General features: G+C 42.0%; 2 protein-coding genes across 2 annotated transcripts in view; both read left to right on the top strand.

Annotated features, from left to right (window-relative positions):
- The first annotated feature begins 11,778 nt into the window (after positions 1 to 11,778).
- CDH1 (cadherin 1, type 1, E-cadherin (epithelial)) lies at positions 11,779 to 99,988 on the top strand. The gene is made up of 16 exons (XM_006860218.1): positions 11,779 to 11,826; positions 12,478 to 12,592; positions 71,343 to 71,563; positions 74,861 to 75,007; positions 75,129 to 75,284; positions 76,232 to 76,376; positions 77,849 to 78,024; positions 78,346 to 78,474; positions 81,171 to 81,353; positions 83,552 to 83,796; positions 85,708 to 85,853; positions 93,283 to 93,507; positions 93,766 to 93,996; positions 96,567 to 96,697; positions 98,640 to 98,783; positions 99,779 to 99,988. The coding sequence occupies exons 1-16, from the start codon at positions 11,779 to 11,781 to the stop codon at positions 99,986 to 99,988; spliced, it is 2,652 nt and encodes an 883-aa protein (XP_006860280.1).
- Positions 99,989 to 109,124: 9,136 nt separating this feature from the next.
- TANGO6 (transport and golgi organization 6 homolog (Drosophila)) overlaps positions 109,125 to 122,930 on the top strand; it is a 242,816-nt gene continuing 229,010 nt past the window's right edge. Inside the window, exons 1-4 of the mRNA XM_006860217.1 lie at positions 109,125 to 109,225; positions 114,734 to 115,374; positions 117,475 to 117,591; positions 119,670 to 119,811. Coding sequence (XP_006860279.1) covers positions 109,129 to 109,225; positions 114,734 to 115,374; positions 117,475 to 117,591; positions 119,670 to 119,811 — 997 coding nt within the window. The 5' untranslated portion in view covers positions 109,125 to 109,128. The remainder of the gene's footprint in view (positions 109,226 to 114,733; positions 115,375 to 117,474; positions 117,592 to 119,669; positions 119,812 to 122,930) is intronic.

Below are 122,930 nucleotides of genomic sequence, written 5' to 3'. Positions count from 1 at the left end.
TTCCAACTCATTTGCCTCAGTCACTTTATCTTGTTTCTGGACATGTGCTAATATGGTCATCTGCTTCTGTTTTTTTGGGTATATCAGGAGTTATCTGTGTATTTTGTATTTTTTATGCTTTCTAATTGCCTCCAGGTAGATATGATCAGGAGATGGGCTTCCCTATTCACTCTTTTTCCTTAGAAATTTCAAGATGCCACTGTTGGTCGTAGTGATGTAACTCAAGATTTAATTTTCAGCCTATTTTCTTTTTAATCTGCCTGTCCTGCTCCACAATCCTCATTCAGGCCCTTTTTTTCTAGTTATAAACAGTTCAGGACCGGCTGTGGCCATTTGGTTTATAGTGGAAACTGTTTCTTTAAATTTTGAGGAGATCTGTGTGCATGTGTAGTAGAATCCTGGGGGGTGGGGTTGTCCACTCGCTGAGGCACCCCCTCTAGTCACCAGAATGGAGATGCACAGACAGCGAGAGACCAATGAACAGCTACCAATAAATAAATAAATAAAAGGATGTCCACACATTTATCTCTGCGGTCCTGTCAGGTGTCCGTGGCTGCTCTGATCCTTCTCCCGCTTGGTCTCACCCAAGATGGCAGCTCAGCTGGTCGGCTCCGGGAGCAGCTGAGCGTCTTGAATTAGAAAGCAATGGATTTCTTGCTTCTGCTACAAATTCCCCTAGCTGTAAGCCTTCTAACCTTCTAAATATTCCTTTATATGTGGTTCAGAGTTCTGGCGCCATCCCCTGAGTCTGCTTGGTCTGGTATTCTGTGTTGTTGCTGTTGGAGTTCTTCACTGCACTTCCACACTCTCTGCCATTTTGTTTGTTCTCCTTCTAGCTTTTTACAATACTGGTCTTATACAATATTTGTCGTTTTTTATGATTGAGTAATTTCACTCAACAATATGTCCTCCAGGTTTATCCACATTCAAGGTGTTTGCAGTTTCATCATAATTCTTCAATGTTACATAGTATTCCATTGTATATGTACCAAACTATGTTTCATCATTCTTCTGTTGATGACATTTCAGCTGTCTCCATCCCTTTGCTATTGAGACTTGAATAGTGCTCAGTGAATGTGAGTGTGTATATATCTGTTCATGCATGGCTCTTCATTATATTTTTTTCTTTTTAAACATTTTATTGTGAATTAAGTGAAGGTTTATAGGCAAGATCATCAACTTTACAACAAATCACACATTTTGTTTCATCTCAATGATTTCAATGCCCTCCATGCAACAACAATTATTCTGCTTCCTTCCTAGTTCCTATTTCCATTTTACCCACCTTCCCATCCCTTCTCCTTCTTCTTTTTTTACTTAAGTTTTTATTGTGAATTGAGTGAAAGTTTACAGGGCAGATCATCAGTTTTACATTCTTCCCATCCCTTCTTAACTTTGTCCTTAGGAAAATGTTGCCCTTATGATTTTGAATGATTGACCATTTCATGGTGAGCATACCTTACTAGTTTTATTGTCCCCCCATTTACCCCATCTGCTACTTGGCTGAAAATTGGTCCATGAGAGTGAGTTCCTTTCCAGACCTAAAGGGTGGTCAAGGACCATACATAGTCTCAGGTTCCTCCAGTCTCTTTCTGAGCAGTAAACCTGGTCTTTTTTATGATTTTGAGTTTTGTTCCACATTTTCTCCTACTCTATTTGAAACCTTCTAATGTGATCGCTAAGGAGCTCTGGTAGCATAGTGGTTACGAATCGGACTGTGAACCTTAAGGTCAGCGGTTTGAAACTATCAGCTGCTCCGCCGGAGAAAGATGAGGCTTTCTACTCCCGTAAAGATTTACACCCTCAGAAACCCTGTACAGGGTCGCTATGGGTCGGAACCGACTCGAGGCACTTAACAACAACAAATATGATCCCTTTCTGCACAGTTGGTAGTGGTCTCTAAGTCATGGAGACTGATGTTTCCTTGCTCCATTAGTTAGTTGAACTAAGTGATTCCAAGTATATTCAATTCTTATCACATGGAGAGACCAATAGTTGTACCTCAGATGGCTGCTGATGAACTTTTAAGATCCCAGATGCTACTCACCAAAGTAGGATACAGAACATTGTCTTTGTGGATTATGTTATAAGACTCTCATTTCTTGAGGACAGCTATCAAGTTAACTCCTGTATTCATCAGGAAAACAAAAAGATAAAATGTTTTATATATATACACACACATACACACATTTTACCATAACAAAAGAGAAGTGAAGCTGAATAAAATCATGCCTCTAGATCTGAGTACCAGTTTATATGACATATTGGATAGTTGTTGTTGTTAAGTGCTGTTGAGTCGGTTCTGACTCATAGTGACCCTGTATAGGGTTTCCAAGGAACAGCTGCTGAATTTGAACCACTGACCTTGTGGTCCAGTGCTTTATCCCACAGCGTCACACCAGGAGTCCATATTGGATAGAGGAACAGAGTAAATGATACCATGGACTCCACCATGGAGAGCCATTCAACTCACTACAAGTGCAGGACATCCTACAGGACACATGACCCAGTTTCTTTCTTTTTCTTTTATTAAAATGCCACTTATAAAAAGGTTTGTAAATCTGGAATTATGTCCAAAATGTTTAAAAAGGAACCTTCATTATCTTGATTGTGCTTGTGGTTTCATGGTGTAAGCAACTTTTTATACTCATCAGTGGTACACTTTAAGACTGCAGTCAATTATACCTCAATAAACTGAACAAAAGGCAAGGGGGAACTCTTACAGATATTAAGAGACATTAATAGTCGCTTGTAAGGTGTGGCTCTTCTTTGGGTTGTGATTCAAACAGACATATTGTAAAACGGTATTTTTAAAGTATGACTTATCCAATATAACCTAATATATCCATTAGATTATATTGAGAAATCACTGCTAATTGTATTAAGTGTTGTTACCTAGTAGGAAACCTGGTAGTGTAATGGACTAAGCATTGGGCTCCTAATCACAAGGTCAGTGGTTCGAACCCACCAGTCACTCCAAGGGAGAAAGCTGAGGAGTCAGTCTGCTCTTGTAAAGATTTACAACATTGGAAACCCTATGTGGCAGTTCTACTCTGTCCTATAGGCACACTGTGATATTGACAAAATGTTAATTTTATTAGATGGTATTACATAATGAAACTAAATGAAACATACTTCATAAAATAGAGGGTCAATGAAGAAGAAAACCCCCAAAGAGATGGATTGGCACAATGGCAGCAGCAATAGGCTCAAGTGTAGCAGCGATTGTGAGGTTGACAAAGGACCACGCAGTGTTGATTTCTGTTGTGTATAAGGGCTCTGAGTCGTTACTGACCCCTGACGTGATGGCACCTAGCAACAAGGAAAAACTGAGGTCAAAAAAGGAAGTCTTTGGGGAAATGACATGTAATCTGGGATTTACTTTAAAATCTTCTGCAAAAATTAAAAAGCAAGGCTGGATTTGATATAACATTTATAAATTACAAATATATAAGAGTTATAAAAAATGGCTGTTGAAACTGGATGATGGGACTTCACTATATTATGTACAATATACATTATACTATTTACTTTTGTAAGGTTTAAAATAAAAATTTTTTGTAAGTGGTTGGGCTGAAAAGGGAAGCACCCTTCTCAGTTGTCATTATTCTAACAAGAGGCTGAAGCCAGGGTGTCTAGTTCCCTCCCTGAATGCTGGCAAGCAGCCCAACTAGCCCAGGAGAGGTGTCAGGAACCCTCCGGAGCAGCTAGGATGGAGCTGCCTCCTCTACCAACACCACTGCAAGCTTAGTCTGGCTGTAATGCCTGGTGTTAAGCTGTTTTTAAGCTTAGTCAGTTCTCACTCATATTGACCCTGTGTAGGGTTTTAAATGATGCATTTGAGCTATGGGTTGGAGGATAATATTAAAAAATACCATGAACAGCTAAAAGAGCAAACAAATCTATGTTGGAAGAATACAGCCAGAATGTTCCTTAGAAGCTAGGATGGTAAGACTTCATCTCTCATACTTGGGATATATTATCAGGAGAGACCTATCCCTGGAGAAAGACATCATGCTTGGTAAAGTGAAAGGGTCAGCTAAGAAGGGAAACCCTCCCCTCCAGGAAATGTGATTGGCACTGTGGCAGCAGCAATAGGCTCAAGACACTGGACTGCGAAGTCGGTGGTTCAAGCTCACCAGCTGCTCCTCAGAAATCCTATACGGGGTTGCTATGGGTCGGAACTGACTTGAAGGCACTTAATAACAACAACTACAAAATAGCAAAGATTGTGAGGTTGGTGCAAACCGGGCAGTGTTTCATTCTGTTGTGCAACTCACAGCACCTAACAACAACAACAGGGTTTCCCAGAAGTGGCTGGTGGGTTTGAACACCAACCTTGTGGTTAGCAGTCTAATGCTTATCCTACAGCACCATACCAGGAGTCCCTATTGTGTGTGGTTGTGTCCTTGAGTCAGTTTTGACTCATAGGGACCCTGTATGGGGCTGCTGAGTTTGAACCACTGATCTTGAGATTCAAACCGACCTTGTGGTAGAATGTTTATCCAATAGCACCACACCAGGACTCCCCAGCAGTTGGAATTTCCCCAAGGTTTCATTCCTGGTGGGGGATGGGCTCCTCTCCTAGTCTGAGCATTATGATTATCACCTGGCAGGCCAGGTCACCCGGAGATGAAAGGGACAGAATTACATGGGGAGTGAATCAGTAGTTTCTCTGCCTGGAGTGAGTAGGCACCCAGGAAATGAATGTCCGCCAGAGAGACACACCTCCATGAGGACAGCTGGGGTTTGTCACCTGCCTAGAGAAAGCAAGGCTCAAGTCAAGGCCTCTGGTTAACATTCCTTTCCTCTGTTGATGCCTCTAATTCCATCATTAGCACTCAGAGAGCTTCCAACCTTTTTAGATTTGGACTTGTACTCTTCCAGTTGAGAAATTAATGAATGCAATGGGTTCTGCTACCTGTACCAACAGGTTTGCACACAATCTTCAGGACCCCCCAGAAACCCATCCCAGGCATCAGGTTAGCAGTTTACTGGAGACAAAGCTTACATTCCTTTGAAAGAAGCAAGGTCACTCTCCAGAGCCCTTTTTAAAATGCAAATGATCCTGGGAAGGTCCAAAAGACTAGCCACCCAGCAGGAAAGCTGTAGATGCAAAAGATAGCTCCCAAGGATTTACTGGCAGGGGTGAGAAAGTGAGTCTGTGGGTAGATGGGGATAGAGGAGAATGGGTTGAAGAGACTCCCAACGGGCTTGCTATTTCCCCTAGAACTGGGAAGGAAATACAATGGCAGAATGCTAATTTGTTGTTAAGTTCCTTGACTCATGTAGTTCTTGGTAAGTGTCTTCTGTTGTTATGTGCCGTGGAGTCGGTTCCACCCTGTATATGGTTTCTGAGGAGTAGAGGTAGGTTTGAACTGCCTACCTTGTAGTTAGCAGTCTTGTGCTTATCCTGTAGTGCCACACAACCTTTCATGGAGCACTTACAATAACTTTGAGAATTATGTTCTATCAACATTCCCCATTTTAGGGCTGAGTAAAACCAAGACTTCAAAAGATAAAGTTATTACTTGACCCAGCTAATGACAAAGCTGGCATATTTAAATCTTCCTCTTACACATAGGGTTGCTATGAGTTAGAATTGATTGGATGAAACATAAAAACAACACTCAACCCTTGTTGTTGTTGTTAAGTGCCATGAGTCGGTTCCGATCCATAGCGGACCTGTATAGGGTTTCTGAAGAGCAGCTGGTGAGCTTGAACTGCCGACCTGACCTTGCAGTTCAAAGGGCTTTGCAGTCTGGCGCATTAACCCACAACACCACACCCAACCCTGCTAGTGGCAAAAGCAGAATTTGAATCTTCAGTACAAAAGGTTAGCAGTTGGAACTCACCCAACAGCATGGCGAAAGGTTACAGCCAAGAAAACTCCATGGAGCTCAGTTCTACTCTGTAACACATGGGGTCGCCGCCATGAGTCCCAATCAGCAATTGATACAAGAGGGAGAGCAGGTAATTCACTGTGTGCCCAAAGTCGCACATCGCCCTTGTGTTCCTTCCTCACCCTGGACAGCGGAGGGGGTCTGTCCTTCAGCACTTCACGAGTTCCCTGGCATTTGGAGGACTTGGACTTGCTGGACTTGCGAGAAGTCTAAAGAGAACATCAGGCCCCACCTGTCCTTACTGCCCTTAATTGTTTTCTAAAATCTTTTGTATTGAATTATCAGAGTATAGTAGAAGAGTCGATGAGGGTCACCGTGGAGTTAGAAGGCCAAGGCTTGCTGGGTGGAAGAAAGCAAGCCTCAAAGGTTCCCTGGGTCGAGTGATGGCATAAAATATGCATTTTTACGTAACAGGGAGGGGAAAAAAAAATAAACTGGCAAGGCTGCCCCATGGGGGAAACGCCTCTTTCTGTATTTCCATTATCTTGTTTAATGCACAGTCCAACAGGAGCCTCAGTGGGAAAGGAAATACCGAAGCCTTTTCTTCTGAGCCTCCTGGTGGGTTAAGAGGCAGAAAAGCCAAGATTCAGAAATCCAGATTGCCTGGGCGTGTGCTCTGAAACCCATTAAAACCAAGAGGACCCAGGGTGGCCTGGGCAGACTGGAAATGGTGCCACTCATCTGGAGTTCCTGGAGAAAGTATCCTCAGTGGGCTCAGACTTACCTTTTGCTGTGGGTGAAATATTTCAAGTGTGGCCTTTCCAAGGGAAAGAGGGGTGTGATTCTTTCAGAAGAACAATCTCAACATCAAACACTTACTGCTCAGCTACTACTACACGTGCCAAGTATTCTGCTTAGAGATTTTCTTGCATTAGCTCATTTCAACCCACTTATATAGATGGAGTCCTGGTGTATCACTGTAGGTTAAGCACTAGACTGCCAACCACAAGGTCTGCAGTTCAAACCCACCAGTCGCTCCCTTGGAAACCCTATACAGGATCACAATGAGTAGGACCCAACTCAATGGCACTTAACAACAACAGCCATACAGATAAGGAGGCAACCCTGATACTCAGTGGTTAAGGACTTGATTTCCAACCAAAAGGTGCAATTGAAACCAGCAGCTCTGAGGGAGAAAGATTTGGCTGTCCGTGTCCCTAAGGATAACAGCCTATGGGACTATTCTCCTTTACCTCTAGGGTCTCTATGAATCAGCTTAGCAGCAATGGGTTTGGTTTTACAAATACTCTGCCTAGGCCAAGTTCATATAGCTAGTGAGTAGCTGACTCCACATATGAGCACTGCTTTGTAGTTCTGACCATGTTTGGAGGATGAAGGAGAAGGCGGTGTCCTTGCAGGGATGGGAATGCTGAGTGAGGTAAGCCAAACCACACAGACATGGTTGGTTACAGGAAAGGGAAGCTGTCTGAACTAATGTTCGCATGTCTATTTTTTCCTTGAGCCTAAAATTATTTGACTGCGAACAATTCTCCAGAGAAGGCTGTGGTGGTGGCTGTGGTGTGACATAAGAACCCTAGTCTGGGATTCAACAGATCTTGAGTTCTAGTCTCAGCTTTGATATTGACCTGCTGTATGATGTTGAGCAAGTGACTTGTAACGAATAGCTTTGGATAAAGAGCTCTGGTAGCATAGTGGGGCTGCTAACTTCACAATCAGAAGTTTGAAACTACCAGCAGTTCCATGGGAGAAAGATGAGGCTTTCTGCTCCTGTAAAGATTTACAGCCATGGAAACCCTGTGGTCACTATGAGTTGGAATCAACTCCATGGCACACCATCATGACCGTGAGTTGCAACTGATTCAATAGCACTTAACAACAACAACAATAAGCAATAGGTTTGGATGATCTCTCAAGGGTCTCTTCCATGTCAAGATTAAAGCACAGAGTGTAAACTGCAGTTCCAGTTGGCCAATGGGGACCATATGAAGTGAAGCACAATAGTTGAAAGCAAGGGGCCTGGAATCAAATCAGAGGGAAGTGGGTTCCAATCCTATGCTACTGCCTACTGGCCTCAAGCTCTTTGTGTTTCCTTTGTCCCATCCATCAAATGGGTATGATCATACTGCTCTTGGTTTGTTTTCTGTTTCCTTTGTCCCATCCATCAAATGGGAATGATCATACAGCTCTTGGTTTGTTTTCTGTGATTTGACTTTTCAATTTGTATCTGATAACTTTAGATGTTTATAAGTTTTCCATTTTAATATAGTGAGATTTATAAGCCTTCTCCTCGTGCCTTGTATTTTTAGTGACTGTAGAAATCCTTCCTTATACTTTGCAGAGGGGTTTTAAAGATTTGCTTTTCACATTTAGTTATTAAATCCACATGGAGCATATCTTTGCTAAGGAGTGAGAAATATAATTTTGTTTTTCTCCACACGAGCACCTAGTTATCCAATACCATTCACTTATTATTTCATACTTTACCCAGTGACTTTCTCTGTCGTATACCATGTTTCATTATATCCAAGGCTCTATCTTTGGACTGTATTTTGTTCTTTGTTTCTGTAACAATAGCATACTAATCTTAACCATAGCTTTATAATAACTCTTAGTGTTTTATAAGGTGATTACTACCACTTTGATATTCCTCAAAAATCTTGGTCAATTTTTTATCTTTGATATTCTATATACATTTTAGAATCAGACCATCATATTTTCCAAGGATCCCTGTTTGATTTTAGTTTGTTTTTGAGATAAGATTGAGATGATCAATTAAAATGCTTCGCCCTGAACCTGAGACAGTAAAGTTTAATGGTCAGCACCTAGTGTTTCTATTATTACCCTTCACAACTGTACAGAGCCTTTATTTTCTTATTGTTTGGGAACCACCCAATAATACAGCCAGGTGTTCTTGACTATTATTCTCATCTGGAAGATTTAGAAATTGAAGATTCAGGTGAAAGGTGGTCCTGGCCCTCTGAGTCAATTTGATCACTCACTAACCAATGGAGATCTGCAATTAAAAAGATATAACTAGACTATCTGAAGGGTAGTATTTGATCTTCATCAGTAAGTACTTCAGATCTTCACATCCAACAAGCAAGGTTGTGTTATCTGCAAATCACAGGTTGTTAATGAGTGAGTCTTCCTCTAATCCTGATACCATGTCTTCATATAATCCAGTTCATCTGGATTGAATATGTATGGTTAAAGGATACAATCCTGACACATACCTTTCCTGATTTTGAGCCACTCAGTATCCCCTTGTTCTCATGAACACAATTGTTTTGGAACTCCCATTCTTCACAATGTTATCCATAGTTTGTTATGTTTCACATAGTTGGATGCCTTTGAGAATCCACATTACTATGGATTGCACCTCAATGTAAAGAAAAGAAAAATCCTCACAACTGGACCAATAAATAACATCATGATAAAAAGAAAAAAGATTGAAGTTGTCAAAGATTTCATTTTACTTGGATCCACAATCAATGCTCATGGAAGCAGCAGTCAAGAAATCAAATGATGTATTACATTAAGCAAATATGCTGTGAAAAACTCTTAAAGTGTTAAAGAGCAAAGATGTCACTTTTCTTTTGCAAAGATGCCACTTTGAGGACTAAGGTGCACCTGACCTAAGCCAAGGTAGTTTTATATGCATGCAAAAGCTTGACAATGAATAAGGAAGACTGGAAAAAAAAATCAATGCATTTGATTTATGGAGTTGGTGAAGAATATTGAAATTACCATGGCCTAACAGAAGGACGAAAAAACCTGTAAGACCAAGGAAGTCTGGCTAGACTTTGGCTCAGTCCAGTCCTGATTGCTTCTTAGAATCCATGACAGTGAAACTTGTCTCTCATACTTTAGACAGATCGGGAAAGACCAAACCCTAGAGGGAGTCATACTTGGTAAGGGAAAGGGTCAGTGAAAAAGAAGACTCTCAACTAGATGAATGACACAGTGGCAGTCACAATGGGCTCAAAGACAGCAATTGTGAGGATGGCACAGGACCAGCAGTGTTCCCTTCTGTTGTACATTAGGATTGGTATGAGTCAGAAATGACTAGAGGGCACCTAATAACAGATTGATTATTTGGGAACAGAATTCTCCAGAGAAGGCAGTGGTGATGATTGTGGTGTGCTATAAGAATCCAAGGGTACTTTCCTGATCCGAGGTATTAGTAAGCTTCTGGTAAAGTGCTAGGATTTGAATCCGATGGGAATCGGGGAATCGGAAGGCGACCTGGTGATGCAGTAATTAAACTCTGGGCTGCTAACCAAAAGGTGGGCTGTTCAAACCGACCAGCAGCAGGGGGAGAAAGACATAACAATCTGATTTTGTAAGGATTACAGGTCTTAGAAGGAGCTCTGGTAGTGTAGTGGTTACAAATTGGGCTGTAAACTGCAAGGTCAACAGTTCGAAAATACCAGCTGTTATGCGGGAGAAAAATGAGGCTTTCTGCTCCTATAAAGATTTACAGCCTAGGAAACCCTGTACAGGGTCGCTATGAGTGGTAACCGACTCCACAGCACATAACCACCACCACCACAGGTCTTAGAGTCCTGGTTTGGCGCTGTGGGTTAATGCGCTGGACACAAAGTTGAATTGAACTGCAAGGTCAGCGGTTCAAGCTCACCAGTCCCTCCTCAGAAACCCTATACAGGGTCGCTGCTATGGGTTGGAACTGATTCGAGGACATTTAACAACAACAGGCCTTGGAAAAGTTATAGGGGCAGCTTTATTCTGTCCTACAGTAATGCGTAAAGTGTTGAAGAGCAGAGATGTCAGCTTGAGGACTAAGGTGCGCCTGACCCAAGCCATGGTATTTTCCATAACCTCATATGCATGCGAAAGCTGGACAGTGAATAAGGAAGACCATAGAAGAATTGATGCTTTTGAGTTATGGTGTTGGAGGAGAATATTGAAAGTGCCATGGACTGCCAAAAGAACCAACAGATCTGTGTTGGAAGAAGTACAGCCAGAGTACTCCTTGGAGGCCAGGATGGCCAAACTTCATCTCTCATACTTCAGACATATTGTCAGGAGGGACCAGTCGATGGAAAAGGAGAAGGATATCATGTTTGGTAAGGTGGAGGGTCAGAGAAAAAGAGGAAGACCCCCAACGAGATGTATTGGCTAAGTGGCAGCATCGATGGACTCAAGCATGGCAACAGTAGTGAGGCTGGCCCAGGATCGGGCAGTGTTTCGTTCTGCTGTACATAAATAAGGTCGCTATGAATTGGTACGACTTGATGGCACCTAACAACAACAACAAAAAGAGCTCTGGTAGCGTAGTGGTTACGAACTGGGCTGTGAACCGCAAGGTCAGCAGTTCGAAACTACCAGCTGTTCTGCGGGTTCTACCATCAGGCTTTCTGCTCCTGTAAAGATTTACAGCCTTGGAAACCCTGTACAGGGTCGCTATGAGTCGGAACCGACTCCACGGCACATAACTAACCAACCACCACCACCACCAACACAGTAATGCGTCAGAACCGACTTCACTGCAATGGGTTGGTTTTGCGGGGGGAAATCGGATTCATGCAGCCCCATACCTCAACCTGGCTCTAGAAACCTCTTGGCTGCAGCTGGGGGCCGAAGGGAGGGACTGTGGGCGGGGCCTGGGCGGGATGTAGGGGAGCTGCCTGCTGCCTCCTGTTCCGCGGAGGAAGCCGCCAGCCGCGCTACTCCGCTTATTGGCTACGGCCGGCAGGTGCGTCCTCAGCCAATCAATGGCCTGGGGGCGTCGCCCTCCTGGCTCACCTGGCGGCTGCTGCGCGACTCAGCTCAGTGGCGTCGGGAACCCCAAAGCACCTGTGAGTCCTAGGAAGTCTGGCTAGAGTCTAGCCCAGCGCTGCCCAGCCCTGCCCCACCCAACCCCCGCCTTTTCTCGGCACCCGTCCGGCCCGCCATGGGCCCCCAGCACCACAGTCTCCTCGCACTCTTGCTGTTGCTGGAGGTATGTTCGCTCACCTGACCTCAGAGGACGCCTTCCTTCAGAGAAAGTTTGGGTCTGAAGGGCATGAATGGCCTTGGGAGAGGTACCTTCCAGGAAGGGGGAAGCGAAGCGCACTCTCCCGTCCCCTCCCGCAGACACCTTGGCGGGGGGGTGGGGGGCGATCGCTGGGGCTCCGGGGACGGACTCGGTGTTGGTTGGGATACGGGCTTGGACCGGACATTGGGGTCGTGGATCCATTTGGGAGTTGTACTAGGAGTGGGGACGAAGTAAGGCAAAGGGCATTCATAGAAATCAGGATACCGCCCATGAAAAGAAAGGAATGGGGCTTCCCTGGGATAAGGAAAGTATTGTCCAAAGGGGTTGAGAATTAGATTCAGGAGTGGGGGCGTTCCGAGATTAGGAAAATGAGGAAAAATCGTGAAGAGTTTTCATCTCCAGACAGGAAGCAAAGTAGCGCACAGCCACTTTTTTCTCGAGAGGGAGTTCCTGGCGGGCTTGGCGACCTGTTTCAGAGTGGGAGAGGGTGAAAATGTCCACTGCCGGGGTGTGGGGCTTCTCCCTCTGTCCGAACGCCGCGAGCAAAGAAAGGTCTCATTGAGGGCCGGTGGCGCCCCCCAAATCACTCCAGTTTCACACCTTTCCCCACCGCAGGTTTCATCGTGCCTCGGTGAGGAGCGGGAGCTCTGTAGTCCCGGCTTTGGCGCCGAGAGCTACACGTTCAAGGCTCCCCGGCGGCTCCTGGAGAGAGGTCGCGTTCTGGGCAAAGGTGAGCGCGCGCCGCCGGTGGGTGCACTCCCAAGTCTCTGCTCTTCTGGATGAACCCCTTCCTTGGCTCAAAACCCCACTACCATCTAATGGAACTCACAGTGATCTTAGAGGGCAGAGTAGTACTGCTTCATAGGGTGTCAATCTTTATGGAGCTGCTTGTTGGTAAAGGTTTGAACTGCCCACATTTCGGTTGGTAGCCGAGCCCTTATTCAGAGCTCCTTGGCACAAAAGATACCTCTTTTACCCAGATTTAGGGATTTAAACTTTTACCATATGGTTGAAAGAGGAAGCTTTGTTATAAAGGCAGCGGCAGCGGTAGTGAGACTTACAAAGCCTTCAGTGTGTCCTCGTGTTCTGGGTACTTTAGATAACCTGTTGAGTCAGAAGGTGGGGGTGGTTCCGTTTTACAGATGAGTAAACAGAGAGGTGAAACTGGAATATGGTTTCTAGGCACTGTTCTCCAACCATCTCTTGGGGTGGCTAAGGAGAAACACTTTGGTTACCAGGTCTGTGGTTTTTACTCAATAGGGATGGGAACTTTTTTTTTTTTTTATGTTTTATTGTGAATTATATGATAGTTTACATGAGAGAACCTCAGTTCCATATTCATTCCATCGTATATCATTACATTGCCATGGTTCCAATCCCCTCCATGCATCGTCTTCGGACCAAAGGGCATATCCAATAAGCCCGTGCTTTACACTCCCCCCTCCCCCCTCAGTCTTCCGGCCCACAGTTCCTCTCCCTCTCTGGATCCAAAGACCCCAGCCGCTTCATCCCTCCATGTCATCATCTCTGTCTGGGATGGGAACATTTTGAAACAGATACTATTTCCCCAAGGAATAATGGTGTTTTTTTAAGGAAAAAAAAAAAAAAAAATGGTTGGTAGCTCTGACTCAGGGGATGATAATGCACACAAACGCCCAATGTACTTTTAGAGCTTATCACTGTGATAATCTGGATTCTAGAGTTTGCTTTGTTCTACTGCACTGTTGCCCAGGTGCTGGATAGAGGGAAGGGGTTGGTTTCACTGATTCTCAGGTGCTTGTTTCTCATCACATAATTTACTCCTCCCTCATGATCCTCTTTGATGGGGCAGGTATCATAACAATAAAGGTAGCGCTTTTTGAAAAGAGAAATCACTCACAATTCACCTGAGGCATTGTTGTGTTTATTCTTCCAGTCCTTGGCCAAGTCAAAAATCTGCAGCAATCACACTACTGTCTTAAAATGTTATTTTTGAACTTTGGAAGTTATTCCAAAAGTGGGCAGCATTTTCCTCCAGAGAAACTGTTGATTGATTAAACATTTATACTCTAATGAGACCTGACTCTGTTGTTTGGAGCTCTCTATTGGGTCAGAAAAGAAGTGTTGTCTGCCTGATGTTGCAGAGGGTTAGCCATTTCTCAGCCAATCTATTTCATGTTTTGTCCAGCTCTGAGCTGGACAACAGAGACCAAATTATGAAGATACAGGGACTCGCCAGCCCTGCCCTCAGTACTTCAGTCTATTTAGCAGATTGTTGGGATTGTCTCAGGATGGCAGCCCTTTTATCAGAGGGCACTGTGGAGCATGGGTATCAAAGAGTGTGGTTAGCCTGGGATATCTTGGTGGAGTCTGTGGGCAATGAGGACTGGCTTTTGGAAGATGGAAAGCCTGACCTGGCCTTGAAGAGTCGGGTAGGGATTAGAAACCGCGATGTCGATGTCTGTGTGTATATAGGAGGTGTTCTGACACAGGTGCTGGCCAGTTTGCTTACCTGCACTAACACATTTGGTTAGCCCCAAGGGAGGTTTCTATGTTCTCATTTTAAGCTCGAAGTTTCTGATCAATAAAATTATAAAAAATAATGATACAGTTACTATTAATAGCAGTCTCTTTTTAATTATTACTTTTGAACCAGATTCTTGGGCAAGTGCTTCACATATTTCATCTCATTTAAATTTACAACAAACTGTGAGGGTGGGCACTGATTCTTATTTTGCAATACCTGAAGCACAGAGAAATTCAGTAATTGCTCAAGGATCCAAGCTGGTCTTATTTCTTCTTTTCAATAATCCAAAAACACAACTAGAAATAGGAGGTACTTGGGGCTTATTTGTAGCCTTTGTACAGTACATTGTGTCTTCCTGTGTGTCCCTGGAGAGCAGAGGGGTTGTAGGGTAGGACCCCTCTGAGAAGGTTCTAGTGACACAGTGATGGAGACAGTGGGAGATGGAGGGTCAGGCTTCCACCATTTTGGTGGGAAAAGTCACTTCCACCCTACAACCCACAGGCTTATTGAGTGGCTGGTTCCAGTTCCCTTTTTGTTCTCAGACCCCCACCTCCGCTCAAAAGATTTCCTCATGTTAACTTCTTTTTGTGGCCTTTTTTGGGGGAGAGTCTCCTTGTAATTCCGAAGGAGTCTCCTTAGAATAGTCCCAGAATGAAAATGCCCCTTGGTAAAAACAACATATTTGACCTCTAGAACTAACTTTGTGATTTAAAATGGCAGTCAGGATTTAGGAAGGTGATCTCTAGGGAAACAGATAGGACATTAGTACCTTGGCTTTCTGAAGAATTTGCTTCATGGAAATTTGAAAACAAGAAGACTATCACTTTGTCCAAACAATAAATAATCAGTTGCTTTGAAGAACAAGTTATAGTTTGGTTTTTAAATTTTCTCCATCCTGGAACCTGGTAGTGTAGTGGTTAAGAATCGGGCTGCCAATCTCACGATCAGCAGTTCAAAACTACCAGCTATTCTGTGGGAGAAAGATGAGGCTTTCTGCTCCCGTAAAGATTTACAGCCTCGGAAACCCTGTAAAGGGTTACTATGAGTCAGAACTGACTCCACGGCACATAACAACAACAATTCACTTTATCTACACAAGGCTGTGTTGTTAAGTGCTTTTGAGTTGATTCCTACCCATAGGACCCTGTATAGGATTTCCAAGGAGTGGCTGGTGGTTTTGAACTGCTGACCTTGCAGCTCAAATTGAACTTGTGGTCCACCACATTATCCTACAGTCACACTAGTAAAATGTCACAAATAGGGTTTTGAGTGAACTCGGGGAACTTTCAGATTGTGTGTGGGGTCATTCCCATGCCCCATGAGATGGTGACGCCACAATCTCAGCCGCCTTTGTTCCCTTCGGTTTCTCGCCAGGTTCCAGGATGGAGAAAGTTAAAAAACCAAACTATAAATTGTTCTTCAGAGCAACTGATTATGATTTTTTTCTTAGCACAAACTAGTTAGAGAAATCCATGTTATTAGACAGTTTGCGATCTTAGAAGTATTAGCTTAGTGCACACAGTTTTAAGTTGATTGAGGGGTAGGAAAAAGTAAAGCCAGTAGGCTTTTAAACCAATGGTCTCTGTTTACTTTCTCTGCAATATGGTCTTGGGTCATCAGGGGTCTGTATTTGGGGCTTGAGCTTTGGCCACTTAATGAATTGACACAGCTCACAGGCTGCTTCCTACCTATGTGATTTCAAGAATACCTCTTTTCCTCCTTTCTGCAAGGTGATGATAACAGAAGGCAGATCCTGGCTCCCCCTCCCCTCCACCACCGAATTAAACTGGGCTTTGGAAAAAAGCAAATAGGGAAATCTGTTTTGGGATCACCTAGCATCATCAGATACCCACTCTCCCGCCCCTCAAATGTCATGTCCCCAAACCTTCACATCTGTGACAAGGGGTGATGCCGAGCTTACTGGAGAAAGAAAACAGACAAGTCTAGAAAGAGACAAGTTGGCTGCCCTCCTACCTCTGCCTTTGTGTGTCAAGAGGAGCGGAGGCGGAAATTGGTAAACCCAGACCCTGCAAAACCATTTAAGGAAGACTGGCTGCTGCTCCTTCCTCATGGGGCTACTGGACCTGCCTCTCCCTCTGCCAGGTGATTATGGAAATCCTTGTTTGCTATTTGGGAGGGACTTTTTATTAGGTGAGCCTATTCTTCCAAAATACTCACCTGGGTGTCTATTACACATTCCCTTCCAAATGTAGCCCAGATAAGCCAGCCCCTGAGACAGTCACCTCCACCAACCTCCTCTCAGAGTTTCCCAGAGGCTGCCAAAACCCTAAAATCTCAAGAGGCAGTTGTCACTTCCCCAACTGAGCTATTCTACAATGTCTCAACCCCTCCATCTCCTCTCAGGGTATGTGTGTGTGTGTGTGTGTGAAATCATCAGTAGAGCTGGTTTGTGTAGTTCAGTGAGTAAGCAGGTGAAAGGTCTAGGTTTGAATTTCATTTACTCCTTATATGACCATGAGTAAGCCACTTCTACTTCTGAGCCTCAGCTTCATCATCCCTAAAGTGGGGGCAGTAATAATACTCAGACTTATTGTGATAATTAAATATGCACATTCATTAATTTTTCCCTAAAATTATGAGTGCTGGTACTAGGTTAGAACTGTAATACAGTAATGAATAAAGTAGCCATGGACTGGACAAAAATGCAAATGAGAGCATGTGTAAAGATGGGAAAAAGTCATTTAATGGTAGCTAGTGGACTTCTGTCCTGGTGTGGCACTGTGGGTTAATGTGCCAGACTGCAAAGCCGTTTGAACTGAAAGGTGGGCGGTTCAAGCTCACCATCTGCTCCTTGGAAACCCTATACAGGATCACTATGGGTCAGATTTGACTGGACGGCACTTAACAACAACAAGTGGACTTCTGGTATGGCACTGTGGGTTAATGCACTGGACTGTAAAGTTGGTTTGAACTATAAGGTCAGCAGTTCAAGCTCACCAGTCACCTTTCAGAAAGTGGTTGCTATGTGTCAGAACTGACTCGATGGCACTTAATAACAACAGTGGATTTCTGGTATGGCAGTGTATAATCAGCACTAGACTGTAAACCACAAGGCTGGCAATTGAAACCCACCAGTTGCTCCTCGGAAACCCTGTACCAGGTCCGTCAGAATCAACAACAAGAAGCCAATAACAACAACAACCATAGTATTTTATAGGATTCCTGGTGTGGTGCTTTAGGATAAGCACTGGACCGCAAGGTCCATTTGAACCATAAGGTTAACGATTCAAGCTCACCAGCAGCTCCTTGGAAACCCTATACAGGGTTGCTATGAGGCAGAATTGACTCGATGGAATTTAACAACAGTAGTATTCAGAACTAGATGATGCCCAACTACCACTACCAACTGCTCTGAAAGGGATCTTAGGTAGAGTGGGAGAAAATGAGGAGCAAAACTCGAAACTGTAAAAAAAACAACACAGAAAAACAACAAAAAAAATGAAACTAGGCTTAACTGGTGAGAAAGAGACTGGAGGAATCTGAGACTACCCTTCATGTTTGGAAAAGAACTCACCCTCCTTATGGCCCTGTTTTCAGGCAAGCAGTAGATAGGTATATAAGTGGGACAAGCAACAGTTGTTGTTAAGTGCCTTTGAGCTAGTTCCAACCTATAGCAACCCTGTATAGGGTTTTCAGGGAGTGGCTGGTGAGCTTGAACCACCGACCTGACCTTGCAATTCAAACACCTTTGCAGTCTGGAGCAATAAGCCACACCAGAACTCCAACGACAACACTAGTAAATTGTTATTAAATATGGAATGGTCAGTCATTCAAAATCAAAAGGGCAACATTTGCCTAAGGACCAAGTTGAGAAGGAATGGGAAGGTGAATGGAATGGAAACAGGAACCTCTGGGAGGAAGCTGGATAACTTGTTGTTTGGAGGGGATTGCAATCAGTGAGATAAAGTGTATGATTTGTTGAGTGTAAAAATGAAGCTCTTGTCCATAAACCTTCACTCAATTCACAAGAAAGAGTTGGGGAAAAAAGGCTGCTATTAATAACAATTACAACAAATGTATAACAATATTGGTCCAATCCTATGTGCTTAGAAGGGGAAAATAAAAACCAAACTAACCCATCATTGAGACTAAATGTATCTCTATGGTTGTTCAACTGTTTAGTACTGGGCTGCTAACTGAAAGACTGGTGGTGGTTCCAGTCCACCCGGCAATTTAATTCCTAGGGAGAAAGACCTGGTAATTTGTTCCCTGTTCCCTGAAAGATTACAGTTCTGCTCTGTCAGGTGGAGTCTCTGAGTCAAACCGAAACCAAATCAATGGCACCTAAAAGCAACCTCTCTTACCTTGGCTTTTGTTTATTTCATCTCTAACTCTATGGCCCCAGGGCAGGCCTGGAGGCTGCTTGTTAGAACTTTCTAACAGGCTGGTGAGGCTGGAAGTCCAGCTCACTGAGCTGAGTCTTGGCAATAGTGAGTTCTTCCTTCTGGAAGTGCAGAGGGCAGAGAAGGGGGACCTCAAACCCAAATAAGGAAATGGAAAGGGTTGGGAGTAATTTTGTGATGCCTTGATTTTTTATCTCTCATCCTTCCTTTCTCCTGCTTTCCCATTTTCCCCTTCCACCTTCTTTCAATTAATTTGTTTTCCTTTTTATGGTTGTTGTTGGTGGTCTGCTGTCCAGTGGGTTTCTGACTCATAACCACCCTGCATAGCGTTTCCGAGGGTGTAAGTTTTTACGGGAGCAGAAAGCCTTATCTTTCTCTTGTGGAGCCACTGGTAAGCACTATATTACCAGGGCTTCCTTTTTATACACCCCTGCTTTTGATTTTGTTACTGTTGTGTTCACCTCTCTTTCTGCACTTATCTCTTCCCTCCTCTTAACCTACCTCAGTTCGCTAGTTCCCTTCAAGGCCCTGGTGGTATCTTCCCAAAATTTGGAAGGTTCTTGAGCCAGGCTGCCTAGATTTAAATCCAGGTAAATCCCCTTGCTAGCCTAGGGAGGAGTGCTGGCCAAGAACTTCACTCTCCAGGTCTTTGTTTCCTCATCTGTATAATGGGCATAATAGTACCCACCTTATAGGATGGTATATCAGGTGCTACTCAATTAAGATTAAATATTAACTGCTCCTGTTAGAGCTCGGGAAGTTGGTGCTTTTTGTTTGAGACTCTCCCACATTTTACCTTTGCCTCAAATGTTGCCTGGTGTTCCCTCCCATCCAGCAAACCAGCCAAACCAGTTTCCTCACTCTTACTGCTTCTGTGTAAAGCAAATACTGCTTCAAAAACTAGACTAGAATGCCCTTTGTTAGAATAGGAAACGCTTGCCCCCATTCAGTCGACTTAGGGTGGGCTGAAGTGGTTTTGCTTGTGGGTTCAAAAAGGAGACCTGCTTATGAACTGTGCTTATAACTGGGGTGGGAGCCAGAGGTACAGGAGGAGCTGATGGTGGGAGACTCAGAATGACCTTCAACTTGTTTGCTTCAGCTGGGTTTTAATTCAGATCCCTAAAGATACCTATCTGTTCTTCCAATGCTAAGAAAGCTCTGCCCCAGCCCCTGAGACCATGATTCACCCACATGGAGAAGCATCCACTCAGCCACTTCTACTGAGCTAGAACCTCAGAGGGTGGGGTTCTAGGCTCAGCATTTCAAAAAGCTCCCCAGGTGTCTGCTGCCACCTGATTCATTGCCTGGACAAGCCTATAGGCTAGGTCACAGATGTTTGGTGACTAAATAGCTGGTGCCAGCCAGGGTGTGTGGTATCTAGCTTTTCAATCTTGAGGTCAGGGATTGAAGGATTGAATGGCCAGGGAGGGGTCAGGCTGGTCCTCTCTCTGCCTTGCTAGTGCAGGAGAGCTCTGCAGGTGTGAAGTAGAGTAGATGAGACCTAGAGGAGTGGCCGTACGGTACACCTCTCCCCATTGGGGTACTGACCTGATTAAGTCCCTGCCACCAAGGAGATTCCAGAAAATCTCTGTGAGACTTCTAAGTGGGTAATTCTTAGAGACTGCTGCTGAGGTGGGAAGAGGTTCAGAGGATACCAGGAGCAGCCACCATTGCCTGGGCCTTGGTGGATGAGTGGGCATTAGTCAGGCAGAGAAAAGGGAAAGGGCACTCAGGGAAGAGGAAATGAGCTGTCCCAAGGCGTGATGTCAGCGGCCTGGTGCTGTATCTTCCTGGACAAAGAAAGGGCACTTACAGGAGAGGTTCTGAGGATGAAGCTGCAGAGGCAGACCAGGGCTGGGCTACCACACAACCTTGGACCCTGGACCACAGCTAATGAAGGGTTTTCCTTAGTTTTGTTTATATTTCATTAGTAGCCATATCTTCATTTGGTTAAAAAATTACATATATACACATGTATGTATATGGCAGATTGTTCTCCCCGAAGGTATAGATAACTAGTTAGTTCCTCACAGGAGCTAATTTTACTAGCCTCTTGTGTATCCTTACAGAGTTTCCTTGTAGAAATGCAAAAATAGTCGTAGTTCTGTATACCAATGTAGACTAATATATTGTCCTTTTACACAAAGACTAATGTATCTTAATGCTGCTTTTTGCTTACTTGAACGAGCGTTCTCTCTGTTCTAGTACATAAAGAACTTCATATACTTTGATTTTTGCATAGCTGCGAGGTATGCATTGACTAGTTTATTGAACTGACCTCTTTTCCCTATACATGGACACTGGGTTGTGTCCTGTCCGTTGTTATAGGAAACAAAGCTGCAGGGAATAGTCTAGCACATTTGCTCTTGGCATGTGTTCTGGAAGCTTCTAGAAGGTGAATGCCCACAGGTGGGGATGTTGGGTCAGGGTATCTGCATCTGTTGTTTTGACATACATTTCCAAATTGCCCTCCACAAGGACTGTGTCACCAACACCTAGGGAAAGCTTGCTTTCCACTGTCCCAGTGTAGATTTTAAGCAAGAGGTTGGAACAGGTGTTTTGTGCCTGCTTCTCTGAAGACAAAAGAGTTTTGATTTGTGTGTGTGTGTGTTGGGGTGGGGTGGGGGGGGGAGTGACATCAAGATTTCCAGCACCTAAGTTTCCAGCATTTCAGCAAAAGTGAGTTCCCAACCCACCCACTGCCATGGAGTTGAGTCAGACCCATAGTGACCCGGGAGGATGGAGTAGGATTGCCCAGTTGGGTTTCCAAGGTTGTAAATCTTTACCGAAGTCCACTACCTCCTATTTCCGTAAGCAGCCCAATGTGTAACCAACTGTGCCTCCAAGGCTCCTTCTCCAGAAGTTTCTAGATACCCACACTGGGAATTGTTAAGTGCCATCGAGCCAGTTCCAACTCATAGCAACCCTGTATTGGATTTCCAAGGTGTGACTGATGAGTTTGAACCACCGACCTTGCAGTTAGCAGTCCAGTGTTTATCCTACAGTGCCACACCATAATTCCAGCACTGGGAACTGAGGAGGAGAAAGCAAGTTGAGAGAGGAAAGCTTATATTTGGTTAGGGATGTGTCATGTCTGAGTAGTCATGAATATTAGGGGGTTTCAGGTCTAGTGCTTGGCAATTTACATATGAATGTTTTATCTGACAGTAGTTTTTCCCCCTCCATTTCGTTAGTATGTACATAGATTTTTTCAGGGATCCCACAAACTGGAGGATAACTAGCATTTTTTGGGATGGTTCAACAATTAAGAGCTCAGCTGAAAGGTTGATGATTTGAACCCACCCAACAGCTCCACAAATGAGCTCTGGTGGCATAGTGGTTATGAATCGGGCTGCGAACCACAAAGTCAGCAGTTCAAAACTACCAGCTGTTCTGCAGGAGAAAGATGAGGCTTTCTGCTCCCATAAAGATTTACAGCCTCGGAAACCCTGTATAGGGTCGCTATGAGTCGGAACCAACTCCAAGGCACATAACAACAACAACAGCAGTTCCACAGGAGTCCTGGTGTGGTGCTGTAAGATAAGCACTGGACCCACAAGGTCAGTGGTTCCAACGCATCAGCCGTTTCTGGGAAACCCTACACATGGTCACTATGAGTTGGAACCAACTCAATAGCACTTAACAACAGCTCCACTAGGAGAAAGACCTAATGATCTGTTCCTGTAAAGATGATAGCCAAGCATCATTGTGGTAAGTAGTCCAATGCTTTATCCCACAGCACCACACCAGGACTCCCTTACACAAATTCAGGTTCCGACTGGGACTTAGTCAAGATGCTTGAGCCCTTCAGAGGTCTGGGTATGGATCTCTCTCCTGAAAGATGAGAACATGCCCCTATCCCTCTGAGCTCAGATGCTACTTAGGACCTAATGGGACCCTCCCCGAAGGGTTGAACCTGTTTCCCACAAGCAAAAATCATAAACAGTAGCCAGCACAGGACCCCGTGGGATAATTGGTTGAGGCCTGGATAATAATTAGCTGACTTTGTAATTATGAGAGCTTGTAAAAAGCCGAAAGCCATTCAGATTTATCTTACCTGGGCAAGTTCAAGGCTAAGAACACCTGTTGCTGTGGTTTGGCATCCAAATGTGCTGATCCACCGTCTCTGTTCCCAGAAGCGTTTTTCCAAAAGAAAAGTTTTACAGTACCTTCACACAGATTGTTGTAACAGCCTCCTTTCTGGTTGCCCTGCTTTCCCCAGCCTCCTCCTAACACCCAGAAGAGTGATAAATTAGAAGTTATCTGTCTTGTTCAAAATTCCAGTGGTTCACTCAGAATGTAAGGGTGTATTTCACACAGAATAAAACCTGAATATTTTCTATGATTTACAAGGTCTCCATGAAGTGCACTCCTTACATCCTCATCTACCACTCTTGCTCCTCTCTCCAGCATGCTACCTCCTGGCTGTACCTAATACATAGCAGGCACATGTCTACCTCAGGACCTTTGCACTAGATGCTCCAATATCCTGCATGACTCACTTGTTAATTGTTTTCGCCTTTGCTCAAATGTCACTCCTCAGTCTGGCCTGACCCCCTATTTGTACTTCCCTCCCCACTTCTATGCATTTCCTGTTGGACTTCTCACCACTTAACACACAAATATGCTGTAAAAGACCTCTTTAAAGTGTTAAAGGGCAAAGATACCTGTTTGAAGACTAAGGTGCTCCTTACCGAAGTAAGAAGTAATGGTATTTTTAAGCGTCTCATGTGCATATGAAAGTTGGACCAGGAATAAGGAAGAATAGATGCATTTGAATAATGTTGCAGGAGAAGAATATTGAAAAGTATCATGGACTGCCTTTTACAAATCTGTTTTAGAAGTGCAGCCAAGAGTGCTCCTTAGAAGCTAGGATGGTAACACTTCCTTTCTCATACTTAACTGGAGAAGGAGCCCATGCTTGGTAAAGTATGAGTCAGTGAAAAGGAGGAAGACCCCCAACGAGATGGAGATGGATTGACACAGTGGCAGCAAAAATTGGCTCAAACATAACAACAATTGTGAGGATGGTACAGGACTGGGCAGTGCTTTGTTCTGTTGTGATAGGGTTGACTCAATAGCACCTAACAACAAACACGTATTTTACTGATTTCACCTGCTCACTGTTTTGTCTTGATTTGTTCATGTGCATCTGAAATAGTGCTTGACACTCAATAAGTAAATGTTGAGTAAATGAGTGGATAAAAGAGGTTTCAGAGAGTCCATGTTGGTATTAGCACCACTGAGTCCTTTCCGATTCGCATTGACCCTGTATAGGGTTTCCGAGGGACAACTGATGGGTTTGAACTACCAACCTTGTGGTCAGCAGTCCAGTGCTTATCCTACAGAGCTACACCAGAACTCTCAGAGTCTAGATAGATACATATTTATACATATCTTTTGCTTTTGGAGGCTGATGCAGTGTAAGGATTATTATTATTATTATTTTAACTTTTTATTGTGAATTGAGTGAAGGTTTACATAGCAGGTAATCAGTTTTACATTCAATAAATCATGTACTTTTATTACATGGTTGCAATCCCTCCTATGTACCAACAGTTAACAGCATTTACCTTCATTCACATTAACTGTTGCATTTTTCCCTATGTCTCTGCTACCTTCATCTTTTCTACCCTCTTGTTACTGCCTATGTTAACATGTGCCTATGAACAACTCCCACCCCCAACCATCATAGATTGCTTCTTCTCTTACCAAGAAAACCTTTTAAAAACTTTTATAACATTGACTCATGCAGTATTTGCCCTTTTGTGATTGACTAAAGTAGCATTGTTGTTGTTGTATGTGGTGGAGTCGGTTCCGACTCATAGCGACCCTGTACAGGGTTTCTGAGGCTGTAAATCTTTACGGGAGCAGAAAGCCTCATCTTTCTCCCGCGGAACAGCTGGTAGTTTCGAACTGCTGACCTTGCGATTCACAGCCCGATTCGAAACCACTATGCTACCAGAGCTCCTGCTGTTAATGTTTACTAAATCTTTGAATTTCTTTTTTTTAATTTTAATTGTGATGTGCAGGTATATTATTTTTCTTTGAGGTTCCCTGTAATTTATTACTTTTTTTTTCATCCTTAAAACAGTTTTATCTTGAGATCTACTTGACTTCCTGGCCAGTTGGAGATGGTTTATCTATGCTATTCCCTCCTTTTGCTTTGTAGCTGACTTCACTAAACATTGATATCTCTGGTTCCCTATTTTTAACCTTGTAGGTTTATTTTACTTTATGTCTGGATTGAGTTCTGGGTGGCATTATCGGGTGTGGTAATCTCAGGTTATTGTCTGCTGTTGTTGATTTTCAGTCCAAAGAACACCCTTTAGTATTTTTTGTAAATTTGGTCTGGTCATTACAAATTTCTTTAATTTCTGTTTGGAAATTAAAATCAGGAAATGTCCTAATTTTGCTGTCAGTTACAACTTTGCTGGATATATAATTCTTGGGTGGCAATCTTTCTTTCAGAGTTTTGCATATGTTATCCCATTGCCTTCTTTCCTGCATGATTTCTGCTGAGAAATCAGAATTTAATCTCATTGGTTCTTCTTTGTAAACTAACTTTATGCTTTTCCTGAGATGCTATCAGGATTCTTTCCTTGTCTTTGATTTTGGAAAGTTGATCTATCCTGTTTGGAGTTAGTTCAGCTTTTGGCATGTTTATCTTCTGGTCATTCATGATGTTAAGGAAGTTCCTGGACAGTTTTCTCTGTGTTTGCCTCTTCCTATTGTAGAATTCCATTCACCTGTAAGTTGTTCCTGTTCATGGTGTCCCACATAACTCTTAGGCTTTCTTTGGATTTAGTTGTTTTTTTTTTTTTTATTGTTCTTGATTTACCATGAAACTCACTAATTCGGGCTTCCATTTGTTCAAATTTACTTGTTTGCCCTTTCAATGTTTGTCTGTTTCTGAGATTTTAGTATAAATTTTTTTGATTTCTAATTGCAGATTTTGTTTCATTACAAAGTTTTAATTTATTTTGACTGTTTGTTCTTGTAGTGTTTTCTTGAATTCTCTAAAGTTCTTAATATTCTCCTTGCTTTCCTAGATCCTTTGAGGGCACCTAATAATCATTCTTTTGAATTCCTTTTCAGTTAGTTCTATAGCCTTTTCTTCCTTGGAATCATTTTTTGGCTCTGCTCTTGACGGTCATTTGTTTGAGTCATTCTCTCTTGTTTCTTTGTGTGATCTATTATTGTCTGTTGTCTCCAGGACACTGTAGGGTTGTTATATTTTCAAAAGCAATCAATGCAGTTGTTGGAACTGGAGGGGAGAAGTCTCTGGGAGACTCGTACAATTCAAGGAGCTTACGAGGTGGTTTGTGGAAGGGATGTGATAGGAAAGTTCCTGGCCCTAGATGGTGTTCCTATTGGCCTTGGTGTTATCTATGGTCAGGGTACTCAATCTAGAAGCATTTCATGGGGGCCCTTGATAGAGCTGGTTTCAGTGTCTGTGAGGACCACAGAGAAGCTGGGGTAGGGCGACTGGTTAAATGCTGGTCTGATGGCTCTGGGTTTTGTAGATCTGGATCCAAGCCCAACTGAATCCAGGCACCAAAGGGGCATACCAAAGCAGCGCTGCCAACCCCCATCTCACACTGGCATGGCTCCCTACCATACAGCTTTGGACTCCTGGACAGCAGGGTCTGCACTGGGGGATGGATAAGAGTGAGAGCTGGCCACATTTCTGGTCATCAGAGGAGCATGTGGGGGGGGGGGCACGGTGGAATTACAGCTTTTCAGTCTCCTGCACAAATCTGCTGTCAGGCCTCCTTCTGCCAACGCTGCTCACAATATGGTGGAGTGGAGTCTGGCCAGCTTGTTCACCAGTCAGTTTCCCTCTCATGTTCCTTCTCAGTGTCTGCTCCCAAGAAGCACTCTATCCACCTTTCTCTAACCTTTCTTGTGAAGTTCAGGGTCCCAGGATTTTCATTTGTGTCTGTTTTATTTGGTCTCAGTTATCTTTGTAGGAGTCCTGTAGGATAAGCATTGGTTGGTTTTTGAACCATAAAGTCTGTGGTACAAATGCATCAGTTGCTCCTTGGGAACCCTATACTGGGTCAAAACCGACTTGATGGTGCTTAACAACAATAACATATTTATTAATTGTAGAGAGTCCGTGTAGTGCAGCTACCTAGTCTGCCATCTTGTCAGAAGTCCCCTATTAATTTATTTTATTTTTCTGAGAGAAAAGTTGGGGCTTTCTCTGTATGCTCCATAGAAACAACACAAGGAGATTTTGCCAGGGTCTTACTTCTTTCTGCTTGTTGTTCCCCAATTTTTCTGAGCCCTGTTCACCCATGGTGTAACCTTACCTAATTGTCTTGTCACAGAACAGCTTGCAAGCCAGAGTCTAAAGGTCAGATGAGCCACTTCTGCCCCACACTTCTTAGTGTAAGGAAGCACCAGATCAAAATCTAAACAGATACCTGAGCCTGCCAGGGACATCTGTTTGGTTTCCCATTGTTTGGGTAACACCTTCCTTGAGCAAGTTTCCCAGATAAACCCAACACCTTCTACCTGGGTATCTGTAGCTTCCTTTAGACCCATTAATTGTTCAGTACCTGGTGTCCATTCTTCCAGTTATTGGCAATACACAGGAACCTGGAAGGAGTTTATTGATAGATGTATACCACTCAAAGACAAAAATGTGTAAGACTTATTTATAAACTCTTGGCCTGGGAACCTCCTAGCTCCAAAATCCATCTGATCAATACACACATTTATTGAGAGAGCACTATGGTCTTATAAATCTTTATGTAAGAAACATCACCCTATGATTAATATTGTTATATGAATTTCACTTCAATAAAAATGAAAAAACAACCAAACATCACCCTGCCTTAAAGAAAGTAACTTCCTAATGAGTAGCATTGCCAGATTTAGCAAATAAAAATACAGGATGCCCAGTTACATTTGATTGCAGATAAAATAAGGACTGAGTTTTTAGTATAAATTTGTTCCATGCAGTATTTGAGACATTTGATTGTTGTTAAGTGCCTTCAAGTCAGTTCCTACTCAAGGCTGCCATGTATAAGATTTCAGAGGAGCAGCTGGTGAGTTTGAACCACTGATCTTATGGTTAGCAGTCCATTGCTTATCCTGCAGCACCACACCAATGAGATACTTAGTAAAAAATATGTATTTGTAGGCTTTTCCTGTATTTTCATTATTGACAATGTATTTTTTAAACTTTGTATTGAAAATTGGATGATGGTTTATAAAGCAAATCTGTTTTTCATGTAACAATTCATACACATTGTTAGCAATTCCCACTTCCTCTCATTTCTAATCCTCCTTTCCTAACTCTTCTGAACTTTTTTCTGGTACAGTTGCTGCCCTTTTGGTTTCAAATGGTTCATTATTCAAGAGAATGGGTACCTCACTAGGTTATTAGTCCCCTTTTAGACTAACTTGTCGATTGTTTAGCTGATAATTGAACCACAAGGGTGAGTTAATTTCCAGGCCTGAAGCTTACCTAAGGGCCAAAATCTCAGGACTTCTACCAGCCTGTCTGACCAGAAAGACTGTTTTTTTGTTTGGTTTGGTTTTTTATGATTTTTGAGTTTTGTTCCACATTTTTTCCCCACTCTATCCAGGGCCTTCTAATGTGATCCCTTTCAGAGCAGCTGGTGGTAGCTGGGTACCAACTAATTCTTCTTGTCTCAGGATTGCTGATGTTCATTCACATGGTCCATGAATTAGTTGATTGGACTGATCATTTCCATGTGTCTTTGATTTTCTTCACTCTTCTTTCCTCCTGACAGAGAGAGACTATAAACAGTGTATTGATTAGTATTTATTATTGAATTCTTCCCATATTCTGTCTCCTTTCAACCTCACAACAACTCTATGAAAAGTAGCAGTTGGAGACATGAGAAACTAATAAAGCTAGCCCAGGTCATTCCATCCAGGAAGTGGTAGAGCCTGGCTTCATGTTCCAATGTCTGTTTGACTCCAAAAGCTATGCTTATTGCAGCAGGAAAGGTGACTGACAAGATGCTCCATTACCATAGGTGAAGACGATGGATAATTCCTGCTTTGGAAACTCTTTAGTGGGGAAAGAATTTCCTCTGGATGACAAGCATTTGTTCATTTGATGGACAAATTTAGATCTTGGCACTAGTTACATACGTACTAGGCACCATTAAGCATTGGGGATCTACCATCAGTTGCTGTTGCGTTCATTCTGATTCATGGCCATCCCATGTGTCATAGAACTGTGTTTCACAGGGTTTTCAAGGACTGATTTTTGCTAAGTAGATTGCCTGACCTTTCTTCCAAGGTGCTTCTGAGTGGACTTGAATCTTCAACCTTTTGGTTAGCAGTCAAGCATGTTAACCCTTTCCACCACCTGGGGATTCCATTGGTGTTCTAAAATCTAAAATAATCATTGCAGTTGAGTCGGTTCTGACCTAAAATGACCCTGTATGATGTTTCCAAGGAGCTGCTGGTGAGTTTGAAGGATTGATCTTGTAGTTACCAGTCCATTGGTTATAATACAGAGTCACACCAAGATACAATTCCAACGATTGTTAAGTGCCTCCCAGTTGGTTCTTAGCATCCCTGTATCAGGTTTCCTAGGAGCGGCTGATGAGTTTGAACCACAAGCCCTGCAGTTCAAATCAACCTTGCAGTAGAGTGCTTATTATTCTGCAGCACCACACCAAGACTCCTTAATTCCAGTGATTGTTGCTTTTGTTAAGTGCATTCAAGGCGGTTCAAGGACTCATAGTGACCTTATATAGGGTTTCTGAGGAATGGCTGGTGAATTCGAACCTCATACCTTCAGGTTCAAACTGACCTTGAGGTCTAGTGGTTAAGTGTTTATGACCTAGTGGTCAAGTTCTCATCCTATGGCACCACACCAAAACTCCAGTTGGAGCAGGGAACAAAACACAAAAATCCCTCTTATGCAGCTTCCATTTTAATTGGATGAGACAGAGATGGTGATCTGTGGAGAAAAAATCTAGCAGAAAACAAAACAAAAGTAAACAAATCAAAACCAAAAAACAACCATGTGTGTTGTGGTGGGGAGATTTTGGGAAAATCACTAAGAAAAATGACATTTGAGAAGCGGCCTGAGGACGTAGATTTGGACTATGTCTCGAGGAGAAGGAGCTCCTCACATTCTTCAAGTCCATCATGGTCCCATTAAAAAAGACTATTTGCTAGGCAGATATTTTTTTAGAGGAGTAATTCTGAGGGCTGATTGTGGCTACATCTCCTTGAAAAGGTGTCAGATTCAAACCAGGATCTAATGCTCTTTCCAAGCCAATCCCACCCCTTGGCATGTTGCCCAAGAGAAATATGGTGCCATCTAAGTGTTTTCTTAACCTCCTCATGGCAGAGGGATGAGATTGTTCTAAACAGACATCATTACCTCTGGGACAGATATTTTTGGGGGTGGAGGAAGGTGGGATGGGATGGAGGGTGTAAGTATATCAGTGTCCCAAGGCCAGCTAGTTAGAATGAAACCTGTACTCAGAATGAGGGTTTTTCAGGCTGCAAACTTCCTCCCCCACAAATTCTTCATTACAATTGTGTGGGAGTGCTTGAAAAGAGAAGCAGGCGACCAACTAGTTTGTGGGAAAAGTTGTGGCTTTCCTAGTTAGAAAAGTTTATCCTTTGAGTCCGTTGGGTCAATACCTGAGCACTTACTGACAGGTGTGGCAGGGCTGAGTCAGAGATAGCATCAACTCTGATGTCACCCTCTCAGAGTAACAGGTAATTTAGGTGTTCCATCATACTCATAAACCCCCCAGAGACACTGGCTTTCCATGTTGTCACTCTTTAAGAAGAAAGAAGCCTGGTGCTTTGGTGAAATGACTGGGTTCCAGTGGTTGTCTGGGGAATAGCCTGTGGCTCACTTCATTATCATCCCAATTGCAGGGCTTGTCATCATGACTAAACTTTCTGGAGAAACTGGTATTTGTGTGTGTACTTCCTGTAGCTTTTGCCTTCTCATCTCAATTCTACATTTAAAAAGAAATCTTCTGAGCCCTGCAGATGAGTGGTTCAGAGTTTGTCATTTGAGTCTTTGATTTTGAAGCTTCCATGTGAAATAGGCTGATTTTTCTTTAGACTTTGGAATCAATTTCTTTCTTTTTTTTTCTTCTGCTAATCCTCTCACCTGGACCGTGGGAGTATTTAAGACTGGGAATTAAATATCTGGGAGACTGTTCAACCTAGAGAACCACATGCTACTTAACCAGGTGTGAGCTGTTACTCCAGGTTTCAGCAGAGATTTGAAGTCAAGCTTCTGACTTGAATGTTCAGCTTTTATCTTTCTTCTATCCTGTAATACGAAGTGAGTCTCCCTGTGCCTCCTTCAGATGTTGAAGGTGGTGAGAAGCAGTATTGCTCCAGTTATAAGCCTGATTCCATACTTAACTTGCCCAGGACACCTTAATCTTTCTGTGCCCCAGGTCCCTTACCTGTAAAAGGGACGTTAATCATAGTTTCTAGCTCAAGACTGTGATGAGGATTCACTGAGTTTATATATGTAAAGCACTTTCAGTGCCTGGAACGGAGCAAACCTATTAAATATTTAGTTATTAGAGGTTTCCGCTTTAGAATAGCATCAAGGGAGTGAAAAAAAATTCATGCTAAAGACTGAAGGAGGGAGAAGGATTAAGGGATGGAGGGAGTTTTTATTTTGTCTGTTTTTCCAGTTGTTCCTGAATTTGGAATAAAGATTCTTATATTACCCTCCCTATCTTTTTATTACAAAAAAGTAGCAAATTATATACACTGTTATGCACTTTCTTTACTCAATATGTCTTGGAGATTAATTTCATCTTTTAAAACAGCTGTATGTTGTTGTTAGGTGCCATTGAGTCGGTACCGACTCATAGTGACCTTATGCACAGCAGAACGAAACACTGCCCGATCCTGGGCCAACCTCACTACTCTTGCCATGGTTGAGTCCATGGATGCTGCCACTTGGCCAATCCACTTCGTTGGGGGTCTTCCTCTTTTTCTCTGACCCTCCACCTTATCCTTCTCCAGGAACTGGTCCCTCCTGACAATATGTCTGAAGCATGAGAGACGAAGTTAGGCCATCCTGGCCTCTAAGGAGCACTCTGGCTGCACTTCTTCTAACACAGATCTGTTGTTTTTTTTTGGCAGCCCATGGCACTTTCAATATTCTCCTCCAACACCATAACTCAAATGCATCAATTTGTCTACAGTCTTCCTTATTCACTGTCCAGCTTTTGCAAAAGAGCTGTATAATATGTTTTTATGGTAGGTTACCAGATGGATACTTGTTAGTGTTTTCTGGTCTTTTATTGTTACAAGCAATGTCAAGGGCATTTTAGATGCCTTGAGTAGGAGATCTCTCTGGCCTTGGAGATGGTTATCTACTGCAGGGGACAGACGCTTTACTTAGCCATAGCCAGGGGTTGCCAATGGTGCATGAAAGAGGGTCAGGATTAGCAAGCATCCAGTCCATGCAGCTCCTTTCACAAAAACTGGTGGATTTATTTCTGTAGGACTTTCTGGCCTGACAACCCCCCCCCCCCCCCCCCCCCCCACAGCCACTCAGTGATTCTGTTCTTGCCCCACTTCCCAGGATCCTTTAAGCCTGCCTATGGCTGCTTTACTGTTGGAAATTGAGAGCAAATAATCTGGTTCTGAATATTTGTGAAAGGGTACCATGTGGCTCCATGGAGAATGGAATAAAAGGAAACTGCAGAAATTGCCTGGCAGTCACTGGAAGTCTTCACTCATTCTCTTTAAATGGAGGAGTATGTTCTTAGTTTCACAGCCCATCACAAACACCTCAAAGCAGGCTGACTTCTCAGTACAGTGCTTCAGTGCCTACTGTGTGCTCTATCAGACATGAGCTTCTCCCCCTTCCTCTGAGATGTTTGGAGTTTGATCTAGGGATAGTGGAAAACGCTGAGGTGCCAAACAGTCAGACAATGGGCTCATTCAGAATCCAGGTGGGGTAAGGCCTGTGTGGGCTGGAGCACTTGGCAAAGCTCCACAGGGGGGAGCTGGGCCTGCAGTGTTGGGTGGCATCTCAGCAGGAAGCAGGAGGAGTATTTGTTATGGGGGGGCACCTCCCATGTAGATTCTTGAGGCCAGGAATATGACAAAGGAATGTTTGCAGAGTGACTCAGGTGGCTGAGGTGAAACTGAGCTTCCTGCTTGAAGTCACCCTATCCTGGCCACCACCATGGACAGAGAGGAGAATCTGTCACTTGGATTCTCCAGGTGCTCCCAGCTTTCTTGCATTCCTGTCTGGCAGGGCTACACCCAGCCACATCACTGTCCTCTGTCAGCATCAAAGGAAGTTTCTTCACAGTCTCTGCCTTCCACGCCTACTCTGGATATTGAATTTCCGGTTGTTCCCTGTTGATGCAGTGCTACAATGTTTTAAATTATCTTCAGCAAAATTTTACTTGCATGTACTATTGGAAATTCTGGCTTGGTGCTGTAGGTTAATGCGCTGGACTGCAAAGTCAGTTTGAATCGCAAGGTGTTGGTGGTTCAAGCTCACCAGCTGCTCCTTGGAAACCCACCCTATACAAAGTCACTATGGGTCGGAACCGACTCTGACAGTACTTAACAACAACAACAATATTAGTATATTAGTAATATTTTTTGATAATTTTTGCATTCTGTTGAGTCACCTTCCTTTGAAATGGGCACAAATTTGAATCCCTTCCAGTGGCTTGTCCAGGAAACTGTCATCCAGATTTCTTTGCATAGACTAGTGAGCACCTCCAGTGCTGTATCAATTTGGTGAAACATTTCAGGTAATATTCCCTCAATTCCTGAAGTCTTGTTTTTCATTAGCTTGACAAATGCCTAGAGTGTTCTACCCTTTGATTTTCTAACTCCAAGTCTTTGCATTTTATTATTAATATTTTACTTTGTCTTTTCCAAAAACCTCTGAAATCTTCTCTTCAGGTTTTTACTTCATTTTTTTTTAACTATTTTTTTTTACTTTTGTGTGTGTGCTTTTTAGAAAGAAAGAAAAAGATTATCCTTAGAGGCTTTTATTTTCCTAAATCTGATATAAAACTAAGAGTAAATAATATTCAAATACATAAACACTGGGGGGGGGGGGCGGAAATCAAGATTTTAAAAGAGTATTAGATACTAGGAATGTAATAGTGAAAAGTAGACGTAAATCTTTGACTTCATACAGCATTCTTTTATTTCATTTCTTGGATTCACTTTAGCTGCTCTATGTTCAGGAATATGTTCAGAGTCTCTTCTGAAATTCATTTTGGTCTTTCTCTTTTCTTAGTTTTGTTTTTAAATTGCTTTATTGTGAATTGAGTGAAGCTTTCCAGAGCAGATCATCAGCAAATGAAGGTCCCAAAAGCTTTGTTCTATCCACATCATTAAGATCAATTCTACTTTGAAGAGACAGCTCTTCGCCAGTCAAAGTATTTTTTGTTGTTGTTGGTTTTCCATAACTGTTTTAACCACAAACTGGGGACTGTGTCTGGCTCTTAGAGGGTGGTGGCTGACTCCAGGCCACACTCCTGGAAAGTCCCAGTGAGAGGTGTGAGGACGGGGCCTTTACTGAGGAAACCCCTGCTGATCCTCTGCCAAGGAGTCCGCCCAGGCAACACTTCTGCCTCTTTCTCTAGGATGCTCTGGATTATACACCAATGGAACTGGACAAACGGAGGCAAGCTAAACTGGCTCCATGTGTTTAAGCATTCTTCTGTCTTGGGATCATTGGGGTATCCCGAACTATAATCGACACCCAAGTCCTGCCGTGTCTCCATGAACTGGCAGTTCTTCATTGCCTTGTCTTGAGCTACCTTGGCAGAGATGCTGACAGCACTGATCACAGGGTACAAGGCATCATCTTTGGCTTGACTGTCACCTTAGTCCCAGGAAAGCACCGCTGTAGCCGCTCCTGATACTTCTCTGGTAGGCCTACGGTGTCCTCAAATACCTGGGTGATGTTCATGCCCTGGTCCAGTGGCTACTGTACCAGCCTAGCAGCTGTATCATGGGACAGGGAGTTCAGATTGTATTTGATCTGCCCATGCAGCTTGTAAAGTGGAGATGTGGAGAGAGTACGTCCTCCTGTCATCCTTCATTTTCTCAAAGAGCCCGTCCTGCTTGCTCTCTGACAGGTCTTTGAGTCGGCCATTTTCAGGACCTTCAGATCTGCCAAGCGGGACAGAGGGCAATAACATGGTGTAGACCATGGGGCCCAGTATGGGTCCCTGGCCTACCTCATCCACACTCAGATTGCAGGGCTCCTTTTAGCACACTGCAGCAGGCACAGGTGAGCTCAGGCGACAGCTACTTCAATAGCCACTGACAGCCTCAGTGGCAAGCACGGCCTTTCTCTAGCATCTTGCACAGACTCCCTAGTGATAATATTTTGAGCCCCTTCAAATCAGAAGAACACATCTTCCAGTCCTATCTTGTTGTTGTTGTTTAGTGCTGTCAAGTCAGTTCCGACCCATAGCGACCCTGCAAAGGGTTTCCAAGGAGCAGCTGGTGAGCTTGCACTGTCAACTTTGCAGTTCAAACAGCTTTGCAGTGTGGCGCATTAACCCACAGCGCCACCCCAGGACTCCTATGTCAGACAGCATTTAGCTGCTCTTCATTGGTCATTTTTTTTAGACGTGAATCTCTAGGTCCTTCTTCCTAGTCCTAGCTCACTATGGATGATCCTGCTGGTATTTTTACTACTCAGTGACATAGCTTCCATTACCACAGCCATAGCCAAACCAGCTCAGTACAACAGATTGACAGCTAAGTAGTGGAATGTTGTTGTTAAGTGCTGGTGCCATCGAGTCGGTTCCGACCCCTAGCAACCCTGGATAGGGTTTCCTAGGAGTGGCTGGTGAGCTTGAACTACCAGCCTTGTAGTTCAGACTGACTTTGCAATCCAACACATTAACCCACAGTGCCATACCAGGACTCCTAAGAAGTAAGCTATTTAGACTAGGAGATGTTGGCAAATGATTACAAAAAATAAGCCTGAATGAGAAATGACCGGGGAGTAGCCTGGAGTTCTAAGAAAGGCGTATATCTGAGCAGCCACATGGCTCTGTGGAGAAGATGTGGTCCAGACTGAGGGAACCACAGCAACAGAAACCCTGAGGGCAGAGCATGGCTCAGGTGTCTGTGGAAGAGCAAAGAGACCAGTGTACGTGTATTCAAGTGATCAGAGCGGGACAATGCACTGCAGAGAGCCACAAGCGGTCTGTGGCCTATCAGCCTGGGTCCACCACTACCTCCTTCTCTTGGCCATCTCCACCAGACCCAGTCTGTCTACACAGTTTTAGACCTGAGAGGAGACCTGGGTTTCTGATGCACTTGGTCCCAGGTTGTGCCCAGGGGTCTGTATGTTTAGTGGTGCTGCCAGTCTTTGTCTCACACGAAGTATCCACCAGCCAGCGGAACTCCCCATTCCACTTCCTGACATATGGTGCCCCTGACAGGAGCTGCAGTTTTCTGTGCTTCCTCCCTGGCTAACTTGGCATAGTTTACATTGGTGCTTTCTCCAGGAAGCCCTCTCTGATCTAACACCCTCAAGGCCTGGGTACCTGCCCTGACCATTGCCTTCCAAGTTATCTGAATGCCTTGAGACCCCCTGGGTCTTCCTGTCTTCTCAACAGCTCCCCAACCCCCAACCCCTGGCCGGGCACTCTTCCAAGTATCCCCAGTATAGGCTGGGCTCCATGATAAGGAAGGTTAAGCTGCTGGATCTCAAGAAACTGGCTGCTTCATCTCCATTTTTATGCACATCTTTGGGTAAGTGCATTATAATGGAAAAAGGGTTTAAAATTCCTAAAATTCCCTAAGTTTTTCAGTCAGATATTTATTTAACCCTCTGGCTGTCTTTTAAAACCATAATGGGAGGTTTAAAAAGCAGCTGTCTTCCCTCCCTCCCTCCCCCAAGGGTATTTACTGCATAAAAAGAAACCAATGGTAAAAAGCAGCTTAAGTGTTTATTGTGATGGTTTACATGGGAGCACATCAGTTTTACACTCATTGATTCATTGCAATGATTACAATCTCCTGTGCATCATCATTCAACAGTATTTGCTTCTATTCCCTCTTTTTTTTGGGCGGGGCAAGGGGAACACAAAACACTCAGGAATATATAATTATTTAAATAACGAAAGGGCACCTTCTGCAAGCCGGCCTCCTGGCCACAAACTCACAGCCTTTCTCTTTCCATGAGTCTAGAATCCACAGCTGCTCTTTTTTTTCCATGTCCTCATCTCTACCTCCATCTCTGGGGTCACTGCTTCTCTGGATAGAGTCCCACATTCCACTGACACTCTTCTTTCTCCCTTGATTGTCCTAGGTATGGATGTTGTTGTTGTTGTTATGTGCCGTGCAGTCAATTCCGACTCATAGCGACCCTGTACAAGGTTTCCGAGGCTGTAAATCTTTATGGGAGCAGAACGCCTCATCTTTCTCCCGTGGAGCAGCTGGTAGTTTCGAACTGCTGACCTTAAGGTTCACAGCCCGATTCATAACCACTATGCTACTAAAAATACCAACTGACGGGGGAAAGGAGTCTTCACATCAAGTATCAATCCTATCCCCTCTGTATGCAGACATTGGCCACCTAAAATGGGGGTGCTGGTGTGGTGCTGTGGGTTAATGCGCCAGACTGCAAAGCCATCTGAACTGCAAGTTTGGCAGTTCAAGCTTACCAGCTGTTCCTCAGAAACCTATACAGGATTGCTATGGGTCAGAATTGATTCGATGGCACTTAACAACAACATATCCATAAGTATAGGTCAAGTTCATCAATTTGCAGCAATTTACACTGGTTTCCTTTATCAAAAACTTAAAAAAAAAAATTCTTCCTCTAGTTGAATACTGTAGCGTAGTGGTTACGAATCGGGCTGCGAGCCGCAAGGTCAGCAGTTTGAAACTACCAGCTGTTCCGCAGGAGAAAGATGAGGCGTTCTGCTCCTGTAAAGATTTACAGCCTCGGAAACCCTGTACAGGGTCGCTATGAGTCGGAACCGACTCCAGGGCACACAACAACAAGTTGAATTCTGATCATCAAGCCATCAAAGCTAGGTTGAATGAGTATAATCTACAAGTTTGGGCATTCTTATGCAATTCACCTCACTTCATATCAGCTGGATGCTTCGCTCTCAGCTCTAGCCCTTGTCCTTGACCATGGGCTCAGGAGCCCCCAGGTTTTCACCACACCAAGGAGCCCTTCCTCTTATCTCTGTCATCTCGAGGTCTACGGGAGTCAATGTGGAATGTGGTTGAATTCAGCCCATCTCTTCATTGCTGCCTTTCCTCCTCTTCCACTCCCCAGATGACCAGTGTGGTCTCCAGCAATCCCATGTATTCCGTTTGAGTTTCAGTCTTGGAGGGGGGTTTTTGTAGTAGCCAATCAGACTGCTATTTTTCTTTTGGATGTTTCCTGCTGGTCTTTCTTTCAAGAAGTATCTTCTGTTCCTCTATCTGTTCCTGGCTGGTCTGCTTATCCTTTCAAGTGGGAGTGTCCCACCCCAGAGGTTCTACATGGAACTCAGTATTCTATTCCACCTAGGGTCTGTCCTATACATTACAAAGGCTCCAGAAGAAGACTATTTCATTGGGCAAATTCTAGAACCCCTTTTAGGCATTACAATCACTTCTAGGCTGAAGACAAGCATTCTGTAATCCTGTTGCCCAACATTTCTTTCTCTCTCACTCAAGTGTCTGTTTTACAATAATAGGCAAGGGAAACCAATATTCATAATACAGGCAAGCATCTTAACATTATTTCCCTTAAAAGCAGCTTAATTTAAAGCGTTCAATTCCTCTACTTTTTCCATTAAAGGGAAATTACTTTGAGTGCTGATCATCAGCCAGGCACTGAGCCCAACACTTCCATTCTCTTCAACCCATTGAGCCTTGGGCCAGGCATTCCAAAGGGCTGGGGCTTTAGCCAAGAAGAAAACAGGTAAAAATCTCCATCCTGTGTAGCATTTACATTCTAAGGGGGACTACAAATAAAAAAGCCAGAAGATCTTAGGGGGTGGGGTTGCATTTCTAATTCATCTCTAGCCACTGTTCTTTGACTGTTATTTCCATTTTACTGATGAAGACAATAAGATTTGGGGGTTGGGGGTAGAGAGCCAGTTGACAGACCAGGGAGAGAAGGGGAGGAAAATACAGAGGGAAAGAGAGCCAGGGAACTGGAATTGGGTGGTGGGACCTGGGAGGGAGTAAGAGAGAAGACCTATAGGAAGTACAAATTCTCCTGGATTTCTTTGCACCTTCCTCCCCTTTAAGATGCTCAGCTCTGGTAGTGTAGTGGTTACTAGTCAGTTATTAACCTCAAGGTCAGCGGTATAAAACTCCCAGACATTCCATGGTTGAAAGAGGAAGCTTTATGTTCCCTGAAAGATTTACAGCCTCAGAAACCCTATGCAGGGTCCTAAGAACCCACTCCCAAGAAACACCACCACCGCCCTTTGCCCTTTGGAAAATTTCAATCTCCTTTCCCTCTTTTGAAATGTTAATTAGCCAATTAGCAGTTTATTGGTGTTTTTGCTGCCTAACAGTTTAACCCTGTCATTCTGGGTAGAAGTTCAATGTTTAAAGAGTATCAAAATTACCTTCATAACTAATTATAAGTGCAGACTCTTGGGCCTGATTCGTAAGTCTGAGGTGGGGTTCAAGAAAATCTATTTTAAAACAAGCTCATTTTATACTTGAACTGGGGTCTCTGGATCCTACTCCAGTGATGAGCTGAACCTGAGCAGCAGTTTCCAAACCTGGCTCTCAAGGAAAACTTCCAAAGTGCAGCTTTTAAAGAGCTTCTCTACCCAGAGAATCAGAGACAAAGAGGTCTGAGGTGAGCTAATTCCCCTGGTGAAATTCTTGGTTGGACTCAGGGGACTCTGAACTCACTGAGGTTGTAGACAACCTGTGTGGTTTTGGGGTTAGAGGGTCCACAGCTTTCTTCAGAGGCTCTGAGAAGTCCAAGTCCCCCACAATTATTCTCTTCTCAGCTCTGAACTAGAGAACTTGTTCTGATGGTATCCAATTCCAAAGCCAGTTATCAAGGCCAAGGTAGGTAAATTTGTTCTTAGCAAAGTGAGCAAAAATATATATGCAAGGCAAATGCCAAATGCCAAGGACTGCAATGGTTGAAGGAGTCCCAGGAGGGCTTGGGGAACCAGGGGACCTACTCCATCCATCCACCCACCCATCTATTATTTCTTCTTTCATTTAGGTAGTCATTAGACACCTGTGGTACCAAAGGCCCCCAGAGCTCTCTATGTGTGTGTGCATGGACGGTGGTGGGGGCACAGTCCAGATATTTCAGATGGTGGTGATATGACAAGTGAGCTTACTTGGTTTTGGAACAAGGTACCATTTAGGAAGCTGCAAACATAACTCCTTCATTTAAAATGTGCACAGACAACATTAAAATACACCACTAAGCCTTTCTCCTGGCCAAGAGAAGTCAGCATGAAACTGAAGCAGAACAGCAAACAGATCCACCATGGAGATAAGGCAGCTGCAGTTTCAGTTTTAGGTAGAGCCAAGTTAGAAGTTTAGGGAATTTCCTTGCTCTGGATGGAGGAATAAACTTGCTTTTTTGAGAGTGGGGTTGGGGGAGAAGGGGAGTGTTGTGTGGGGAATTGAGGAGTGTGGTTCTTGTTTAATCTGATTGGAATTTAACAGATCATTTCCCAAAATCATTTGCAACTCACACTGTCAATTTCAGTTGTTGTTAAGTGTTATATATAGGGTTTCCACTGAGTGGCTGGTGAGTTTGAACTGCAGACTTTGTGATTCAAACTGACCTTGTAGTCCAGTGCTTATCCTACAGCCCCACACTGCATTAGGGAAGGCAGTTAATCTTGACCCTGAGGACCCCTCAGGTTTTCTTTGCTGTTATCAAACAGATTTGCCTTAAAGACAGGTGATTTATCTCCTATCTTAAAAAAAAAGCAAAATGATTTTTAGATATAAAATACCTTCTGGTCAAACAACTAAAGATCATTATCAAGGGAGCCTCAGTTGTTGACTTATAAACACTTGATTTATATGCAGGCATTTTTGCAGTTATTCCTGTTTCACAGACAAGACTGAGTCTCAAGGATGTTTCTTTGGCTACTTTGTGGCAGGGCAAGGCTTCTCAATTTTCACTTTTTTTCGTGACGTACTGATTCAGACAGAGGCTGGTATTTAAACTCAGGTTATGAGACCTCTGGACCTCGAAGAGTAACCACTTAATACTGTGTCCCTGAATTAAGGGCTCAAGGTTTAAGTCTTAGAATTGACCTTATACAGCCTGGTAATATCCTTGCCTTATTCTCGTCATGTTGGGCAAACTGTTTTCAGGCAGAGACATCGTCTTTCAAGTCTTGGGGGCCTTGGATGGTACAAAAAGTTAACATTAAGGTTGACAATTCAAACTAACCCAGAGGCACCTTGGAAGAAAACCCTAGCAATCTGCTTCTGAAAGGTCACAGCCTTGAAAGCCCCATGGAACAGTCTACTGTGGACACAGGTCACCATTAGGTGCTTCTGGAACTGCCTCCAGCAGTGCTTGGAAGGAGGGGGGTCCATTATTGGTTGGGTTGAAATGAGGTGAAGAGCTTTGCATCCTCACCTTTAGGTTAAGGTTTTGGCAAGTGTGTGCCCACCACCGCACAACACTTTGAGGAGAGAAGGATAAGTCTTGTTAATGAGCCCACAAAGATTAATAAGCCATAGACCTTTGAAAATACTTTATAAATGTCCATTGAGTATCTTTTATTAGCCAGACTATCTGCAGTATTTATTTATAGTGTGCCTGGCCCTGGGCTAATCTCTACTTGTATAATAAATCTTGTCGATGCCTCACCACAAAGCTAGAGTCAGTTCTGTTATCATGTGGCTTACAAATCACCACATAGTGCAAAAATAGTCCAGTAGAAACCATGGGGCTTATGGGAAAATAAGGCTAGAGGCATAAAACACAGAAACTTCATCAGTGACATATTAAAGAATATAGAGATCTAATATTCATGTGCATGTGAAAGTTGGACAGTGAATAAAGAAAGGTATAGAAGAAGCGATACATTTGAGCTATGGTGTTGGAGGAGAATATTAAACGTACCATGGACTGCCAGGAGAACACACCAATCTGTATAGGAAGTACAACCCGAATGCTCCTTAGAAGCCAAGATGGCTAGACTTCGTCTCTCATACTTTAGACATATTATCAGGAGGGACCAGTTGGAGAAGGACATCATGCTTGGTAAAGTGGAGGGTCAGGGAAAAAATGGGAGGCCCCCAACAGATGGATTGGAATAGTGGCAGCCACAATGGGGTCAAGCATAACAGCAGTTAAGAGGACTGCACAGTGTTTCGTTCTGTGTACATAGGGTTGCTGTGAGCCACAACTGACTCTATGGCACTTAACAACAGAGACCTAATAAAAATGTGCTGTGGTGCTGTAGGATAAGCACTGGACTAGTAACTGCCAGGTTGCCAGTTCAAACCCACCAGCTACTCATGGAAACCCTATACATGGTTATGATGAGTCAGAATACAACAATAAAAATGATAGAATAGTTTTGCACATATTAAATAATTGAGAAATATGTAAATTCCACAGCAAGTATGACCTAAGGTCAGTTTGAACCACAAGGTTGGCAGTTCAAACTCATCAGCTCCTCGGAAATCTTATATAGGGTCTCTATTAGTCACTTAAAGGAGCTCTGGTAACGTAGTGGTTATGAGTTGGGCTGCTAACCTCAAGATCAGTAGTTCCACGGGAGAAAGACTTTCTGCACATGTAAAGATCTACAGCATCAGAAACCCTATGCAGGGTCACTATGAGTCGGAACCGACTCCACGCCATACCATCACCACCACCACCAGTTACTTAACAACAACAAACCATGAAAAAGACCCAAAGTCATCTTGTGGTGATTGTGAGAAGGGCTGCAGCTTGTGAATTGTAGTGAAGAGGTGAAAGGAGGGTTCTCTGAAGTCAAATTGGAGGTTGTAACCCCAGGTATGTTTGGATGGGGTGCATAACATACCCCATGAACTGAGGTAGGCAGTAGATGGATGTTTGAGGTGTGGGCTTTGTGCAGTTCTCTGTTTCACCTGGGTGTCGTTTTCTGTGTTTACTTTGTGTTCCTTGCACGTAAAATCACATGTGGGAAACTTAAATTTGAGTTACTGCTCAAATTGATCCTTAATAGATGATTTCTGTTGGAAAAACAATGCAATTTTGAAACAAACATTTCTGTTTAGGGTGATTAACATTTGGAAATGGAGAATGGTGGTTACCACACGGGGGATGTAGTCATCACACTAAAAAAATGATTAGAATGGCCAATGTTTTGTTATTATTAATGTGGGCCAGCAGGTCCTGGGTCCTGAGCAATAGCTGGAGGGTGGGCATCTAGGAGGCTCAGAATAGAGGCAGGGGGCAGTTCATCCACTGACCAGGGACTGCTTTAGTGTTTTAACAGTTGGTGTGTACTAGCTGAATACCAGTCCTAATTATATGCTCAATAAATGCATGTTCTTGTTTGGTTAGTTTGGTTAGCGGATTTGCCCTCGCATTAAAAAGTTTCAATTGTGAAAAACTTAAAATATACATCAAAATAAGAGAAATAGTATCATGAACACTTGAGTATCCTCGTTCTACAACCAACATTGCTGCATTCACCTAGCCAGTTGGTAGTAATATATGCTGGAGACATTCCACCACTAAATACTTTAGCCTGCATTTCTTTCTAAGCCATAGTACCAATGTCACAGCTAAGAAATGTCACAGTTTCCCAATACCCAACATCCAGTTAATATTCAGATATCCCCAATTAGCCCCCAAATGTCTTATTTTTATAGGACCTTACAGGCAAGCCATTTTAAATAGCCCCTCCTGGTGTGGCTCTATGGGATAAGCACCTCAAGGTCAGTTGGTTTGAATCACAAGGTAGGCATTCAAACTCACCAGCCACTCCTCAGAAACTCTATACAGGGTCGCTGTGAGTCAGAACCAACTCTAGGGCACTTAACAAAAACAACCAGTGATCTAGCCCGTCTTGTACATACAGGAGGAAATGTGAGAAGAAAAGGCAGCACCTTTGCCTTGCAAACAGCCAGCTTGTCTCCTTTTGTTTCTCCCATTTTGGTGCCCCCTGCCCCCCACGCTGAATCAGTCATCTGTGGGATTGTAGGAGGGGTTAGATGGTTCTGTTTATAAGCACATGGGTTTTGTGTAAGCTCTATCATGCACATACTGACTCCATAGGAAACTCAAGTTCGTAATTAAACAAAACTTGGCTGTAGCCTTATTATATTTTCCTTCCCTGTAATAAAGCATTTCTAGATCTGAAGTTTCTAAGGCAAACAAAGCTGGTGGTGTCAGCATGTTGCTTTCAAAAGGAACAAAAGGCTGGAATTTAATAGACCTTGAAAACAAACATGAAGGTCAAGGCAGTGGTGAGCTCAGGTGTAAGCATTTGCCAGAACACTCCCTCATCATACTTTCCTTTCACTTTCTCCCTTGGCGCTTTTTATTTGCCCCCCATAAAGGGGAAATTTAGAAATGAAAGTTATAAAAAAAACGCCCAACTCCAGCTGTTTTAGATTTATTTTAATATAGTAGTTTGTGTATTTTGACCATTTTTCATAATGTTGTCGTTGTTAAGTGCCATCAAGTCAATTCTGACTCACAGTGACCCTGGGTATAGGGTTTCCAAGGAGTGACTGATGGGTTTAAACCACCAACCTTGTGGTTAGTTGTCCGGTGCTGATCCTATGGCATCATACCAGGGCTCCATTATTATTATTATTTTTAAAGAAATAATAATGATCAACATTTCTTGAACAAGAGCAGTAGGTAAATACTTGAAAAGTGGCTTAGCCCAGTGCCAAATACACAGCAGGAGTTAGGAGTATGAAATAGTTCACTGTCTGCTTTGGAAAACAACTTGACAGTTCCTCAAAAAAGTATTCTGTGAAAAACCTTGCTTTACAGTCTTCCCATAAACAAGAAGCCACTGCTATCTACCGGCCGAGAAAAATGGACACCCAAGATGAAGTTTGAATGTATTATGTAATCACAAGGCAGTCAAGCTTTCCGGAAGAGCCTAAGCTAATGACTTGAAAGGGTGTTTAAAGAGAAAGCTGTAGCCTCACCAGCCTGAACGGGCTTGCTCAGTAAGCAGAAAAGACAAATTGTCAAGAGTCGAGTGTCCAGAGTTTAGCTGGTGCACAACTTTCCTGTGTAATTGATTAAGGTGAACAGAGGTTTTTTTTTTCTTCCTGGCTCCCCTTGGGTGCCTTCCTTGTGAACAAAAGCCATAAGTTTTGTGGAAATTAACACCCAAAGGTTGTAATCTTTATTTAAGCAAGTAAAGGTCTTTGGGGACCGCCAGGTGGCCACTCAGGCTTTGCCTGACCCAACGAGCCCAATTACCAGCCCAGGTGTTGAGCCGACTTTATTTACAGCTCTTAGAGGCAGTTCCTGTGTTATTGAAATTCCCTGGAGGCCTGTCTAAATGGACCTTGTCAGATGTCAACATGCTGCTGTCAGCACTGTAGGCTTCCATCTGTGGTGTGGGCTTTAATGAGAGGCCCCAGCGGTGTCTCAGGGAGAACCATTCCCATGTGGAACTCACCACAAACATCTTGCAACTTTGTGCAGGGAAGGAGAAGGCAGACAGAAGCAAGGATGAGCACATCCGTTATATATGTAGAACAGGTCAGAGAGGCAGAGTGAGGTGGTGGTTAAGGTCACGGGTTTGGAGTTAGGCACACCTGAGTTCAAAACCCAGCTCTTAAAAAAAAAAACAAACAAACCCCCCCCAGCTCTTCCCATCTGCTAGCGCGTGACCTTGGGCAAGTCACTCTGAGCCTTGGTTTGTTCACCTATAAGGAGATAAATACAATACCTACCTCCCAGGACTATCTAAGGTTCTCTGCATAGTGTTAATATGGTTAATAAATAGGTTTTCATAGGGTTAATAGGTGTTCAGTATTTAGTATGAATTTGTTAGAGTTACAAGTAATCATGAAATTATGGTGGACACTATTGGCTCATGAACATTCTTAGTCCTCTTCATTTGGGGCCTGAGTCCAGAACCCTTATTAGGCATAGTAGAAAATCATGTTCACATCTGTTGGCCTTATCTCCATGGGTTTGATTGAAGTGTCTGCACCTTAGATTGACTTGGGGGCTATCTGGGCCTTAAATTGTGATTTGACAGGATATTTGGAGGAGACAAAGGTATCATTTATTCATTCATCAAATATTTATTGAGGACTTAGTAAGTGCTGTTGTAGGGCACATCAGAGAGCACAACATTTTGCCCAAATTCCTGTTCTACTGGGACAATAGATAATAGATAAGATAATGATCGTAAGTATATAATAAAGTGGTAGTGCTATAGAGAAAAAAATCAAGCAGAGAAGAGGGACAAGGAGGGAATGTTGGCGATAGATGGGTCAGGACTGGCCTCAGAGGTAACATTGAGCAGAAACCATTGGGATTGGAGTGAGAGGGAGCTATGTAGATATTTGGGAAGAGCATGCCAGGTAGAGGGAAGAGTAAATGGAAAGGACTTGGAAAGTGAGTCCGTCGTGTATTGGCTGTAATGGAGTGACTATGGGAAGGGTTGTTGTTATTAAGTGCCATCGAGTTAATTCCAACCTATAGCGACCCTGTATAGGGTTTCCAAGGAGAAGCTGGTGAGCTTGAACCACCAGCCTTGCAGTTCAAACGACTTTGCAGTCTGACGCATTAGCCCACAGCTCCACACCAGGACTTTCTAAGGGAAGGGTGGTTGTTGGTAATTAGTGACCCTATATAGGGTTTCTGAAGAGTGGCCAGTGGGTTTGAACCACCGATCTTTTGGTTAGCAGTCCAGTACTTATCGTGCAGCATCACACCAGGACTCCAAAGGGAGAGTGTTGTTGTTAAGTGCCATATAGGGTTTACAAGGAAGAGTTGCTGAGCTTGAACTGCTAACCTTACGGTTCACACCGACGTTGTATTAAGCCACAGCGCCACATCAGGTAGATGGTGACAAAGTCAGAGGAGTAGCTGGAGACCTGATCTCAATGACTTGGTGATTTGCTTTGAGCGAAATGGGGAGTGTCTGGAGGCTTCTGAATAGAGTAGAGGAGTGTTGTGATCTGATTGTTTTTGTTTTTTCATATCATAATCATTTTTTTCTGACTGCAATTTTAACAGGTTCACTCAAGTTGCTTTGTAGAAAACAGGCTCTCAGGACCAGGTGCAGAAATGAGGAGGAGCTTTGGTAGGCTACTGCAGTAATCCAGGCTCCAAAGCTGACTTGGCTTTGTTGGCAAAGAAGTGTCAGATGCTTTGCAGGCTTGCAGGGTATACCCTTTGGTTGGTTGATGATGCATGGAGGGAATTGTAACCATGGCAATGAAACCATATATGATAGGATGAATGTAAAGCTAATGTTCTCCCATGTAAACTATCACATAATTCACAATTAAAAAACAAAACAAAACATGCCAGCTAGAAGATTTGGAACTGTTTAACTTCTGGTGTTTAAAAGATTGTAGGGGGAGCGTGTGGGAAGGAAACAGCTGGTCATCATGGTCTCAGGTGGATCCCCTTCACTGACTTGCCACCTTCCCAACACCACTTAACCACCTTCCCAACACCCACAATCCCCTAATTATGTCTCTGTCCCAGAGACCTTCACTTGGGATCTCAGATCCCTTTGAGAAGCTGTCAAATGAACATGGAGCCTCCCATGTTGTCATTGTTAAGTACCTTTGAGTTGATTCTGACCTATAGCGACCTCGTATAGGGTTTCCACGGAGCAGTTGGTGAGCTTGAACCACCAACCTTGTAATTCAAATGACTTTGCAGTCTGACACATTAGCCCACAGCGCCACACCAGGGCTCCTGGAACCTCCCATAGTTGCCCACATTTTTACATATAATTCTAGGGACTCTTATGCCTTCCTGAAACCTATTCACAAACCCAGAAATTTGGTTCACGAAAGAGGCACTTACTACTAAGCCCTCAAAGGAGGGACAGGATGTTGTGTTTGTGCAGTGTGTCATTCCCAGAGATGTCCAGGTGGCCTGACAAGAGAGGGCTTAGTTTGAGTCCTGTGGTACTGAAACTTGGATCAGGAGAGGGATATGGGGCTATTGACTTTCCCAAGTTTGGCAATTCCTTCTGGCTTCACAGACACCCTGACAGGCAAGGGCTACCACACTAACAAGCAGGAGTGGCAAACCCCAAGTGGTGTGGACCAAACCTGGTGAGACAGTCCTGTTGCTGCTGTCCTTGCCTGACAGCTGGACACACCCAGTGAGGGTACTGCCCCCTCTCCTGTAGCGTGGCTTCAGAGGCAGCTGAAGAAGTTTCCAGCTTCTTAAACGTTAAAAAAAAAGAAGAAGTATTCTAAGATAGATTATATATAACACAACATTTTTGGGCTTAAACACCATTTATAAATAAATAATAATAACAGATGCAACACTTGGAGAACTAACCACATACCTACCAGACTTTGGCTTAATAAGAACTCTTATCACATCTTCCAAACAACCCTATGATGTGTGGAGATCAGACTTTATGTTTTAGAAAGAGGAAACTTTTATCCAATTGTGGTCACCCCACTAGTTGGAGGCACCGTTGAGATCTCTCTTGGTGCTCTCTAGATCTTTCTGTACCAGTATTTGCAGAGAGACATTCAGGAAGTTGGCCACCCAGTCCTCTTTGGGGTCAGCCCTTAGAATAGAGATTTCCTTCTCTTTGAGACTGTTTCTCTCCCGTAGCCCTTGCCTTGCCCTCTGGTGCCATCATAACTGTCTCCTTTCCCCGGCACCTTCTTCCCGGTCTTTCTGGGCTACGTACAATCCTGGCTCCTTTGCCCTTTGCTCTGGACCCATTCCATGGGTCAATGTCCCTCTGAAGGCTTGATTCTTGGGAAGGAATACAACAGTTATCGTTTAGATTATTAGCTGCAACCCTGACAAGGTATTTATCAAACCACTAATAGAAGCAGGCAGAACAGGGCCATACAGTTTCCCATGGACGGCCTGAGTGCCTGATTTCTGATACTGCAACCAAAGTCTGCATTAGGGGACTTTGGTAGCCGCTTTGCGTTGGTTGAAGTCACATTCAAATAAACACCGGTCCCTCCTTCAGTTTAGCCTTTTCATTGAAGAAAAGAAATTTTTCCTTTATATGAAGACAACATTTAAAGAGTATCCAGTAAAAACCAAGAACCCTAGTAGGGTAGTAGATTATGAGCTGGGCTGTTAACCATAAGGTCAGTAGTTCAAATCTACTGGTCTCTCCGTGGGAGAAAGACGAGGCCATTTTGCTCCCACAAAGATTTACAGCCTCAGAAACCCTATACAAGGGTGGCACACAATGACCACCACCATCCTATCTAAATACCACAAAGTGAGTAGCTTTAGAAACAGAAATTTATGGAGTCCTTGTGTGGCGCTGTAGGATAAGCATTTGACCACGATGTTCGTTTGAACCGCAAGATTGACAGTTCAAATTCACCAGCCACTCCTCAGAAACCCTACACAGGGATGCTATGAGTCAGAACTGAGGGACTTAACAACAACAAAAAAACCCCAAACCCATTGCTGGAGGAGGTAGAACCCACTCATGTACTGCAGTTGATTCCAAGTCATAGCGAACCTTTAGCTCAGAGTAGAACTGCCTCATAAGGTTTCCAAGGCTGTAATCATTGTGGGAGTCCTGGTGTGGTGCTGGACCACAAGGTCAGTTTGAACTGCAAGGTGGATGGTTCAAGCCCACCACCCACTCCTCGGAAACCCTTTACAGGGTCACTATGAGTTGGAACCTTAACAACAATCATTACGGGAGCAGGCTGCCTCATTTTTTCCCATGGAGTGAATGGTGGGTTTGAACTGTTGACCTTTAAGTTAACTGAGTGCTTAACCACCAAGACTCCTTTTAAATGGTACAAACAGTTTATATCTTTTAAAAAGTTCTCTCTCTTCTACTTCTAAGCTCTGCCATCAACATTCCATCACCTCCAAGAAAACCAGCATTACTAACTTCTTGTATATCTTTTTAAGGGTATTCTAAGCATATTCTCCATCCTATTTTGTGAATTAAAAAAAAATTTTTAAGTGGTATAGCTTGCAGTTATTCCCATATTATTATTACAATATAGATTTACTTGAGTCCTTTTAACAGCTGCCTCACTTTTTACAATTTCTGCCTTGATTCTATTGAGTAGGTGCCCTGTCTTCTGTCTCCATAAACAAATCTGCAGCAACTTTCCTTTCTTATTTTCCTCTGCAAGAGTCGGAGTCTGTATGGGATTAAGTCCTAGAGGTGGGTTCTGCGGGCTTGGATGAAAGGGTTTCAGCATGTCAAATCATTGAAGATGATCAGAATGATTTCCAAAACAGTAGTACTGACCAGGATGTCTGAGGCCTGTGATCATTACATCTTTGCTGATATGGTTCAGACCCTGAGTATTACAGATAAGAAAACTTAACCAGGAAGAATGAAAGGGACTTGCCTGAGGACATGTCCAAAGGCTGGGTCACTTGACTTAGCATCTAGCAGAGGACCAGAGGTCCCACCTCAATCACACTTTCCTTCTTTGGTCATGGTTGGTCATCCCTCTTCTTTCCCATCACCCATATGGGCCCCTCCCTCCTACATCCTGTGTTTATGAACTTCTCAAAACTTTTGAGGTCCTCTGGGGACCCCAAAGCTCCTTCTGATTGGGCCATAGCTTATCCCCAAAGCCCTGTGAGCAGTTTAAAAAATAAAAACTATTCATGTGTGAATAGCCAGCAACTTTAATACGATTTAAAAAAAAAAAAGGCTATGAATAGGTAATTATTCAAAAATGGCCCTGGGCGGTACAAATGTTTAATGTACTCAACTGCTAACTGAAAGCTTAAGGTTCAAGTCCACGCAAAAGTTGCTTGAAAAAAAGCCTAGTGTTCTACTTGTGAGAAAGCAGCTGTTGAAAACAAATACTGTGTAGCAAGCACAGTTTTGCTCTCTCACACATGGGGTCGCCATGAGTCAGGATGACTGGATGGCAATTGGTTTTAATGATTAATCTCATTAACAATTCAGACAATATAAAAAGTATACAATGAATAAACTTACTCCCATCTGCTCCTTTTGGTCCAATACTTACTGTTGTATTAAGTGCCATCAAGTCGGTTCTGACTTGTAGCGATCCTGTATAGGGTTTCTGAGACTTTAAATCTTTGAGGGAGCAGAAAGCCACACATCCTTCTCCTGAGGAGTGGCTGGTGGGCTCAAACAGAGGATCTTGTTTGTGGTTCACAGTCCAGTGCTTATTGTATGGAGCCTTCACACTTGTTGTTGTTGTTGTTAAGTGCAGTTAAGTCAATTCTGACCCATAGCGACCCTATATAGGGTTTCCAAGGAGCAGCTGGTGAGTTCGAACCACCGACCTTGCAATTCAAATGACATTGCAGTCTGACGCATCATCCCACTGAGCCATACCAAGACTCCTTTGCACTTATTAGTACAAAACTTCTATATAAGAATATTCTTACCCTTTTAGTCACATCACTTTGTAACCTTGCTTTTATCACCTCACAATATGTCTTGAATGATATTCTACAGCACTGCACAAAGAGCTTTCTCATTTGTTTTATAGTCACATAGTATTCCATTGTAAGGAAATTCCATGATTTGCTTAACTAATCCTCAATTGATAGATGTTTGAGTTGTTTCCCAGGTTTTGCTATTTTAATAACGCCTCACTGAATAACCCTGTATGTACGTCATTTTACTTATGGGCAAATGTGCAATTCTTAATCACACTGGAAAATGAGAAAAAGCCCAGTAAATGGACCTGCGAACATTTTGCAAGAGCCACAACCAAGAAAAGTCTGAGGACTGCTGTTTGGGACAGACGTCACAGCTCTATATGGAAACAACTGGCCTGCACGCAGTATTTTATGAGAGTTTACCTGTAGCTACGCCCCAGCACATACCAAAGTCCACATCTGGAGCCCGTGTGTGGGTTTTCTACATGTCCTTTTATCTTATTCTTTTTATTTTCTTGCATGCTTGGAATTCTTGGAATGAGCATTCCAGTTTGAGATATTTCTGTTTTCCTCAATACTGAATATGCAGGGAAGTGAGATTGCTTGTGAGATATATTTCTGAGGGTCCTGAGGAAAAGGTACGTGTGGCTAGTTGAATGATTAGCTTCTGAACCAATCAGAGATGATTTAGCAAATATTCTTGGAAGCAACTGCCTTTCACTTCAATGCTTATTTGTTCTGGATAATCAAAAATGATGTTAGCATTCATTTAAAAAAAAAGTTCCTTCTAAGCTCTGTTGGACAAGTGAGTACTTGTTGTATGTAGAGTCATCTGCAAATGCATGTGACCTGGAGGCTCTGTGGGAAATGCCTAACTTCTGTTGCTTTCGCTTCCAGCTGTCCTTTTCAGCTATTCTAGCAGTTTTATTCCAAATGTCAGAGGCAAAGGGTCCAAACTTTTAGCACAACTGAATTTGGAAATGGTTAGTTCACTGTGAAAGAGGTTTTCAGTTATTGAATGGCTCCAGATTCTAAATTCCATGAACTGTGTTTCCCCAGCCAGTATTCAGCACATTTCTGCATGGGAGATATGGCCCTCCAGTGTGGCACATTTCTGTCTGGGTTGTGCTCTTTGCAGAGACTAAATCTGTGGTTGTATCAATCTTTGTGTCATGCATGTCCTGCCTCTGGGGAGAGTAGTTGCAAGTGGTTATAAACAGAAGCTTTGGCTCTGGTTATTTCGGGTGTGCATCGTACTTTGAAGACTGATTAGTTCCGTGACCTTCAGCAAATGACTTAAGCCTTTCTGGGCCTCAGTTGCTCATCAGCAACAAAGGGATTTAAAGACCCTACTTGATTCTCAGCACAGGAGACCGTGCTTGTGAAGCATTGACCCATTGCCTGCAAGTTATAACTGTCATTGTGTTAACTATGTTATTGTTAATTAAGAATTCTTTATGGCTTGTCTTTTCCCTCCCCACTTTTTCGTTACTCTGACCCTGGCATCACTGGGTGTGTGGACTGGAACTTTGGAATCATGGAACTTTAATTCATGGGGTCCTCCTCAAGGGAGACCCCTAATAACGATCTTTTTACAGGTTTCTGGAGGTATAATTTACACACCATGTAATTTACCTACTGTAAGTATGCAGTTAGATTATTGTTATAAATGTACACAGTTGTGCAGTAACCACCACAAGCCAGGGTTAGAATACCTTTGTTAAATGCTGTTGAGTTGGTTCCGACTCACAGTGACCCTGTATAGGGTTTCCCTGAAACTGCTGGTGAGTTTGAACAGCTGACCTTGCGGTTCAAACCAACCTTGGGGTCCAGTGCTTATCGTGTCTCACCACACTAGGACTCACTCCTGCCTGTCTTTAGGTACCACTCTTCTATTTTCTATCTCTAGTTTTCTAAGATTTTCATATAAATAGAATATGTAGTCTTTTAAGAATGGGTTGTTTCCTTAGCATAATCTTTTTAAGGTTCATCTATTTTTAGGAGTATTTTGTTCATTTAAATTTTTTTCTGTCTTTACTTTCCTTTTTTAAGTTATTGATTTTTTTTTTTTTGGCAATGAAAGTTCACATAGTGAATTTTTAAAAATTTTACACATTTAATACATTTTGGTACAAATTGTTCTGTGACATCAGTTACCATATGTCAGCATTCTCATTAATTTCCATTTTGCTTGTTCCGTTTTCCCCTTGTTCCCTTTTTATTGCTGTATTATACCTGTCCTAATGGTTATGAATTGAGCTGCTAACCTCAAGGTCAGCTGTTCAAAACTACCAGCTGTTCCGTGGGAGAAAGATGAGGCTTTCTGCTCCTGTAAAGATTTACAGCCTTGGAAACCCGGTGCTGGGTCACTATGAGTCAGAACCGATGCCACAGTACTTAACAACAACAACTGTGGTGCTGGGGGTTAATGCGTTGGGCTGCAAAGTTGGTTTGAAAAGTAAGGTTGGCAGTTCAAGCTTATCAGCCGCTCCTCGGAAACCATATACAGGGTTGCTATGGGTTGAAACTGACTTAATGACACTTAACAACAACAACAAATCAGCACTGGACTGTTAACCTACTCCTTGGAAACCCTATACTATGAGAGTCAGATTTCACCCTGGCCTACCTCCTTTTAAGTGAGTAAATAGAAAGAAAGGAAAAAGTTGGGAAGAGAGCTCCTTGAAAAAAATCATGGTATCCAGACTCTAATTTTTAGAAGAACAGGAGACACATAGGGATGAAGGCTGGGGAAAGAAAGTGAAATTTCCAAAGGGGTGTAGATCAGGATCTGAATAGGTGATCGCAGCAGTTTCCAAGTGTGGATGAGACCATGGTGATGTGTTTTGGGGCTCATCTATGCTCTCTTTTTTTGTAACAGCTGCAATGAGACAGATTCACATGACATAAATTAAACCCATTTAAAATATAATTTGATGACTTTCTGTATATTCAGAGTGTAGCCATCACTACAGTCAATATTAGGACACCTTCATCACCCCAAAAAGAAAGCCTGCAGTTCATAGCCACACACCCCCAATCTGTCCCCTTTCTAGTCTAAACACCAAAAACCCAAGGCCATTAAGTCAATTCTGACTCATAGTGACACTCAGGTATCTTTACAGGTGAGCAGAATGGCTGGTGGGTTTGAACTGCTTACCTTGTGATTATCAGTCTGACACCTAACCCGTGGCACCACCAGGCTTCTTTTCTCTATCTAGCCCTGTTGTTGTTAAGTGCCATCGAGTTAGTTCCTTGTATAAGCACTTTGTACACATTGATATCCAAGGAGCAGCTGATAGATTTGAACTCCCAACCTTGCAGTAAGCAGTCCAGTGCTTATCCTCCAGCACCACACCAGGTCTCCTTCTCCAGCCCTGTTGTAGTTAAATGCTGTCAATTCGGTTCCAACCTATAGCGATCCTGTATAGGGCTTCCGAGGAGCAACTAGTGGATTTGAACCACCGGCCTTGGGGCTCAAACTGAATTTTCAGTACAGCACAGTAACCCACAGTGCCACACCAAGACTTTACTCTAGCCGCAGGGAACTCCTAATTTACTTTCTATCTATATAGTCGCCAATTTTGAATGTTTCATGCGAGTGTAAACATTTGACATGTGGTCATTTATAATTCTTCTTTTAAATAAAATAAAAATTTCAAGGTTCATCCATATTGTAGCACATATTTCTTCATTCCTTTTCATGGTTTGCTACTAAATAATATTATATAGCTCTACCACATTTTATTCATTTATTCATTAGCTAACGGACATTTTTGGTTGCTATGAATAATGCTGTTTAGACATCTATATTCAGTAACTTATTTTATCATGTTCAAGATCCTGCTTTTAAAACTAAAAAAAAAAAAAAAAAGTCTGGTTTGAAGGAAAACTAGACACAGTCACTATGACTCAGAACCGACTCCATGGCACATAACAACAAACAACAAGACATGGGTAGCAAAGCACTTGTGAGGACTGGACAGCAGAGGGTAAGTGGAAAGGAAGTTGTGGGTATGCATGTGTTCTGACTGTCTAAGCCAGAGGAGGCCCCAAACCTTAAAGACTGCAGGAGTTAAGAACATAAGCTTTGGGGACCTGGGTTTGAATTACAGCTCTGCTACTCAAGAGTCACTTAACATCTCTGAACTTTTACTTTTAAACCAGGGAGTTAAAATTAAGTCCTTCATTAGTTGTTGTGACAATGTGTACAAAGTGCTTATGTCTCAAGGCATAATTTGTAAGCAATTATTGGTTCTTACTGTATTCTGGAAGCCCCTTCCCTTGAGAGGTTGAGCTGCTTTGGAATTTGGAATATGGGGCACACCTTGACTTCGGGGTACACCACAGAAAGGAAGAGTTAGGTAGATACCGTGGTGCAGGAGGGAGTCTTTTCTTTCTAATTAGTAGGCCAACAGTTCCTAGAGTTGCCCAATCTGACCACAGGAATGTTTCCGGCATTGCAGCCCAGGGAAATGATCAGTTATCACCTCTGTATTTAGGCAGGTGGGGTGGGATGTCTGCGAATTTAGCATGCAGCCAGAGCTGGGACAATGAAACTCCTTCAGTTTGTGGAAGTCAGAGGGTTGCCCCATTCTCCTTGTTTTGGGGGAACCCTTCCTTCCTGTGCGAGAAGGTGTGAGTGGACTGAAAGAAGTGGCCCCTCTACCTTTGCAGGACTCCCAGTGTAGCTGCCAGCACCCTGCTAGAATTTCCTCACCCCTTTTCTTTTGAACTTTTTATTTTTAATTGAATGAAGGTTTACAGAGCACATCATCAATTTTACAGTCAACAAATCAGACACTTCGTTTCATCTCAATGATTTCAGTCCCCTCAATACAACATCACTTAATCCTACCTCTTCCCTGTATTCCTTATTTCCATTTCTTCTTTTCCCAGCTTTCTGAACTTGGCCCTTGGGTGAATACTGCCATTTTGATCTCAAATGGCTGCTCATTCTGTAGTGTGTGTACCTCACTAGTGTTGTTGTTCCTCTATATAACTGTCTAGTGCTTGTCTGAAAATTGAGCCGGTTGTGAGTGCATTTCCAAAATCAGGGTTCCACCAATCTCTTATGACACTAAGAGAATTGGGTTTGTTTGTTTTTTAGGATTTGAGTTTTTTCCCCATAGTTTCTTCCACTCTATCCAGGACCTTGTAATGTGATCCCTATCAGAGTGGTTTATATTAGTAGCCAGACGCCAAGTCATTCTTTTGGTCTCAGGGTTGCAGAAGACTGATGTTTCCAAGTGTTCAATTGTCATCATTTTTCTTTTCCTCCTACCAAGGAAAAACCAATAGTTGCACCTTAGATGGCTCTGATTTTTTTTTTTTTGAAGACCCACAGTTGCTTCTTACTCACCAACATAGAATGTAGAACATTGTCTTTATTGACTATTTTATGTCAATTGATCATGGTGTCCCCTGAAACTATCGTCCTGAGCTCCCAGGCCCAACAACTCAATCCCTCAAAGTGTTTAGTAAGGTCTAAGAAGTTTTTTTGCACCTTAATGTAAAGAAAACAAAACCCTCACAACTGGACCAATAAATAACATCATAATAAATGGAGAAAATATTGAAGTTGTCAAAGACTTAATTTTGCTTGGATCCACAGTCAACAGTCATGCAAGTAGCGGCCAAGAAATCAAATGACTTATTGCATTAGGCAAATCTGCTGCACAAAGACCTCTTTAAAGTGTTCAAGTGCAAAGATAATCAGTTTGAGGACCAAAGTGTGCGTGATCCAAGCCTTGGTATTTTCAAAAACCTCATGCATGTGGAAGTTGGACAATGAATAAGGAAGAAGAATTAATGCATTTGAGTAGTGATGTTGGAGAAGAATATTGAAGGTACCATGGACTGCCAGAGAGCAATGAAGTATGTTTTAGAAAAAGAACAACCAGAGTGCTTCTTAGAAACCAAGATGGTGAGATTTCATCTCTCATACTTCGGACATGTTTCAGGAGGGACCAGTGTCTGGAGATGGACATCATGCTTGGTAAAGTGGAGGGTCCATGAAAAAGAGGAAACTCCCAATGAGGTGAGGTGGATTGGTACAGTTGCAGAAGCTATGGGCTTAAGTGTAACAGTGATTGTGAGGTTGGCGCAGGACCAGGCAGTGTTTCATTCTGTTGTGCACAGAGGCAGGACTAACAACAGTAGCAACAAGAACTTTTCATAACTTCTTCCTGTATTCTCCACCACATTTCATAGATGTATTTGCAGCAAAGGTAAATACCCATGTACAAATATACTCTTTCCCTACCCCTCTTTCAAAACTAAATTGGGATGAGGTTCCTTGCCAGTTAGTGCGCCCACCCTAGAAACTCCAAGCCAAGCCCTCAGTCTCCAGGCCATTGGAGCCTCCCCCCTCCCCTTCCCCCCATCCAGGCAGGAATGTTGAGATTAAACTGGGTGAGGTCTTATCAGTGAACTTTGGCAGTTTCTGTTTTGGTCAGGAGAGGCTTGGATAAGAAATTATTTTAAACTGAGTTGTTTTCTTTTTGTGCCTTGTTCCTGAAAAGATCAAGTAGTAGGTAAGACCCTCTGGTCTTCCTAGACTGAAGGAATTGAGGCTAACGCTGACTCTAGGCCTGCGTGGTACCCTGGCACTAATGGTACTTTTCCACTAGATGTTGACCCCAAGAGAGTAAGGATTTCTATCTGCTGTGGTCTTGGCTGGATCGTCAGTACTAGAACATGGCGCCGGGCACATGGTAGTCATTCAGCACTTGGGTAGGCTTGGAACCCCTTCCCCAACGTTACCATGTGGCCCACTCCCTTACTAAATATACAACTGGCCCTTTTTCAGGCTTTCCCTAAATGCTCTCTATTAAACTGTTCTTGCCTCAAAAACCCTGTGCCGGGTCACTGTGAATGGGCTTCAAGGCACACCCCACCCCACCCCCACCCCGCCACTCCACCCTGACTCAGTTCTTCCCACAGTCCTTCCTTTTTCTCCATTCCACCTCATGTCTGACATATGTTAATTTCTTTCTTTGTTTCTTAGTGGTTTATTCTATTTGCCACTAGAATGTAAACTCCAGAACTCAGGGATTTTGTTTGGTTCACAGCTGTATTCCCCACCCTTATAATTATGCCTGGCACAATGGGAGGGGTCAATAAATATCTGTTGAATAAATTACAGAATTCATGAAACAAAACCCAAAGGAGGTAAGATGTCTCCATTTTTCAGAATAGGAAAACTGAAGCTCAAGGGAAGTTAAAATAACTTTTCTACCTCAAGAAAAAAGATAACCAGTTTTAAAAAATTTAAAGGCTTGAATAAACATTCTCTTAAAGAAAATATACAAATGGCCTTAGAACTATGGAGAAATTAAACATACGGGGAAATTTGAGCCCTTCTGCATTGTTGGTGGAAATTAAAATGTTGCAGTGCTGTGGCTATTCCTCAGAAAGCTAAATATAGAATTATTATGTAAATCAAAGCTCTGGTAGTGTAGTGATTACGAATCGGGTTGCGAACTGCAAGGTCAGCAATTTGAAACTACCAGCTGTTCTGCGGGAGAAAGATGAGGATTTCTGCTCCCGTAAAGATTAACAGCCTCGGAAACCCTGTACAAGGTCTCTATGAGTTGGAACTGACTCCACAGCATATAACAATGACATATTAATCAAAACTAAACCCATTGCCATTGATTCCAACTCAGAGCAACCCTATATAGAGAGTTTCTGAGGCTGTAAATATTTACAGATGCAGCCTGCGTCATGTTTCAGTCACAGAGTATCTAGTGGGATAGAACCAATAATCTTTTGGTTAGCAGCCCAATGCTTAACCCAGAGTGCCACTCCAACTCCATAGAATTAGTATAGGACTCAGCAATTCCACTCTTAGGTCTATTGTTGTTAAGTGCTGATGAGTGGATTCGACTCCTAGTGACCCTTAAAGGTCACCAAGGAGCAGCTGGTGGGTTTGAACTGCTGCCCTTGTGGTTCACAGCCAGTGCCAATCCTACAGCATCACACCAGGAGTCCTCAATGGACTATGAAAAGGAATGAAGCTCTAATACATGCTAACGCATGGCTGAACCTTGAAAACATGCTAAGCAAAATAAGCCAGACAACAAAAGGACAAATATTATATGATCCCACTTATATATGAAATATGGAGTCCTGGCATGGCACTGCAGGATAAACACTTGACTGCAAAATTGGTTTGAACCTCAAAGTCAGCAGTTCAAACTCACCAGCCACTCCTCAGAAACCCTGTACAGGGTCGCTATGGGTCAGAACTGACTCCACAACACTTAACAGCAATAACATATGAAATATATCTTATAGGCAAATTCATAGAGACAGCAAGTAGATTGAGCTGGAGAGTATTGATTAGTGAATACAGTGTTCGGGGTGCTAAGTTTTGGAAATAGATGGCAGTGATGGTGAATGGAACATGGTGAATGTAATTAATTCTACTGAATTGTACACTTAATGATAGTTAACATGATAAATTTTATTTTGATTCAATAAGATTAGAAAGATAAAATTTGAACCTTATTCACTTTGACACAAATAAAAAACTACAGGTGTATTTGCATTGTCTTTTTTTTTGCATTGTCTTTTAATCAACCCCAGAAGTGCCATTTCTGACAGTTCTCTGGGCTGGTGCTCATCACCACCATGTTGTTTGCTGCCAGAAAACGAAAATAGAATTAACCCGAGTAGAAACATGATTAGGAAGCAAAATACACTCTCAGAATGACCCAGGCTCACATGAGTGACCTTAAAACAAAGGGAGAAAAAAAAATCAAAGATGATGGATTATCTATCCCCTTTATCCTTGTTTACTCTCCTGTGTAAGTGTAAATGGGCCTGGGCTAATTTTTCCTCAATCTTTCACCTCCCTCTGTACACTGAGGTCCTGCTTACCACCAGAGTCTATGTTGATGGAAACAAAAGGAAGGAGTCAGTGTTTTTATTGACATCTGTTTTCAGGGTATAAATTAATGAAGGTCATAGATAGTTTGTTCTAGATATGGACTTTTGGGGAGAGGTTGAGAGAAAGAATACCATAAGCTTCGTGCAAATAAACTTCCCATCCTTGGGATCCCGTGGGATCCACCTGTCAACAAAGGAGATTTTAATGGTTTCAGGCGCCCCCGCCAGTGCCCCTCGAGCACATCACACAAGCTTGTAGACAAACACTGGGAGTTGTGCTTGTGCAACTTGATACTCCAAACTGTTTATCATCCCCAGAAAATGTTTAGGGTTAAAGCTGGCTGATAGAGGAACTCTGACGACTAAACTTTTAAGCTTATACATACGGGTGATCTAAAGTGGAACATTCTTGGATCTAAACTCTAAAACGTCGTCCTTTGCATGGCTGACTAAATGTCCTTAGGTTTTTTCTGAGACTTGGAACTGGGTATTCAAGGCCAGCCTTCATTCTCGGAGAAGGAAGTGTGTGTGCAGGGAAGCTGCAGAAAGGGGAGCATTTGCTGTTATTCCTATTCTAGTCTAACTGCTCTGTTTTGTGTGAATTAACTTTCTAGCATCCATTCAACCAGCAAAATCTTGTAAATGGCTCATCAGGCTTAAAGTTTTCCCTTCAAGCTAGGTGAGAAGCAGCCTGCAAGTTAGTTTAGATATCAGACCATGGGTCTGTCACTTAATAACTGTGGGATTTGCCTAAATCCTTTCACCTCTCTGAGCTTCAGTTTCCTCATTTATAAAACTGGGGCTATTAAATCCCTATACCACAGAGCTCTGTATCTAATAAGGTTATTAACTAACTCAATCATGAGTATTGCACTAGACTATGCAGCATTTCATTCTTTTGTGTATGGGGTTGCCATGAGGAGTAACTAGTTGTCATCTAGTAGATTCTAAATGTTAAACTTCCTTCAACATCCCCCCTACAAAAAAAAAAAAAAAAAAAGATCAAATTGAAGACCCAATGTACCTTGTTCTCCCCTTTATTAAACATATGGTTGAGTAGCTCAAAATTTACGTTGTCTACCCAATGTGTGAGAAAGATGAGGCTTTCTGCTCCCATAAAGATTAACAGCCTCGGGAACCCTGTACAGGGTCACCATGAGTTGGAACTGACTCCATGGCACACAACAACAACAACCCAATGTGTGACACTCAATTAACCTGGAATGTTTAAGGATTTCATGGTCATCCATCAATAACAGAATCATCAGTGCCATCTAAGAAAATGGTCAACCTAGAAAGAAATTTTAAAGACTGTGGGATGTTTGTAAAGTTAACAGTTTTGTGGTTGTAATTAGAAACAGTGCTTTTAACCAGCAAAAAGAAAAATTCCTACATAGCTAAATGGGGTTGTTTGGAATTTCTTTTATCCTTCAAGTTAAACTTCTTGTCTTTTATCTTCAGTATTTGTCAGAAACTGTAGCCTTTGGTTTGGATGTATACAATGGCAGTGTGAGCTCCAAGAATCTTAGAAAGCTCTGTGATGTTGTCTTGAAGATTATGTGTGTAATTTTCTGTTCCTGCGGCTGAGCACTCAAGTTCAGATGTTCTTGAAATGAAGCAGAATGCCGAGGTCCTTGGTGCCAGCTGTGGGAAGTGCATTTTGATGAGTGGGAAACAGTCCATAATGCACCCTTTGTACATGTTGGGGAAAACACTGTTTTAAGTACTCGCAGCTTCTAAGAAAGAGTCTGAGTTATCTCATCCCACTAGTTAACAAATAACTCAGCAATGGTTAGCTGGCTTTGATACCAAGATTTGTCCTTAAATTTCAACACCTTCTAGAAATATATAGAAGCTTTGAGAATGCCTTATTCCAACCCACTCACATTCCAGTTATGGGCCTGGGTTGGGGGTGGGAGAAGAAACGGAATCCTTAAATCCAGACTGTTGCACAGCATGATGGAAATTCCAAACAAAGAATGCTGCTGAGTGCTTGAAGCCTGTCCTTGGACCAAAAGCTTTTCATGAACTTGTGTCTAATATTTATCTGAATTTGAGTCATCTCTTGTCATTAGAGGTCATTCTTAATGTAACTCACAATACAATACAAAGATGTATAAAGAAAATGTATTTAGAAAAAGGAAAAGAAAAACAAACAACTGCCTCTCAACCCTATCCCATTTCTTTCATTCTTCTTCTTACCCAATTACTCTTAATTTCTTTTAACATCCATACTATGAAGAATTCCAAACTGACTGTTAATGCAAATTCTTTTTGGTTGTTGTTTTCCTCAGTGATACTCCATGTTATTGGTAGAAAGCATATACCCATTTTACATATGAATAACAGTATAGTGGTGATAAGGACTCACTGTGGGATCAGACAGACCCAAATCGCAGCCCTGCCCCTCCACTCCTTGTCATTTAGGGAAAGGAAAAGAGGGATAATGATGCCTCACCTCACAGGGTAGTTGGGAGGATAACATGAGAAAAATGAACAGAAAGAGCTCAGTTCAAGAATCTGGATTGCAGGGGAAAACAAAGGCATAGGGATGAATTTTCAGTTCAGACTGCTTGGGTTCAAATCCCGAATCTGCCACTTATTAGCTGCCTCAATTTTCCTATCTGTGAAAAGGGAACTTGAGTAGCACCAGCCTCATTGAAAAGTAAACCAAAGCTGTTGTCATCAAGTTGATTCCAATTTATAGCAACCTCTCTACATAGGTCAGAGCAGAACTGTCCCATCAGGTTCCCGAGACTGTAATCTCTATGGAAGCAGACTGCCACATCTTTTTCCTGTGGTTGGTGGGTTTGAAGGAGTCCTGGTGTGGTACTGTAGGGCAAGCACTGGACTGCAAGGATGGTTTGAAACACAAGGTCAGTGGTTCAAATTCAACAGCCACTCTTCGGAAACCCTATATAGGCTCGCTATGAGTCGGGGTCAACTCGACAGCACTTAACAACAAGTGGGTTTGAACAGCCCACCTTATGGTTAGTAGTCAAGTGCTTAAACACAGAGGACTTGAAGCACCAGGGCTTCTACCAGCTTCATGGGGTGTGAGAGTAAATAACTTAATTATTTGTAAAGGGCTTTGAATATCCCTGTTGCATAGTATTCTATACATACTTAAAGTACTAGTTAAAAGTATTAGTTGAGGCTGTGGTATTTGATGGAGGTGATGATGCTGATGATACTGTGGTGAAAAGATTTGCTCATTCAGAAATAGTCAACAGATTCTTGCCATACTATGGTGGCCTGCTTGTTGCTTTGGAGTTGCATGCTGGAGGCTATGCCATTGGTGGTTAAAAAACCAGGAGGGTTCCTCATGTTGTACAAGTTTCATCAGAGCTTCCAGACTAAGAACAGACTGTTGTTGTTATTAAGTGCCATCAAGTCAGTTCTGACTCATAGTGACCCTTACAGGGTTCCCATGGAGCAACTGATAAGTTTAAACCACCAACCTTGTAGTTTGCAGTCCAGTGCTTATCCAACAATGCCACATCAGAAATCCAAGAATAGACAAGGAAGAAGGAATAGGCAGTCCATTTCTAAAGGATTGTTGTTGTTGTTGTTGTTAAGTGCTGTTGAATCAATTCCAACCCGTAGCGACCCTGTATAGGGTTGCCAAGGAGCAGCTGGTGAACTTGAACCACCGACCTTTCAGTTCAAATGACTTTGCAGTCTGACACATTAGCCAGCCCACAGTGCCACACCAGGTAGCCCCTAAAATATTTAGGAATAGCAGCACAACATAGCACCAGAAGATGAGCCCCTTAGGTTGGAAGGCATTCAAAATATGACTGAGGAAGAGCTACCTCCTTAAAGTGTAGAATCAATGTTAGTGTCAGGGATGGAGCAAAGCTTTCATTTGCTGATAGTATACAACTCAAAAGAAGGAGAAACAGCTATAAGCATCCATTACTAATCAGGACATGGAATGTGTGATAGATAAATCTGGGAAGACTGCAAGTTGTCAAAAGTGAAGATTGGTGACCATGCTCAACACCAATAAGGGGAAGTGAGGGAAAAACAGCAATAAAGTGAGAGAACCTTAGTCTTACATTCATTCCATCATATAGCATCTCATTGCCATGGTTCCAGTCCCCTCCATGCATCATCAACCAACCAAAGGGTATATCCTAGAAACCCGCCCCCTGTACTCCCTGTACTCTTCTCCCTCCCCCCCCCCAGTTTTCAGCCCACAGTCCCCTTTCCCTCTCTGGATCCAAAGTCCCCAGCCGCTTCATTACTCCACGTCGTCGTCTCTGTCTCCATCTCAGGCATCTTTGTTTCTCTGGGTAGGGTCCCGCTCTTGGCTCTTCTCCGTTAGTGGTCCCAGATACCTCTGCTCCTAGCCTGTAGAATTAATCACTCCCTTCCCTTTTCCAAAACGTCTACCTTTGCATTTCCAACCCTCATAATCCATCTTGATAAGCATTATTCACTACAGTATCACGAGTTACCCATCTGTATTTCCTTTCATCTGCTCCACCCAGACAGATTGAATAGTACCCACTGGAGATTCTGCCTTCCGCCATGCTCCCTAGCACTAGGTTCCCCCTTGAAAGCTTGTAAGCCAGTCACTTCTTGCCTTTGTAGTCCCCCTCTCCCCATTTGAGTATCCAATGTCCAAGTTGCCCATCTCCATCCACTCTGTGTGTGGAGGGGGTGGGAATGATTCTTGCTGTAAGGATTTGTTCCTTCTTTTGAGTTGCTGCTCTGTAGGTATAGGTCAAGTTTATCAGATTGTATCAGCTCACTCTTTTTTTTCCCCCCTATTCTTTCTTCTCCTGGTTGAGCTCCGATCATCCAGTCATCTCATCCAGTCCAGGTCACGTGGGTATCATCTGCAAGTGTGGGCGCTCCTGTGCATGTGCCCTCTCTTCCCATCAGCCGGTAGCTCCACTCTCCTCTCAACTCCTCTGTGGCCACGCCACTGACTCTGGGCCCAAGAGTCCCCAGCCAGGTCACCTCACACTGCTTGCCATCCAGGTCCCCGACTGGGTCCACAAAATTCCACTGAACATTGTAGGGCTTAGATTGCTGCTTCATTGCTGCTTTTACCCCACTTCCCCCATTGGTGATATGTGTGGTCACCAATCAGAGCGTGCATTTCCGTTGAGTCTTAGTCTTGGAAGGGGGTTTGCGTTGAGAGGACCTGGCCACTTGCCTTGATGTTTCCTAGGGAAGCGATTTGTTTGTTCTTGTAGTAACAGTAACAGTTAAAAAAAAAAAAAAAAAAAAGTTGATATTCAGCCATTTCAGGAAGAGCATATTGTCCAGAACCAATGGTATTGAAGGAAGAAGTCCAAGCAGTTCTGAAGGAATTAGCAAAAAACAAGACTGGAAGGAATACCAATTGAATTGTTTCAGCAAACTGATACAAAGCAAGAAGCACTCGCTATTATATGCCAAGAAATTTAAAAGACAGCTACCTGGACAACTGATTAGAAGAGATCCATATTTGTGCCTTGTCCAAAAGAAAGGTGACCCTACAAAATGCAGAAATCATCTAGCAATATCACTGATATCACATGCAAGTAAAAGTTTGCTGAAGATAATACAAAAACAGCTGTCCCAGCATATTGGCAGGGAGTTGCCACAAATTCAATCTGGATTCAGAAGAGGATATGGAATGAGGGATGGATAGCATTGCTGACATCAGATGGATATTAGCTGAAAGCTGAGAATGCCAGAAAGATATTTACTTGCAATGGTGCAATGGTGTTCAACTACATGGATCATAACAAGCTATGGATAATATTGTGAAGAATGAGTATTCCAAAGCTTATCATTATACTCATGAGGAGCCTGTACATAGATTAAAAGCTATCATTAGAATAGAACAAGGGAATACTGAATGGTTTAAAATCAGGAAAGGTGTGTGTCAGGGTTCTATCCTTTCACCGTACTTATTCAATCTGTATGCAGCACAAATAATCATGTATAGAATGTGGCATCAGAATAAGAGGAGGCTCACTAACAACCTGCAATATGCAGATGACACAACCTTACTTGTTGAAAGTAAAGAGAATTTGAAGCACTTGTTGATGGAGATAAAAAATTTACAGCCTTCAGTATGATTATAACTCAATGTAAAGAAAACAAATCTGTACAACTGGACCAATAAACAGCATGATGAATTGAGAAAAGATTCAGATTGTCAAAGATTTCATTTTACTTGGCTCCACAATCAGTGCTGTGAAAGCAGTTGTCAAGAAATTAAGTCATATATTGCGTTGGGAAAATCTGTTGCAAAAAACCTCTTTAACGTTTTAAAAAAGCAAAGATGTCACTTTTGAGGACTAAAGCACACTTGACTGTATCCATGCTATTTTTAATCTCTTTGTGTGCATGTGAAAACTGGACACTGAATAAGAAAGGCCAAAGAATTAATGCATTTGAATCATGGTGTTGGCAAAGAATATTGAAAGTACCACAAACTATTAGAAGAACAAACTAATCTGTTTTAGAAGAAGTACAACTAGAATGTTTCATAGAAGTAATGATGGTAAGACATTTGACTCACATACTTTGAACATGTTATCAGGACCAGTCTCTGGAAAAGGATATCATGTTAGATAAAGTAAAGGGTCATAAAAAGAGGAAGACCCCAATGAGATGTATTTGATACAGTGGCTACCACAATGGGCTCAAATATAACAATTGTGAGAATGGAGCAGGAATGGACATTGTTTCATTCTGCTGTGCACAGGATCGCTATGAGCCAACTCAACGGCACCTAACAATAATGAGTTTTGGCATTGAGGTTTGGTGTCTATACTAGATTAAATAACAAGGCTAGGAAAAGAGGATATACTAGATTGTTGTTGTTAAGTGCGGTTGAGTCAGTTCCGACCCATAGCAACCCTGTATAGCTTGAACCACTGACTTTGCAGTTCAGACAGTTTTGCAATCTGGCGCATTAACCCACAGTGCCATACCAGGACTCCATATAGTAGATTAGAGAATAGTTAATCCCCTGCTGGCTTTAGTTTTAAGCCTTTGTTATGGAATACCCATGTAGAGGCATACCTCATTGTGCTTCACAGATACTGAATTTTCAGAAATTGAAATTTTTTATGGCAACCCTGTGTTGAACAAGTTATCAGCACCATTTTTACAACAGGACTTGTTTAGTTCATGTGCAGAGACATTTTTGTAATTCTCAGTCTTTCAAACTTTTTCATATTGCTGTTGCACACTCAGTAGACCATGTTGTTATAGTAGTTGTGTGCCTTCAAGTCAGTTCCAACTCATAGCAACCCTGTGTAGGGTTTCTAAGAGCTGCTGGTGGGTTTGAACTGCCAAGCGTGTAGTTAGCAATCCAACGCCACACACAGGCTCTGTTGTTGTTAAGTGCTATCAAGTCAACCACTACTCATAGAGACCCTGTATAGGGTTTCCAAGGAGCAGCTGATGGATTTGAACTGCCAACCTTGTGATTCGCTGTCCATTGCTGATCCTATAGCAGAAAGTGAATGGTTTATGACAAGGTGTCCCATAGACTAGTATAGTATAAACATAACTTTTATATGCATTTGGAAACAAAATTTGTGTGAGTGGCTTTATTGTGATATTTGCATTGCTATAAGGAGCTCTGGTAGCGTAGTGGTTACGAATCGGGCTGCGAACCTTAAGGTCAGCGGTTCGAAACTACCAGCCACTCCGCGGGAGAAAGATGAGGCTTTCTACTCCCGTAAAGATTTACACCCTCGGAAACCCTGTACAGGGTCGCTATGGGTCGGAACCGACTCAACGGCACTTAACAACAACAACAACAATTGTGGTCTGGAGTTAAACCCACAGTATTTCCTATTTGTACCAGTCTTTTAGGTTTATTGTTTTTCCATTCTTGTTTCCTGCCACTTGCTGGCTTTAGGGCTCATGGTGGCTCAGAGACATTGGCCATCCCTTGCCAGGGTTGAAGTGAACTTCTCAGAGTCTTACCAGAGCTGGAGATCCCCTCTGTCTTTCGTGTAATTACTGATTTATCAGCCCGCCTGGAGGAATCTGGTTGCACAGAAAGATAATGGATCTTAATGAACACCTGGAAATTCAGGTTGGGGCTGTCTGTTCCTCATATGTCTTCTGTCACTTCTCATAGGGCAGGGCTTTGCTGTCATTAAGACGAGATGCCCCACAGCAAGTGAAGTGCCTTACTTCAAGTTACTTTTCAAGCCACCACCCTTGGCAAGCCTATTCATGCTTGTCCAACTTTCACTGCAGAAAGGAATTTGTTTGCTAAATGAGTGCAGCTCTTGTTCCCTGCTTATAGGAGAAAGGCCCACAGTCCATTTGCATCATTATTTCTGCTGGGGGCAGGGAGTGGTTACTTGGAAAACATCTTGTTTTTCTAGCAGAGCTTCAACAGAAACAAGCACAGTGTATGCATTTGTGCTTGGGATTTTTGACCCTACTGAGCCTTGGTGTGGCACTGTAGGATAAGCACTGGACTGCCAACCTCAACGTCAGCAGTTCAAACTTACCAGCCACTCTCAGAAACCCTATTCAGGGTTGCTATGAGTCAGCAGTAATAGGGACCAGGCAGTAGTGCCTCCCTCAAAGATGGTGACTGACCCATGCTGCTTTGAATGTGTGCTGCACTCCACATTCCCGTCAGTGATCCAGTCTGCCACATCAGAGTACTGTTGGGTCAGAGATTTAGTTGCAATGCAATGTATACGCTGTCCATGTTTATGTCTGCATTATGAACCGGTTTAAAGTCACTTTCTAGCTTGAAAAGAAAATTCCTATTTGATTTTCCCAGTCTTTGAGTGCTTACATTTCTTCTTGCTTCTGTTGTCATTTTAGGATTCATCTGTTCCTTTAGAAAATGCTGGTTTTCTAGCTTGTGTACTCAAATAAATAGAAATAAGAATAAGTTATTGTTCACAGGCATTGTTTGTTAGCTCTCAAAATATGATTACATCCACCATTTTATCTTGGTTAATCGTCACGAAACCCTGGAGAGTTTAGGCTTGACCAGGGGTGGTTGGTGTCTGTATCCTTCATGTTCCAGCAGAGAAAACTGGGCCATAGTGGGGTGAGAGGTTAAGCAATTTGCTTAAGGTCAGTGAGAAAGAACGTAGTAGAATCTGTGTCTGCAATCCAGGTGTCTAAAACCAGCCATCATTTATTACAGCTACCTCTTGCCGCCACCACTGCCCCCTCCCTACTAGTCTGGGAAGAGAGTTGCAGACCAGAGTTGAGCTATATGGACGGGGTAGGGCATGGTTTTAACTTTGGACCATCTGGGAGGGCAAGTGGAGTGGGAGTGATTACTCAAAGCACCTGTTCCTTACCTGTGCCTTCTTTGGCAGCTCAATTCACTTACCAGTTAGCAAATCCCAGTCTCTGCATAGCATGACCTTACCCTATCCTTGGGATCTTAAGCAGAATCCGTCCTGTAAAAATATCCAAGGCCCTAATAGGGTTTTCCATAGAGAGAAGAATTATCCATGAGCTTTAAAAAAAAAAAAAACCTGTTAAGGGCCAATCTCACCTCTGCCATTTACTAGTTATGGGATATTGGGAAAGTTTCTTAATCTCCCTGAGCCTCAGGTTGGTTCTTCATCTTCAAAATGAGGAAAATTGTAATAGTGACTATCTCACCTTCAGAAACTGCCTTTAGAAACCATTTGCAAGGGTGGCCCCTAGTGGAAGAAATGAAAACTGCAATTCAGGCTATCCTGGATGACAGAGAAAGTTGATCTGGAATGTAGAGAATCTAGCCTTGTGAATAGACCTAAGGACAAGAGTTTTTTAAAAATGTTATTTTCAATTAAAGAGCAATTGGTAAAACAAATGAAAGAAATTCCACTGAAGATATGAGGGGCAATTATTTGAAAGGAAGGAAAATAGACCTAGTTTCCCAGAATGGTTTTGTAGACCACTGCCTCTATGTATTGGACCCTTGAGTCAGGTTTCTGCAAGGCCGACGCCTTCAGGTTCCATTACTCTGGTGGCACCTTCTTTATTCCTTTAAGTCTATTACTTGCTACCCCCTGAAATGAGTGAGTTATGTATTTTGCTCAGCCCTCCCATAATGTAGGCTTAGTAAGAGCAGGTGCCTACTCTGTCTGATTCATGATTTTGTCCTGATAGCCTAACAGCGTCTGGTAGATAGCTCAGTGGATACCTACTGAATGAATCCTTTGGGAAACTTTTCACCACAGCTTCTTCAACTTTGGGTATTACCACAAAGACTGAATAAAAGATTAATTACAGTCACATTGTATTTAACAACCTTCAGTATAGTGAGTATCTTGTGCCCGGTTTTGTTCTCTGTGCCTTTAAACAACCCTAGGAGAGAGGTTCTGTTGTCTTCCCAGTCTATAGGTGAGTAAACTGGATGCAGCAACGTTAAATAACTTGCCCAACGTCACAGAACTCGTAATTGGCAAAATTGAGATTTGAACTCAGGTAGTCTCTTCCAAAGTCCATATATACTCCTACCTCTTTATCATGCTGGCTTTCTAGTTCTGGGGTGGTGCGGAGTTCTAGCATGGCACTATAGGGTACACTGGTCTGCAAGGTTGGTTTCAATCACAAGGTCAGCAATTCAAAGTCACCAGCCACTCCTAAGAAACCCTATAGAGGGTCAATATGAATCTGAACCGACTTGAAGGCACAAGAACAGCTCTGATATTATGTGCTACTTGTTAACTGTGTAAACGATTTGAATGTAGATTATCATTTGTTGTTGGTGATGGGTTGGTTATGACCCATAGTGACCCTGTATAGGGTTTCTGAGGAGTGGCTGGTGAGCTTGAACCTTGTGATTCAAAGCAACTTTCTCAGTCCAACGCATTATTCCCCAGTGCCACACAAGGACTCCGTAGACTATTATAACATCGCACTATTCTCTAATTTTTTTACTCAAATATTCTGCCTGTTATTTTAGTATTTTCATACTAAAAGAAATCCTTCTAGTCATGTGAAGGAGAGATGCCTTTTTCTTACATGGGGAAAAAAAAAGTTGCTTTATAGACAGGCTACTATTTTCCCTCTACAAGTTAGCGAGAAAATGAATTATGAAAGACGTAATGATGGCATCAGGTTTTGGATTGTCTTTCCTGTGCTTGTTTTGTGTGAGTCAGGGTTTTGGTGGGTAAGACAAGTTCCCTTTTTGGAGGAAGAATGTAGTCATCTTTAATCTGCCCAATTTCCTAATCACTCTATTTATGTTCTGCAGTGAGTTTTGAAGGATGCACTGGCCGACCAAGGACAGTTTATTATTCAGATGACACCCGATTCAAAGTGGCCACAGATGGTGTTGTCACAGTCAAACGACCCCTACAACTTCATAATCCAGAAATCAGCTTTCTGGTCCATGCCTGGGATTCCACCCGCAGGAAGTTCTCCACTAAAGTGACACTGAAGATCCCTGCGCACCACCACCACCAACGGCAGCATGTATGTTTGAATGTTTCCTGGAAGTTCACTATATTTGTGTTCTGTCTAGTTAAGGTTCCTTAACTCTAGTACTTTCGATATTTTGGGTCAGGTAATTCTTTGTTTTGTGTGTTTATTTTAGGATATGTGTGTGTACAGTAGGGCCATGATGGGTGGCATCCTATGCACTATAGGATATTTAACAGTGTCCGTTGCCTCTATTAGAGGCAACTCTAGTAGCAACTCCCCTTGTGACAACCAGAATATGTCTTCACACACTTTGCAACTATCCCTTAGAGAACCAAATTGCCCTTAACTGCCATCTAACTGAACTAATTCTTGCTGTTATTTTTGGTGGTGGTGATGGCTGTGAACCATAAGTTCAATAGTTAAAGCCCACCAACTGCTCCTCAGAAACCCTATACAAGGTCACTATGAGTCAGAAGTTGACTCTACGGCACTTATTAACAACAGAAGAATGTTGTTGTTGTTGTTGTTATGTGCCATGGAGTCGGTTCCGACTCATAGTGACCCTGTACAGGGTTTCCTAGGCTGTGAATCTTTATGGGAGCAGAAAGCCTCATCTTTCTCCCGTGGAACAGCTGGTAGTTTCGAACTGCTGACCTTGCGGTTCACAGCCCGATTCGTAACCACTACACTACCAGAGAAGAATAGTGGATGATTATGTGATTCACAGCCCTGTCATATACCTTCAGAGGCAAGTTGCTGATGCTGTCTGTGTTTCAGTTTCCTCATCAGTGGAGATGTAAAGAGGACTCTGAATTGTATCCAAAATACTTAGAACTGTACTAGAGCCAAATGTATGTTGTGTTCAGTAACTATTAACTGTTCTGCTAAAGGAATAGAATGTTTCTCATGGGAAAGGTCTTAGCAAAGAAGAGGGAAACCTACAGGAAGATTTTGCACTTTTGGGCTCTGGCTTCCGTGAGAGTTAGAGCCCAAAAGTTTGCAGTGCCAGGGCCTACATCTTACATATAGCAAGATTCTAGTAAATGTTGACCAACACAAATGGATTGATTGGATTGGATTGACCATGAATGGGAGGGTGCCCAGCTGCCTTAGGTTCTTGGCAAGAACATTCTTGGGGGTTGTTAACCAAAGCCAAATGCCTTTGGTTGTTTCTCAACTACTCCCAGGGATAAAAGGCATCTTCCTTCCCTGTCATTTCATATCAAAATGTCTCTCTGGTGGCCGTTCTAGTTGTATCCTGTTTATTGGATTGAAAGTATGGGATGTGTTTCAAGTACCAAAGGCCATTCAGCCTGTCTTCTATTTGTTTCCCCAAAGACGCTCGAAATCCTAAGACTCTAATACACCTCCTGATAGATCCAGTGTTTCCTGGGGTAAATGGCTATACCAGAAAAGTAAAGGAACTTAGTAGAACTATGTTATCAGAACTCCCTGAGTCAAATCTCCAATTGACCCCATCATTCATGTAAGAAGTTCAGCATAGTAGGTTCTTGTAGGGCAGCTCTTAATGGTCGAGAGAAAGCTTTAACCCTGATTCTTCAACTTTCTCTCCTGACTTCTTCCAACTTTGCCTCCATGTCTGATGTATCAGGAATAGTTTCAAGTAGATATTATAGAAAACCCCAAATAATAGTGACTTAAGCAAAGTAAAGTGCTCTTATTTTCAGCTAGGATGTCCAAGAGTAATAAGGTGCTATATATACAATATGGAAAGGAGCCCATGTGGCATAGTGGATTACATGTTGGGCTGGTAACCATAAGATCAGCAGTTCAAATCTACTAGTCTCTCCCCAGGAGAATGATGAACCTTTCTGCTTCTGTAAAGATATACAGCCAAGGGCACTTAACAGCACCTGATAACAGGCCAGTGTGGAGACTGATGCCACAATTATCAAGAACCCAGACGCCTTTCCTTTCTGTTCTGACATGTTTAGCACACAGCTTCCATCTTCAAAGAGATCATCCAAAATGGCTGCTGGAGTATTTGTTGTTAAGTTCTGATTCATAGCGACCCTGTATAGGGTTTCCAAGGAGCTGTTGGTGGGCTTAAACCCTTAGTTAGTTGTTATTGTTGATAAATACCATTGAGTTGACTCTGACTCATAGCCACCCAAGGAGCAGCAGTTCATACAGCACCCTATTAGGAGTCCATTCATCCTTATTATCACTCTGAAAATATTTTATAACTTGTTCCTGTTCCAAGATCAAATCCCAAATTTGACTTCATTAAAAGCATATCACCATTGTAGACATTTAGGGAATCTAAGAAACCTGTCCAGAATGTGGAGGTGTCACAGTCAGCATACAAAGCCAGGCAGCCTGGTTCCAGAGCATGCCCTTGACCCAAATAGGACTACCTCTCTAGGAGACTGGCACAAGGGCACATAGAACAGTGAGTGAGTCTTATGCAGAATTGGTGGAGGGCTCTGTGAGAACTATATCTAGTCACATCTTATCTCTTGTGTATTTGGAGTCAAATTAAAAAACAAAACAAAGCAAAAACCAGGACATTGGGCTTTCATTGAACTTGGTAAACAGTGATCAATGACTATGAGTGAGGTAATATTTGGAAGATGGGAGATGGAATTATATCCTTTGGCACCTTTACCTACCGTGTTACTGCTAATCACTTTAAAACACTTAAACAATTTGGAAGATGTTTTTCTTCCATCTTCAACTATCTTATTTCCCTGTGTATGCATAACGTTATCTTTATTGCACATGAAAACTGTTCAATACAAGTCTCAAAGGGTACTTTTGGTTTCTATCCCAACAGCTTCTGTTAAAACAAATGGAAGGTATATAGATAGAATGATACAGTGAGATGAAGGAGTTTGTATTGATCACATATTTTTTACTTTCCCAAACTTACTCATTTTGATGGAGAGTGCCACTCTCAGGACTTGTGACCCTAGGAAACTGTTAAAAATGGAAAAATAAATCCAAGCATATGAATTTCCAGCTGTTCCATAATCTCTGATATTAAATCATCAGTGCATAATGTTGCTATTTAAAATAAGAGTGATGTGTAGACTTGAAATAACTTTAAAATACAATGAATTATTACACCTATGTGATTAATGATTCCTTGAACCCTGTGTCTATGAAGAGTTAAAAGAATCTGATTTTTATTATATGGCAAAGGGGTTTATTGAGTTTTGGTTTTGCTGTTCATTTTGGAGAGTATATGTAATTTTTCCTTAACAAGAGATTATGGTTCAACCATACACTGTGCTCAGAAAGCTGAAGACACTGACTAAAGGTTGGACTATTGGCCTGAAAAATTCTCTTGAAAAATGATTTGTTTTCCTTCTCTTTTCCTTTTAGGACTCTATCTCTGGACCCCAAACAGAAGTGCGCATGTTTCCCAACTTCCACCATGGGGGCCTCCGAAGACAGAAGAGAGACTGGGTTATCCCTCCTATCAGCTGCCCAGAAAATGAAAAGGGCCCATTTCCTAAACAGCTGGTTCGGGTAGGTAAAGACATTTTCTGTATGTCTGAGGGGTGGAATTTGGAAGAACGGAGAAAGTAGCTAAGACCCAATGCCAGGATCCCTCCTTATTAATTCTGTTTCTTTCTGTTGTTTTCTTCAGATCAAATCTAGCAGAGACAAAGAAGTTGAGGTTTTCTATAGCATCACTGGTGAAGGAGCTGACAAACCTCCTGTTGGCGTGTTTATTATTGAAAGAAAAACAGGATGGCTTATGGTGACCCAGCCTCTGGATAGAGAGCACATTGCCAATTACACTGTGAGTATGTGCTGGTGGTGATTGTGTGCCATGGAGTCGGTTCCCACTCATAGCGACCCTGTATAGGACTTCCAAGGCTGTAAATCTTTACGGGAGCAGAAAGCCTCATCTCTCTCCCATGGAGCAGCTAGTAGATCTGCGGTTAGTAGCCCAACTCCTAATCTGCTATGCTACCAGGAATCCTTGTGCATGTATCTCAGGGGCTTGTTAATAATGGGTACCATCCTCCAAAATAAGGTTTGTGTTTGAATTCTTCCAAGAATTTTTGGTTCCTCCATTTTGAATCCATAGATAGTGTATCTGGGACCTGTTGGAAGCTTCATTTGGCATCTCTTGACCTGTTAAAGAAAAATTACAGGAGAACCTTGGACACTTTGGAGTTCTTAATCTTTTCCTTATCAGGAGAAAAGAGCAAAGTCCTCATGCATCATGTATACAAATGAATGCTGTTTTGACACCAAATACCAGTTTATTTATGGAACTGGAAGTCTCCGACCCAAATGATGAGCTCAGTGATGGAACTGGGAAGCAAAAACTATTTCTGGAACTTGGTAGCAGCATGAGCTTAGAGAAGCTGTTGGCTATAGAAAAGTCCAGGGAACACTAGACTAGAGTGGCTCGATAGAGCAAATTTTACCCTCTTGAAGGAAATCAGAGTTTCTTAGACATTCACCATTAAGTCCTTGACTTCCCAGCTTTCACATGAGAGATGGGAGGTCTGACCTGGAGGTTCTGCAGCCCACCTCAGTCGGTGTCACAACCTCATCAAAGAAGCAGCACACGCATGAGAAATGTTCCATGCTGGGGTGTCCACACTTAGACCTCAGAGAGTGAGCAGAAGTGGAGAATCAGGTGTTCTGGGTGTCCACTGTGCTCTGGCCAGACCCCATCTCTTTGCCTCTTCTTTTATTGTCAGGACCCAAGTAACTCTTCCTTGGTTCTTGCAGCTCTTTTCTCATGCTGTGTCTTCGAATGGAGCGTCAGTTGAAGACCCAATGGAGATTGTGATTAAGGTGACAGATCAGAACGACAATAAGCCCATATTCACCCAGCAGGTCTTTGAAGGGTCTGTTGTGGAAGGCGCTGTCCCAGGTATTCCCACTAATGAGCTGAAAGCCTTGGGGTAAAAAAACAGGGTTAGCCTTGTAGATTGGCCTCAGGTCACTGAAGTTGCTGCTTAAAGACCTACTTTGGAAGTCCCAGAGTAAAGTGTGTGAATGTGTATGTATGTGTGTGTATATGTGTGATGTCCTTTCTATGGAAGCATGTATAGAGAAGAAATAAGTTTAAGAACAGCGTTTCCTGATGACAAAGCAAATCCGGGCCCAGTACCTTAAGCCTCTTACAGCCTTCACTGATCACGTTCTTCCCTTTCTCCCAAAGAGGTAATCATTGTTCTAACTTCTGTGGTATTAATTTCCTCTCTTTTCTTTTTTTAAAAATACATACTATGTATGTATTTATCACTAGATAATATCCTACTACTTTAGTCTTTTTTTCAGACTTGAAATACATGGAATTATACTATTGTATATGTCTATAAATTCATTCAACTTTTTATACGTACATCATTCACTTTTATTGGTGTGTAGTATAAAGCATATTTTTATACCTGTAGAAACCCATTTAAAATGTTTATATGAAATCAGTGTATCCATCCCACCGATGATGAAAATAGTTTCTTACTATTATGAACAGTGCTTTAAGAGTATTCTTTTGAAATATGTCTCCTGGTGCAAATGTTTCTCCAGCATATATATCTAGAAGCAGATTCCTCAGTTACAGGTTATGTGTGTGTTCAACTTTACTAATGGTGGTGGTGATGGAACTAAACTACTTTCTAAGCTGGCTAAACCAATTTACACTCCCACCAGCAATATAGTAGCCTTCTCCTTGATCAACATCCTGGAATTATTAGACTTGTTTTTTTAATCATTCTAGTAAATATAATAACATCTCAATGAAATACCAAATTTGCCTTTCCCTGATTATTCATGATACATTTAGTGTGACCATTTGGGTTTCTTCTTTTAGGGCATGTATGTATATAAATATATAATGTATATGTATATATATAATATATACATATTTTTAAATTTCTGCTGGGCTGTTTTTACCCATTGGTTCTGAAGAACTATTTCGAGGTTCTTGGTATTTGTCCTTTGTTAAGCATATGTGTTATAAATATTTTCTTCCATCTTAAAACCAAGGATTTCAAATAGTGTTTTTTTTTTCTAATGAAGCTGTGACTAAGATGATGCCCACTCTTGGAAAATCCCAGGATTTTTCTTATTTCACATGCTCTTCACTCAGTATAAGGGATTTGAATCCCATAGGTCTCCTAACCTCTATTCCACACAAAGTTTGTTAGACAAATTTCATTCTAGTAACACTGCTTATTGATGAAATACTTAGTATCTTGGTAAAAATTTTTAGAAATTATACAAAAGACCTATGACAAGGTACCATCCCAGCCTCTCCTTTATCACTCAGGACAGAATTAGAGCAGTATTGATCAGATCCCAAAGTGCATCATGACTCAGTCTCTCCACTGACTTTTCCAGGAACCTCCGTGATGCAGGTCACAGCTACAGATGCAGATGATGACGTGAATACTTTCAACGCTGCCATCCAGTATAGCATTGAAAACCAAGAGCCTACACTGCCTTATGACAGCATGTTCAGCATCAACCCGGACACAGGAGTCATTGGCGTGATCGCTACTGGACTGGACCGAGAGGTTGGATCAGAAAGATCAAGAAAGAATGCTGAGGGAAAATATAGATTAACCAATCCCATGGACTGTGCAAAGCTCTGCTGAGGCCAGTTCATGGAGTGATGGTCTGCAATGATCAAATTAAAGAGTAGTTGTCCTGAGTTTTGCATCGAAACATCTATTCAGAGGTTGTGTGTCTGGAAAGCAGGTGGATGACACTTAAGCAGATGATAAAATATGGTTCTATAAGATGAGCTGGGCTGGGTCGGGCTGGGCTGGGCCAGGCTGGGCTGGGCCAGGCCTTAAGGGGCAGTTGGTCCTAACTTGGATATGTTTAATTTGCAGAGTGTTCCCAAGTATACACTGGTGGTTAAAGCTACTGACCTTCAAGGTACTGGCTTAAGCACATCAGCAACAGCTGTGATCACAGTCACTGACTCCAACGACAATGCTCCCATCTTCAATCCAACCATGGTAATTCTACAATTTCTCATATGGTTTCCAAAAATAGGTCTCTTGTCCATGAAATAAATTTCACAAATGCTTATGGGTGACCTATTGAATGTTAACTTTAGATTTACAAGCAACCATAACAGGGTGGTGGATGATACCTTGTAACATCTTTGCTCTTTCCTTGTCCTGAGGTTCATTGGCACAGGTAAGTATGAGAGACGAAGTCTGGACATCCTGGCTTCCAGGGAGCCACTCTGGCTGTAGTTCTTCCAACACAGATCTGTTTGTTCTTGGCAGTCCCTGGTACTTTAAATATTCTCCTCCAACACCATGACTCAAGTACATCAATTTTTCTACAGTTTTCTTTATTCACTGTCCAACTTTCGCATGCATATGAGGTTATTGAAAATCCCATGGCTTGCATCAGGTGCACCTTAGTCCTCAAACTGTCATCTTTGCTCTTCAACACTTTAAAAGAGGTCTTGTGCATTAGATTGTTTTGGCTAGAGATTGGCCTAATGGTTAATAACAGATCTAACTATGTGGTCTAACGGTTGTCATTGTTAGGTGCCATCAAGTCTGTTCCAACTCACAGAGACCCTATGCACAACAAAATACTTCCTGGTACTGCAGTATCCCCACAATTGTTATTTTGTGTGAGCCCATTTTTGTAGCTACTGTTAGGGCCTTCCTCTTTTTTGCTGATTATCCTCTACCTTACCAAGTATGTTATCCTTCTCCAGGGACTGTCCTTCCTGATATCACGTCCAAATGATGTGTGACAGAGTGTCACCATCCATGCTTCTCTGCAGTATTTCTGGCTGTACTGCTTCCCAGGCAAATTTGTTTGTTTTACTGGCAGTTCATTGTACTTTGACTATGTATAAGGCATCAGTTCTTTGGTCTTATTCATTGTCCAGCTTTCACATGCATGTGAGTCTTGGGTCAGGTGCTTCTTAGTACTAACACTAATCTTTGCCTTTTGTAGCAGATTGCCCAATGCAGTAAATACATTGTTTGATTTCTTGATTATTACTTCCATGAGCATTGATAATGGATCCAAGTAAAATGAAATCCTTGACAACGTCAATCTTTTTTCCATTTATTGTGATGATGTTTATTGGCTTAATAGTTAGTCACAGCGATTTGCTTATTGTGGTCTAAATAAATAGGGTGCTTTTTTTTTTTAATGTAACGAAAAGTCCAGAAGTAGGCATTCATCCCACATCAACTGAGACTAAGACTCCTTTGTCTTGCTCTTACACCATCTGTAGTCCATGACTTCCATCCTCGAGGTGACCTTGTAGTCTAGGATAGTTGCTGGAGCTCAGGTCATTAAGTCTGTGGTTCATGTAGGAAGGCTACAAGGGGTAAAAGGCAAAACTGCTAAGTTAGATCTTCTTAATAAAGACATTTCTTTGAAGACCCATCCTAGAAGTTTTACCTATAACCTATTTACAACTGCTTTCTATAAGGAAGACTTGGATCTGTTGTATTTTAGCTGAGCATATTGTTGTCAAGGAAGGGAAGAATGGCTCTTCAGTGACTACCTTCCTAAAACAGTCACTCTGCTTCTCAAAGTGCTTCCCAAAACAGTGAGTGACCTTTACACTCGGGCAAAGGTGGGAAAGGAAAAAGTAAAAAAAGATTGTAGCCAGAGGGATCAGTATGTGCAAAATTCCCTAAATCAAGAGAAAGTTAGTTGAACAAGAAGAGCTGGAAAACATTCAGTGTGATTAGAGTGTAGTGAACTGAGTGGCTGGGGTAACAATTTTAGAATTAATCCTGAATGCAAGAAGAAACCATCAGCAGAACGAGATGGACCTGTCTTTCATTTTATGAAAGTCACTCCTGCTGCTGATAGAAGAGGTTGCTGGGGAAGATGAGGATACACTAGTATATTATGCCTGGCAGTTAGAAATTACATTAAAATGTGATGAGGGCATGAAGGAAGGTAGAATCTCCACTGAGTAGTATCCAATCTGGCTAGGTGGGGCTGATAAAATGAAATGTGGATGTGTCTCTTGTGATACAATAGTGAATAATTGTTATCAGGACTGATTATGAGGGTTGGAAATGTAAAGGTAGATGTTTTGTAGCAAAGATGGGAGTGATTAACTTTGCAGTCTAGGAGCAGAGATCCCTGGGACCATCAAGGGAGAAGAGCGGGATGCGGGACCCTACCCAGAGAAGCAGTGATGCCTGAGATGGAGGAAGAGACGATGACATGGAGAGATGGAGCAGTTGGGGACTTTAGACCCAGAGAGGGAGAGGGGCTGTGTGCTGATGACTGGGGGGCAGGCTTGCAGGGTGTACCCTGTGGTAGGGTGATGATGCATGGAGGGGATTGTAACCATGGCAATGAAACGATATAGGGTAGGATGAATGTAAAACTAATGTTCTCCCATGTAAACGATCACATAATTCACAATAAAACATTAATAAATGAATAAATAAGTGTGATGAGGGGTTCAAGGGAGCCAGCTACTCCTGGAGGATGACACCACTGTCATCATCAGTTCTTCACCAATAGAAAAGGAGGATCAGTTTGTAGCGGGAGCACTTCCTTCAAGACTTGGTTCCCATTGCTTGAAGTTTCCCTGTCATCTCCCTAAGGCTTGGGATCAGGAAGGAGTCCTTTAATCCCCTAAGACCTGACCCCACTGTCAAATCTCAGTATATCATAAATGACTCCCATTTTCTCCTTTGTTTTGCAGTACGTAGGTAAGGTTCCTGAGAACGAGGCTGATAAGACAATTACCACCCTCACGGTGACTGATGCTGACGTCCCCAACACCCCAGCATGGGAAGCCAAGTATTATGTAGTAAATGATCAGGAGAAGCAATTCGTTGTCATCACAGATCCAGTAACTAACGAAGGCATTTTGAAAACAGCTAAGGTTTGTATAGTTCCTAGAAAGAGGCAGAAGCAGATAATGTAGTTAGATGTCCATTCCTGTGTCTCCCTGGAAGTACTAGGGGAGGGGGAAATGGCTTTCCTAGATTCTGGTGGACTCTGTGGGGTATACAGTGACTCTTAGTGCACATGTAAGAAATAAGGAAGTTGTGCCGCAACATACTAAGATTGAGGAGGAAGCACCATCTTTTTAATAGTTTTTTTCCCCCTAAGCATTGCCTAACCCCCACATCTACTTGCAAATGAAAAGAAGATTGCTTCTTTTGTCTCTGGTATTTTGCACTGGTAGAATAGTGTTTATTAGACAGGCTGCTAACTTCAAGGTCATCAGTTTGAAGCTAGCAGTTGTTCCACAGAAGAAAGGTGAGGCTTTCTGTTCCTGTAAAGATTTACAGCCTTGGAAACCCTATTCAGGATTGCTATGAGTCGGAACCGGCTCCATGGCATGTTAATACAACCACCACCACCATATTCAAAATGGGGTAAATCTCACTGCTTTTGAAATATTCCTTGGAAAGTTGAAAACTGAGAGTTTGGGTGAGTTGTTTTTTTGACATCTACTTGTCAAATACTTAAAGAGATGAGATTCTTGGGTTCTTCCCAGCGGTTTGACTTCTTTTTGAGCAAGTGATGAGAATTTTATTTCTGAACTAATGAGAATACATCAACATTTTCTCTTTTCATTGTGATTATCAACAGAAGAAAGAAGCTAATAATTTGAATTTCTACCATAGGCAAGGTGCTTCACTAAAGTTCCTGTTTAATTGAGTAGCAATCTGATAAATCCCCCCCCCCATTTATTTTGGTGCAGAAATAGGTTCACAAGTAAAGTTGCGTAGATTGTTCTTGCTGCCAAACCTAGTCAGTGTGATAAGTCGGCTCTTCTGTTCATCTGTTGGTGGTAAAGTTGTCATATGAACACTCCGATCAGTATTGGATAATGAGCTTATGTTTGTTAACCAAAGTTTGCCATTCAATATTTCACATGCAGTTCTTCTTTACATTTATTCTTACTGTCTCTCAACTGCTGATGAGTCAACCCCATATATAAGATTGAACCTTGTTATCTAAAATTTTCATTAGCTGGGTTTTTGTTTGTTTTGTTTTTCGGAAACAAGCTACCCGGCTTTCCTAGTTTCAGCGGGTCTGGAAACGGCAATGAAAAATGTTCAGAATCTTAGCAAAATGCAAGTTTCCGCTAGCAATGCTTAAGGTGCATTGGCTGGAAATTTAACCCAGGTTTCCCACAGGTAAGGTGAGAATTCTGTTGAATAACAACAACAGAGTTAGGGCCTAGGTGTTGATATTCTTCAAAAGTTCCCAGTTATTCTTGTTAATGCAGCCACATTTGAGATCTGCTGATATATCCTGAACTATTTTAGGGTTCTTTAGAGAAACTGAACCTACAAACACACACACTCATACACCCATTTATTTTAAAGCGTTATCTCACATGCATATTTATTTTCAGGAATTGGCTCACGTGATTGTGGATGTTTGCAAGTTCCAAATCTATAGGCAAGGCAGGCTGGAAACTCTAGCAAGATATCTATGTTATAGTCTTGAAACAGAAACTTTTTTCTTTTCTGGAAACCCCAGGGTTTACTATTAAGGCCTTCAACCAACTGGATGAGGCCCATCCACATTATGAAGCACCTTGCATATGGTAGAAACTCAAACTATTAGCTTCTTTCTTCTGGTGATAAACAGAATAAAAAGAGAAAACATTGACATCAAATGTTGAAGTATTCCCTTTAGTTAGTTCAGAAATAAAGTCTCGTCTCTTGCTCAAAAGGAAGCCAAAGTTCTGGAAAGAACCCAGACTGTAAATGTCAATTGATTATAAATGTTGTTAAGTGCTGTCAAGTCAGTTTCCAACTCATATCGACCGTGTATAGGATTTCTAAGGAACAGCTTGGTGGATTTGAATTGTTAACCTTGTGGTTCACAGTCTCATCCTGCAGTGCCATGTTGTTATTGTTGTTAAGTGGCGTCGTGTCGGTTCTGACCTTGTATAGGGTTTCCCAGGTTTGACTGGTAAGCTTGAAACACCGGCCTTGCTGTTCAAACCGGCATTGCAGCCCAGCGCAATAACCCACAGCGCTACATGTAGTAGTTAGGAATTTAATTTAAAAAATATAATAAAGCGTATCCTCTTTTCCCCATTTTTCTGTACTCTAGGGCTTAGATTTTGAGGCCAAGCAGCAGTACATTCTATACGTGGCAGTGGAGAATGTGTCCCCCTTTGTGGTCACTCTTCCCACCTCCACAGCCACGGTGACTGTAGACGTGCTAGATGTGAATGAAGCGCCTATTTTCATGCCTGCTGTCAAGAGAGTGGAAGTGCCTGAAGATTTTGGTGTGGGCCGGGAAATTGCATCTTACACTGCCCGGGAACCAGACACGTTTATGAATCAGAAGATAACGTAAGTGTTTTCTGTACAAGTTACGACTGTTTCCTTTTTTTCTCCTTTGCATTAAGAACAGACACAGTAAAACGTACACCAGCTCAACAGCTTGTACACATACAATTGAGTAGCGATATCAATTACATTCTTGGAGTTGTACAACCATTCTTACCCTCTTTTCCTGGGTTCCTCCCCCTTTACACATTCATAAACTCACTGCCCACTGAAGTTCCTATCTGTTTGAGTTGGTGCTCTCAATTTGGTCCCATATAAATAGCTCTTAAAAGAGACTAATGCTTTACGGTAGGCAGTTTCTACTAGTTAAATGGAAACTATTTTCAGTTTTGAGAATTCATTGGCTGGACCAAGAGGCACTCAGATCCTTGGCCTGCCTATGGCATGACTGAAAAGAGTCTACCTTGATCGTACCTTGATTGAAGAGTGTTCCTGAACCTAAATTGTAACCTGATATTTTAAAAATAATTTAGTATACCCCATAACTGCATGATATTGAGGAGAGAGAGGATGACTTCAGGGGATATCTTTGGTTTAAGGTTTAAATATTGTCTCAGAGCAGTAGTTTTAGGCTTATCCACTCTCCATGGCTCCAGAAAGTCTATAGAGTTCGTGAGAGTTTGAAATTCTGTTCTGTATTTCCCTCCTTATGATCTGGATTCTTCTGTGGAATCTTTGATCAAAATGCTCTTTAATGGTAGTTAGGCACCATCCAGTTTTTTTTTGGTCTCATGGCAAGGACACAGTTGTTCAGGGAACCAATTAGCCACATATTCGATATCCTCCTCATATTCCTGACTCTTTCTTTCTTTGTTGCTCCAGGTGAGTAGAGACAAATTGTTGTGCCTTAGCTGGCTGCTTATAAGATTTTTTGGTTTTCTGTTGTTTTTTGGGGGGGTTGGGGGGTTGGGGGGAGGGTCATCTCTCTCTCTCTTTTTTTTTCTTTAATGTTTTTATTGTGAATTGAGTGATAGTTTACACAGGAGAACATCGGTTTTACACTCATTGTTTTATTTCAATGATTATAATTTCCTCTGTACAATATTTGCTTGTATTCCCTCTGTTGTTTTTTTATGGGGGGAGGTATACACAAAAACACTCAGGAATATATAATAATTTAAACAACCAAAGGGCACATTCTGTAAGCCTGCCTCCTGACCACCAGTACACAGCCTTTCTCTTTCTCTCTATGTTCTCATCTCTGCCTCCATCTCTGGTGTTGCTGCTTCTCTGGATAGGGTCCCACATTCCACTCGTGCTCTTCTCCCTAGATTGTCCTAGGGTTCTCTGTTCTGCTTGTAAGTTTTTAAGGCTTCAGGCACTACACTGTGAAGTAGGATGTAGAACAGAAATATTAAACATACTGGTAGGCCAGTCAAATGGGATTTCGCCTAAATACATGACTCTAACCTAAAAATCAAGGAACCAAATCTAATGGGGTGCTTGGTTGTACATAAACAGCCTCAGCAGCTACTCTTTTTTGTTTTTTCCTGGTTGTAAATATATTTGTTATAAAAATATTGAAGAAATTGGTAGAATTCTTCTTTCATCCTCACTGGCTTTAGTGGTTGGTGCGTAAATTCGAAAAATAGTGGTATTAACTGGGCTTCTCTGTAGGCACATGGATATTATCCTATCACAGACAGCGTTGTACCTCATGACTGACCTGGATATGTTCTTTTTGACAACGAATGCAACACCCTCTGTATAGAGGAAGCAAACTTGTCAAAATGTTGAGAATGAATGAATCTGGATGAAACATTTGTGCTCTTCTGACAAGTTTTCTTATAAGTTTAATAATTTTCAGAATAAAAAGTTAAAACATAGATAGAAAAATGAGAAGTGACTGTAGTGTTTCTCTGCTCTATCATGTTTGCAATTCCTATTCTTAAGCCAGAATTTGTGTCTTTTCAGGTATCGGATTTGGAGAGACGCTGCTGACTGGCTGGCGATTGATTCGGAGACCGGGGCCATTACCACTCGGGCTGAGTTAGACAGAGAGGACGTGGACCATGTGAAGAACAGCACATACACAGCCCTCATCATAGCTTTTGATGATGGTAAGGAAACCTCACTTGGTTCTTTGCTGCGTCATCCTACAGACTGACATGCCTCCATGCTCTCCACCCTTGTTTTATATTTATGACTTCATTCCTTTTCCTTTGTTCTTATTTAAGCAAAAGACACACCAATACATTCTCATTGTCTAAAATTCAAACAATTTGTTCCTATTAACCACTCTACATTGGAACCAGGCTACCTGAATTCATATTCCAAGTCCAAGTTGAACACTTCTGTAGCATTGGACTTACTAAATTTTTATGTCTTTCAGTTCTTTTTTACCTGATAAATTGGGGTGACACTGAGACACCTTCTAGGTTAATTTATCTGAAAATGCCTGGAATAGTATCTGCCAAACAGAGCATGCTGTATTAAGTACTACCACTTATCTGTCAGTTTGTCATACTGTGGTGGCTTGTATGTTCCTGTGATTCTGGAAGCTCTACCATGGTTTTAAATACCAGCAGAATCACCCATGGTGGATAGGTTTCAAGTAAGCTTCCAGATGAAGTCAGAATACGAAGGAGAGATGGACACTATCAAATATTTAGTCACTGAAAGTCTTGAGAATAGCAGTGGAATTCTTATTTAATGTTGAAATATGATTTAAAACACCAAAATATTGTCAAATATAGTGCCAGAAGATGAACCCCTCAGATTGGAAGACACTTAAAAACGTTGCCTCTTCAATGTAGAGTTGACTATGATTACATAAATGGAGTAAAGCCCTTGGGACCTTCATTTGCTGATGGGGCAGAACTCAAAATGAAAAGAAACAGTTGTTTCCATTAATAATTGGAACATGGAATATATGAATTAAGAATCTATGAAAATTGTAAGTTGTCAAAAATGAAATGGAACACATTAGTGAGCTGAAATGGACTAGTATTGGCCATTTTGAATCTGACAATCACATGATTTACTATGCTGGGAATGACAAATTGAAAAGGAATGGTGTTTCATTCAACATCAAAAAGAACACATCAAAATATGTATTTAAGTACAGTGCTGTCTGTGATAGCATAATATCCATATGTCTACAATAAAGACCAATTAATACCACTATTATTCAAATTTATGTCTCAACCACTAAAGCCAGTGATGATGATATTAAAGAATTCTACTAACTTATTTGGTCTGAAATTGATCAAATATGCAATCATGGTGTATTGATAATTACAGGCGATTGGATTGCAAAAATTGGAAACAAAGAGAAAGGATCAATAGTTGGAAAATAATGGCCTAGGTGATAAAAATTATGATGGAGATCACATGATAGAATTTCCCCCCGCCCCCAAGTTTTTATTGCGAATTGAGTGATAGTTTACATGGGAGAATATTAGTCTTACACTCATCATTTCATTGTAATGATTACAATCTTTGTGTGTTATTATTCAATATTATTTGCTTCCATTCCCTCTTTTTTTTGGTGATGGTGTTTTTTAAATTTTGTTTTGTTTGTTTTTTGGGAGGAGGGGTGCACACAAAAACACTCAGGAATATGTAATCATTTAAACAACTAAAGGACACATTATGTAACCTTGCCTCCTGGCTGCCAGCACTCAGTCTTTCTCTTTCTATAAGTCTAGAGTCCTCAGCTGCTCTCTCTCTCTCTCTCCATGTCCTCATCTCTGGTGTCACTGCCTCTCTGGATAGGGTCCACATTCCGCTTGTGATCTTCTCCTTTGATGGTCCTAGGGTCCTCTGCTCCTGGATCATAAGATTAACTACTTCCCCCTTTTGTTACAAAACTTCTACCTTTACAGTTGTGACAGTCACAATTAGTCATGATAACAGTTACTCACTATTGAATCATAAGAATCTTATCCCCTTCTCTTTTCACCAGACCCATCTAAGTAAGATGAAAACTATTCAGTTTTCATCTTACACTAAACCCCACATACTCTTACACTAAACTCCCTCTTGAAAACTTATAAACCAGTCATTTAGTGCCTTTATCATCACCTCATTTTAAGTAGCCAATGTCTAAGTTGCCCATCCCTATCAACCCTGTATACAGAGGGGATAGGAGTGATATTTGATGCGAAGACTCCTTCCTTCTCAGTTGGTATTTTTAGCTATTGTATTCATAAATATAGGTCAAATTCATCAAATTGTAGCAACTTACACTTGTTTCTTTTATCAAAAATTGTTGTGTTTAATATTCCTCTAGTTAAGGTCTGATCATCAAGGCTTGGTCAAATGGGTACTATCTGCAAGTTTGGTCATTCTTGGGCATCTCCCCTCACTACATATCAGCTGAATGCTTCACTCTCAGCTCTAGCCTTCTGTGGCTATGTCTTTGTTCATGGGCTCAGGAGTCCCAAGGTCCACATGATAGAATTTTATCAGATTAATAAATTCTGCATTGTGAATCTCTTTTTTCTTAAACAACATAAAAAAACAACTATATACATGAACCTCACTAGATGGAATATACAGAAATCAAACTGACTACATGTGTGCAAAGAGACAGTGAGAAAATTCCATAACATTAACCAATATAAGGCCAGGGGCAGACTGTGAAACAGACCATCAATTGCTCATGTGCAAATACAGGCTGAAGCTGAAAAAAATGAAAACAAGTCCACAAGAGCCAAAATATGACCTTGCATATATCCCACCTAAATTTAGAGATCATCTGAAGAGCAGCCTGACGACAAGAAGAGTTGTGAGATGACATCAAGAATTTCATACAGGAAAAAAGCAAAAAATCATTAAGAACACAAGAAAGAAGGAAAAGACCAAAATGGGTTTCAGAAGAGACTCTGAACCTTGTTTTCCAGCATAGAGATGCTAAAGCAAATGAAAGAAGTGAGGAGGTACAAGAGCTAAACAGAAAATTTCAAAGGTCAACTCGAGAAGACGGTATCAAATATTATAAGGAAATTTGCAAAGACCTGGAGTTAGAAAACTGAATGTCAACTTACAGTACTGAAGGATTCTATGGGTAAAATACTGAATAATGCAGAAAACATCAAAAGAAGATGTACCAAAAATAAAAACAGTCAATGTTCAACCATTTTAAGAAGTAGCATGAAATTAAGAGCCAATGATCCTGAAGAAAGAAGTCCATGGTGCATTGAAGGCATTGGCAAAGAACAAGGCGCTGGGAATTCGTGAAATACAAATAGAAATTTTTTGACAAACTGCGCCACTGGAGACACTTACTCATGTATGTCAAAAAATTTGGGAGACAACTACCTGGCCACCTGACTGGAAGAGATCTGCATTTGTACCCATCTCAAAGCAAGGTGACTCAATGGAATGCAGAAATCATTAGACAACATCATTGATAACCCCATGTGAGTATAGTTTTACTAAAGGTAATCCAAAAATGGTTGCAACCATACATTGACAGGGAACTTCCAGAGGTTCACGCCGGATACAGAAGAGGACATGGAATGAGGGATCTCATTGCTGACGTCAGATGGATCTTGGCTGAAAGTAGAAAATACCAGGAAGATGTTTACCTGCAAAGGCTTTCAATTTTGTGGATCATGACAAGCAATAGACAACAGTGCAAAGTATGAATATTTCAAAACATTAATTGTGCTCATGAAGAACCTGTGCATAGACTAAGAGGGAGTTGTTCAAGCAGAGCAAGTGAGCACTGAATGGTTTAATATTAGGAAAGGTGTGTGCCAGGGTTGTATTCTTTCACCATATTTATTCAATCTGTATGCTGAACAAATAATATGAGAAGTTGGATTAGAAGGGAAAATGTGGCATTAGGATTTAAGGAAGCCTCATTAACAACCTGCTATATGCAGTTTATACAACCTTGCTTGCTAAAAGAGAAAAGGACTTAAAATACTTACTGATGAAGATCAAGACCACAGTCTCCAGTATGGGTTGCACCTCAGTGTAAAGAAAATAAAAATACTCACCAATGGACCAATAAACAGCATCTACATAAATGGAAAAAAGATTGAAGTTGTCAAGACTTCATTTTCCTTAGATCAACCATCAACACACATGGAAGCAGTAGTCAAAAAACCAAACACTGTATTACATTACGCAAATTTGCTGCACAAGAGTGAAGGTGTCAGTATAAGGATTAAGGTGTGCCTGACCCGAGCCATGGTATTTTCAATAACCTCTTATGCATGCAACAGTTTGACAGTGAATAAGGAAGACTGAAGAAGAATTGCTGCATTTGAGTTATGGTGTTGGATGACAATGTTGAAAGTACCATGGACTGCCAGAAGAACAAGGAGATCTTTGATGGAGGAAGTACAGCCAGAGTGCTGTTTGGAACCGAGGATGGCCAAACGTCCCTCATACTTCGCTATACTATCAAGACTGACCAGTCACTGGAGAAGCATATCATGTTAGGTAAAGTAAAGTGTTGGGAAAGACCCTCAACGAGATGGATTGGCACAGCGGTGGCAGTGATGGGTTCAGGCAATTGTGAGGTTGGCCCAGGACAAGACAGTGTTTTGTCATGTTGTATATAGGGTCACTATGAACCAGTACCAACCTGACGGCACCTGACGACAACAACAACAACAACAACATATTAAGGGCTGTCTTTTCAATTATCATTATCATTATTAGTGAGATGTTGATTCTTCTAGTCTGTTTCTTATTTATTTATTTGAATACTTTATTGTGTTTTTTTTGTTTGTTTGTTTGTTTGTTTGTTTGTTTGTTTTTTAGTGTCTATTTTATAATGGTATGCCAGGGAAACCAAGATTCAAAAGACAGCCAACCATCTTAACATTTCCCCCCTTTTGCCCATTCCAACCCTGTCTCAATCCCTGTATCCCAGAGCCCTGTTGTTCCAAGGTTGTGCATACATCATTATTTACCTCTGTCCCACTTAGCCCATGCAAACCTGCCTAATTGTTCTCCCATCCTCCTTGTTCTTCCATTCCCCTCCCCCTTTTTGTGTATTGCCCCCCTCCCTAGCACCCAAACTATCCTGTGTCTATTCCCTACCCTGTGCTCCACCTTCCCCTCCCTCCCCTCCCTTCACCCCCCACATCCTGGTAACCAGCAAAGACTCCCCCTCCCCCCACTTTAGTATGGGTTCTTTTTCTTAGTCTTTTACAGTAGTGGTCCTATACAGTATTTCTCCTTTTGTGACTGACTAATTTCACTCATCATAATGTCCTCAAGGTTCATCCATGTTATGTGATAGCTTACAGCTTTATTGTGTTTTAAGTGAAAGTTTACACAGCAAAATATTTTCTTATATAGGTTTTTCTATGACATTGCTTGCTGTACCAGCAACGTGTTAGCATTCTCCACATTTCTACCCTGAATGCGCTGTTGCCATCTCTGCAGTTTACCAAACATGATATCCTTCTCCAGCGACTGGTCCCTACTGACAATATGTCCAAAGTATGAGAGATGAATGAAGTTTGGCTATCCAGCCTCCAAGGAGCACTCAGGTTGCACTTCTTCCAACACACAGATCTTTTGATTTTTTTTGGCAGCTCATGACACTTTCAATATTCTCCTCCAACACCATCGCTCAAAAGCATCAATTCTTCTATGGTCTTCTTTATTCACTGTCCAGCTTTCACATACATATTAAGTGATTGAAAATATCATGGCTTGAGTCAGGCGTACCTTAGTCCTCAAGCTGACATCTATACTCTTCAACACTTTAAAAAGTTCCTCTGCAGCAGATTTGCCTAATGCAATACGTTGTTTGATTTCTTGACTGCTGCTTTCATGAGTGTTGACAGTGGATTCAAGAAGAATGAAGTCCTTAACCACTTTAATCTTTTCTCCATTGATAAGAATGTTGTTTATTGGTCCAGTGGTGAGGATGTTTGTTTTCTTGACATTGAGATGCATGCATAGAGCAACACACATTTTTTGGTTGTTGAGATTGATTCTTCTGTTTCTTTTTTTCTCTAGTGATAGCTCCTTGGTATGGCTCCGTGGATCAGCACTGGACTGGGTTTCACAAGGTTAGCAGCACCCACCAGCTGCTCCTCGGAAACTCTATACAAAGTTGCTAATGAGTCAGAACCAACTCTGTGGCACTAACAACAACATGTTAATATTAGTGATGGTATTTCCTTGAGTATTTTTTTGCTATTACCATGTGATAGGTGCTACATTGAGATTTAAAAGAAATACAAACAGAAGTGTGTATGAACTTCCATATCTGTTTTTGACAAACAACTTGCATCCAGATAAATACCTCACATGTCATAGAAATGTGGAAAAAGGAGAACCAAAAAACACCGACACCATTGAATTGATTCCAACTCATTAGACAGTAGATCTACTCCTTAAGGTTTCCAAGTCTCATCTTTCGGCCACGTTGTGCTTGGTGGGAGCACACAAGCTCATCTTTCTCCCACATTGTGGTTGGTGTGTTTGAACCACCCATCTTGTGGTTAGCAGCCCAATGAGTAACCCACTGCACTACCAGGACTTCAGAGTAGCTTAAGTTTAATGGATGATTAAAAGTCAGCAGGAGGAGGAAGAAGGTGTCCTTGGTGTGACATCTTGGGAATAACATGAGTAAGGGGGTCATCAGTGTGGGAATGATTAAGCATGTTTACCTAAGACCCGATCCAATCTATGGCATTTTCAATTGCCTTATATGCATATGAATGCTGTACTATGAATAAGGAAGACCAGAAATGTAATTATACCTTTGAATTATGGTTTTGGTGAAGAATATTAAATAATTAAATTATATTAAATAATTCTGTCAGAAGAATGAGCAAATATGTCTTCGAAGAAATACAGCAAGAATACTCCTTAGAAGGGAGGATGAGGGAAATTCATCTAACATACTTGGAACATATTATTATCAGGGACCAGTGTCTGGAGCACACCTAATAAAGTCGAGAGTCATCAAAAAGGAGGAAGATCGTCAGCAAGAAGGATTGATAACAGTGGATACATAGCAATGGTTGTGAGGATGGTATAGGACCTGGCAGTGTTCTGTTCTGTTGTACATAGGGGTCACTATGAGTTCGAATTAGCTAGATGGTACCACCTGCCATCTAGATTCAACAATAACCCTGAAACTGTCAGAGACCTGCTCAGCTAAGGTCAGGAGGCTCCATCGGTGGGTTGGCTGAAAAGCCAGGATATGATTGGGCTCAAACTGATAGAAGATGATTGTTGTTAAATGCTGTTGAGTCAGTTCTGCCTCATAGTGATCCTGTATAGGGTTTCTGAGGAGCTACTGGTACATTTGAACTAGCAACCTTATGGTTAGTAGTCCAGTGCTTATCCTACAGCTCCATACCAGGATTCTGTAAATTAGGCAGTCATTATTCATGCTATGAGATTCTCCATGAAATTTCTTTTGTGGACAATCACTCCTACATGACTTACTTGTGTTTGATTCACACATTCAATGTCTCTACAACCTCTTCATTGATACAAGGTGGTGGAGATTAATTCATGTTCCTTAACTGTGACAATTCTTCTGTATTTTTCTCTTAGGTTCTCCAGTTGCTACTGGCACAGGAACTCTTCTCTTAACCCTCTCTGACGTGAATGACAATGGCCCCATACCAGACTCTCGAAATATGGACTTCTGTCAAAGGGACCCACAGCCTCATACCATAAAGATAATTGATCCAGATCTTCCTCCCAATACTTCTCCCTTCACAGCAGAATTAACGCATGGAGCAAGTGTGAATTGGTCCATTGAGTACAAAGATGCAGGTAGGTACTTCATTGTTAATTTTGGAAACTTTGTTTTGAATCCCATGCTTCCCCTTTCCTCTGTCAATTCTGAATTTTACCTCTCAACTGCCAAATGGTACTTGTTTCCTTTAATGCATTCCACCAAAGGTCCCTGTCCTTTGCTGTTGTTTGACTTTGTAATATACTACTCAGTAATCTAAAACCCATGGAACTTGCATTTTTTTATTCACTTTTGGCAAGAGTTCCATAATAGTCTTATTTCTGCTTTTTCTCCAGCGCGAGAATCTCTCCTTTTAAAGCCAAAAGTTCCTTTAGAGTTGGGTGACTACAAAATAAATCTCAAGCTCATGGATAACCAGAACAAAGACCAAGTGACCACCTTAGATATCCTTGTGTGTGACTGCAAAGGTGCTGTCAACAACTGTAAGAGGACTTCACCACTTGCCGAAGCAGGATTGCAAGTTCCTGCTATTCTGGGAATTCTTGGAGGAATCCTTGCTTTTTTAAGTAAGTACAGCTAGTAAATGTTTCAACCATTGACTTCTAAAATAGGCAAGATTATTTCCTATAAATGATTTTTTTCCCCTTTGTATTAGTTAGGATATAAGTTAAATAAAATAGAAGTTTTTGCTCCCTTTGAAGAGTTCAGAGGTAAGTGGTCTGAGACTGGGAAGGCAGCCTTTTTCCAGGAAGTTAAGAGAGAGCCTAGGTTCCTTCTCTTGCTCTTTCATCCCTCAGCAGAGTTTGAATATGCATACAAATTGCTTTTGCCACTCTAATCTAGTAGGTCTGGAGTAGGTCCTCAGATTTCAGCATTTCTAACCAGATCCCAGGTAATGCTCACATTGCTGATTCTTAGACCACAGTTGGAGCCGCAAGACCTTAGGGCTTTATCCTTCTCAGTAGAGTCAAAGTTTCTCACCACCACTTTCCCATTCCATCTTGGAGGGAGAGGAATGGTGGACAAAATGGAGGGCACATATCTGAAAGTTGCAAGTGTTACCTCCCACCATATCCCATGGGTCCCAGCCCAGACACATCTAGTTGCAAGGGAGTTTGGCAAAAGTAGTCTTCTAGTGGTCCATATGTCTGTCTGCCTCCATGACTTTATTTCTACTTCTGTCTTTCCTCAGTCACACCAACCACGCTCTTGTCTCAAGGCCTATGCCCTTACAGTTTCCCCTGACTGGAACACTTCCTGCAGATTTTGGGAAATTTAATGTGATTGGTTTATGATCCTGTCACAGGCCACATTTAAAATTACATAATAACTTGTATGTTGATCTTAGTGAGTCCAAGTAGTGTAGTGGTTAAAGCACTCATCTGCTAATCTAATAGCCGTTCAAACTCACCAAATGATCTGAGAGAGAAAGATACACAGTATCATGTGGACTGATTTCTAAAAGTGTTACAAAAAAGACAGCCAGTCTGTCTTTTGAACCTTGGTTTCCTGGTATACCGTTAAAAAATAAACAATTGAGGAGGAGAGAAGGAAATAGCCAGAAACATCACCATAGAAAGCTTGTAAGTCCATCTTTTGCCTATAACTGATTGGAATACCTAAAATGGAGCTACAATGTGCCCAGTGAAGGAGGATTCCTGCCGAGCCTCTGCATTACATAAGACCATAGGTAGAATCGTGAACCACATCCAGAATGTTCAGAGGTGGGAAATTTCCACTTGTAAGGACAAGCAGACCAGATTGGAGTAGCTAGAAGAACAGAAGACACTTCTTGAAAGAAAGACCAACAGGAAAAATACAAAACAATATAGGCAGTCCTACTGATTACTACAAGAACAAGCAAGTTTCTCGCCCTGGAGACATTAAGGCAAGTGGTCAGTTCCCCTCAGGGCAAACCCCCTTCCAAGACTAAGACTCAGTGGGAATACACACTCAGATTGGTGATCACATTCATCACAGATATGGGGAAATGAGGGAAAAACAGCAATGAAGCTGTGAGCTAAGCCCTACAACGTTCAATAGACTCCTGTGAACCCAGGTGGAGACCTGGTTGGCCAGCAGTGTTGGCAAGATCTGGATATTCTTGGGCCCAGAGTCAGTGACATAGCCACAGAGGACTAGAGTGGAGAGTGACACATCCAGCTGATAAGAAGAGAGGGTATATGCATAAGAACACCCACACTTACAGATAATACCCACTTGACCTGACTTCAATGACTGGATGATCAGAGCTCAACTAGAAGAAGAAAGGAGAGGGGAAAAAGAGAGTAATCGGATACAGTGGATTGAACTTGACCTATACCTATGGATGCAGTAGCTTAAAAGAGGGAACAAATCTTTACAGAAAGGATCATTCCCACCCCCTCCATACACACAGTAGACAGGGATGGGCAACTTGGACATTAAGTACCCAAAATGGGGGGGCTACAAAGGCAAGAAGTGACTGGGTTACAAGCTTTCAAGAGGGAGCCTAGATCCAGAGGGCGTGGAGGAAGGTAGACTCTCCACTGAGTAGTAGCCAATCTGTCTGGGCGGGGCTGATGAAAGGAGATGCGGATAAGTCTCTTGTGATACAATAGTGAATATTTGTTATCAGGACTGATTGTGAGGGTTGGAAATGTAAAGGAAGATGTTTTGTAGCAAAAGGAGGGAAGTGATTTACTTTGCAGTCTAGGAGCGGAGGTCCCTGGGACCATCAAGGGAGAAGAGTGGAGAATGGGACCCTACCCAGAGAAGCAGTGACATCAGAGATGGAGGCAGAGACTATGATGTGGAGAGATGGAGTGGCTGGGGACTTAAGACCAAGAGAGGGAAAGGGGCTGTGTGCTGATGACCCGGAGGCAGGCTTGCAGGGTATACATACCCTTTTGTTGGTTGATGATGCATGGAGGGAATTGTAACCATGGCAATGAAACAATATATGATAGGGTGAATGTAAAGCTAATGTTCTCCCATGTAAACTATCACATAATTCACAATAAAACATTAAAAAAAAAAAAAAAAAAAAGACAGCCAGTGGCCTTCTAGGAGACAGTGATGCACTATTGTCAGCTTCTTCTTGTGAACTTCTTTCCTATGGCTCTTCTCACTTTTTGCATTCTCTCTCCCACTCCAGTCCTGCTTCTGCTGCTCCTTCTGTTTGTTCAGAGAAAAAGAGTTGTCAAGGAGCCCTTACTGCCCCCTGAGGATGATACTCGGGACAATGTGTATTACTATGATGAAGAAGGAGGTGGAGAAGAGGACCAGGTGAGTTTTGAAAGCATAGTGAAAAACTTAATAGAAATCTTTATAAGTGGAAGAAGTGATGATGAAAATTCAGACATTTGGAATAGGTCTATGTCACTTATGTATTATATTTTTAAGGTCTAACCCAAGAAGATAGACATTGTCATTGACCATCAAACTCAGCATGATTACAGCTAATGTTTAACGATCACTTTTATTGAGCTGCACTCAGATGAGTAAACTGAGGCGCAGAGCAGTTAAATAAATTGTACAGGACTACACATTCTAGGAAGCTAGAATAGGTGGTCTGGCTTCAAAGCCTGCATAACTCATTTCTATTTTTTTTACCCCTCAGAAATGAACTTTAGTAAAATTATCTCTGATAAAATTTGTTTTCCCTGAGTGTCTTAGCTACACCAAACAGTTTTTTTGTGTTTGCTCTACTATTAATTTCCCCCTAATTTTAGCAATGATTATTACTTTGGAGTTTTCCAGGGAACTTTTGAGGATCTTAGAGATTTTCTTAATTAGAAAAGGAACCATGGGTCTTAGCATGGTCATACATTTGATTCAGGCCGCACATTGAGATACAATTTCTGAACTCTGATCTTGAAGAACCATTGATAAGAATTTCAGTGCTTGCTATATAGAGAATATGGTGGGTACAGAGAAATGTTAAGATGTGATTGAGATTTCAAGGAGCTTCTACGTCTAGTTGGATAACAGTTACTGGATCAGTAAACTGCTTCCACAATAATGCACAAGACTCTTCCACAAGAATCTCAGTGACACGCAAGATTTTTTTTTGTAGGTTAGCTGGAGCAACTTCTGATCTCATAACCCTTTGTAGGTTTTCTGATCTCAGCTGATCTAGACTGGGCAGTTCTGACTGGGTAATTCTAAATTACAAGTTGGGTCTAGGACTCTTCTATGCAATTATCCTCCTGTTTTTAATAGCAGGAAAGTGTATTTCAACCCTTTGCCTGTGTTGTAATCAGCTAGTATCCTATTGGCCAAAGCAAGTTAAGTGGCTGATCCTAAAGTAAGGGAATACACATGTACACTTAGTCCACTATAAGACCAAAGCAAGTCATGTGATAATATGTGACTTTGATAGTCTTCCCACAAAGGCAAGGGTAAGGGAGAGAGTTTTGAGTGCCATTGAGTTGGTTCTGACTCACTGGGACCCTGTATAGGATTTTCAAGGACTGACTGGTGGGTTTGAACTGTACACCTTGTGGTTAGTGGTTCGGTGTTTATCCTGCAGTACCACACCAGGACTCTGATCTTCCACATACACCCTATGCTAAGTTAGTAAGGCACCTCATACTATGTTTCTTTACTGTGGTATTTGTTGTTGTTGTTGTTAAGTGCTGCTGAGTTGGGTCCAACCCATAGGGACCCTAATGTATAGGGTTTCCGAGGCTGTGAATCTCTATGGGAGCAGAAGGCCTCATCTTTGTCCTGCGGAACCACTGGTAGTTTCAAACTAATGACTTTGAGGTTAGTAGCCCGACTCGTAACCACGACACTACCAGATAACCCTACCTGTGGTATTTGTTGGTATTTGTTGTTGTTAAGTTCCGTCGAATTCATTCCGACCCATAGCAACCCTGTATAAGGTTTCCGAGGAGCAGCTAGTGAGCTTGAACCGCCAGTCTTACAGTTCAAACGGCTTTGCAGTCTGACGCATTAACCCACAGCACCACACCAGGACTCCTGTGGTATTTAAGGTAGATTGAATACTTAGGTTGGGTAGACTAAATACTTCAACTTAGGTTGAAGCTGTCATTTTTTATGAAATAAGCTCATAATTATAAATATCATAGTTGCAAGGCTTCCTAGCCAATGCATTATCCAATACAAAATCTATAAACCAAATACTGTGTATTAAGCCTATATGTGATTGTTTATTGGCACTCCTTTTTTTACTGTTTGGTTTTCTTTTACCTTTTCTCCAAAGGACTTTGACTTGAGCCAGTTGCACAGGGGCTTGGATGCTCGACCTGAAGTGACTCGCAATGATGTGGCACCAACCCTCATGAGCATGCCCCAGTATCGTCCCCGCCCTGCCAATCCTGATGAAATTGGAAATTTTATTGTTGAGGTAAGTAAACAAAGTTAATATACAGCTCATCTTTATCCTCAGAAAGAAACAGCTTTTTATTGTCAAAACAATAAAAGAAGCTTCGTCAGGTTTTTTTCCTTTACCATTTCTTTTACTGCACTTCATGTCTGACCACCTTTTTTTCTCCTGATTCTTTTTTGGGTCCCATCCTAATTTCAGAACTAATAGCTCCTTGGATCGATCTTAGTTTATTTGTAATGTCTATTTGTTGAAATCAAGAATTGTTAGAAAGGATTTAGTAGAAATTAAAATGAATACTAGAGAGATTCTAAGTAGATCCAGTTTGGGCTCACCAATGGGTCTTTGCTCTCTGTGGTCTTCTTCTGATTGGGGTTTGATGATAAATGTGCATCACAGTTCTACCTGAAAGTCAGAAAAATGGCACCCATATTGTAGATGTGAGAAACTTACTCAACTGTTAATACCATTTAAATACATCGGAGTGTACTCACCTAATGTAAATAGATGACTATGTAGTCAGTCCAGGCCAGTGCATCAGGCACCTCCATTCCAGACACTGTTTTTTAATTATAAAAATAATGCCTTTGCTATTTTAAAAGCATAAATTATGAAAATGTGTATATTTTGAAAAGGCAAAGCAAAAATGAAGGAAAGCATTGTTTTTAGCCTCTGTCCATCCTTCTGTGTGTCATTGGCATCTGGCCTTGATTTGTGGACACTCTGTCCTGTTTGGCTGTTGCTTATTTCTCCCTTGCCTACAGTTAATTTGCCATTTGGGTTTCTAGGGGGAAAATTCTGTGTACTTTCCTATAACCTTTTCTTTTTATCAATAATATATTGTGTATGTTGTATATATTTGGTATTACCTGTAATATCGTGTTGGTATTAATTGCACCAGGCTGTTAACATCTCTTATGGAGGTTGAGGACACCAAGAAAAGGCAGTCTTGCCAAAGATAGCAGTTGTGTGGTTTCTTTCATTGAAAGATCCTGTTGCCCTTTCTTCCTGCTTAGAACTTGAAGGCGGCGGATAGTGACCCTACTGCTCCCCCTTACGACTCTCTGCTGGTGTTTGACTATGAAGGAAGTGGTTCTGAAGCTGCCAGTCTGAGCTCCCTGAACTCCTCGGAATCAGACCAAGACCAGGACTATGACTACTTGAACGAGTGGGGCAATCGCTTCAAGAAGTTGGCAGATATGTATGGAGGTGGTGAGGATGACTAGGGGACTCAAGAAAGAAGCAAGCGATCTATCCCTACACCCATGTGATGGGACTCACAGAAATAATGTCTCTGTTGGTTTTCAGTTCCCTTCTCTTGTGGTGAGTTTTTGAGGAAGAGAGACTGTGATCAGTTATGCCGTTAGGATAGTTAGATTTTCCAATTTATTGATTTAATCTCTGTGTTAGAAAGGTTTTGGCTTGTTTCCTGAGCCTTTTTTTTTTTTTTTAAACCCTTTTTATTTTTCTTTACATGATGATATTTAAAAGATCCTCAAATATCACAACTTCATTAACTATTTCAGCCTCAGGATCTTACCAACACCTAGTGTATTTCCTTAGGGGCTCTGTCTTAATTTAAAAGGAAGGGCCATTTGACCTATTCCTATTGTTTCGAATATAAGAATTTTCTCTTTGTTTTTATGAATTTGTATGCTCTTCCATCACTGCACTGGTGCCCCATGTTCTGATATCCACTCTTACTCCTATAAATTCTGTTGTACTGCCCCAGATGGGAATTCCCTATACAGAGATACTGGGCCCTGTCTGGGTAAGAGAGTTGTGTCTTTCTCTGGCTGTATCTCAACTGGGTATTGTGTACACTAAAGATTTTTGATGGTTTTTCTTTTTTATCTCCTGAGTACATAACTTGAAATGGGCACCTGTCCATTTACTTTGTTTAGCACAGGAGTGTTTATGATATGGATGCCATGTAGGGCACTTTGCTACTTAACAGAGAGCTTGGATCAGAAAATGTGGACAGTTTTCAGGTGCCACTTAATTTTTAATGTAAATTCACCACTGAAACATAATCATACATTTGATTGAGATATACAATAGTGAGTGCCTAATGTGCTGCAGCCAAAACCAGAAGATGTCTAGGTATAGTAGAAGGGATGTATGGAACCAGGGCTTGGAGTTGGGTCACAAGGTCTGCACTGAGCCTTGGCAGTTTACTAGACTGATGCTGAGGATGTTTGAGGGGTAAATAAAGACAGGCTAGGAAAATTTCGGAAGAATGGAGGAATCTCAACATGTGTTTCTTGCTAAGATCTTGGAGCACAGATTTCCCAAGTGCCTGCTAATGCTGGCTGATCTGGATACATTTGCCCCCAAATTGAAGTGTGCATTGGAAATGGAGAAAATTAGAGAACCCAAATTCTTTCTTAGGAGCAGAATGGGAAAAAAACAAAAACAACAATCCTAAAGGTTGTTAAGTAAGGGGATAAAGGGAGGTGGGGTGGGGACCTTCATCCTTGATTTGGATTATCTTATAGTCGAAAGATGAATTTTAAGAAATTTTGGCAACCACAAAAAAAGTTAACTAAATTGCTTTACTGTCTGTTTTCTGTTTTTCGAACAAGTATCCCTATAATCACATCTTAGAGTTGTCTTGATTTCACCTCCCTGCAGTTTCTTTAATGTAGTTTTGTATAGAGAATGTCACTATACTGTTGTTTGAGTGTATGTTTGCGGGTGTTGATTTTGTATTCTCTTTGGGAGTGGAGAAAGAACACAATTTAACTGAAAGAATTATTCTTGGAGATGCATTTTTATAAATTTTATTAAAGAAATTTGTTAAATTGTTGTCAAACTGTTTTATTTTGTTATGCCACAGTGAGCTCAGTCAGAACATGCAGAAAGAAGCTTCATATGGAAATGACTCCCCAGAACTCCATGTCATTCTACTGGAGCCAGGATGGGAGAAATGAAATTCACAAGCATATCCATTCATGTAGCATGGGGTGAAACCAATATCTCCATTTCAATGGGATACTACTAAGGACTGAGCTGAGGGACAGAAGCAAAGCTCCAAACAACATCCATCAATTAGCAAAATTAGTATAGATATGACTCCAGATGTAACTATCAGTATATTTCAGTCAGTGGATCTCCACCAGGCAAGATTGTATTCCCATTCTCCCTCCCTCATCAGGCTACATTTGGTAATTTCTGGAGGTAGTTTTGATTGTCTCAATTGGAAATAACTGCCATCTGCCTGAGACCAGGGATGTGGTAAACATCTACAATGCACAAGACAGCTCTTGAGAAACGTATATCTAGCCCAAAATGTCAGTACCACCACTGTTGAAAAACTGATACAGGTGTACAACTTTTTTCTGCTTAAAGATTTGAGGATGCTATAATGTAAAATTTTATTTGGTTTATAGCTCCATGGACGGAAAACACCATTACTGTAACTAGGAAAATGTTTCCCCAAATAAAGACAGGCAAGGGGTTTATACTGATAAAAGAAATAGTGGGGAAAACAAAGTACTGTTTTCTCCCACTCCCCCCATATGCTTGTAGTTGGCCATTTTATCAAATCAGGTAAAAGTCAGGGTATATGGAGCAATTAAAACTTAGAAGAAGCAGAGAGTCTGCTGAATGTCAACTTAGAATACCTGTGTAATATACCAGCAAAAATGTTCTGTGTCAGCAGAGACACACGTTTTTGGGAAGCTTCTGGAATGAATTTGCCCAAGTGCCAGGGACAAGTTAAGACACTTGGGCCATAGGCCTCTCTTACCCTGGCTTCTTACCCTTTTGCCTTAAGTCCTCTCCTACTAGACAAGGATCAAGAAAAGGAGAACACCCTGGAGACAGAGATAAAGATACTAGGACCTGAAACCCCAATAGAAAAAAGCTACTGGTCACAAAGACAGACAGCCCATAAAAATAGCACCTAGAGCTGACATTTGTCAGCAAAAAGCACTCCATTTCCAAGAAGCCTACACCCCTTTACTAAAAATCAAATGGATTTTCAAGATATCATTTCTCCACTCTTGGAGAAGGAGACCCTTATAAATTAGTGCACCCCAGTTCTGCAGGGTCTTCTCCATTCACAGAGCTGGACCCACTTCTTTCTTTGAAGTATACTTTTGCTTTGCAATGAAGAGCTTCTGAGTGAATGCTTATTGTTTGTGTGTGATTGAGAAGCAGCAACTCGGTGGGACTAATTCTTGCCGAGAATGAGAGGGACCAGGGAAAAATGTGACACAAGTTCCAGTCAATACATTTTTCTTTTGGTTTATGAATGTTTTCAAACCTAGAACTATAAAGATCATCAGTGAAAGACATTACAAAAAAAACAATATATTACAAAAAATCAGTAGAAGATAGAATAGATGACTGGTTCTTCCTATAAATTAGATAATAATATGCATCAAAAGATTTCACAAAAAAGTGAAAATGGAGCCCACAGACTGGGAAAAATTATTTTGCAGTGACATATCAGACAAGGAGACTAAAATTTATAGAAAACTATAAACAACACAATTAAAAAATGGACACAGGACATGAACAGACACTTCAGACAGCCAACAAACATGACGGAATGTTCATGATCATTAGCCATTAGATGCAAATCAAAACAGCAATGAGTAGTCATCGCACACCGTCCTTAATGTTGTTTAGTGCCATTGAGTTGGTTCTGACTTACAGGGACCCTGTATAGGGTTTCTGAGGAGTGGCTGGTGGATTTGAATCATCAGTCTTGCAGATGAGTGCTTATGCTGTAGCACCACACAGTATTAATGGCAATGTTAAGATGCAAAACAAAGTATGCTGGGGAGGGTGTGGAGAGAGTGGGACCCTCTTCCTGCACTGCTGGTGGGACTGTAAAATGGTTCAACCACTCTGGAAAACTCAGACTTAAGTGCCCTCGAGTTGGTTCTGACTCATAGCAACCCTGAATAGGGTTTCCAAGGAGCAGCTGGTGAGCTTGAACCACCAGGACACAAGTAGACAGACACACACCGGTGTTCATCACAGCACTCTTCTCAGAAGCAAAAAGATGGAGACAGCCTAAGTGTCCATCAGTGGAAGAACGGATAAACAAACTTTGGCACATACACACAATGGAATACTAATGCAACATTGAAGAATAACAATGAATCTGTGAAACCCCTCATAACATGGATAAACCTGGAAGACATGCTGAGTGAAATTAGTGAATCACCAAAGGATTGTAAAATCACCAAAGAATCACCATTATTGTAAAAACTTAAAGGTTTGCAGACTAAAAATAAACATTCTTTGATTATCAGGATGGGAGGGAAGGGAGAGTCATTCACTGGCTAGAGGGTACAAACATGTTCCCAGCCTGTGGTTAGCAGTCCATTGCTGATCCTACAGCACCCCATTTTACAGATGATGGCCTTGGATACCCTAGGGAGCAGTTCTACTCTACCTTATAGGGTTTCTGAGGATTTGAATAGACTCAATAGCAGGGAATTGAATTGGATTGGGTTTTGCCCAGAGCAAATTGAGGAAAGGGCTATGAGAATTTGCTTCCTATAAACTAAAATTCAAAAGCTTAAATACTAAACACTAGAGAAATAGGGTACTTAAAAGTCCATTTGAATAATTTCAGGCCTGGAGAAAATTGAGAACATTTTCCTCTTTTCAGATACAGGGCCTTAAGTGTTGTGGGCACTCTGCCAACATCCTAGCTCACATATTAAAATGCACCCAGTGATGCATCTAGGATATACAAATTATTCTATTATCTTTATGATACTGCTTTTGGAATTATGGACGCTAGTTTGTAGAGTCTGAACCTAGAGAGCCTAAAAGCGATACAGTGCTGTTCAGGTGCCATATTATTTTGGGATAGGATTGTCAGAAATGTCTCTTTCATCTTGTAAAAGGGACCCCAATGTGGCCCCCTCCAGCCCTGTGCTCCATAAGCAAGGAATCTGCCAGACCTAAGGGATGTGGCCATTCAGAATCCTGTTCTTCCAGGTCACACTGTAGGTACCTGAAAACACTCCATTATCACTGAGTTGATTATTGTTCCTAGTAATCCTTTAGGGTAAAGGACAATTGTTACATAGGGTTTCCAAGACTGTCAAGTGTTTTTTAAAGTTTTTATTGTGAATTGAGTGATAGTTTACATGGGAGAACATCAGTGTTACACTCATCCTATCATGTTTGTTTCATTGCAATGATTATAATCCCCTGCATGCTTTTCATCATTCAAACCTGTAGAGGGTTTCCGAGGGTGTAAAATCTTTACAGGAGTAGAAAGCCTGATCTTTCTCCCACGGAGCAGCTGGTAGTTTCGAACCACTGACCTTAAGGTTCGCAGCCCGATTCGTAACCACTACACTACCAGAGCTCCTTGCATGCTTTTTATCATTCAACAGTACTTGCTTCTATTCCCTCGGTTTTTTTTTATTGGATGTGCACCAAAACACCCAGGAATACACAATCATTCAAACAGACAAAGGGCACACTTGCAAGACTGTCCCCCAGCTGCCAAGGGCTGTAAATTTTTATGAAAGCAAATTATCTTTAAATTAACAGCTGGAACAAAGAACCGCTGCACCACCAGGCTCCTCCAGGTACCAGGGGGAAAACAAAAACAAAAAAACAACCCAAACCAATGGTTGTTGAGTCAAATTCTGACTCAGCTACCCTACATGGACAGAGTAGGACTGCCCACAGAGATTCCAAGACTAACTCTTTACAGAAACACTCTGCTACATCCTTCTCCCAAAGGGTGGCTGGTGGGCTCAATCTATTGACCTTTTGGTTAGCAGGTGAGTGCTTGAGCCGTGTGCTGCTAGGGCTCCTTCTCCAAGTACTCAAGTGACAGAAATGAAACCTACTGCCATCCAGTAGATTCTGACTCATGGTTCTGTAGGACAGACTAGAGCTACTCCATAGGGTTTCCGAAGCTGTCTTTTGTTGTTGTCAGGTGCCATCGAATTGGAACCGACTCATAGCGACCCCATGCACAGCAGAACGAAACAATGCTCGATCCTGGGCCAACCTCACCACCGCTGCCACCCCCGAGTCCATCAATGATGCCACCTGGCCGATCCATCTCGTTGGAGGTCTTCCTCTTTTTCTCTGACCCTCCACCCTACCCAGCATGACATCCTTCTCCAATGATTGTTTCCTCCGGACTACATGTCCAAAGTAGGAGAGACGAAGCTTAGCCATCCTGGCCTCCAAGGAGCACTCTGGCTGCACTTCTTCCAAAACAGATCTATTGGTTCTTTTGGCAGTCCATGGCATCCTCAATATTCTCCTCCAACACCACAACTCAAAGGCATCAATTCTTCTACGATCCTCTTTATTCACTGTCCAGCTTTCGCATCCATATGAGGCTATTGAAAACACAATGGCCTGGGTCAGGCGCACCCTAGTCCTCAAGCTGACATCTCTGCTCTTCAATACTTTAAAAAGTTCCTGTGCAGCAGATTTGCCCAGTGCAATACGTCGTCTGATCTCTTGACTGCTACTTCCGCGAGCGTTGATAGTTGATCCAAGAAGAATGAAGTCCTTGACAACTTCAATCCTTTCTCCATTGATAAGAATGTTGTTTATTGGTCCAGTGGTGAGGATTTTTGTTTTCTTGACATTGAGATGCAATCCATATCGAAGGCTGTGCTCTTTAATCTTCATAAGTAAATGTTTCAAGTCCTCTTCACTTTCAGCGATCAAGGTTGTATCATCTGCATATCGCAGGTTGTTAATGAGTCTTCCTCCAATCCTGATGCCACGTTTTTCTTCATAGAACCCAGCTTCTCGTATTATTTGCTCAGCATACATGTTGAATAAGTATGCTGTCTTTACTGAAGCAGAATGCCTCATCTTTCTCTGGCAGATTGTAAGTTAAAGGGGCTAGAGGGAAATACTGTTATATATGCAACCCTGAAACAACAATGTTCTAGGGGTAGATGTACAGGCTGAATGCGTATGGGAGGAATAATGGGAGTATACCCACAAATATATGACTTTGATATTTGTACATGGGTATTTACCTTTGCTGCTCATACCCTATGAATGGGTGAAGCGTTGTTGTTACGTGCCATTGAATTCCAACTCATAGTGACTCTGTATAGCGTTTCTGAGGAGAAGCTGGTGGGTTCGAACTGCAGACCTTGTGGTTTGCCGTCCAGTGCTGGTCCTACTGTGCTGCACCAGAAGTCCTACAGGGGGCAAAATGATGAAAACTTCTTAGATATTACTAAACATCTCAAAGCAATGAGTTGTTGGCCTGGAATAGGACCATCGTCTTATGGGACACCATGGTCAATTGGAAGAACATAATCCATAAAGACAATGTTCTATATTGTCTTAGCCGAAAATTGGGTCACCAGGGTTTGTTCTGTTCCAGCCCTGAGGGTAGCAGAGGACCATAACCTCAGGTTCCTCCAGTCACCCAGTCTCTTCGAGAACAGAAAACCCAGGCTTCTTTTAAAATAAAATTTTATGTTTTATTCCACATTTTTACCCACTCTACCCGGGACCTGGTGTGGCGCAGTGGGTTAATGTGCTAGACAGCAAAGCCATTTAAACTGCAAGATCGGCGGTTCAAGCTCACTAGTCGCTCCTTGGAAATCCTATACAGGGTCGCAATGGGTCGGAACCGACTCGACAGCACTTAACAACAACAATGATCCGGGACCTACTTATGTGAGCTCTTTCAGAGCAGTTGGTAGGGGAGCCAGGCACCAGCTAGTTCTTCTGCTATCAGTCGTAGTTGATTCTGACTCATAGTGACCCTGTATAAGGGTTCCAAGGAGCTGCTGGTGAGTTTGAACTTCCGACTTTGTGATTCAAACCAACCTTGCTGTCCAGTGCATTATCCTATGGTGCCACACCAGGTGTGCAGAGGGGACAACACCTCTAGTAAGGTATGTTCACCATTGAATGGTCAACCATTCAAGATCAAAAGGGCAGCATTTACCTAAGGACAAAGTCCAGAAGGGTTGGGAAGGAGGGTAGGACCAAAATGAGAAAGAACCACAGGGAAAAAGCGGAAAAGAGCTCTGGTAGTGTGTTGTTGTTAAGTGCCGTCCAGTCGGTACCAATCCATAGCCACCTTATGCACAGCAGAACGAAACACTGCCTGATCCTGGGCCAGTCTCACTACTGTTCACGCTTGAGTCCATCTGGTAGTGTAGCGGCTGCGAATCTCAAATCTTGGCCTGCAAACCTTAAGGTCAGCAGTTTGAAACTACCAGCGGTTCCGCGGGAGAAATATGAGGCGTTCTGCTCTGGTAAAGATTTACGGCCTTGGAAACCCTGTGCAGGGTCGCTATGAGTCGGAAGTGACTCCACGGTACTTAACAACAACAACAATTTTACAAATAAGTACACATTTGGGGGTGGGGCACAGTTTAATAAACATTGAATTTTCTGGGAATTAAACTGCTGTAAAGACAGAGCAAAAAAAGCTTTTATAAGGAATTTCACTAAAGCATTGGTAGCTATTAGGTTCTCAGTGGAGAACTATGTGTGTATATACATAGAGAGATAAGGAGCTCTGGTAGCGTAGTGGTTACGAATCGGGCTGCGAACCTTAAGGTCAGCGGTTTGAAACTACCAACTGCTCCGCGGGAGAAAGATGAGGCTTTCTACTCCCGTAAAGATTTACACCCTCGGAAACCCTATACAAGGTCGCTATGGGTCGGAACCGACTTGATGGCACATAACAACAAATACATAGATAGATATATCTTACTTCAAAATGTCATTTATAAAGGAATGTCAACAATATTCAGCTGAAGATTGTTTTACTTATCCACATTTATTCATTATGTTGTGCCAGGGTTTCTGAGGAGCGGCTGGTGAGCTTGAACCGCTGACCCTTGAGGTTCAAACCGACTTCGCAGTCCAGTGCATTAACCCACAGCATCACACCTGGACTCCTTTATTCGTTATGTTGTTGTTGTTAAGTGAAGTCGAGTCGGTTGCGACCGATAGTGACCCTGTATAGTGTTTCCAAGGAGCGGCTGGTGAGCTTGAACCGTAGACCTTGTGGTTCAAACCGACTTTGCAATCCAGCGCATTAACCTACAGCGCCACACCACGACTCCTTCTTCATTATTGTTGTGTGCGGGAGAAAGATGAGGCTTTCTGCTCCCGTAAAGATTTACAGCCTCGGAAACCCTGTACAGGGTCGCTATGAGTCAGAACGGACTCCACAGAATATAACAACAACAACAACAAAAGGTACTGGATAAAACAAGAAAAGGGGCGTCTCCCGTTCGAGCACGCCCCGCGCTGCGGGCCCCGCCCCTGGTGCATACATACTCCGCGCCGGCTTTGCCACATTCAATATGGCGGCGGTGCCGGGTCGTGGAGACACGTGAGGCACTCGCAGGTGGCGCGTTCCACTCCATTCATGGCGGCCCGGGAACAGACTGTGGGCGGCGGGGCTCTGGAGACCTGCAGTCTGGAGCGGATTTTGGAGGCGCTGAAGCTGCTGCTAAGCCCCGGAGGTGAGGGGACGGATCTCGGCATCGGGCTGGACCCGGGACTCTCAGGGCCGCTGGTTTTACAGGGCTGCCCTGACTACCACAGCAACGCTCTCCTCAGGCCTCCCCGGGACCCTCGGCCCTGAGGCTGCCCCTCCGCGCACTTGGGGGCTTGGAGGTGTTTGCTGGCCAGCTTCATTTTAGTCTTGAGGAAAACGGAATTCAAGGAAGGGAAGGGATCCGTTGAATAATACTGCCAGCCAGCATCTCTTTAACACTCTCGTCTTGTGTAGGCAGGCGCTGTACTAAGCGTCGTGGGTTACTAGTAACTTCAGTCCTCAAAGCACTCTGAGGAAACAGGTTCAGAAAGGGTGGGCTTGTGATAAATAAATTGACGTCTCCTGCCTCTTGGGGGTCCTGGTGTGGCGGTGTAGGATAAAGCACTGGACCACAGGGTCGGGTTGAACCATAAGGTCGTCGGTTTAAACTCCCCAGCCGCTCCTCAGAAACCCTCTCTCTACAGAGTCTTTATGAGTCGGAACAGACGCAGTGGCACTTAATAACAGACCTCTTGAGGGCGTAGGCTCTAACGTGGATATTTGAGATTTGTTCCAAATGCCACGGAGTCCACCTGAAGACACTAGGAAGCAGTGAAGTTGAAGCTGAGCTTGGGGACCTATTTAAAGATTTAAAGTCCTGGGGGAGATTTACTCTGACCAGTACTGTGTGTGTGTTTGTGTGTGGTGTGGTGGTGAATTGACAAGCTCTTCCCAATATAGCCTTGGAAGAGATCACTTTAAAAGCTTTATCCCTTGTGCAAGTAACTTATCTACCCCACAGATTTTCATATTCCTGCCAATTTGATTTTCCCCACCAGCTTTATTGAACCATAATTCACATACTTTTTAATTCACCCATTAAAAGTATACAGTTCTGTGGCTTTCACTCGATCTACGCAGTTCTGCATTTGTCATTGCCACAATTTTTTTTTTTATTTTATTTTTTAACATTTTCAGTTACTCCTGAAAGGAAATCCCTCAGCTCTTAGCCCTCATCCCCCAGCGCCATTTCCCTCCAGTACCAGGAGTCCTGGTGTGGTGCTGTAGCATAAGCACTGGACTGCTAACCACAAGGTCAGTGGTTCATACCCACCAGCCACTCCTCAGAAACCCTATACAAGGTTACTGTGAGTCAGAACCTATTGGACAGGACTTAACAACCCTGTTTCTGATGCACTGCGACCTCTTGTGTGTCACAGTTGAATTATGTTCTGTAATGTTTTCAGTGGTTGATTTTTTTCTAAAGTAAGTGCCAGATGATCTTGTGAGGTGTGTTTGGGCGGACTCGAAATCCAGCCTTTAGGTTAACAACTCTCTCTCTTCTGGGATTTCCTTTTTATGTTCCACTTGTTATATCTTGTTGCTGTTAATACTGAACTTGGAAACTCATAGGTTTCCAAGGAGTGGCTGGTGGGTGTGAACTATCAACCTTGTGGTTAGCAGTCCGGTGCTTATCCAACAGCACTATATAGAACTCCTTTGTTTCTTCAAGGCAGTAAGTTCCTATTAGAATTTTAGTTTTTATTGAGTCCTGGTGTGGTGCTGTTGGATAAGCACCAGACTGCTAACCACAAGGTGGGTGATTCAAACCCACCAACCGCTCCTTGAAGCCCTATATAGGGTTGCTATGAGTCAGAGCTGACTTAATGGCACTTAATAACCACAAGGCCTAGCCTCAGGCTAAAAGACAAGGAAAAGCAGGAAACTTGCTCATTGCAATTTTTTTCCCTTCTCCAGTTTTTGCTAATTTTGTCCTTTTATCACTTTCAGGTATCTGGAGTGTATAGTTGTTATTTATGCGAGTGCTGATTTGATGGCAATTCTAGCAGTTATTTATTGATTACCCCTTTAGTTCAGTTGGTGCCTACTTTATACCATGTACCGTGCAAAGCACTCATCAAACAAAAGAGTCATGGTTCCTATCTTCATGAAGTTTAAACTCTAATGAATAAGGGAAATAGGCAAGAATAAAAGAATGACTGATTGTGTGCTATGGAGAAGAGAAATTGGGTGTTGTTATAGGAAAGTGGGGGTGGCTTTTAGATTTGTCATGGAAGTCTTCGTTTGAGGAGATAATATTTAAACTGAGACATTTAGATACCCTGTGAACAAACATTTCCATGCTTAATAGCTATACACATAAAAAAGTGTGCACATTTCCTCCAAGACACGTGTACAATAATGGGAAATAGACATTACTTGTAATAGCGCCGTATGAGAAACAATCAACAATGGATTGCATACATAAAATAATTTGTGTGGTAAGTATATAAACTCTGATATAAATAAATTCACTGGAGTGCTATACAGCAATGAAAACAAAGAGGTTGCAGTTACATACAACAATGTGGATGGATCTCACTAACATCATATTAAGCAGAAGAATCCAAGCAACAGAACAGATGTGTATGATTTCATTTACGTAAAGTTCAAAAGCAGGCAAAAACTATAGTTAAGAACACATGTTATAAGTAAGTGTTAAACGAAAAACCAAAAAAGTGATTCTTGTAAAAATCATTTTGGTAGTTACCTTTGGTAGAGAGAATGGAGATAATAATCTGAAGGACAAATAGAGGGGCCTCTGGGAACTGGTAATGCCTTCAGTTCCTTTGTGATAATTCACTGAAATTGTACATTTTTCTTTTGTGCATTCTTTTGAATGTTTATTAAAAACCACTGAGATCTCTAGGATTGAGCTATGTTAAGACCTAGAAGAGCAGTCCCTGGAGAAGATATAATGGCGTCCTGAGTTGGACATGAATCTGGCTTGTGTGAAGTACTGAAAAGAGGCCCATGTGACTGAAATGTAGAAAACCAGATAATGAGTAGAATGAGACACGGCTGGCAAGGTATCTGGAACTAAATCATGAGGAGCTTTACACCCTGGTAAAGAAATCTGTTTTAAGTATTAAGAAATACCTTTTGCTGGTATATGGAAAGTAGGATTAAAAAAAAAAATTTTTTTTTGTGTGTAGAAAAAGTATGAGCAGGGAAACCAGTTAGGAAGTTATTGCAGTGTGCCAGTGGTTCAGTTTAAACATGATAATGGCTTAGACAAAGATTATTATGGTGGTAAGAAAATGGATGAATTTGAGAAATACTATTGGAAGCAGAAGGAGCTCTGGTAGTGTAGTGGTTACGAGTTGAGTTGCCAACCACAAGGTCAGTAGTTCGAAACTACCAGCGGTTCCGCAGGAGAAAGTTGAGGTATTCTGCTCCCATAAAGATGTACAGCCTCGGAAGCCCTGTGCAGGGTCACTATGAGTCAAACAGACTTCACGGGACTTAACAACAACAACATTGGAAGCAGAGTAGACAAGGCTTGGTAATGGATTAGAATAGGGAGATAAAAGAGATGGAAAAGACTGGGTTAAGTAACTAGGTTGGATTGTAGCAGGGAGTAGGAGGCATCTTCTTTGGTAAATATTCTGTTAAAAATTTTCTGGTCATAATGTTAGATAAATGAGACATGGTCTCTTCCCACAAAGCATACACAAGTATAGAAATAAATACGTTGAGTTAGATACCTAAGAAAGGCACCTTGGTGGCACAATGGCTAAACACTAAGTGGATAACTAGGAGGTTGGTGGTGGTTTGAGCCCACCAGTTGCTCTTCAAGAGAAAAGGACTGGAAATGTGCTTCCATAAAGATTGTGGTTGTTAGGTGCTATCTAGTTAGTTCCAACTCATAGCGACCTTACGGACAATAAATGAAACACTGCCCGGTCCTGTGCCAAGAGTACAGCTTAGGAAACCTTATGGAGCAGTTGTAGGTGGAAATACTCATATAGTGTCACTGTGAATTGAAATAGACTCAACAGTGTCCAACAAGAAACATTCAGGTGGACATGTCAAGTAGCACTGGAAATATGTGTGTAACTTCTTGTTGTTGTTGTTAAGTGCCACCGAGTCAGTTCTGACCCATAGCGACCCTGTTTGGGGTTTCTGAGGCTGTAAATCTTTACGGGAGCAGAAAGCCTCATCTTTCTCCCACGGAGCAGCTGACCTTGCGGTTCACAGCCCGATTCACAACCACTATGCTACCAGAGTTCCTTGTGTGTAACTTACATGGGTAGATATAAACTGGAGATACAAATTTGGGAGTTGTTAGTTTAGAGATGATTTATAAAGACCTGATAAAGAGCTCCATTGGCGTAGTAGGTTACACACTAGGCTGCTCACCACAAGATTACACACTGGGCTGCTAACGATGGTCAGTTTGAACCCATTAGTGCACCAAAGATGAAGTTGTCTCCTCCTGTATAGATTTATAGTCTCAGAAACCCTAAGGAGCAATTCAACTCTGTCCTATCGGGTTGCTATGAGTTGGAATAGACGCCATAGCAGTAGTTGTGCCTGATAGGATCATCTGAGAGTATAGGGTCCAGGACCAAACCTGGAGAAAGTAGATGTCTGCTAGAGGAAAAGGAGCAGAGGAGACATTAAAGAAATGGACATTGAGGTAGAAGGAAAGTGTTTGTCCCAGAAACCAAGAAATTTGAGAGCGTAGTCCAAAATCATAAAAAAAGGACCAGGCTTACTGGTCAGATGAGACTGGAGGAACCCTGAGACTATGGCCTTTGGTCACCCTTCAGGTCTGCATCTGAACTCATGTGGCTTAATTTTCAGCCATCCAGTAGATAAGTGTATAGTGGGCACAGCAACAGTGGTAAGGTATGCTTGCCACAGAATGGTCAAACTTTTGGAAAAGGTGGAATGCAAACAAGAATTACAGGGAGGACGTGGGATAAATTGATGGTACACTGAGGGGATGGCAGGCATTGAAATGAAATAAAATGTATGAGCTGTTGAATGTAAAACTCATGATCTGCTCTGTAAACTTTTACTCAATTCACAATAAAAAGTTTTTTAAAAAGAGCAAGCACTCAACTAAATCAGTTGCTGTTGAGAGTGCATGAGGATTCCATTACCAGCAGAGGGCAGAAAAGACCATTTTAGGAAATGTTGGGAAAAACTGAAAGCAGCCCTTTTGGGAGGAGATAATGAAATTGCTTTGAATCCTCTGTCTATAGTTTGTAATCTCCCTCACTGAAGTGTAAATTCCATGAGGGAAAGGACTTTGTGTTGTTCAGTGTTGTACCGCCAGCACTTAGAGCAGTTCAAGTGCAGGAATCTTTGGTAAATATTCTGTTAAAAATTTTCTGGTCATAATGTTAGATAAATGAGACATGGCCTCTTCCCACAAAGCATACACAAGTATAGAAATCAATAAAATGAAGTATAAGTCATGTGTTAAGTACACTTGTAATTACATCCAAAGTGCTGTGGCAGGGCAGGAAAGGTTATCTTAACTTCTGTTTAGGCTGGATTGGCATGACTGGGGAAGGCCTTCCAAAGTGGCACTAATTTCTAAGCTAGGCCTCAGAGGATGAACTGGAGTGGGCGAGGCTTTTCACACATAAGGAAGTACAATTTGTTTCCCATAAATATAATCTCCTTGTTTTCTTAAAAGGATCGGGCTCAAGTTCACTACAGATCACAAAACATGATGTCTTGTTGGCTACTTTAAAATCAAACCTGTCTGCTTTGGAGGACAAGTTTCTGAAGGATCCTCACTGGAAACAATTGAAACTCTTGAGAGATGAAATTGCTAAAAAGGCAGAATGTCCACAAAACTCTATGGATATCACTTGGAGTTTTACCTCTCAAACCTTGTTGTTGCTTCTGTGTTTAAAGGAAACTATGATCCACCTTACAGCTGATTTCAATCCAGGTAAACCCAACCCGAGGACTCCAGAGGTTGCTCCTGCCCTGAGCCCTGATACACTTAGTATCTCACAGCAGAAGACTGTCCAGTCAGTTTTGCAATTTGTAGTCACCTTAGGTGTCTGCCCCTATCTCATTCCTGGTGTTGGAGTCCCTTTGAGATACAGGACTGATTTTGGTGCTGTTGTTCAAGACGTGGTATGTCTCGATGTTGCCCCTGATGCAGCCCGAAGACTGTACACCAGCTGCAGGGTCCTTTTAAATGTTGCTCAGCATACATCTCTTGGGAACTTGATTTTCTGTCGCCATTTTGGAGATATTGCAGCAGGACTGTGCCAACTGGGATTTTGTCCAACCAAAAGAAAGGCAGTAAAACCTTTGGATGAGGTAAGGTACATGGAGAGTGTATGTGTGTGAATATGTATATATATTTGTGTTGTTAGAAGAAAGAATTCTTGAATCATTAGAAAACGGCTGATAGAAAGTCCTGGACTCTGTATTGAATGCCAAGGCCTTATCCAGTGGACACATGGATCTTTTCAGGGGCCAAAGGGCTTTCATTTGTTAGATGCTAGTCCTTTGCATGCCTAGAGAGTCCCTTCCACCCACCTCTTGTTGTCAGTTTGTGAAACAATTCTTCCAGACTGTTTCTTTGAGCCATTGTTTCTCTTTTATAAACTGTATATCTGCCTTGGATGGTGGTTGTGAAGATTAAGGATGATGTGTGTAAAAATGCCCAGGCTAGTCCCCGGTCCCATCCCACGGCCATGGAGTTCATTCCGATTCGTAGTGCCCCTATAGGATAGAGTAGGACTGCTCCCTGGTTTCCGAGCCTATAAATCATATGGAAGTAAAGCGCCTCATCTTTCTCCTGCAGAGCAGCTCGTGGGTTCAAACCACCAACCTTTCACATAGCAGCACAGTGCTTAACCCACTGTGCCACCAGGGATCCTAAATTGCCCATCAAAAATAATTACCAAACTGTTCATACCTCCTTCATTAAGTTATTGGGAGGATAAAATAAGATCAAGTCTATAAAGCACCTTATACACTGCAAAACTCAGTGTGCATTGTTATTAGAAGATGCTCTAAGGTATAAGTGAGTCATGGTTCAGGGCATCTCTTATGCAGGATACGTCCTTAATGACTGCAGCCTGCTTTCCTATTGCCTACACACTCCAGTTCTCTGTCACTTTCCTCTACAACGTCCTGCTTGCTCCCTTTCTATTCACTCTCTTGACTATATTTATAAACATGTGCCTTTATGTTAAGTAGAGCAGAGCTCTGGCAATTTCACCAGTGCCTACTGCCTACACTTATCTGCCATAAGGGAATCTGGATTAACAGTTACTTATTACAGTTACTGGATCTAAGCAGTGCTCCAGGCAGGAAAGAGAAAAGAAAAGGGAAATAACATGGGAGAAGGTGACAGAAGGAAGTACAAGCTGGGTGTACATGAAGAAGTTTGACAGAGTCCCACCAATTGCTACTGCTTTAAGCAGCATCAGTATTGTAATTTGCTAAATGGTAGTGGGCAGGACCCTGACTGCCTGACTCTGAGGTTAGTAATGACCAAACAGGGACAGTACTGTGTGGCTCTGGAGGCCCCAATAAATGGTAGCCCTCTCTTCTTTACCCAAGTTCTGAATCAATTAAAAGACAGTTAATACTATTAGTGTTATTAAGTGATGTGGAGTTGGTTCTGACATATAGCGACCTTGTCTATGGATTCTGAGGAGTGACTGGTGAGTTTGAACTGCCAATGCATTAAACCACAGCACCACACCAGGACTCCAGTTAATAGAATAAGAGGTGAGAAATCAAAATGTCACCTCTATAATTCTAAAGGCAGAGTTGGAAGGTGCTACTTGCATAAAGAGACAAATGGCACTCATAATTAGACTTACTACTCACTCAGTTTGAAGGAGTGATAGGGTCACCATGAGGTGGAATCTACTTCTTTGAAGTGGGTTTTGGAAAAGGGGGGATGTGCCTGTAAAATGCTCAGCAAGGAGTGGAAGAGAAGGTATGCTCACTCCCAAAGAGAAGAGAAACAACTGAGCTGTGTATGCCCAAACGTGCCAATAAGTAAGTGTTTTCCAAACTTACCAGTAAGACAAATTACATCTCTGTCCAGAAGTGGAGTGTGTGCGGGGATGGAAAGGGCCAGGGGTGTTGCAGTAGTACAGCTTTTTCCATGGAGAAGGGATCCAGAGAGGAAAGAAGCATTCCTTGCTCCTCCCTCACAAGTATCTTTATATAATATTGCAAAGCATTACCTTCTAATGGTCCTGGTGTGGTGCTATAGGATAAGCACTGGACTGCTAACCACAAGGTTGTTAGTTCAAACCCACCAGCCACTCCTTGGAAATCCTAGACAGGTCACTATGAGTGGGAACCAACTTGATAACCACTTAACAACACCAATAACCTAATGACTGCTTGCTTGGTTTGCATTCCACTAAATCCAACTATATATTCTTTCAGGTTTTAAAGGAAGAAGAAAGAGCTCTATGTAGGGGGACCTTGAAAAACATCTTGGATCAAGTGTATCAACCATTAGCAGTCCGGGAATTACTTATCCTCCAGGGAGGACCTCCCCAGGTATTCAGGCCCGGGAACTCTTGTGGGTGAATTATTAACAATAACATGTGATGTGCTCTCTTCTTCTCCCAGGAAGTTAACTTTCACTCAGTGCCCTGTGCTGATTCTGACTCATAGTGATCCTGTAGGACAGAGTTGTCCCATAGGGTTCCTGAGGTGTATTTCAAATCAGAAAATGAAAACTAGAATATTTATTGAGACTATTCTCTCTTCTTTTGTTTGAAAAACAATGCTCTATTTTCTACGAGGCATAAGTGTCTCTTGCTTTCTTCCTTAAAAACAGTTATTTATCTAGAGTTAGTTAATTTTATAATGTAGGTGGAATTATCTGTTTACATTTTGCACCTAAATTTTAGTTATAAATCTAAGTGACCAAAGAGTGAAGGGCCAAAGGAATTGTCTATGAGTCAGAAGCAATGACCAGGCTGACGCCAACTGCAAAAATCTCTCCTAATTGAAGTCTAGGAGGATGCTGTGAGTTGAAGAATCCTGCCTAGAATACTACTTACTGTAGCTTCACACTTCTCTGAGTGAGTCCACAGTTTGCCAGATTAAACTAAATGCATGATAAGAGTATAGTAGAGAGCAAAGACTGTGAGGCTGTGCACACCTGTGTGCTTTCGTATGATTTACATTTCCTCAGTTTTCTTACCTTCAGAATGGGGATAATAATACAGTCTTCCTTACAAGTTCCTTCTGCAATTATGTGGGAAGAACTTAGCCTAGTGCCTCCTCATCATTATGCTCTCAGTAAATGGTAATTATTAATTCTCCTTAAATGAAAGAGTCAGGGCAGACTAGTTAGGATTAAATGTTTCTGTCACTAATTCTGAAGAGCCCTGGTAGCATAATGAGTTATGAACTTGGTTCCTAACTACAAGGTCAGCCGTTCGAATCTACCAGTCATTCCGTGGTTAAAAGATGAGGCTTTCTGCTCCCGTAAAGATTTACAGCTTCCCTATACAGAGTTGCTATGAGTCAGAATTGACTCGGTGGCACACAGTCACCACCGTCACTAATTCTTGGCCCCTGGTGTGGTGCCAAGGATAAGCACTGGACTGCTAACCACAAGGTTGGTAATTTAAATACTATAGAGGGTTGCTATGAATTGGAACCAACTTGATATCACTTTACAACAAAAGACAACATCACTGATGATCATATAGTTAGCTGCAGTGATTTAACAATGGTATGGTTAATGTTCTAACCTAAAATTAGGGCCATCAAGTCTGTTTTGTTCATAGTGGCCCCTGGAGAAGTCACCTAAAGAAATCGAATTCTTTCTTGCATTCTAGGTCAAAAGAAATCAGAGTAGCTGGAACCATGGAGGCAAAGGCAAAGGCAAAGTGTTCCCTCCCTGTAGTAAACGGTCCTCTTAGCAGTGAATGTTGTTCGTAAGAATCTCCTTTGGAAGCTAGAGTTGATTTGGAAGGACTGGATTCAGAGATTGGTTAGATTAACTCCCAAAGTCTGTATTTTATTCCTGATGTGTTTGTTCATTAATGAGTTTAAAATTTCACAGGGATATTTCCTGAGATATTTCTACTTTCTTAAAAGTGATACTGAAAAAAATAATGTTCAAGAAATTTTTGTAAATGAGAGAGCGTTTTAAAGAATAAATATTCTTTGAAAGTATTGCTATTTGAAGTCTGTATGTTGTCATTAAGTGCTTTTGAGTTGGCTCTGACTCATAATGATTTGTGTAGGGTTTCCAAGGAGTAGCTGGTGGGTTTGAACCACCAATGTTGCAGTTAGCAGTCAAGTGCTTATCCTACATTGCTAAGCCAGGACTCTGAAGTCTGTATTTGTTGTTACTGTTAAGTGCTATTGAGTCAATTTCCTACTTACAGCGACCCTGTATAGGATTTCGGAGGAGCAGCTGGTGAGCTTGAACCACCAAGCTTCTGGTTCAAACGAACCGTGCAATCCAGTGCTTTATTGTGCATCGCTACATTAGGACTCCCAGAATTTGTCAGTGTGACTCCATGACTCAGCATTATCAAAAACAAAATAAAACAAAATTTCCACATATTCTGTTTCTTTGAAGAATTCCTCTCATTCCCTTTCTTTTTTTGTAGTCTTGCACAGATGGGAAGACACAATTTGGGTCTCGGGCCCCAGCTTGGCTTCGGCGTCTTTGTGGACAGCTGCTCTCTGAAAGGTTAATGAAACCGTGTGGTGTTCAGGCAGTAGTCCGGGGCATTTTGGAAGGAGCAGGAGGTAAGAAATCAAATATTTTTTTGACTTTGATATGAATTTCTCTTCAAGTCATACTGAGGTGGATTATTGGTTTTTAGGCTGTCTTTAAAACTTGATTGAATCTCAGCTGTGCCTTTGTGGAAATTAAGGAAGTTAAATATGGAGGCCCTTATGAGCCTTTTTAAAAAAAGTTAATATGTCACTTAAAATTTTTAACACATTTATTTGTTGCTGTTAACAGTATACACAGTAGAACATAAACCAATTCAGTAGTTTGTACCTGTAGAACTCAGTGACATTGATTACATTCTTACAGTTGTGCATCCATCTTCACCTTCCTTTTTGGAGTTATTCTTCTTCTATTAACATCAACTCACTGCTCCCTAAGGTTCCTAGCTAATCTGAGTTGTTATTGTGAATTTGATCCCATCTATGAAGGTAAGTGTGGCACTGCAGGTTAATGCTCTGGACTGCAAGGTTGGTTTGAACTGCGAGGTAGGCAGTTGAGGCTTACCAGCTGCTCCTTGGAAACCTTATACAGGATCACTGAGAATTGGAACTGACTCAGTGGCACTTAACAACAACAACAATGACATGAAGGTAAGTAAAAAACGCTACAAAATCATAGAAACCTTTATTAAACAGAAATAACATATCCTCCATCTTCTTGTTAGGTGCCGACTAGTTGGTTCTGACTTACAGAGACCTCTGCTTAACAGAGTAAAACATTGCCTGGTCCTGTGCCATCCTCACGATTGTTGGTATATTTGAGCCCATGTTGCTACCAATGTGTCAATCCATCTCTTTGGTGGTCTTGTTCTGTATCATAGACCTTCCACTTTCCCAAGCATGATGTCCTTCTCCAGGGACTGGTCCCTTCTGACAATATGTGCAAAGAATGAGAGATGGAGTCTTGCCATGCTTTTAATGAGCATTCTGGTTGTGCTTCTTCCAAGACAGATTTGTTTGTTCTTCTGGCCGTCCATGGTACTTTTAATACTCTTTACCAACATTATAATTCAAATGCATAAATTCTTCTACAGTCTTCCATATTCACTGTCCAATTGTCACATGAGTATGAGGCAAATGAAAATACCATGGCTTGGATCAGGCACATCTTGTTAATCTTCAAAGTGACATCTTTGCTGTTGAACACTTTATAAAGAGTTCATATGCAGCAGATTAGCCTAATGCAATATGTTATTTGATTTTTTGAGTGCTCCTTCCTTAAGTGTTGACTGTGGATTCAAGCAAAATGAAGTCTTTGACAACTTCAACCTTTTCTTTATTTATCATGATGTTATCTATTAGTCCAGTTGTGAGGATTTTTGTTTTCTTTAGCCAGTCTTCTGTTTATGGGCATTTAGGCTCTCTCCATCTTTTTGCTATTGTTCATAGTGCTACAGTGAACACCAGTGTGCATGTATCTAGTTGTGTCACAGCTCTTATTTATTGAGGAGATTATGTCAAGTAGAGGGATTGTTGGGTCATATGGTATTTCTGTTTCCAACTTTTGAGAAAGCGCCATACCGTTTTCCACAGTGATTGCACCATTTTACAGTCCCACCAGCAGTGTAGGAGGGTTCCAGTCTTTCCAAACCCTTGCCAGCATATGCTGTTTTTGAGAACTTTGCTATTAATGTTGGAGTAAGATGATATCTAATTGTTGTTTTGATTTGCATTTCTCTAATGGCTAATGGGGTCCTGGTGTGGCGCTATAGAATAAGCACTGGACTGCAAGATAGGTTTGAACCACAAGGTCAGCAGTTCAAATGCACCAGCTGCTCTTCAGAAAACCTATACAGGGTGACTATGAGTCAGAACTGACTTGACGGCACTTAACCACAACAATGGCTAATGCTCATGAGCATTTCTGTCTTCTGTTTGTGTGTTTTCAGTTATGTTTGATAGAGTATTTATGCCATGTATTAGCGCTCCTATGTTTGTCACTATTTTTTCATTGTAATTCTAGGTTTTACATTTAGGTCTTTGATCTACATTGAGGTCATTTTTTGTATATGATATGATATAGGTCTTGTTTCATTTTTCTATAAATAGATTTTCAATTTTGCCAGCACCAAGGAGTCCTGGTGTGGTGCTGTGGGTTAATGTGATATACTGCAAAGTCAGTTTCAACTGCAAAGTCAGTGGTTCATGCTTACCACTTGCTCCTCGGAAACCCTATACAGGGTCTTTATGGGTTGGAACCAACTCAACAGCACTTAACAACAACATTTGTTGTTTGGGGTTTTTTTGAAGTTGTTAAGGGTTTCATTTTACTTGTATGCACAGTCAGCTCTCATGGAAGGAGCAGACAAGAAATGAAATCAAAGGATATATTGCATTGGGCAAATCTGCAAAAGGCCTCTTTAAAGTGTTAAATAGCAAAGCTATCACTTTGAGGACTATGGTGGACCCAATCCAAGCCATGATAAAGCTGAACAATAAATAAGGAAGACCATAGAAGAATTCATACATTTGAATTATGGTGTTGACAAACAATATTGAATGTAACATGGACTTCCAGACAAATGAACAAAGCTGTTTTGGAAGTAGAATCAGATTTCTCCTTAGAAGCAATGATAGTGAGACTTTGTCTCTCATACTTTGCACATGTTATTAATAGGACCTGTCCCTGGAAAAGATCATCATATTTTAAAAAGTAGAGGGACAGGGAAAAAGAGGAAGACCCTTAGTTAGACAGATTGACACAATTACTGCAATAGTAGTTCAGTCATAACAACAGTGATGAGAGTGGTGCAGGACCCAGTATTGTTTCATTTTGTTGTATATAGGGATGCTGTGACTCAGCTAACAACAACAACACAGTTGTGATGACAATGACTTAGAAACAACATTTTGATAATCTCGAATTATGGGGTAAGAATATATTTTACCTCAGTTTTCATGTTTTTGTTATTTAACTAAATCAAGGCAGTAATTAATAGATAAGCTAAGCAGTGAGAAATGAGGCCAAATTAAGCAATTCAAGGCTGATGGAGATTCAAACTTTTCATCATTTTTGTCTACAATTTCTAGGCATATAAGTGGTGAATAATAAAATAGGTTCCTTTTTTTTTTTTTTTTTTAAAGTTTTTATTGTGATTTGGTTATTGTAAATAACACTTCAGTGAACACTT

This window comes from Chrysochloris asiatica, unplaced genomic scaffold (genome assembly GCF_000296735.1).
Source record: "Chrysochloris asiatica unplaced genomic scaffold, ChrAsi1.0 scaffold00037, whole genome shotgun sequence".
Lineage (NCBI taxonomy): Eukaryota > Metazoa > Chordata > Mammalia > Afrosoricida > Chrysochloridae > Chrysochloris > Chrysochloris asiatica.
The sequence above is the reverse complement of the archived record's forward strand: the minus strand, read 5'-3'. Positions and strand labels throughout refer to the sequence as shown.

Coding starts and splice junctions, on each gene's coding strand:
- CDH1 (XM_006860218.1), top strand. CDS start 11,779: ATGGGCCCCCAGCACCACAGTCTCCTCGCACTCTTGCTGTTGCTGGAG. Junction 11,827..12,477: donor CACTCTTGCTGTTGCTGGAG/GTATGTTCGCTC, acceptor TCCCCACCGCAG/GTTTCATCGTGCCTCGGTGA. Junction 85,854..93,282: donor CATCATAGCTTTTGATGATG/GTAAGGAAACCT, acceptor TTTTTCTCTTAG/GTTCTCCAGTTGCTACTGGC.